Source organism: Vulpes lagopus, chromosome 7, assembly GCF_018345385.1.
Source record: "Vulpes lagopus strain Blue_001 chromosome 7, ASM1834538v1, whole genome shotgun sequence".
NCBI classification, from domain to species: domain Eukaryota; kingdom Metazoa; phylum Chordata; class Mammalia; order Carnivora; family Canidae; genus Vulpes; species Vulpes lagopus.
This window is the reverse complement of record NC_054830.1, coordinates 57869859-57997427: the sequence shown is the minus strand read 5'-3', so window position 1 is coordinate 57997427 and position 127569 is coordinate 57869859. Positions and strand designations below refer to the sequence as shown.

The 127569-nt window shown below is 44.9% G+C and overlaps 1 protein-coding gene across 3 annotated transcripts; it reads right to left on the bottom strand.

Moving 5' to 3' along the window:
* Window positions 1-5930: 5930 nt before the first annotated feature.
* On the bottom strand, window positions 5931-109485 carry ALDH1L1 (aldehyde dehydrogenase 1 family member L1). Of its 3 annotated transcripts, none has more exons than XM_041761137.1 (23): window positions 109365-109485; window positions 87275-87426; window positions 84782-85016; window positions 83850-84015; window positions 76244-76345; window positions 75362-75451; window positions 74323-74460; window positions 72196-72321; window positions 68659-68750; window positions 44078-44225; window positions 42402-42521; window positions 41011-41138; window positions 37247-37397; window positions 35979-36049; window positions 32533-32638; window positions 31058-31145; window positions 18583-18676; window positions 16133-16232; window positions 14724-14822; window positions 12344-12509; window positions 9286-9391; window positions 8034-8233; window positions 5931-6220 (listed from the first exon to the last, which is right to left on the bottom strand). In XM_041761137.1, exons 2-23 carry the CDS (start codon window positions 87399-87401, stop codon window positions 6165-6167), a joined length of 2709 nt encoding a protein of 902 aa, XP_041617071.1. In that variant the 5' UTR covers window positions 87402-87426; window positions 109365-109485; the 3' UTR covers window positions 5931-6164. The 3 variants fall into 3 exon arrangements, with proteins under 3 accessions (XP_041617071.1, XP_041617070.1, XP_041617069.1); XM_041761136.1 differs by lacking the exon at window positions 109365-109485 and adding an exon at window positions 109024-109166; XM_041761135.1 differs by lacking the exon at window positions 109365-109485 and adding an exon at window positions 108860-108959.
* Window positions 109486-127569: the final 18084 nt, after the last annotated feature.

The following is a 127569-nucleotide window of genomic DNA, read 5'->3' as shown; positions in this document are numbered from 1 at the left end:
GCTGTCTTTGTCAAGTTTGGACACTAGATATGTGATAGCTCTGTATAAAGAATTAGAAAACGTTTATCTTTTTCTATGCACTGAACATAGGTATGAAAATTTTCTATTTCTTAACAGTTAAAGAAAAACTTTCCTGGTCTGAGCTGAGAGCCTAATGCTGCCTCCTGGTCTTCAGTTCCCCCATTTCTAGGCACATGGGAGACTGAACCTCCTGCACCCTTGGTTGAGTGGATCTCTGGTGGCTAGCCTGGGGTAGTTGGTTAGGAGCAGAAGTGACATGTCATTTCCAGTGAAGAGCATCTAAGTGCTCATACAGACTCTCTAAGGTGTCTTTCCCTCTGCCATGGCAAAGGTCATTATCTTGGAACAAGAAGCACTGGAACACAGCCCCTGACAATCTGTGATGGACATATAACATAAGTGAGAAGCAAACTCATTGAGTTGTTAAGCTAGCCAGTCCTGAATGATACAGAAATAACTCCTTGGTGTCTCTTCCATGTTTTTTCAAAAGTAAACAAATCTTGTCAGGTTCTTTACTACTTCTTGAAAGAATTGTAGTAATGTGTTTTTTTTTTTTTCTAGAAGATAACCCATTGCAGTGAGAATTTAGAATGATCAGCATACAACTTTATCCATTTGGTCAATACATATTTATTGAGCCCCTATTATACATGAAGCCTGTCCTAAGCACTGGGAATTATGAAGTAAAAAAGCTATGCATCCTGCCCTCATTTTTTTTCAGTAGGCACTCAGCATTTGTTCGATGAACAAATATGACTTTAATATAAACCAGACCTTGAAATTAATCTAACCCACTCAATGAATCATATGGAAGCTAACATTTGTCCTCACTGTTAGGCAATTTTCAAAACCTTTTATGGATTGAAGCATGGAGAAAGTTCAGGAACTCACCTAAGGCCAGAATGAGACACATTTATCATGTCATTCATTCCTAGGTCTTTATCAAATCTCTACTATGTACCAAGATTGTATTTCTAAGTGAATTGGTCTCATGCATGTGTTCTGGGTAGGACTGCTTACTGTATGGAAGGATTATAATTTGATGCTCTTTGTAGAGTGATGTATGTCCTCATGTCTTTAACGTATCTACTATTAAACCCCTGTATTTGTTTGAAATACAGTTTATAAGGACACTTCACTCTTTGGCCCCCGCTCAGAAGACCCCACAACACTGGGATTGTGGTTAGAGTACCCTGCAGAGACTTGCCACCCAATGCACCTTACACATTCCCATGGGAGAAGCAGCACTTTTGGAGGATTACTGATGGATGTGCAACCAAATCAGGCATCTAAGTATGCACTCACATAATCAGATATTCTCTGGAACATTCTTTGCTCCTATGCTTTCCTCTGCCTGTGTCTCTTTGGATACACAAACCATCTTTTCTTTGGGGTTTGCCCAAGAGAAGCAGTTCACAGGAAAGCATACGGAACAATGAGGAATTGTTGAGCTTAGAGGGAGAAGGGAAAGGAGTTTCCACCATACAATCCCACATATCCCCCAAAGACCATTTGCCTCTGCCATGAAGGGATCACCTTCCCCACCTTCCCCTTTGCAGCACCTGCCATGTCCACCTCTTCCCTTCTCCACCTCATTCTTGTACACCTTTCAAAGTCCTCTCCCTTGTATTACATAGAGAAAGCCGGGGTCATCTTCAGATCCTGAACATCCCGCAGCAGCCCCTTTTTACCTCATCAGAACATTTCTTCTGAAGAAATGCAAAGCTCTGCCTGAAATGGCTTATGGTAAATTCTATCTCCTCTGGATCATCATGTTTAGATCAAGTCAGATCGACAGAGAGCTACAGCTGGGCCTCAGAGTCCATCCTCCTCCCCACTGTATTTGGAGAGTGTAGTGTTCCAACCATGCTACCAGGCTCGTCCCTTGCGCAGCCAGTGGGCCTACATGTGCTCAGCCTACCTTGGGGAAGGTCATAAGAAACAGCAGTCTACACCTTAACACCCTACTATAAAATAGGAGAAGGCAGTGGTCATCACATCATAATTTTTTTTTTCCTGAGGAGGACTCACAAGATGGGTTTCTTTCTGTACTCCAGAAAAACTAGTTTGCTTCTTCTCTCATATGGACACTGTGAATTAGGTCACAGGTCAGGTTCCCTCACACTCTTGTCAGTTAGAAAGCTCTGAGCTAAATTGTGGTCCAATTTTTTTTTCAAGAATTTATTTATTTATTCATGAGAGACACAGAGAGAGAGGCAGAGACACAGGCAGAGGGAGAAGCAGGCTTCCTGCAGGGAGCCTGATGAGGGACTCGATCCCAGGACCCCAGGATCATGCCCTGAGCCAAAGGCAAACGCTGAACCTCTGAGCCACCCAGGCATCCCTGTGGTCCAACTTTAAAATGGTATAAAAGTTCACACTTTTGATACCAACCACACTCCTGATTTTATCCTTCTGCTGTATTCCTCTTTGCTCCAATTCGCTCATGCATTTCAGATGCAATGAAACGCCGGGACACCTGCACCCCGATGTTTATAGCAGTCCACAGTCCACAATAGCCAAACTGTGGAAGGAGCCTCGGTGTCCATCAAAAAATGAATGAATAAAGAAGATGTGGTCTATGTATACAGTGGAATATTACTCAGCCATTAGAAGCAACAAATACCCACCATTTGCTTCAACGTGGATGGAACTGGAGGGTATTATGCTGAGGGAAATAAGTCAATCGGAGAAGGACAAACATTTTATGTTCTCATTCATTTGGGGAATATAAATAATAGTGAAAGGGAATAAAGGGGAAAGGAGAAAAAAATAAGTGGGAAATATCAGAAAGGGAGACAGAACATGGAAGACTCCTAACTCTGGGATATGAACTAGGGGTGGTGGAAGGGGAGGAGGGAGGGGGATGGTGGTGAATGGGTGATGGGCACTGAGTGGGGCACTTGACGGGATGAGCACTGGGTGTTATTCTGTATGTTGGCAAATTGAACACCAATAAAATATAAATTTATTATTAAGAAATAAATAAATTTTATTATGTTTCTAAAATGCCTTGAACTCTTCTGTTAATGTGGAGAAAGATAAATGCATTTAAAATTATGAAAAGACATGCTTATTTGTCCCGTGTACCAGTGACTGCTGGCAAGTCATCTTGGTTGATACACACCTCCATTGTGCTGGGGGTTCGCCTGCCACCGTGACACAGGCTCCCCAAACCCGTGTAAATTCCTAGGTGAGAAGAGCACTAGGAGCATCTTTATTCTATCTAGATGACTGGGTAGGCCCCTAGATGGTGGCTGTCACCAGAAAGACCAAGCCATCATTAGAAGTTTGGCATCTTCAGCCCCCCACCTCCAACCAATCTCCAGAGAGGGGACAGGGGCTAGAAACGGAGTCAATGATTGAACATGACTATGTGTGGAAAAGCCCATAAAAATCCCAGTAGTATGGGGTTTGGAGAGCTTCCAGGCTGGCAAAGACATCCACACTGTTTGTTAGAGAGATGATCCACCCCAACTTCACAAGGACGAAAAGTCCTGGGCTCAGGACTCTCCCAGATGTCACCCAATGCATCTCTTCATCTGGCTCTTCATCTGTATGCTCTTCGTCTGGCTCTTTATCATACCCTTATTACACTGGCAAACATAAGTATTTCTCTGAGTTCTGTGAGCTTCTCCAGAAAATTAATGTAAGGTGGGAGTCATGGGAATCTCCAAATTAGGTAGAAGCTGTGGGGTAACCTGGAGACCTGCTCTTTGTGACTGGCATCTAAAGTGCGTGGGAACAGTTTTGTGGGACTGAGCTCTTAATCTGTGGGACCTGACACTATGTCTGGGTGGACAGCGTCACATTGATTTAAATTGTAAGACACACAGCTGGTGACACAGAGAATTGCTTGATGTGGGAAACACCCCTCACATTTGGTGACCAGAAGTGTCAAAAGTGAAGTGTTCCATGTAAAAGTAAAGGAGTCACCTCAGGAAAAAAAAATACATAGGAGGGGAAAGCAGGTGGTTTCTCTTGTATACTTACTTTACAGTTTCAGGAGAATTCTTGAAGAGAGGGGAAGCTAGAAAGGTAGGAGCCCAGCCAGGCACATCTAAACAGAGGTGTCAAGTGGAACTGTAGGGGGGCCACCTGGCTGAAACCAAGCTCTGTGTGTGTATCTGAAGAGGGAAGAAAAGGCTGTCTTGGTTCTATTTGGGTTCAGATGAGCCTGTGCTCCACCTGTTGTCTGCTCCTCTGCTGTGAAGGGCTTTTTGCAGGGAAGCCAGGGCTGACCCCTCTGGATGTGGGGCAGACTTCCAGCTGCATTAGCTGGACGCCACTGTTGGTGCCCTGGCCCTGGGGTGTTTGAGGTGAAACAAAGGGGCCTGGGAAAGGGGCAGGCGTAGGACTCATCTGGTTGGATGTGTGTTAAGGCAGGTCTGCCTTTGGACAAGAAAGGTCTTCTCTCAGGGAGGTGGTTCTCCACCATCAGCCATCACAATCAATTCCCAGGTAGGAAACAGAGTCCAAAAGGCTTAGGCTGAGCTGAAAAACACATTTCTTCCCTTCTGTGGGCACAAGAATTGAGATCACAGTTCCAGGGCTGGGGTGAGATGGTCCTGGGGCAGCAGGCAGGCAGGCAAAACCGGCCTCAGCACTTCCCATGGGGCCTGGAGTGGGTCAGGGCTTCAGGGCTCTGAGTCAGATTTGTTTGCTCTTCCTGACCCTCTAAGAAGGTTTTGTGAGAAGTTGCAACCTGATGGCAGTGGTTCATGGGGCGTTGAGAGAAGGGATCGCTCCATGCTTGGGGCAGAGTAGACGTGGAGGTACAGGTGCCCCCCCAAGGCGGCAGCAGTGCCCAGTGGGGTGGCTTGCTCCCCCAGACCACCACAGCTAAGGCCTGGCCCCAGCAATGAAGGAGCTGGGGACTTAGTACCAAAGGGCCTAATAACGTTTCTGCCTCAAGTTTCTTGCCTACAAATGGGAACAAAAATAGTTGGGCTAATGGAAGGATTAAATGAGGTAGATACATAGAGATGGCCTTAGAACCCCCAGACCTCCAGTTAGCGCTCAGTGAACCACTGCTTCTCATGATTACTACCACTCACAAGGGGGGTCTGTACGGGCCTTCTGTAGAAGTATATCCTGAATGGAAGAGAAGGCTTAATGGAAGGAAGCCAGGCATGGGGACCTTTGTGGGTTAGGGACGGTGTCATAGGCCCCAAGGGGCAGAGTCGGCCACAGGGGGAGGATTGAAGCTGCTCCCAGATGAGCAAAGGCTGGGCCAGGACACTCCTAGCACAGCCAGGGAGCCTGCAAGGCAAAGAGAACTTCAGATGCTGCAGAGCCCAGAGGGGCAGAGCTGGGGGGCGGCAGGGGGCTGGAATGCCAAGAAGAGAGTGCCATGTGGGGTAAACTGAGGCAAGAACAGGTAAGTGGAGGTGTAATGTTTGGGACCTAGGGGGTAGGCCCAGAGTCCTGCAGGGTGAGAGAAGAAAGAGAGAACAAAGTGGAGGGACAAGAATCCGCAGAGATACACAGAACACATGATAGAGTGAGCTCTGAAACCCCGGTCTGGGGCAGCACAGCGCCCCTCCCCCCCACAGTGCCCTTGGGTCAACTGAGGTCAGCTCCTGGGAGGCTGCAGCACTGGCAACAGTGTGAGGCCTGCCTGAGGAGCTGCAGGCAGGACAAGGGCCTTTCTGGGCAGGGAGGGCTGTCTGTCCTGCTTCCTCTGCTCTGCACTTCCCAAGAGTCGTGCCATCAGAGGCTCCCGTGCCTCCCGTGCCTCCCTTCATCTCAGCACCTGCTTCCTCAGGCTGCAGTGGATGCACACCCAGTTGCCAGTGCTGCACCTCTCCCCAGGGCACCTTCTTTGAGCAATGCACTCGAGTGTCAGGACTTGCAGGGCCGCCCAGCATCCCCACAGGTGAAGCTGAGAGACACGGGGGTCCTGCAGCCACTAGTCAGAATCTTTATTCACCCTGGGGCCACTTTCCCACTCAGCCAGAGGCCACTGTGATCAGACAGGGTGTGCAGGTGGGAGGGCTTCCACATGGAGGTGCCACATGCACAGGAAGGGGTGAGAGACCGAGACTCAGGGGGCAGCCCAGGCCACCCCTGGGCAGGCAGGCTGGGTTGTGGGGGGCAAGAACACATCGTGGGGAAGGGGCTTTCTCTCAGGAGACCTTTCTTCAGTACTCAAAAGTAACCGTCTTGACGCGCAGGTACTCGTTCAGGGCCACCTCTCCTGCAAGACAGTAGGTGCCATGGGGAAGGTCACCCTCACAGCAGCAACTTGGGTAGGCCTCACCCTGTTGCTAGTGCTGCAGCCCTCTGACCTCACAGATCCCTGCGGCAACCATGTGGGGTCAGTGGAGGCTCAGCCCTAGTTACAGATGAGAAACCCAGACCCAGCAGGTGAGGCAGCTGTCGTGGGGTGGGGAAGCTGAGGATCCCGCTGTGGGTGTCGGGATACAGACTACTCTGGGCAACTATTCCAGAAACTTCCCTGCCCTGACTGCCTCCTCGTGAGGCTCGGCAGCCCCATCAGCCCGAGGGCAGTCAAGGGGCTTTCTGGTGGCCTCCTGCTACCCAGAGGTACCAGCCCATCCCCTGTCCCCATGGCCGCCCCCTAGCTAATCGCAGGTCGTGCTACTATGGGGAACAAGAGTCGCAAGCACCCAGAATTTGGCTGTGTTCTGCTGCTGGTGTGCTCGGCCTCACAACCAGTGCCTGGGGCCTGCAGTGCCTGGCATCTCCCCCACTCACTAATGTTGGCCCCAGGAGCCATACTTCACCAGCCAGGCCTGCAGAGGTCTCTGGGCCAAACCCAGTGGGTTACTGGGGATGCCTGGTTTATGTGCACAGGACACAGGACGAGGTAGCGGCAGAGAGGACAGACTGCAAGAGCTCGGGGGCAGAGCTGTAAGTGACAGAGATCAGATCCTGAGGACTCGGCACCCACAGCCTCCTGAATGACAGTGGTCCTTGTAGATTCCAGTGGAAGAACCGAGATGGGGAAGCGGGAAGGAGCGGCAGGCAGGGACGAAGGGAGCAGTACTGTCCAACATGGTGTGTGTGTGCGCATGTGTGTGCCTGTGCGTGTGTGTGCCTGTGCGTGTATGCGTGAACCCCACCTCTGTGGGCACAGTGTTGGGCCTTGGGGTGTTGATGGGGCTCCTTTCACAAGCATCCCTGGGGTTTTCTGCAGGGTGTAAAAGGAGTGGGGAGAAAGTGGAACAGCAACCTCTCCATGGTCAAGCCTCCCCTCCAACTTCCCTGAGGATCCTGAGCTGGGTTCAAGGATAGAGGCTCTAGGAGACAGCTGCTCTCCAGACACTGTCCCCACTGCCCCGCCCCCACTCCTGGGTGTTAGAGCTGGGATCCCCAACTGGAGGTGGTCCTCAGCGGCTGGATTCCATAGTGGCAGGACTGAGAGAGCAGTGTTCATGCTAAATCACGCAAGAGCCATGGAAAGAGGAGTGCCAGACCAGAAACCCTTCCCCTGGCAGGTCAGGCGGGCCTTGTGCTTGGCTACCCACCTGGGTGACACCGTCTCTATGCTGGGGACTCACACTGCCCCACTGGCCTCCACACTCGGCTTCCACAGCTTCTCCGGTTTCTGTGAGTGAAGTTCTAACTGCGGCCCCCCCAGGGTCCTGCTATGTGGCCCCCTGTCTGCCTCCCCAGCTTCCTCCCTCCATCAGTCCTCCCCATCCCTGCACTCAGGCCTCTCTCTGAAGCTCCAGGACCAAAGCTGCTGTCTCCTCTGCCAGGAACACACACCCTCAGGTCTTTATACAGCCTCCTCCAGCCACTCACACCTCAGGGCAGGTGCCACCCCCTTGGAGAGGCCCACCCTAGTCCCCACTAAAATTACCCTCCCAGTCCTCCTAGCCAGATCGCACAGACTTGCCCGTTGCCTAAACTCCCTAGCAGGATCTTGTTTTCTGTCTTCATTTTCACCTGCACCCCCTCCCATCCCAGTAAGAAGCGAGCCCCGGCCTCCAGGACAGGGCCTGGCATAAAGGGGCCTTAACAGATGTCCAGGATTAGGTTACCGAGGTCTTTGCCAAAGCCAGACTGCTTGAAGCCTCCGAAGGGAGCGGCCACATCCGTCTTGTTGTATGTGTTGACAAACACGGTGCCTGCCTCCAGCCTGTCGCTGACATACAGGGCTCTGTTGAGGTCTCTGGTGAAGACGCCGGAGGCCAGGCCAAACTCTGTGGCGTTGGCCCGAGACAGCACAGTGTCCACATCGCTGCATGGAAAACCCAGCAAGAACTCCGTGAGGAGGGTCACAGGGCCCCTCTGGGCACTGCTTGTAGAAAGACCTGCACCTGCCTCCAAGGGAGGCCCGGCCTAAGGTGCCAGGTCCACAGCAAGTGTGGAAGGGTAGGGGAGCCAAGCGAAGAGCAGAGGATGACAGAGCGGAGCAGGGTCCTGTCATCATGGGCAAGCCCCATGCTGTACAGACAGGGGGATGGGAGCCCAGGGACAGGGGCAGGCTGGGCACCACCACACACATCAGGCATTCCTCCGGGAGCTAGACAGGGGGCACCCACAGACATCAGACTTGAAGACTTAGCACACTGTATGCTTAGTAGATGGGAGAAAAGAATCTCATTCTAGTGCCATCAGCATGTGACGAAATTTTTGATAATTGTTTGACGGTTGGAAGTATAATGTATCGGAGATGAGGTGCCACTCTGCAATCATCCCAAAGGTGCTACTCTGAAAGATCATGGGAAAAGAGCCCATGGTAGAGCAATTACGGCCAGGCCGATTCCTCTCCCATTAAGCTGGGTCCGGCCTCCATGACTTGCTGGACCAATGGGACTGGTATAAATGAGGTTCTCAGCTCTCTGAGGCCACTGATGGTTCTTGAGAAGACTTGCACCTTCTACCTGGCCTCTGGGGGAGTTGGGTGCCGGGCAGCAGCAGCCTGACAGACCACAGAGCAGAGGTGGCCAGCTCCATGGAATCCTCACCAAACTGAAGACTCACAAGTGAAATAAGTAACTTGTTATTCCAAGTCACTGGGGCTTGGGGTGGTTATTATGCAGCAGTGGATAAGAGCAGAACCCAGCATGCTGTGAGGCACCAGAGTCCAAGAGGACACTCAGTGGGACCCAGCCCTGCTGGTCCCCTGGGGCTCTCCTAACTTCATTGGTTGAGGAAGGCTTGGCAGGAAGCTCGGCTCCATCCAGCTACATTCCCCTTCTGCAGCTCCCCTCCGCAAAGCTCAAGTGAAGACTGCAGTGAGGCACGGAAAAGGTCAGGTTCTCAAGAGACAGAAGCAGGACTCCCTACCCGTCAGCAAACCGAGAGATGATCATGATGGGCCCAAAGGACTCTTCCTTGGCTATGAACATGTGGTCCTCCACGTCTGTGAAAACAGTCGGCTCGAAGAAGAAACCTGAGGGGAGAGACAGCGAGCCGGTCTGCGGGTGGGCGGTCCTCTCCCCAGCCAGGCCCGGCCCCGCCAGCTACCACACACACATCCCACTCCAGCACTGCCATTCGTGACACTGTGCTGGATGCTACATACTGTGAGTGGCTTTCCTGCCCAGACACACGAGTTCACAGGATCCTCGCAGTGACCTGCGGTGGATCAATGAAATGCTGCTGAGGAAAATGAGCAGCTCAGTGTTGGTCTGTGATAGAGTGGGGATTTTTTTACCTAGTGCAGCCCCTCACATGACTCCCCATCAGTCCCCGTGCAGTAGGTTGAGTGGGGGAAGCCTCGCACACAGACAGGTTCTGATGGACAGGACCTCCCAGGACTGCCTCCCGGCTTCCCAGCCCCTCGGTGCAGGTGCTGATGCTTTAGGTTCAGGGGCAAATGCTCTCCACCAGGATCCAGCCACCTGCTCTCCTGTCAACACATGACCACCCCCTACTCCCATCCAGACTGCTGCCCCTACAGGCCCTAGTTGTAGATGGAGCCACCTCTGACAGCAGAAATGCCTCCTCTATTTCTCCTCTAGACACAGAGTCTTGGGACCCTGAGACCCTACTGGACTGAGATGTAATTTAGCCTGACTGAGGGAAATTGACAGATTTGAAATTTTTTCTTTCTAGTTTTTAGAAAAAAAAAAAAAACTAACTTTAAAAACAACTTAAGGGGATCCCTGGGTGGCGCAGTGGTTTGGCGCCTGCCTTTGGCCCAGGGCGCGATCCTGGAGACCCGGGATCGAATCCCACGTCGGGCTCCCGGTGCATGGAGCCTGCTTCTCCCTCTGCCTGTGTCTCTGCCTCTCTCTCTCTCTCTCTCTGTGTGACTATCATAAATAAATAAAAAAAAATTAAAAAAAAATTATTAAAAAAAAAACAACTTAAAATATTCCATATTTTTCATACATTTACAAATTACATATATATTTAAAGATTTTTTTATCCATTCATGAGATACACAGAGAGAGGCAGAGACACAGGAGGAGGGAGAAGCAGGCTCCCCGCAGGGACCCCAATGGGGGACTCGATCCCAGGACCCAGGGATCACGCCCTGAGCTGAAGGAGATGCTCAACCACTGAGCCACCCAGACGTCCCTATAAATTATATTTTAACGTTAATCACAATTTTTGAAACCTAAGTTAGGTATGAACACGTGTTGACTCATGTGTTATGGCCTGTATTCTCTCAGCCTACAGACTGCTGGCTGCCAGGCGCTGGAGGCCCTGGGCTGGGCAGGAGCTGTCCCTTTCTTGTTCTTTCTGTACTCTTCTCTGCCTCTCTGGACTCTGTAAGGGGGACTGCATGCCCAGCATCCCTCATCCTCTGATTTCTAGTTGGGTTTATATCTTGCAACTCTTCTCCTCATTGGGTTCCAAGAATTCTTCTCCCTCCTCTTGGCCCTCAAGCCAGTGGGTAGTAATGGCAGCTGCCCAGTATCCTGGTTTCTGCATGCTGCACCCTCTGACTGTTCTGCAAACCATGCCTTTGCTTCACTCTCTCCCATCACACCCTGAACTCTGGTCTTATGGACCCCTAGTCTACTGAGTCAGGGAAGGGGTTAGGCAGACAGTGGTTATCAGTGGCCAGGGAGCTCTGTGACACAGAAGCACCTATGGTCTGTGCCTGGATGTTATTTGAGCTGGTTGATGAATTCACCAAGTGAGGAAATGGAGAGGTGTTTGCTAATCAGAGGAGCAGCAGAAGCCCAGGGAACAGGAAAACGTGAGGTGTATTCAGAGAGAGTAAAATGTGGCTGGAGCATAGATCATGGGCAAGCCAGTTAGCAAAAGACCATGGAAGACCCTGGTGTGAAGTGAGGAGTTGGAGCTTGCTGCTGCAGGGGGACGGGTCACTGTAGAAGTTGCTTCAGTGTTGGCGGAGACGTAATAAGACTCCTGGCAGCTACCATAAACAAAGGGTTAGCATGGCACAAGACATTCCTCAGGAAGCAGACGTGATGGTCCAGGTAAAACAAGCTGCAGAGGGTCAGCAGTATGGTAGCAGGGAAGGCAAGAAAGATTTTTAATTTGAGAGAATCAGGCAATTCATTTATAATAGATGGTCAAGAAAAGAGAGTCAAGAATTCATCGTTTCCTTCCCTCTTTCATTCCATCAAATTAATTCAGGTTTGGTGTGAGTCTCCGTGCTGGCATGAAGGACCTAATAGTATAGAAGACAGACACCACACCTATCCCCATATGGCAGGCAGTCTAACAGGGAAGCAGCTCAAACAGTCTGTGCCAAAGCCCTTGGCTCCAGTGACTTGACCAGATGGAAGATTCCAGAGAGGCAAGTGTATGTCTGGGTCAGGACACTCAGATAATGCGATGGATTTAGTACCCATTCAGTCTGAAGGGCCTGGGGTCCTGCAGGTGGGTGTGTCTAGGTGGTCAGGATTTCCGGATGAGGAGGATCCTGGAGACAGATATTTGGGATGGTGTGAACCACTGCAGGGGTGAGATCCTCCAGGGAAATGGTCTGCCATGGGAAGCTTTCCAAGCACAGAGAAGACTTGGGGATATACTTCCATTCAAGGTAAGGTGGAGAAGGAGGTTTAGCGAAAAGTGACCACTGAAAAGTAATGCCAAAGCCAGAAAGCCACGAAAGCCAGTGCCATGGAATCCACGGGAGGAAAGAATTTCAAGGATTCGGAGATGTTTATGGTGAATCAAAGTCCACTATGATACACATTAAACCAGCACTGACTGGATTTCAGCTCTGGTGTCTTCACCTTGCTGGGACCACACCTGGTCTGGCAGGTGTGCAAACAGCCAAGGGCACCATATCTAATGTCCCGGATGAACCCGGAGGCCTGGGAGCCTAACCATGGCCTTCACGTGCCTCCAGATAGAGCTGGGCAGGAAGCCAGAGGCCATGCTGCCTGCCCTGCAGTTCACCAGTGCTCTGACTGACCTGGCCGAGGGACCTGATGCCCACCACAGACCAGGGTGGCTCCCTCCTCCACACCATGTTGGCAGTACTCCACCAGCTTCCGTAGGTGGGCTTGGTGGTTCTGTGGCCCATGGTTGGTGTCCCGGTCTAGAGGGTTGCCAATTTTCATCTTCTTCACCTCTTCTACCTGTGGAAAGTCCTTCCAGTTAGGTCCTGCTCAGCATCTGCCAATGCTCCAAACCTGATGCGCCTAACATGTCTGCATGTTGGTGACCAGCCACTGGCTGCTAAAGAAAGTCCACACGCCCTAAGGATGTTCCATATTCTGGTTCCAAGCCTGCCTTTCAGAGTGAAATCCCAAATGTACCCTATGCGCAAAGCCTAGTGTCAGACAAGCTGGGAAAAGAGAGGTGTCCAGGGACACAGGGGAGTGCTGGAGATGGGCCCGCAAGGAGCGTGTCACTACCGCGGTCCTGCACCCAGCTTCAAGTGCTGAGAAGCTGAGAGAATGCTTGTCTGAGCTCCAGAATGTGGATGGGAGTGGGGCAGGGCAGCTCTGGTCCTGCTGGAGCGCCACGGTGACAGACTCTAAGCGGAGTGGAGGGCCAGCTTTGAGGCCACCACTCTTGCCCCAACCTCTGCCTGCCTCCAAGGCCAGTCCCAAGACCCCTCCTCTGGGAAGCCTTCCTTGTTGCCTCAGCCAAGCTACAAGTAGGTCTAGGCTTTGCCCACTGAGACGTGGATTTGGGTCTCGTACAAGATGTGTCAGGCGGCATCTGCCAGATTCTGAGGCTGGGTGCAGAGTCAGAAAAGCCTTTGAATATGGGTGCTGTGCTACAGAAGAGAACTCGGGGGCATAACCAGTGAGAGGTAGACATCAGACCTTCCGGGCTCCAGGCTGGGGCTCGCCCCTCTCATTTTTGTCACATCTCTTCAGGCTTCTTCCCTAGTTTCTTAAAACCAAACAAAGCCAATGCCGCCCTCCCCATAGCTGCGTCAAAGTCAGGCCTGACTGGCCGCTTCCTCCTCGGAGGCCAGGGCTACTTCACCCCTCCATTCAGGCTCTGCACCCCGCCCCCCAGCCAGGCCTAATTGGATGCAGAAGACACCCTCTCACCAAGGACCCCTTAGCACAGTAGGCTGTTGCGCCCCTTCTTTGCTCCCACCTGGCCACCGACGACCCCTAGCCCCATCTGTCCCTAGGATGCCAAGAGCAGTAATGCTGAGTGTTCTGGTTGTGCAGCTCACTTCCTGTATTTGGGAACTGACACTATCCTGACAGTTCTGCTGGGATTGTGACCTTTGCTATCACTCTGTGGGGGTTGATGACTCTCTTGCAGACTCCTAGAAGGGACTGGGGCTTGCTTAGCTCTGTGTTCCCCACAACTACACCCACTCAGTGAGCTGCCCCCTAGTGGGTCCTTCATCATGACTCCCCATCTGTGCTCCAGGTTCAGCTAGTCCTGCCAGGCTGCCCAACTCCCAAACTACAATGGGTTATGCATTACACTCATTTCCCATTGGGGTAGGCTTCGTTTCCCACCTCCTGAATCTGGGCTGGGCTGTGCCTTGCTTTGGCAGGTAGAATGTGGGAGAAACAAACTTTGGAGGTCCCAAGAGGCATTTACACTCCTATTCTCATAGGAGCCCTGCCATTGGCCTTGCATGTGTCCAAGCACATGCTGCAGGATGTCCACAGGGACAACAATGAACCATCCCAACACAGCCACCAAGTGCCCCCATGACCGCAGATGCATGAGCAAGCTCAGCTGAACCTGGGCTGGTGCCCACACAGCCAACGCGCAGGGCTGTGCCTGCATAAATATCTGTTATCCTGAGCTACTAAGTTTGGGGAGTAGCTCATTATGTAAGCACCCACCCTGCAGCAGCCATGAGAGGTGGCTGCTGATGGTCGCAGGTCCAAGGGAGACCTCCTCCAGCCCATGGACACTCATAGCCAACAGCTGTTGACAGAGGACAAAAGCTTGGCCCATTGACCCCAGGGGTATCTCCAGAGCTCCTATCTGTGGGTCAGTCTAGGGCTGGATGTCACTCGAGACCATGTCTTGTCTCTGTCCTCTCCTGGTCACTCCCACCTCCTGGGCTTCACCTGACAGCTTGCCCACAGTGAGCCACATACACCTGAATTCCTGGCTTAGGCTTCTCTGCTAGGGAGCTGACCTAGGACAGACCCTTTTTGGTTATGTCAGTTTGAGCTGCAGGGTTACTATTTCTTCCTGAAACAGTAAAAAAACAAGTGAAAAAGGATACAGCTTTGCCCAATGGTTTCCTCACTCAGGTGGACAGTGCCTGAAGCCACATGGCCCAGCCCTGCCTCTCTGTCCCCAGCCCCCTGCAGCACATGTGGCTGCCCCAGTGAAGACTCTGCAGTAGAACTTACCACCTTCTGCACAAACTGGTCATGAATTGAGTCCTCTACAAAAAGCCGGCCCGCTGCAATGCAGTTTTCCCCTTTGTTGAAGAAGACAGAGCTCATCCCCTTCGGAGAATGGATAAGAATGCGAGCTTAGAGCCGCTCCCAGGGTGCCAGCCCCCTATATCCCACCAGCCCTTCTTATAGGGAAGGGGAGGAATGTGTGTGTTCCAATCTCCGATGGGATGGTGGGCCAGGCCCAGCCAGCAATGGGCACACAGGTTCTATTCATTCTTTGATCATCTTAAGAGAACAGATGAGTCCCATCCCCTGGGGGACACCTGTGTTCACACTGCAGAGAGTGGAGGACAAGAGGGAGTGGAGTGGAGTGGAGTGTGCGTGGAGACACTATATACAAGTGTGTTTCCTGGGGTGATGTAGGAGGGGTCATAGCCCACTCTCTTGGGGCTGAGCCTGGAGAGTCTATTCACTTGGAGTGGGCAGCAGTTGGCAGGCAAAGGCAGGCAGGCAGGCAGCCCCATGTTGTGGGAGGGACAGGGTGCCAGCCCAGGCTTGAGAGAACTCCTAGGAGTCCAGAATAAATGTTAGACCTGGTAGCCCTATGTGGGGGGCTAGGGGAGGAGGGAGAGCTTGGCTCTCCTGGCAGCTGGGATTTAACTGCCCAGTGACATGGCCTAGGCCTCTGGCCCTACAGTAGTGGCCTTGGCACTGGGACCAAGAGCCTGCGCTTATGGACTTGCCTCCCTCAGTTTCCCTATCCGAGGCCCACTCCCTTTCATGTTCATGCTGGGCATCACACTGACCTCCAAGGCACAGTGAGACTTGGATGGAATGGGGCATACCTGGATGGAATGGATACCTGGTTGAAATGGCTTGCTCAGTTGTGGAGTGGGGGACAGAGGTGTGGAGAGGGGGACCAAGGCATAACAACGACAATGACAATATGAACATAAGAACAACTGACACACAGCACCTGCCACATCTTCTGTGCCCTTCAGGCTTATTAATAGCTTGTTGAACCCCTGGAGTATAGGAGTATTCTCCCCCCTGGTACAGGTGAAAGCACGAGGCCCAGAAACATGAAGTAGTTAGCCCCATGAGTCTCTCATGAGACTCATGAGGCTGCCCCATGAGTCAATGGTGGGGATGGACAAGTAGGCACAGCAAAAAGGAAAAGCCATCTGCTGATTTCAGAACAGATGGACAGATGGAACTATGGCTTACATTTCCCATTCTGTGAAGCTGATCTCAGTAATCCTGACCATTATGAAACTTCTCAGTATGCTTGTTTTCTGGAAGGCATATGTCATTCCTTGCCCTCTAGGTCCCTTCCTGCCAGTCTAGGCCAAATGTGTGAGTTTGACTGTAGAGTCAGAGACGGGTGCCCCACCTCCACCCCCCAGGCAAGCCCTCACCATCTGCACAGCCTTGCTGAGGTCACAGTCAGCAAAGATGATGAGGGGCGACTTCCCTCCCAGCTCCAGGGACACCTTCTTCACGTTACTCAGGGCGCAGCTGAAAGGGACAGAGGTTGGTAAGGCTGGGTGCCTGGGGTACTGAGACATGGGGGCTCCAGGTGGAGGGGCCAAGGGAAAGAGGGCAAGCTTCTCCCCAGCCCCACGTGCATCAGCTCTCTCCTTTCCCTCCCCTTGCCACTCTGCTGCCTTCCTCTTCCATACCCAGGCCCATGCCCACCACAGGGCCTTTGCTCTCATAGCCCCCTCTGGCTCACTCCTCCTTCAGATATTCTTGAAGCTCATTCATCACTTCCTTCGGTTTCTGCTCCATCCCCTTGTTGGGGTGCCTGCCCCAAGTGCTCCCTATAATTTGCACACCCTTGTGCTCCGTGCCTGCTGTGCTTTGCTGCATGTTTTATTTGTGTCTGACCCTGGTCATCAAAGCATAAGTCCCACTGGGCAGGCAGGCATTTGTCAGGTCATATGGCTGTTTGGTGGATATCCAACAAATAAACCAAACACAGAACCATTCCCCAGTTGGGACAGCTGCAATGCCATAGGGGCTTCGACACCTTGGATTTTTAGTGACAGGTGCAGAGAGAAGCTGGGGATCCTGTGCACACTGCCTCAGTGTGCACAAAGTGGACCTATTGATACTGTCCTCAGAGGGACGCTCAAAGCACTGGGCCGGTGAAACACAGGCATGGCGCAGGGTGGGAGTGGGGGATCTCCTCACTCAGGACTGACACAGCAAGGGGGCTTCCATCTCAGGTGCCAGTCATAGGGGTCTTGGAAAGCCCCCAGAAGATGGCAGTCCCAGAGCCACAGGATGCTACCCATACCCTCCTGCCCTGGAGTCCTCAGAGCTGACATTCACTGAGCCCTGACTCGGACCTTAGCACACATGGGCTTACATATGGCTATCACCTACACAGCACAGGGGAGACTAGCTAGCTTTTGCAGCTACCCTGCCCACTCCCTCATCCGTCCATTTGTCCTGCATCACTCCCTGCCTCCCCCTCTTCAAGTGCTGAGGCTTGCCCTCCTATACCTCAAAATGCATCAGAGCAGCTCCACCTGGTCCACTGACAGGCTATGATAACAGCCTCTACTGACCCTGAAGGCACACTCCAACAGCCACATTGGCTGTGGCTCCTGACCCAGAAGACGACGTCATGTAAAGCTGCTGTGATCCAGCATGGTATCACTCAAGGAAAGGAACAGGGTCCAGACTGCACCCTGGCTCACAGAGTGGGTATGTGGGGCCAAAAGGTGAGAATCTCATCTTGTGGGGCACAGAGAGCCCATGGAGAGCAGGACCAGAGGCTGCAGAAGAGTCTAGGAAGAAAAAACACTGCTCTGCATTGAGATGAGATGTTATTTTAACACAAGAGAAGCCTTTCTCCCCGTGGAATTGTCACATCATGGCTAGACTACCTGGGAGGTCCACGCATGAGCCTTGCAACAGAGAGGTGGGTGGTCACATGGCCTCAGAGAAAGGTGTCAGTATACCCAACAGAAGCCCCAGCTTCTTTCTGTTTGTACCTTTCAATCAAGTACAGTTGTCTGAAACCCACTCCCAGAGTTCAGCTTCAGTGGGGTGGGGCTCAGGCATCCTGTGGTTGTCTTGGGGTACTGAGTTGTGGTCCAGCCCTCTCCAAGCTCATCAGCTACATAGACCAGCACCATGGAGCATGCAAACACCCTCGCTGAACTGATGGGGAAACTGAGGTCTGGAAGGGTCAGGGCTTGGCCACAGTCATATCATAAATTAATGACAGACCCAGGAATAAAACCCTAGCTGGCTGAGGCAAGTCCAAGGAATAAGAGATGATGTTCTAGAACAGGTCAGTCCAATAGAATAGAACAAAAGCCTCAAATACCAGCCTCAGTAATCCTGAGGCACAGCACCTGCCACATCTTCTGTGCCCTTCAGGCTTTTGCATAATGGCAAATTGCATTCAGGCAAATTGCATAATGGCAATTTTTTGGTGCCACTAAAAAAATAAATTTCTTTTAGTTTTGAAAGAAAACTAAAAAGAAACCAATGAAATTAATTCTAATATATTTTATTTAACCCAATTAATAAAAAATATTATTTCCACTTGCAATAAATAGAAGAAGTTAGTACTACTCTGTGCAGTAAGTTTTCAAAATCTGGTGGGCCTTTTACACTTGGAGCACATCTCAGTTCATAGCAGCTCTATCCCAGGCAGCCACATGTACTCATGGCTCCAAATCGCACTGAGGCTTCCGCACCCGCTGGTCTGAGTGTGCTCCACAGAGCAGCCACAGCAGCCTCACCAAGGGCTTGTCAGAACCCAGACACAAGGTCAGAACCTGCAACAGGCTCACATATGGCACTGCCCACAACCCAACACTGTGACCAGAGGTACCCAACCACCTACCTCTTCATGATGTGTTTCCCCACCTCTGTAGAACCCGTAAACCCAATTTTCCGCACATCAGGATGGTCTGAGAGTCTCTGGCCAACCAGCGAGCCTGCGGATGAGAGTGGGCAAGGGGGTCAGGGCGGCCGCTGGGTGCTGAGCAGGAGTACAAGTTCCACCACCCTTCACACTTACATCTTGAAGCCAGAGCTGTGGGATGTGCCCCCAATTGCTTAGCGCCCTCAGTGCCCAGGGCTCGATGGGTCTCATTGCCTGCCACAGGCAGAACTGTGTTCCCTCAGACTTAATTATTTTGAAATCCTTACCCCCAGCACCTCAGATCTGACTGTATTTAGAGAGAGGGTCTTTAAAGGGGTGGTTAAGACAAAACCATCTTCTTTCTTCAACACATGCTGTCTCCTCAGCTGATCTCACCTCGGCTCACCTCTTCAAATGCCACCTCCTGATACATCATCCTCTAAATCTGTCTAGGATCTGGATCCACTTGTGATTCCTCTGACTGCTCGGCACCTCCACTTGGATGTCTAACAGCCTCTCAAATTCAATATATTTGAAACTGAACTCTTAATCTTTCCCCAGAAGTGTTCCTCCTACAGGTTCTCCATTTCAGTAAACAACCTCTCCTTGCAGCAAGTTGTTGAAGCCAAGAACCTGGGAGTCAGTCTTGACACTTCCCTTCCCCACTTCATCAACTGCCCAATCCTGGAGGAGGAGAACTGTCCCTCCATTTCCACTGCTCCCCTGCCTCTAAGTTCATAAAACTGCATATGCCCAGGTGCACTTGTGGAGATTCTGGTTCAATAGGTTTGGAGTGCAACATTTACATTCTCTATTTATAGTTAAAGCTCTATAAGTGATTTATTTTTAAGTTTTATTTATTTATTTGAGAGAGAGAGAGAGAGAGAGAGAGAGAAACGAGAACATGAGTAGGAAGAGAGGCAGAGGGAGAGAATCTTCAAGCAGACTTCCCACTGAGCATGGAGCACAATCCTGGGCTCAATCCCACAACACATGAAATCATGACCTGAGACAAAACCAAGAGTCAGATGCTTAATGGGCTGAGCCCCCCAGAGGCTCCAGCTCTACAAGTGACTTTGATACTAATTCCATTCCACCATCCTTGTCAAAAAGAAGATAACTGGCAAAGTAAATATTTGCAAAAGATATATCTGATAAAGGCTTGTTATCCAAAATATACAGAGTTCAATAATAAGAAAATAAACAGGGATCCCTGGGTGGCGCAGCGGTTTGGCGCCTGCCTTTGGCCCAGGGCGCGATCCTGGAGACTCGGGATCGAATCCCACATCGGGCTCCCGGTGCATGGAGCCTGCTTCTCCCTCTGCCTATGTCTCTGCCCCTCTCTCTCTCTCTCTCTCACTGTGTGCCTATCATAAATAAATAAAATAAAATAATTTAAAAAAAAGAAAAGAAAATAAACAACCCAATTTTTAAAATGGGTGAAGGATCTGTACACACACCTCATCATAGAAGATATACAGATGAAAAATGAGTATATGTAAAGATGCTTAACATATATCACTAGAGATTGCAAATTAAAACAATCACTACATACTTATCAAAATGTCCAGTATCCTAAATGTTGACAATACCAAATGTTGAAGAGGTTTAGAACAACAGAAATCCTCATTCATGGCTGGTAAGAATGCAAAATGGTGTGACTGATTTGGAAGACAGTTTGGCCATTTCTTACAAAAGTAAAAATAGCCATATCATAATCAACCACACTCCTTGGTATTCACCAAATGAGTTGAAAACTTATGTCTACATGACACACTGCACAAAGATATTTCTAGCAGCTTTATTCATAGCTGCAAAAACGTGGAAGCAACTGAGATGTCCTTCAGTAGGTGGACAGATAAATAACCTGTGGTACATCCAGACTATGGAATAGTATTCAGCATTAAAAAGAAATGAGCTGCAGATCAGCGTCCCCGCCCCTGGAGCATCCAGGCCTCTGCAGCCTGAGAGCTCCATAGTTACCGTGGGAGCTGAATTCAGGGCTTCAGAGCTGGCCGCCTCCACTGTGGTTGTTCCTCCTGGGGCCTCACGGAGTAAACAACCCCCACTGAGCCTCACGGTGGCCTCACCGGATAAACAGGATAAACATTACTCACTGAGCCCTGCACCAGGCAGGGGGCAGAGCAGCACCCCCAAGTGCTAACACCTGAAAATCAGCACAACAGGCCCCTCCCCCAGAAGACCAGCTAGTCGGACAAGTTCCAGGGGAAGTCAAGGGACTTAAAGTATACAGAATCAGAAGATACTCCCCTGTGTTTTGTTTTTGCTTTTGTTTTTGTTTTTTATTTTTGATTTCTGTTTGCTTTCCCCACCCTTTTTTTCCTTTCTTTCCCTTTCTTTCTCTTTTTCTTCTTTTTTTTCATTTTTTCTTCCTTTTTTCTTTTTCTCTTTTCTTTCCTTCTTTTTCTCCTCTCTTTTTCTCCTTTTCCCAATACTACTTGTTTTTGGCCACTCTGCACTGAGCAAAATGACTAGAAGGAAAACCTCACCTCAAAAGAAAGAATCAGAAACAGTCCTCTCTCCCACAAAGTTACAAAATCTGGATTACAGTTCAATGTCAGAAAGCCAATTCAGAAGCACTATTATAAAGCTATTGGTGGCTCTAGATAAAAGCATAAAGAACAGAAGAGACTTCATGACTGCAGAATTTAGATCTAATGATGCAGAAATTAAAAATCAATTGAATGAGATGCAATCCAAACTAGAGGTCCTAACGACAAGGGTTAACGAGGTGGAAGAACGAGTGAGTGACATAGAAGACAAGTTGATGGCAGAGAGGGAAACTGAGGAAAAAAGAGACAAACAATTAAAGACCATGAAGATAGGGATCCCTGGGTGGCGCAGCAGTTTGGCGCCTGCCTTTGGCCCAGGGCGCGATCCTGGAGACCCGGGATCGAATCCCACATCGGGCTCCCAGTGCATGGAGCCTGCTTCTCCCTCTGCCTGTGTCTCTGCCTCTCTCTCTCTCTCTGTGACTATCATAAATAAATAAAAATTAAAAAAAAAAAGACCATGAAGATAGATTAAGGGAAATAAACGACAGCCTGAGGAAGAAAAACCTACATTTAATTGGGGTTCCCGAGGGCGCCGAAAGTGCCAGAGGGCCAGAATATGTATTTGAACAAATCCCAGCTGAAAACTTTCCTAATCTGGGAGGGAAACAGGCATTCAGATCCAGGAAATAGAGAGATCCCCCCCCAAAAATCAATAAAAACCGTTCAACACCTTGACATTTAATAGTTAAGCTTGCAAATTCCAAAGATAAATAGAAGATCCTTAAAGCAGCAAGAGACAAGAAATCCCTGACCTATTTCACTCAGCATAATACTCTCCAGTTCCATCAATGTTGAAGCAAATGGTGGGTATTTCAATCGGAGAAGGACAAACATTATATGTTCTCAATCATTTAGGGAATATAAATAATAGTGAAGGGAATAGAAGGGAAGGGAGAAGAAATGGGTAGGAAATATCAGAAAGGGAGACAGAACAATAAGACTCCTAACTCTGGGAAACGAACTAGGGGAGGTGGAAGGGGAGGAGTGCGGGGGTGGGGGTGAATGGGTGATGGGCACTGAGGGGGGCACTTGACAGGATGAGCACTGGGTGTTATTCTGTATTTTGGCAAATTGAAAACCAATAAAAAATAAATTTATCGTTAAATAAATAAATAAATAACCATATTTACCATGACTACATGAGAAAGCTGCCATGATACAATATATGCTACCATGATATGAGTGTTGTAGATGTTTTCTGTTTTATATTTTTCTGTATTTTTCAATTTTTCTTAGAAAACAAGTTTAATTTAGGAAAAAAGAAATATGATTTGAAAATTTTAGATTTCTAAAGATCTAGAGGATATAAATTCAAAAAGAAAAAAAAAAAGAAATCCCTGACTTTTATGGGGAGAAGTATTAGGGTAATAGCAGACCTCTCCACAGAGACCTGGCAGGCCAGAAAGGGCTGGCAGGATATATTCAGGGTCCTAAATGAGAAAAACACGCAACCAAGACTACTTTATCCAGCAAGGCTCTTATTCAGAATGGAAGGAGAGATAAAGAGCTTCCAAGAAGGCAGGAACTGAAAGAATGAATATGTGACCTCCAAACCAGCTCTGCAAGAAATTTTAAGGACTCTTAAAATTCCCCTTTAAGAAAAAGTCCAGTGGAAAAATCCACAAAAACAAGGACTGAATAGATATCATGATGATACTAAACTCATATCTTTCAATAGTAACTCTGAACGTGAACGGGCTTAATAACCCCATCAAAAGGCACAGGGTGTCAGACTGGATAAAAAAGCAGGACCCATCTATTTGCTGTCTACCAGAGACTCATTTTAGACAGAAGGACACCTACAGCCTGAAAATAAAAGGTTGGAGAACCATTTACCATTCAAATGGTCCTCAAAAGAAAGCAGGGGTAGCCATCCTTCTATCAGATAAACTAAAATTTACCTTGAAGACTGTAGTGAGAGATGAAGAGGGACACTATATCATACTTAAAGGATCTATCCAACAAGAGGACTTAACAATCCTCATTATATATACCCTGAATGTGGGAGCTGCCAAATATATCAATCAATTAATAACCAAAGTTAAGACATACTTAGATAATAATAGACTTATACTCGGTGACTTCAATCTAGCGCTTTCTACACTCGATAGGTCTCTAAGCACAACATCTCCAAAGAAACGAGAGCTTTAAATGATACACTGGATCAGATGGATTTCACAGATATCTACAGAACATTATGTCCAAACTCTACTGAATACACATTCTTCTCAAGTGCACATGGAACTTTCTCCAGAATAGACCACATACTGGGTCACAAATCAGGTCTGAACCGATACCAAAAGATTGGGATCGTCCCCTGCTTATTCTCAGACCATAATGCCTTGAAATTAGAACTAAATAACAATAATAAGTTCGGAAGGACCTGAAACACGTGGAGGTTAAGGACCATCCTGCTGAAAGATGAAAGAGTCAACCAGGAAATTAAGGAAGAATTAAAAGATTCATGGAAACTAATGAGAGTGAAGATACAACCGTTCAAAATCGTTGGGATACAGCAAAAGCAGTCCTGAGGGGGAAATACATCGTAATACAAACATCCGTCCAAAAACTGGAAAGCATTCAAATACAAAAGCTAATCTTGCACCTAAAGGAGCTAGAGAAAAAACAGCAAAGAGATCCTACACCCAGCAGAAGAAGAGAGTTCATAAATATTTGAGCAGAACTCAACGAAATCGAGACCAGAAGAACTGTGGAACAGATCAACAAAACCAGGAGTTGGTTCTTTGAAAGAATTAATAAGAGAGATAAACCATTAGCCAGCCTTATTAAAAGGAAGAGAGAGAAGACTCAAATTAATAAAATCATGAATGAGAAAGGAGAGGTCACTACCAACACCAAGGAAATACAAACGATTTTAAAAGCACATTATGAACAGCTCTATGCCAATAAATTAGGCAATCTAGAAGAAATGGACGCATTCCTGGAAAGCCACACTACCAAAACTGGAACAGGAAGAAATAGAAAACCTGAACAGGCTGATAATCAGGGAGGAAATTGAAGCAGTCATCAAAAACCTCCCAAGACACAACAGTCCAGGGCCAGATGGCTTCCCTGGGGAATTCTATCAAACGTTTAAAGAAGAAACCATACCTATTCCACTAAAGCTGTTCAGAAAGATAGAAAGAGATGGAGTACTTCCAAACTGGTTCTATGAGGCCAGCGTCACCTTAATTCCAAAACCAGACAAAGACCCCACCAAAAAGGAGAATTACAGACCAATATCCCTGATGAACATGGATGCAAAAATTCTCAACAAGATACTAGCCAATACGATCCAACAACACATTAAGAAAATTATTCACCATGACCAAGTAGGATTTATCCCCAGGATGCAAGGCTGGTTCAACACTCGAAAAACAATCATTGTGGTTCATCATATCAACAAGAGAAAAACCAAGAACCATATGATCCTCTCAATAGATGCAGAGAAAGCATTTGACAAAATTCAGCATCCATTCCTGATCAAAGCTCTTCAGAGTGTAGGGATAGAGGGAACATTCCTCGACATCTTAAAAGCCATCTACGAAAAGCCCACAGCAAATATTCTCAATGGGGAAGCACTGGGAACCTTTCCCCTAAGATCAGGAACAAGACAGGGATGTCCACTCTCACCACTGCTGTTCAACATAGTTCTGGAAGTCCTCGCCTCAGCAATCAGACAACAAAAAGACATTAAAGGCATTCAAATTGGCAAAGAAGAAGTCAAACTCTCCCTCTTTGCTGATGACATGATACTCTACATAGAAAACCCAAAAACCGGGCAGCCCGGGTGGCTCAGCGGTTTAGCGCCGCCTGCAGCCCGGGGCGTGATCCTGGAGACCCGGGATCGAGTCCCACATCGGGCTCCCTGCATGGAGCCTGCTTCTCCCTCTCTCCCCCTCTCTCTCTCTCTCTCTCTCTCTCTCATAAAATAAAAAATAAAATCTTTAAAAAAAAAAAAAAAAAGAAAACCCAAAAACCTCCACCCCTAGATTGCTAGAACTCATACAGCAATTTGGCAGGGTGGCAGGATACAAAATCAATGCCCAGAAGTCAGTGGCATTTCTATACACTAACAATGAGACTGAAGAAAGAGAAATTAAGGAGTCAATCCCATTTACAATTGCACCCAAAAGCATAAGATACCTAGGAATAAACCTAACCAAAGAGGGAAAGGATCTATACCCTAAAAACTATAGAACACTTCTGAAAGAAATTGAGGAAGACACAAAGAGATGGAAAAATAGTCTATGCTCATGGATTGGCAGAATTAATATAGTGAAAATGTCTATGTTACCCACGACAATTTACACATTTAATGCAATCCCTATTTAAATACCCTGGACTTTCTTCAGAGAGTTAGAGCAAATTATTTTAAGATTTGTGTGGAATCAGAAAAGACCCCGAATATCCAGGGCAATTTTAAAAAAGAAAACCATATCTGGGGGCATCACAATGCCAGATTTCAGGTTGTACTACAAACCTGTGGTCATCACGACAGTGTGGTACTGACACAAAAACAGACACATAGATCAATGGAACAGAATAGAGAACCCAGAAGTGGACCCTCAACTTTACGGTCAACTAATATTCGATAAAAGAGAAAAGACTATCCACTGGAAGAAAGACAGTCTCTTCAATAAATGGTGCTGGGAAAATTGGACATCCACATGCAGAAGAATGAACTAGACCACTCCCTTGCACCATACAAAATGATAAACTCAAAATGGATGAAAGATCTAAATGTGAGACAAGATTCCATCAAAATCCTAGAGGAGAACACAGGCAACAGCCTTTTTGAACGCAGCCACAGTAACTTCTTGGAAGATACATCCACGAAGGCAAAAGAAACAAAAGCAAAAATGAACTATTGGGACTTCATCAAGATAAGAAGCTTTTGCACAGCAAAGGATACAGTCAACAAAACTCAAAGACAACCTACAGCCTGGGAGAAGATATTTGCAAATGGTGTATCAGATAAAGGGCTAGTTTCCAAGATCTATAAAGAACTTATTAAACTCAACACCAAAGAAACAAACGATCCAATCATGAAATAGGCAAAAGACATGAAGAGAAATCTCACAGAGGAAGACATAGACATGGCCAACAAGCACATGAGAAAATGCTCTGCATCACTTGCCATCAGGGAAATACAAATCCAAACCACAATGAGATCCCACCTCAGGCCAGTGAGAATGGGGAAAATTAACAAGGCAGGAAACCACAAATGTTGGAGAGGATGTGGAGAAAGGGGAACCCTCTTACACTGTTGGTGGGAATGTGAACTGGTGCAGCCACTCTGGAAAACTGTGTGGAGGTTCCTCAAAGTCTTAAAAATAGACCTGCCCTACGACCCAGCAATTGCACTGTTGGGGATTTACCCCAAAGATACAGATGCAGTGAAACGCCGGGACACCTGCACCCCGATGTTTCTATCAGCAATGGCCACAATAGCCAAACTGTGGAAGGAGCCTCGGTGTCCATCGAAAGATGAATGGATAAAAAAGATGTGGTCTATGTATACAATGGAATATTACTCAGCCATTAAAAACGAGAAATACCCACCATTTGCTTTGACATGGATGGCACTGGAGGGGATTATGCTGAGTGAAGTAAGTCAATCGGAGGACAAACATTGTATGTTCTCATTCATTTGGGGAATATAAATAATAGTGAAAGGGAATATAAGGGAAGGGAGAAGAAATGTGTGGGAAATATCAGAACGGGAGACAGAACATAAAGACTCCTGACTCTGGGAAACGAACTAGGGGTGGTGGAAGGGGAGGAGGGCAGGGGGTGGGGGTGAATGGGTGATGGGCACTGAGGGGAGCACTTGACGGGATGAGCACTGGGTGTTATTCTGTATGTTGGCAAATTGAACACCAATAAAAAATAAATTTATTATTAAATAAATAAATAAATAAATAAATAATAAAAATAAATGAGCTATCTAGCCATGAAAAGACGTGAAGCTTAAATGCATATTACTAAATGAAAGAAACCAATCTGAAAAGACTATATACTGTATGAGCCCCACTATATGACATTGTGGAAAAGGCAAAACTATGGAGATAGTAAAAGATTAGTGGTTGCCAGGGATTGGAGGGAGGGAAGGAGGAAGGGAGGGATAAAAAGGTGGAGATCAGAGGAGTTTTAGGCCTGTGACACTATTCTATATGATATCACAATGGTGGAGGTTTGTCATTATACATTTGTCATATTATGTACAACACCAAGAGTGAATCCTAATGAAGTCTATGAACTTTGGATGATAATGCTGTGTCATTGTAAGTCTGTCAATTGCAACAAATGCAAAACTACTCTGGTGTAGGATGTTCATAGTGAGGGAAGCTGCTGTGCACTTAAGGGGATATGGAGTATATGAGAACTCTCTACACTTTCAACTCAGTTTTTCTGTGAACCTTAAAGTGCTCTGAAAAATAAAGTGTATTTAATAATAATAGTAATAATAATAATAATAAAATCACTATTTTAGGCTACTGAAGAAATACTTACAAGAAGGTGTCATATATCAGATCACAAATAAATTCTCCATTTTAAAGATTTTGTTTTTAAGTAATCTCTACACCCAGCATAGGGCTAGAATTCACAACTCTGAGATCAAGAGTTGCATGCTCCCACTGACTGAGTTGGGCAGGTGCTCCAGAAATTCTCCATTTTAGAAAGCAGAATGTTTATAAGTTATTGTGGGTTAGATTGTGTCTTCCCCCGATTTATATGCTGCTATCCCAACCCCAGTACCTCAGAATGTGACTTTATTTGGGAATAGGTGGTTGCAGATATAATCAGTTAAAATGACATCATTAGGGTTGGCCTTAATCCAGTAATGGATTTATTAGGTCAATGGTGTCCTTATAAAGTGGAAAATTTGAATACAGACACACACAGAAGGAAAGTGCTGTGTCAAGGTCAAGGCAGAGATGGGGGTGATGTCTCTAAAGCTAGGATGAGGCAAGGAAGGATCTTCCCAAAAGCTAGAGGGACCACAGCCTTGCCAACACCTTCACCTTCATTTCTAGTCTCCTTAATCAGTAAGGTTCTGTTGCTTAAGCTATCTAGTTTGTGGTACTTTACTATGGCAGCACTAGCAAACAAATACACAGGCCATATTCTGTGATCATGACATATTAAAACTAGAAATATAAGAACAGAATTTTAGAAAAAAAACACTTGGAAATTTTTTTAAAAGTCTTTTTACTTACTGGGTCAGAGAATATATTAAAACAACAGTTGCATGTTATTTAAGAATAATGAAAATATGAACACAATAAATTCAAAAGCTATGAGGTTGAAGTCACTTCGGAAGGCTAGCATGAGGAGCCCTGTTGATGATTCCCAAGGAAATATAACTGGTGAAAATTATTTTTTTATTTAAAATGTTTTATTTATTTATTTGAGAGAGAGAGAGAGAGAGAGAGCATGAACAGGGGAGCTGCAGAGGGAGAGGGAGAAGCAGATTCCCCATTGAGCAGGGAGCCTGATGCAGCACTTGATCCAGGACCCTGAGATCATGACCTGAGCCGAGGGCAGATGCTCAACTAACTGAGCCACCCAGGTGCCCCTAACTGGTGAAAATTACTAAAAAAAGGAAAAATTAAGTTTCTGGAAATTTTCCTAAATTTCCATATAGCAAGTGAAGAAACATTTATGCAAGTAAATCTGCTAAATCTCAGTAAGAACAATGAGAGTCTGTGTGGTACCTGAGCCATGAACAATTCTCTCCTCTGCATCTCCCCTCTCCCTCCAATTGATGGAAACTCCACCCCAGGTGAGTGTGGTCAGGAAGGTAGGGTTCCTCTACTCCAGTGTCCAGGCCAGGGATATGACATCTTACCAGGAGGGGCAGTCTATCACCATTTGCATCTCCTCCAATTCTGAGTTTTAGAGGCTAGCTTCCTGGTTGAGTATGGCTTCCACACAGTCCCTACTCATAAAGTGAAGACTAACTGGGGTGTGGCAGGTTGATGGTGTTGGGCCCTTATCCACCTAGCCCTAGCTTTCTCACAGGGCCCATCACCTGATGCAGTGGTTCAGAAATATTGGGCAGAGGGAGGAGCTTTCTATAAGAACAGAGAGCTTCCCAAAGGTACTGACTGACTTTATTTGAAGCTGTGTGGGGAAATTCAATTCTAAGGGCATTCTCAAAAACATTAGAGATTTTGGGGGTGAGCAATTAAGAGAAAGCACAGCTCTATGACAGCAATGAGGTCAGCCGCAGGTCAATTAGTTTAGCAGAGAGAACTGGGAGAGAGCCCCCTGGGTAAGAACAAATCTCAAAGGATGGCCTCTAAAAGTACCCCTGCAAAGGGTCCCAAAGTTAATTGAATCAGATTGTCAAGGAATTCATGCCCTCCAGCATTGCTGAAAACAGGAGAGCAAGCCAACTGTAGTTAATGGAGCTGAACTGTTGAGCGTGATACCAAAGGAGGCAAGCAGCTTAACAGGGAGACCAGGGGAAGAAGAGTCAGAGAGTCCTGCTAAAACTCCTGTCATCTTGTGCTCAAGGCTGTGCTCCCTGAGGAGTGGCAGCAGTGGCTACACACCACAGGGAAAACATACCTAAGTCAAATAGCCTAGCCAAGCCACTAAAGACACGAACAAGCAAATAATGAAAACAAGCTTTAGAAAGGGAAGAAGAGGATCAGGATCCAGAGTTGGTACCATATATTACCTAAATTATCTAGCTTTTAACAAAGAAGGCTATGATGCATGCAAAGAAATAGAAAATTGTAACCCATCAGGAGGAAAAAAAAGGAAGAAAGAAACAGGCACCATAAGCTGAGAGGGCTCAGATATTATACTTAACAGACAAAGACTTCAAACCAGCCTTTATGAATATGTTCAAAGTACTAAAGGAAGCCATGCATAAAGGAAGCTATGATGGCAATGTCTCACCAAGTGGATAATATCAATAAAAATTTTTTCTTTAAGAATTAGGTGGAAATTCCGGAACTAAAAAATATAGTAACTGAAATAAAAAATTGAGTAGAGTGGCTCAACAGTAGGTTTAAACTGGCAAAGGAAAGAATTTGAGGATGGTTAGAGATTACAGAATCTAAAATATAAAGTTTTATTCATTTGGGGAATATAAAAAATAGTGAAAGGGAATAAAGGGGAAAGGAGAAAAAAATGAGTGGGAAATATCAGAAAGGGAGACAGAACATGAAAGACTCCTAACTCTGGGAAACGAACTAGGGGTGGTAGAAAGGGAGGTGGGCGGGGGGTGGGAGTGACCGGGTGACGGGCACTGAGGGGGGCACTTGACGGGATGAGCACTGGGTGTTATTCTGTATGTTGGCAAATTGAACACCAATAAAAAATAAATTTATAAAAAAAGAAAAAATATAGTTTGATATTCTAACAATCAAAGGGAGAATCAAAAAAAGGAATTAGTTATAAGAAATTATTAATACAACTCTATGTCAATACATTTTAAATGTGTGCAAGAAGTTTTCCGATAAACTAGACTACTAACCACAGAAGAAACTAAAAAAGCAATTCATGTAATAATATCTCCCCAGATGCTCTAAGCCTAGAATGTTCTACAGATAAATTCTCTCAAACCTCCAAGGGCAGATAATTCCCAAGTTACATAATTTATTTTAGAGCACATATATACATACAAAAAAATGGAAAACATTCAGGGAAGCATTTGAAAGCTAGAACCCTTCCAGGTGTGAGTCTCCCCTACCATGGGAGAGGGCCATCTCCCTATCAGGCTGGCCACCCCCACTGGATCACTGTGCTCCACTTTGCTCCACCCAACGTGCATCATGCAGCAACCCTGTTCTGACCAAGTGCATCTCTGGCTGCCTAGAGCCCTGGCACCCCCAGATTCCCATGTCCACATCCCTTACCAGATCCCGGGAGGATGTTGACCACCCCCTTGGGAATGCCAGCCTTCATGGTCAACTCTGCAAACTTCAAGGCTGTGAGTGGGGTCACCTGCGGAGGCAGGAAAAAAGACTGGGTCTGGAGGGATTGGGAAGTAGGGTTCCTGCCTTCCTCTCCCAGAAGCCAAGGTAGCAAGCAGGGAGAAGCAGTCATGGCAGGAAGACCCTCCAGGGGCAGAAGCCCATCATGCGGGTACTGCCAACCTAGCCAGCTTCCCCCACAGCTCCAGTGGACAGCTGGGAGAACCTCACGTACCTTCTAGCGCCTTCTCCTCGCAGGCTCCAGCCGTGTGGCCAGGCCTGGCCCCTTCCTGAATGTTCATACCTTCTTCACTCAGAGAGTGTGGAGTCCCAGGACTGCCTGGAAGCACCTCGGTGCCAGGCAGTGGTCTGTGCAAGATTCCGATTACCACCTCACTGCCAGAGGCCGTCCCCTCCCCTTGACCTACAAGCAGCTGTTCCTATCTGGACCAGGTAATCTTCCTCATTAAGGGTGGACTGTGCCTCACCCCCCACAGGCCTCTAGCTGTGCCACATCTGTGGGGTACTGGCCCTGGGAGGGTGCAGGCCTGTCAGGGGCTCTTCCAGGGACAAGTGCTTGGATCTGTGCACAGCACCCCCATACTAATAGTGGGGGGGGTCACAGACCATCTCAGAGGGTTGTTGTGATGCTCAATAAGCAAATATATGCAAATTTTAATGTAATTTGTTATATTATTAAAATGCTTGAGGAGTGCCTGACTCAGGGTGAATACTGTAAATTCAACTATGATTATTGTTGGTTTTTATTATAATACTTCTGGAGCCAAATTGCCCCAAAGCAGCCAGGGGAGCAAGAGACCTCCTAGGCACACTGTTCAGAGCCAAGTGATGGAGCATCTTGCCTTCACATGGAGCATCTTGCCTTCAGTTCCTCACACCTCTAGGGGCCAGCAGGGAAGGGGTTGCTACTGCTGCTGTACAGAGAAAGAAGCTGAGGCTCATGCAGAGGTGTCCTCATCCCCAGGGGACCCTGCTCAGGTCCTTCCAGCCTGCCTGAGTGAGCCCAACGTCCTACCTCTGTAGCCTTTCTAGGAGGGACTGGGTTTTAGTCTCAGAGCATAGGGCTTGAACAAAAGGGGTACCGAACAGGGTTTCTGCTCCCCCAAAACCAGAGGGCTGGCATGTGTGGAAAAATCCCCAACTGCTCACAAAGCAGCTGCAGGTCCACGGACAGCTGACTTGACTCTGCCTATAGCCCACACTGGCCCCTGATGCATGCCACCTCTGAGCAGGGCCCCAGAAGGCCAGCCTTCATCAACAGTACCCTTCCTTCCTTGAGGAGAAACCAGTCCCACATGGGCAAAGGGGCCAACAGGCCATCTGTCTCCTCCTTTACAGGGTGCTTATCAATACCCTCTGCAGCCCAGAGGCCCGGCCTGGAACACACCCACACCCACCTGGGCAGGCTTGATCACCACTGTGTTCCCAGCAGCCAGGCAGGCAGCTGTCTTCCAGGAGAGCATCATCAATGGGTAGTTCCAGGGGATGACAATGCCACAGACCCTGCCATACAAAACAAGGGGGACTTAGTCTCTCTATTCAGCCTGGGTGCCAGAATGCACCTGCCAACTGTGTCCTCTCTCCCAAGTATGACACCCACTCCACTCCACTCCACTCCACTCCACTCCACTCCACTCTGGGCTTCCTGATATGGAGCCAAAGTTCTCCCTAAGAGATAGCTCATACTTGCCTTCCCAGTCTCTGATGGGGCAAGATGTCCATTCTGCCAGTAGCCCCTCTTTCCAGAAGGGCATAAAGGCAGGGAACCCAGTTTCCAATAGGAGCTGTGAGACGTGTCTAGGGACATGCCATGGCATGACACCAGGCAGTGAGGGAAGTGACAGCAGGCAGGGCCTGGGAGAAGGCCAAGGATCGCATGGTGGACTGAGAGGGTATGTATGAGAGAGGGTTGGGATCACAAGGGTGGGCCAGAAGGAAGTAGGCGAGGGTCTTCCTGGGCATAAGGCCAGGGGTCAGTAGCATGGAGAGAATGAAGCAGTCAGCCTGGGAGGCCTGAGAAGGCTTGTCTGCTTTGCATTAAGAGCTGACACCCAGTGTTAGGGTGCCCCTCGGCCCCAGGGAAAGGCTCTGCTGAACAGTGTCTCCAACAGGAGGAGGCCCCCCACAGTCCCGGAGGGCCTAATGATGACATCTGTGGTCCTAGCAGGCATGTGGCCCTGCTTTGCCCTGATTCCTGCAAAATGCAGGGCACTATTTTCATCAGTGTCAGACAAAGAGCCCATCGACACAAGAGCTCCACAGAGGCAACGAGACTTGTTTTCTTCACCATCAATATACTCATGATCATCATCCCCATCAGAAGGTTTCCCAAAAAGATGACTTCCTAGCTAAACCCAGGCAGGGGGAAGAACGTGTATAAAGGCTGAAGGCAGGACAGACTGGGGACTGGCATACCATCCTGGGAGTAACGGGGTGCATTCCACTCCCTCACCCTCAGTACACCCAGCTGACCCAGCAGACCCAGGGGGATGAGACAGCAGTTGGAGCACACTGAGTGTTCCCAGGGAAGGGGGTGAGGTCATCAGGGTAGTGGGGGCTCCAAGCAAAAAAAGATGTCAGGGAATTCCCACTGCCAGGGCTGAACCGTACTCCCCAAAGTCCATAGATCCCAATCCTAACTTCAGAACCTCCTGGTTTGGAATTAGGGCTACTCCAGATGGAATTAGTGAAGATGAGGTCTTATTGGAATAGGATGGGTGCCTAACCCAACACAACTGATGTGTTTATGAAAACGGGGCCATGTGCAGAGATAGCCATGCAGGAGGAAGATACCACATGAACGTGAGGACAGTGACCAGGAATCACCAATGACTGCCTAAATCAGCAGAAGCTAGGGGAGAGGCCTGGAGCAGATTCTCGCTCACACCCTCAGGAGAGACCAACCAGGCAGCCCCGGTGGCTCAGCGGCTTAGCGCCTGCCTTTGGCCCAGGGCCTGATCCCGGAGACCCGGGATCGAGTCCCACGTCGGGCTTCCTGCATGGAGCCTGCCTCTCCCTCTGCCTGTGTCTCTGCCTCTGTGTGTGTGTGTGTGTGTGTGTGTGTCTCATGCATAAATAAATAAAATCTATAAAAAAAAAAACTTTATAAAAAAGGAGAGACCAACCATCTGACATCTAAACTGGAACTTCCAGCTCCAGAATGCCGAGACACCAAATGTGTACTGTTTGAGCCTCTTGGTTTCGGGCACTTGTTATGACGGCCCTGGCCAACTCATATACCTACTGGTGTAGAGAAAACCTCCCTGCTCCCCCAGCTCACTGGGAGGCTCAGCATCAGTGTTCTCCTCAATCTGACGGGACAGACTCTCTGAGAGGCATCTGGAAGGTCAGTGACCTTTATAGACTCATGTGACTGGCAGCCAGGTGGGCTCGGTCTCCCTGCCCAGCCACTCTCATGGCCTGTGCCCGAGGAAGGGGCCCCAAGCACTCGGGTCCTGCAGGGCTCTCGCTCCACACTTTGACACCTTGGCCGGGTAGCTCCACACTTTGACACCTTGGCCTGTGGTGGGGGCTGTCCTGGAGCGCTGCGTCCATATCGCATCCTCTGTGGGACAGGCTGGGTGGGAACCCCTGCCCTGGAGCCAGTGCCATCTCCCCGCAGCCTCACCCTTCTCCGTGGGCTGCAGGACAGGCTTTACCTGTGTCCACAGCCCACACTCCCGACGGGAGCCTCCCTCCGCAGCAGGCCTATGCTCCAGGACCTGATGTGTCCAACTGTACTCGTTGCTATTGATCCACATTTGAACACATCCTGCTTCTGAAATGCTCCCAGTTCTCGAGGCAGCTGAGTGCCTTTGACCACCATCCACGGGAACGTGAGGTCGCTGTGGGTGGGTCACGGTGTCCCCACATGTAAGGGGCACAGAGCAGGTGGGAATGCCTGCTGGGTGCCGACCACACTGGGCCTCGGATGCACATTAGATGACTTTAGAGGGCCTTCCTCAGTGTGCTTGCCTCACACGAGTTTCTCTTGGAGCTGCTCTGTGCAGTCCGCGTAGCTCTGCTGCACATTGTCACACAGCTGCACATCACACCCTGGTGAGGACGTGCAGAGTTCAGCATGGGCCGTGCTCAGTTTTGCTGTTAGGGCCCAGGTCGGCTGCTGTGAGTGCTCTGGGGTTTGTCTCCCAATGGGTCTGTGTCAGTTGTGCCTTGTACAGGGGTGCATCTGGAGCACATCCCTGCCAGTCTGCCTTTCACAATGGCAGACCCCATCCACCACCCCAGGCAGTGCAAGGGGGCTTTTTTCTCCCTCCTGGTGGGCCCTCTGATGGTGAGGGGAGGCCCCTTACTGCTGGGTGTGAATCACTTCCCCAATCCCTAGTCTGTTCTGTGTTGACTGGACATCTGTCTTTCTCTTGTTGAGCACCTGCTCCTATCCTTTGTGTATTGCTCTTATTTTTTCCCTGTTCCTTGGTGCTGTGTAGTTCTTTGTTTTTATGCACATTCATCATTCCACTCTTTTCAGATAAAATTTTTCAGGTGCACCCTCTGTTTCCCATTACAAGCCTGACTGCTACAGGGTTATTGAGGGAATTAAGCAAAATTATACTTTACAAAGTCATTAAAACAGTGCCTGGCACAGAGCAGATATTTTGGAAGTGAAAGCTATTTTATTTGCTAGAAGGTAAGCCCCCTGAAGACAGGCCTTCTCATCAGCTCTGATCCTTGTTGTATCTCTAGAACCTGAAATGTCTGGCATGTAGTAATTGGTGAATACATAGATGTTCAATAAGTGTGTACAAGGGGATGAGCGCCCATGGACATACCACATGAAAAGCACCCAGTGTGTGGCAAATCTTCACCCTGTGCCGTGACTCACCCGATAGGCTCCTTCTTGGTCAAGGTCAGGTTGCGGTTTGGTCTGGCGTGGTTGATGGGGATGGTGGAGCCCTGGAAGAAGCACAGCAGTGAGTGGTCACTGGGAGGAGGCTCCTTGTTTCCTCACCCCTCCCCCTGGGCAGCCAGACTGTGCCTGGAGCTCAGAAAGGAACGGGGTCTTGTCTGTGTCCTGAAGCCCCCAGGAACCAGATGGGTGAGAGACACAAACTTTCCAGATTATGTATGACAGGGGCTCTGAGGATTCCAGACACAGGTCAAGCGGGGAGCCAACAGGGGCAAGGTGCCTGCTGCACCAAGTGGGGAGGAGTCCTGAGGTGGGAAGCTGGTCCCAGGAGAGGTAAGACCTCCGGCTTTGCCCTGGGCCAGGAAGGGAAGGGGTCAGGGGCCGAGTTGCCTCTAGAGGCCATGCTGGCCCAGGAGACCCCGGGTGAGGGCCAGCTGCAGCCAGCAGTAACGCAGCAGCAGGAGGAGCAGATGAGCCTTCCATCACACCTGCACCCCCATCCGTGGAGAGGACAGAAGGTGTGGAGCCCAGATGTGGCGGAGACCCCAGGAGCCCCTGGGTGGCTGCTGTCCCATCACTGCCTCTCGTGGGCAAACCTCTGAAAATGGCTCCCAAGGTCACATTCTTATCCCTGGGACCTGAGAGATGGTGAGCTCCCCTTTCTGCAAAGATGTGCATTGGCACGGTTGATCTGAGGAAGGGGGAAGAGGCAGGTGGCCCCAGCAGAACCTCAGGAGCCTCGTAAAGGCAAAGTTGTCTCCAGTTCATGGCTGAAGAGAGTCAGAGAGATGCCAAGGCTGAGAAGGGCCAGGGGATGGTGGGCTGGGGCAAGGGCCAGAGCAAGGCCTGCAGTAGCTGAGAGCAGCCCTGGCCAACAGCCGGCAAGGACCCGGGCCTCAGTTCCGGCAACAACAGGAACTGAAGTCTGTCAGCACCTGAACCGGCCCACTGCACGGTCTCTCCCAGAGCCTCCAGATAAAGCCCAGCCTGGTCACACCTTGACACTGACCTTGTGTCAAGGTCTGAGGGCTCTGACAAGGGCTTGTGAGTCCTTGGCATGGAACCCAGCCCAGCCTGCCTGGACTTCCCACCTGCAGAAATGTGAGCTGATACCTGGGGTTTAAGCCATGAGCTGTGGTCGTTTGTTAAGCAGCACGCAGGCTAATGCACTGCCCCCGGCGCTTGCTGCTGGGTCAGCCTGCCCATGTGGGCTCTCACTTGGTTTGCAGGAGCCCTGGTCCTACCTGAATTTTGTCGCACCAGCCAGCAAAGTAGCGGAAGGTCTGGATGGACATGCCCACATGGGTCTTCAGGGCCAGCGTGTAGACAGCGCCTGCATCTAGAGCTTCGATGGTGGCCAGCTCCTCCTGATGCTGTTCCATGAGGTCCGCCAACCTGCCAGGGGTGGGGGAGGGACGAGGAGGGAGATGGGCTTGGGCCTGGAGCAGCCTTGCGTGTCTTCGGAGGCCCTTCCTCAAGGAGTCAGGGTCTCCCCTGCACTCCCAGCTCTGCCACACTCAGATGTGCTGACCTCGGCCTCCCCATCTGCGAGATGGCACAGCAAGGTTTCTTCTCTGGATGGATGTGAGGATGCTGCCTTTCTGTACCTCTTTCCTCTCCTCTCTTTTCCTTTCTTTCTTCCTAAAATACTGATGGATTAACTACTTTGTAATAATGCTCGTGAATGATCCTGCAAAGCAGCCCTCTGCCTCCTGTAGCAATGAGGTCACCATTCCCCATTCAGCCACCCTCTCAGTGTCGACTGCCTTGCCCAGGGGAAGGCCTGTCTGGCTTCAAGCACCAGCCGACCCAGTGGAATGCACCCCCAGGGATGGCATCTGTGGGGTGGGGAGCAATGGGAGAGATTGAAGGGAAGGAGCATCTACACAGTCCTACTTAAGTGTGAGCACTCTGACATCCAGTTGCCTTCCATGAGCTGGTGGGTGAGCTGCTGTGGGCAGCCTGGGAGTTAGCTCCCTTCCCTGATGTGAGAGCTCAGGGAGCAGGATGCCCAAGGGGCTGGGAGGACGAGAGAAGGTGGAGACCAGAGGCCTAGAGCAGCTCTCAATCTCGTATGGGGGGAGCTCTGGCAGAGACGAGTCCAGGACCAAAGCCTGCTGAGCCTAAGCCCCTCTGTACACAGCCATGGCAGGTCTTAAACTCCCAAGCACACACTCACACTCTGGGAAGCCAACCCTAATTCCTGCCCACTCCACATCAGTCACATCTCCCTGCAGCGTCCTGACAGCACCCTCCACCTTTCTTCACACTTTGCCTATTATAGTCATCCACTTGGACGAGTATTCCAGAACTGTCTGCCCTCCCTGAGGGCTGGGATAGTCTTGGTCTCCTGCTCCCTACTGGACTCCCTGCACCCACTGGGCACACAGTCAGCATGCAGCAGAAGGCTGGTGACTGAAACTGGACCCAACAGACATAAGCAACTTAGTGCCAGAGCCAACTGTTACCTCAGAGACACTGACATACCCACGTAATTCTCTAGTGGAGAATAGCAAGGGTGTAAATCACTTTTTGAGAACTATTCTAGACCAAATAATGAAAACACCATCTTGTGGCATTTCGACGCCCAGGGTTTCATCAACTAGAAAAACAGATGTGCCAAAGTACAAATCTCTGTTATAAACAAACCAGAGATGGCCTCTATGTATCCCCCTTGCCGTTCGTGTCCTCACTGCAGGGGAGACCTGTCAGCTCAGAAGCTCACTAGATACACATTTACGTAGCCAATTGTTTTAAAAATTGTCCAAACAAGCAGACTTTTAGCCTTTTAGAGCCTTGTTGCTTTGCATCCTCCAGGAAGCTCAGTTGTAACACTGCCCTTCCCGGCCCTCTGACCCAGACGCCTGTCTGCTATGGAGCAGGGCTGCCGGGACAGAAGACCCTCTCTGACCCGAGCCCCCAGGAGTTCCCTTGCACCCCTCCTGTTGAGTAGGGACTCCCCACCACAATCTGTGGATGGCCCCCCATGGGAGCACCATGCCACGAAGCCGGTTACACGTTACCACTTCTCACGGTCATATCTTCTCCCTTGATTGGCCAACTCACTCCAATTCCACCACAGTGTTACATGCATGTCGTGTGGCCACGTCAAAAATCCCCAAAATAACTATCACCTGAGCACATCATTTGGGAGGCTTTTCAAGAGAGCCGAGTGGGATTGTCAACTTTGTTAAGCTGCAGCTCTGCAGCCCAGAGTCCTGTCTGTGGAGGATGTGGCAGTGGGGAAGACCATGAAGGCGACCACCATCAATCGCAGTGGTATGGGGCAAGCGTGGGGTCCTGGGCAGGCTCAGCCTTGCTTCCCCTGGCTTCCCAACAGCAGCCAGGGCTACCACCACATTCTTGGCTGTGGACCTAAGGAATGTCTGAACGCAGGGACGGCTTCCCCACAGACCCGCCACCGGCTCTTGGTGTCCTGCTCCAGCAGTTGGTGACCAGGTTCCTAAGAGGCTCTATCTTGTCCCTTCGGGGTCCTTGGGGGCTGTCTAGTGCTTTCTCTAACTCTCCTTTCCAGATCCTTCTTCCCAGCTTATCTCTACAATGCATTCTGTATTCCAGAATACCTATCCATGGTGTTCCTACTTTCCCCGTTGAACGAAGGGGCTGCTCCCTCCTAGGCCAGCACTGGGCACACCTCCACCACGGGGACTGGGACACTGCATGAGGTCGGGGCCAGGTTACAGGAGCTCTCAGGCCTGGCCCAAGCAGTGCAGGTCTCTAATACCTCAGCTGTGCAGGACCAACCCCCGCGGGGGCCTTGCTGGTGCTGTCATTGTGACACATGGCAGTAGATGGCAGCAGAGCACCTCTAGGGAAAGGCCCTCTTCTGGGCCAGTGTACACTTCCCCGGGAGTCTCTGCTTCAGGGCTAGAGGTTTCTGCACCCAAACCTGGGTCTGCATGGTTCAGTTTTGCCTAATCTGGGGGCTCTAGGTCCAATGGCTTCCTAAAATTGATGGCTCTTCAAGGGGTCTTGGAAGTAACTTGAATTATGGCAGGCTGGGTGCACCTTTGCCTGCCCCAGACCCCACCCTCTATTCCATTTTGAAACCATACATGCTCCCCTGTCTGGTTCCCTGTGCTGGGGCTGTCCTGATATGTCTGGCCTCTGGAACACACACACACACACACACACACACACACACACACAAAAGGCATTCTGACTGCAAAGCCAAGATGGGGCCTCTCTCCCACCAGATGACAGGTACATCTGGACCACATCATGACTGACTGGGCTCTATGCCTGACAGCTTTCCCAGGACCCAGGGCATAAAAGCCAGGTTCCTGAAAGCAGCTTGTTCACCAGTCTTTTCAACACTGCTTAGTTCGTCTGCCCAGTACCCTCCATTTTGGAAACATCACCCCACTCCATTGGGGCTCGCTGCTTCTCCCCCATTAGGACCACCTGGTTCTAGGGGAGCAGTATCTCTCCTGCAGGCCTCAGTCCCACCGTGTTCTTACAAGCTGGAGCAACCCCAAGTCCTTTCTCTAAGATTTCTCATGGAACTAAGGGGAGAGAGTCCCTCTGCCCTGGTTTCAAAAAAGTGTGAGAGGCCAGCAGTCAGGGCCAAGCTGAGCAAGGACCAGCAGACACAACAGGCCCCAGACTTCCGTTGCTGGCTTTTGCATAAAGTAACCCCAATCCCACTCACTCCAGGTAAATGCTGTACCTGTCTGAGTCTGCCCAGGACATCTGTTGGCTTTGCCAGTTGGCTGCTCCAATCTGGCTAGCACCTTTGCTTTTGTACCTCTTTGTCTCCTATCACACTGTCTCCTCCACCCAGGACATCTTTCCCTTCAAGGCTAGCTGTGTCTGGTGAAATTCCTCCTGCCTCTCAAGTCACTTCCTCTGAGTGGCATTTTCTGAGCCTCAGGCCTTGGTCACACAAACATGTTTGGGACCTCACCTCCTCCTGGCAGGACCTAAGAGTGCAGCCCCAACCCAAGCTGAAGGTAGGGTGGCTGGTGGGTGGTCCCAGGGCTCTCACCTGTACAGGAGCCGGCCCCGGTCCCGTGCACTGATCTTCCCCCACAATCCGTTCTCAAAGGCATCCTTCGCTGCAGCCACTGCCTTGTCAACATCACTGACCTGGGCCAAGGACACCTGGCAGATGACCTGTGGTGGAGCAGAGCCATGAGGCCCTCCCTGGACTCCACATACACAGAAGCTCCACACCACCCGCTCCCCTAGCCACCTGGAGGGCTCTGAGGTGATGGTCGGCCAATAGGAGGGCCCTGGAAGGGTGTGCACAATGAGGACAGGCAAGGCCTTCAGAGGGACCTATTTGTGTTTCTACACATAAGGATCCTTCCACTTGCCCACAGAGCCCCAACACAGCAACAGATTCAGGCTGCAGTTACAAGGCTGAGGATCAGCTTACTGTTTCCAAGCCAAGAGCAGCAGCTCATTAATTTAGTGAGTCCCAGGTGGGAGGTTTATTTCTTAAGGGAAATAGTCTAGACATTGATGGCAGAACCATTCCATCGCCCATCCTTGCTCTGTGTCCTCACAGTGCCCACGTGCGCTAGAGGGCAGGCTCCCACATACCTGCCACCTGGGCTTGGCCGGAGCCAAACCCAGGAGGAGACAGAAGTGGGGGCGGGGCCAGCACTTGGTCACCGCAGGCCCAGTGCACCTCCCTGTCCAAGGACCCAGCATCCAGCATGCCCAGTCCACACAGCCTGCCTTCTGGGATCCTCAGAAGAAGCCTCAAAGTTGTAAAGTTCCCAATTTCTGCCTGAGGGCACTGTACCTCCTTGTGTAAGTCCTCACACCTTGTCCACACCTTCATCAACCACTTTCTTTAAACTCTTCAAATGACTCATTTTGAGTGTGCTGTTTTCTGCAGGCCCTGAGGGATGCTACAGTGTGGAGCAGAATGGAAAACTATCAGTATGCACCTGTGCAGTAAGTGTCCTTTCAGGTAGGTGTGCACGTAAGAGAACACAACATGCATGTACTGGGTGGGTCATGACATAAGAGGGTCGCAGTGAAGACCACCTGACAAACACAGGATCTAAGGAAGAATTTTCCAACAGTGGGGTGTACACATATTCAAGAAAGTAGAGGCCATGCTAGGGTTATCGTTGAAGTGTGGAGGAGGAGGGAATGGCTTCATTTCCTTTTTGGTGGGGTGTGGGGAGGGCTTAACTCTTCCCATTCTCTGAAGCAAGCTCCAGACTTTTGGAGTCCTCCTGACTCCCTGCCATTCATCCTCTCTGGGCCATTCCTGTAGGGAGGACTGGAAACTGACTGCAAACCTTTTGCATCCAAGCAGAGGCCCCTTGGGCCAGGACCCCCAGATGCCAGGTAGGGGAGTAGGTGGGTAAAGAGGCCACAGGGGGAGCAGGGAAGATGGAGTGCTAAGCCTGCACTCACATTTCCATCTGTTGGGTTGATGGTCTCATAGGTCTTGGCACCCTCGGCGTCCACAAACATGCCCCCGATGAAGAGCTGGTGGGGCATTTGGAGGGTCAGCTTGTTCACTGCCTTTTCCACCTGGGAAGGGAGTTTTTGCAGGTGTCAGTTGCAGTGTTGATTCTTTACATGGTGCATCAGTGATGGATACAAACCCACAGAGAGACATAGGAAATACAAACAGATAGATAACCACTTGTGCATGCACGCACACGCTCCAAGGGCGCCAGGGCTCAAGGTCCTTCAGCCTTCTCAGGTCTCTTTTGCCCAATCTGGTCTTCCTGCCTTGGCCCATGGAGCTATTACATGCACAGTGGTGTGAGCTTTGTGATAAGAAGAGATGAACAACACAGAATCTGAGGCCAGACTACTTAGGCTGCAACCCCAGTCCTGCCATTTACCTGCTGTGTGGCCTTGGGTGGTTGCCTGACCTCCACACGTAAGAAGTGCCAGCTGGTAGAGAGACACTTGTGAGTCACCAGACATGAGGCCAACCCCATCGCTCACTTCCCTAGAGACCTGAATTTTCACACTTCAGACCTGAAATTTCTTCTAGGGTGCCATTCCTCTCCTGAAATCTATTTGTCAGTCATCTGTCCACAATCCCAAGGCCAACCTGGTGTCCATCTGGCCATCTGTACTTTCTTCATCTTTTGTTCCGAACAAACTATCCCAATGGTAATTCCTACGGGAACTGGTAGTCTACCAAGACATCTCAGGATGATTTTTCAAGAGTTTGTTTTAAAAATAAATTTGTAATTACATCATCACACTTACATATATACAAGCTGAACATATAGAATCATTTGTTTTCCTTATTGGGAAAATATTTCCAATTCCCCATTCTCTCTCTTTCTCCCCTCTACTTCCCTCTCCCTCTCTCTTTCTCTCCCTGTTTGGCATCAACAAAAGAAATTTGATGCACAGGTGGTGAAAGAGCTGAGAGGCCATGAGTCAAACCAGAGATTGACAACAGCAGGAAGCCCCTGCCACAACTAGACTAGAAGGACAAGTGGAGGAAGTGGTGGTACCAAAACTAGGGCCTAGGGTCCCCCAGAAGAACTAGAGTCCTGGCAGGGTGATCTGGCAGGGGCTGGCACCACAGCAGAGATGAGGTCACTACTGGGAAAAACCACCAAATGAGAAGGAGAGTGAGAAGTACACTGTAAAAGTCTCTTAATACCCTAGTATCAGGGCCTCTGAGTGGCTCATTTGGTTAAGTGTCCGACTCTTGATTTTGGCTCAGGTCATGATCTCAGGGTCATGAGACCAAACCCCACACTGGGTTCTATGCTGAGTTTGGAGCCTGCTTGAGTCTTTCTCTCTCTCTCTCTCTCTCTGTCATTCTCTCTCTCAAAAGAAAATTAAAATTAAAAAAAAAAATCCTAGTCTCATGTCTTGGGACCAGAATTTGTCCCATAGATAACAATTATTTCTGTTGCATTTGCCTAACTGTGCTGACATCCTCAGGGTATGCAGGGTTACCAGAGAGAGCTTGGGAGACTGAAGGTGGGCTCTTGGGTGCACTGGTTTCCTGGTGTCCAAGTTTACCCCATGTGTCACTGTGGATCCACAGATGTGGGTGTCTGAGGGATCTATCTGCAAGGCCAAGCCCACATGGAAGACTTAGGACTCACATAGTCAATGATGCACTCGCTGGCTTCGTCGCCCCCTCGTAGCTTTCTCACTAGTAGTTGGATGAAGTCCCCAAAGGTGGTTGCCATGTAAACATCTTCATTTTCTAATTCCAGTCCATCACACAGCTCTTTTACTTCCTCAACCAGTCTGGAGGAAAGAAAGTGGAAAAGTGAGAGCATTGGAAGAGGCTTGGTAGAACTGCATCATTGTGGTGGCAGAGGTCATGGTGCCGAACCCATTTTCCCAGAAGGAACCTTCATCTTAACACCTAAGGTATGAGTGTCAATTTAGAACTGGGGTTCAGAACCCAGTCCATGGATTCAGAAGCTCCCAGTTTCAAGTTCTGGCTTCACTACTTATTAATTTGTGACCTTGGGCAAGTGAAAAACTCCTCTGTGCCTTAGTTTCTTTGCTTGCAAAACTGGAATAGTAATAGCTCCTTCACTAGTTTCTGATAAGTGACACAACCTATATGTTGATAATAATAATCAAAATGAGATTAATAACCATCTTTGAAAGACATTGTTAAGAGAATGAAAAGACAAACCACAGTTTGGGAGAAATAATTCCGAACAACATATCTGATAAAGGACTTATATTCAGACTATATAAAGAAATCTCAAATTTCAATACTAGGATAAAACAAGTAAAAATTGGGCAAAAGAGTGAACAAATGCTTCACCAAAGAAAAAATACAGATGTCAAAAAACATATGAAAATATGTTCAACATCACTAGTCATTAGGGAAATGAAGATTAAAACAACAATGAGATATGCCTACACACATACCAGAATATCTAATATTAAAGTCTGACCTCAGGGGGAGCAGTTAAGGTGGCAGAGGAGTAGGAGACCCTAAGCTTACCTTGTCCCTTCAATACAGCTAGATAGTTATCAGTTCATTCTGAACACCTGTGAAAGCGATTGGCGATCTGAGAAAAGAAATGTTGCAACTCTACAAGTAGAAAAGTGACCACTTTCTGGAGGGTAAAAGGTGTGGAGACCTGAATCTGGATGACATATCTGAGGACACAGTAGAGGGGACAGAGCCTGTTTAAAGAGGCTACTGCAAAGTACAAGCAATGGAGAGCAAAATCAGAACTGGAAGTCTGCTACAATGGGATATGTCCCTGACTTAAACGCGCTCAGGTGGGACAGCATGGTCTCAGGATTCCCAGGGTCACAAGAATGTGGGTGCCTGAGCACAGCAGAATTCCCAAGCACAAGAGTGGGGAAGCTGACTGAAAACAGTGAGTCTAGGTGTCAGCTTTCTGCTCTGTGTTGCCATAAACTGTGAACTACTTACTGCACAGTTGTGTGACCACTTTTCTGGCAGGGGTCCAGCAAAAGGCAGAAGCATGACCACCCTCATCCCTCAGGAGGAACAGTGTGGGTTGGCACTGCAGGAATCCATAAAATTCAGAGTTTTGAAATTCAGTTGCATGCCTGAGATGAAAAGTCATGGACCTGGTGAACGCAGAGTTTGGATTGAAACCAGGGAGAAAAGACTGATGGACTGCTCTTCTGTGAGGGCTCACTGAAGACTTGAGGACGTGAACTTTCAGCTCCAGGGCTAGCAAGAAGAATGCAGTAATATTCATCCATTCATGGTGCAAAAGAGCACCACATAGTGGAATCCAGAGCCACTTACACTGAGCCTTGCCTCTGCACAACTGGGACACATCTGCAGTAGAGCAGGGGCACCTGAGAATTAGCACAATAGGCTCCACCCCCAGAAGCCCAGCATGAACAAATGGCTCACACCAATGTTGACTGGTTAAAGAGGGCTACAAAGCTTCAGCTCTTGGGGAAAACAGTGTACAACATTCTTGGTTTTCATTATTTAGTCTTTCAGTGGTTTTTTCAGTACTTTTCTTATTTTTTCAATTCTTTTTTTTCTTGCCTTAATTTTTTATTTTATTTGTTTATTTTTTAATAATAAATTTATTTTTTATTGGTGTTCAATTTGCCAACATACAGAATAACACCCAGTGCTCATCCCGTCAAGTGCCCCCCCTCAGTGCCCGTCACCCATTCACCCCCACCCCCCACCCTCCTCCCCTTCCACCAACCCTAGTTCGTTTCCCAGAGTTAGGAGTCTTCCATGTTCTGTCTCCCTTTCTGATATTTCCTACCCATTTCTTCTCCCTTCCCCTCTATTTCCTTTCACTATTATTTATATTCCCCAAATGAATGAGACCATATAATGTTTGTCCTTCTCCAATTGACTTATTTCACTCAGCATAATACCCTCCAGTTCCATCTACGTCGAAGCAAATGGTGGGTATTTGTCATTTCTAATGGCTGAGTAATATTTCAATTCTTTAAAAAATATTTTTAATTTTAGTTTATATATGTTCTATATATTATATTTGTTTCCTTTCATTGTTATACACACACACACACACACACACACACACACACACAGATTCCAAAATAGAAAAGAAAGAAACACACAGAATATATATGTGTGTGTGTGTGTGTTTCTTTCTTTTCTATTTTGGAATCTAGTTTCTTTTAATAAGCACATCAAAACATACCCCAGGAACTAGTTTTTTGTTTTGTTTCTTGTTCTTTTTGTTTTTTTCTTTTGTCGTCGTTGTTGATTCTTTTTCTCTTTTCTTTTCTAGACAAAAGTGATAAGCAGAGTTATTCACCCCAAAAGAAAGAACAGGAGTTAGTACTTAGTCAATATGAATATAAGTAAGATGTCTGAACTAGAATTTAAAATGACGATTATAAAGTTACTAGCTGGGCTTGAAAAAAGTAGTGAAGACACTAGAGAATCCCTTACTGTTGAGATAAAAGAATTAAAACCTAGTCAGGGCAAAATTAAAAATGCTATCGAGACGCAGTCCCAATGGAAGCAACAAAAATGAGGATGAACAAAGCAGAAAAGAGGATCAGTGATATAGAAGATAAAATAACGGAAAATGTGGAAAATGAAAAGAAGAGAGAAAGAAAACTATTATATCATGAAGGGAGACTGAGAGAACATGAAGCAAAATAATATCTGAATAATAAGGGTCCCAGAAGATGAGGAGTAGGAGAAAGGGGCTGAAGGTCTATTTGAACAAATTATAGCTGAGAATTTCCTTAATCTAGGGAAGGAAACAGGTACCCGAGTCCAGGAGGCACAGAGAACCCCCTAAAAAAATCAATAAAAATAGGTCAAAACATCAACATTTAATACTGAAGCTTACAAATTTCAGAGATACAGAGAAAATCCTGAAAGCAGCTCAGGGCAACGAGTCCTTAACCCACAAGAGTAGAAATATAAGGCAGACAGCAGAACTGTCAACAGAGACCTAGCAGGCCAGAAAGGACAGACATGACACATCCAAGATGCTGAATGGGAAAAATATGCAGCCAAGAACACTTTATCCAGCAAGGCTGTCATTCAGAATAGGAGAGCTAAAAGTTTCCAAGGCCAACAGAAAGTAGGGAATTTGTGAATACTAAACCAAGAATATCCCCTTTAATATTTCTTAATATTAAGAAATATTAAAGGGGATCCTTTGAACAAGGAGTGATCCCAAAAGTAATGAAGACCAGAAAGGAAAAGAGACAATCTACAGTAATAGACTTTACAGGTAATAAAATGGCACTATATTCATATCTTTCAATAAATACTATGTATGTAAATGGACTCATGCTCAAATGAAAAAACATGGGATATCAGAATGGATAAAAAAAAAAACCCTAGGCCCACTGACATGCTGTCTATAAGAGACTAATTTTAGATCCAAAGACACCACCAGATTGAAAGTGAGGAGGTGGAGAACCATTTATCATGTTAATGGACATCAAAAGAAAGCTGGAGTAGCAATAGTTCTTTCAGACAAACTAGATTTTAAATCAAAGACTAAAAAGAGATGAAGGACAGTACATCATAATAAGAGTGTCTATCCAACAAGATCTAATAATTTTAAATATTTATTCCCCTAACTTGGGAGCAGCCAAATATATAAACCAATTAATAACAAAATTAAAGGAGTGCTTGGGTAGTTCAATTAAGCATCTGCCTTGGGCTCAGGTCATGATCCCAGGGTCCTTGGATTGAGCCCCGCATTGGGCTCCTTGCTCAGCAGAGAGCCTACTTCCCCCACTCCCTCGGCTGCTCCCCCTGCTTGTATACCCTCTCTCTCTCTCTGTCAACTAAAATCATTTAAAAATAACAAAATTAAAGGAAGTCGTTGATAATAGTACAACAATAGGGGACTTTAACACCCCACTCACAGCAATGGACAGATTATCTAAGCAGAAGATCAACAAAGAAACAGGGCTTTGAATGACAAACTGGATCAGATGGACTCCACAAATATATTCAGAGCATTTCACCTTAAAGCAGCAAAATACATATTCTTCTTAAGTGCACATGGAACATTCCCCAGAAGAGATCACATATTGGGTCACAAATCAGGTCTCAACCCATACCAAAGGATTGAAATGAAACTATGCATATTTTCAGAGTACAATTCTATAAAACATGGAGTCAACCACAAGAAAAAATTTGGAAGGCCCACAAATTCACAGAAGTTAAAGAACATCCTACTGAAAAATGAATGGGTTGACCAGGAAATCAAAGGGTAATTGTTAAAAATACATGGAAGCAAAGGAAAATGAAAACAAAGAACCTTTGAGATGTAGCAAAGGCAATCCTAAGAGGGAAATATATAGCAATACAACCCTTTCTCAAATAGCAAGAAAAGTCTCAAAGATACAACATAACCTTACACCTAAAGGAGCTGGAAAAAGAACAGCAAATAAAACCTAAATCCAGCAGAAGAAGAGAAATAATAAAGATTAGAGAAGAAATCAATGACATGGAAGTCAAAGAATGGTAGAACAGATCAACAAAATTAGGAGCTAGTTCATTGAAAGAATTAAGAAGATTGATAAACCCATAGCCAGACTTATCAAAAAGAATAAAGAAGGCACACAAATAAATGAAATCATGAATGAAAGAGGAGCGTTCACAACCAATAGCAAAGAAATACAAACAATTATAAGAGAATATCATGAGCAATTATATGCAAACAAATTAGGCAATCTGGAAGAAATGGATGCATTCCTAGAAACATATAAACTACTAAAACTGAAACAGGAAGAAATAGAAAACCTGAACAAACCCATAACCAGCATAGAATTTGAATCAGTAATCAAAAATCTTCCCAAAAACAAGAGTCCTGGGCCTGGTGGCTTCCCAGGGAAATTCTATTGAATATTTAAAGCATTAATATTTATTCTTCTTAAGCTGTTTCAAAAACTAGAAATGGAAGGAAAGATTCCAAACTCATTCTATGAGGCCAATATTACCTTGATCTCCAAACCAAAGACCTCATCAAAAAAGAGAATTACAGACCAATATCCCTGATGAATATGGATGCAAAAATTCTAAACAAGATACCAGCTAATAGGATCCAACAATACCATAAAAGGATTATTCACCATGACCAAGTGAGGCTTACTCTTGGGATGCAGGTGTGGTTAAACATCCACAAATCAATCATTGTGATACATCACATTAATAAAAGAAAAGAGAAGAACCACATGATCCTCTCAATAGATGCAAAACAGCATTTGATAAAATACAGGATCCTTTCTTGATTAAAATGCTCTGCCATGTAGGGATAGAGGGAACATACCTCAATATGTTCTAAAGCCATGTGAAGGACTCACAGGGAATATTATTCTCAATGGGGAAAAACTGAGAACTTTTACCCTAAGGTCAGGAACACAACAGAGATGTCCACTCTCACCACTGTTGCTCAACATAGTACTAGAAGTCCTAGCCTCAGCAATCAGACACCAAAAAGAAATAAAAGGCATTCAAATTGGCAAAGAAGAAGTCAAACTCTCCCTCTTTGCAGATGACATGATATTGTACATAGAGAACCCAAAAGACTCCACCCCAAGATTGCTAGAACTGATACAGGAATTCAGCAAAGTGGCAGGATATAAAAATCAATGCACAGAAATCAGTTACATGTCTATACACTAACAACGAGACTGAAGAAGGAGAAATCAAGGAATCTATCTCATTTATAATTGCACTAAAAACCGTAAGATACCTAGGAATAAACCTAACCAAAGAGGTAAAGGATCTGTACTGTGAAAACTATAGAACAGTTATGAAAGAAGGCACAAAAAGACGGAAAAACACGCCATGCTCATGGATTGGAAGAATATTATGAAAATGTCTCTGCTACCCAGAGCAATCTACACGCTCAATGCAATCTCTATCAAAATACCATCAACATTTTTCACAGAGCTGGAACAGAAAACGGTAAAATTTGTATGGAACCAGAAAAGACCCCAAATAACCAAAGTAATGTTGAAAAAGAAAACCAAAGCTGGAGGCATCACAATTCCATACTTCAAGCTGTATTACAAATCTCTAATCATCAAGAAAGCATAGCACTGGCACAAAAGCCGACACATAGATCAATTGAACAGAATAGAGAACCCAGAAATGGATCCTCAACTCTATGATCTACTAATCTTTGACAAAGGCAAAGAATATCCAATGCAAAGATGTCTCTTCAACAGAAGATGTTGGGAAAATTGGACAGCCACATGCAGAAGAATGAAACAAAAATAACTCAAAATGGATGAAAAACTAGATGTGAGACAGGGATCCAGAAAAATCCTGGAGGAAAACACAGGCAGCAACTTCTCTGACTTCAGCTGCAGCAGCTTCTGCCAAACCTGTCTCCAAAGGCAAGGGAAACAAAAGCAAAAATGAACTATTGGACTTCATCAAGATAAAAAGCTTATGTACAGCAAAGGAAACAGTCAATAAAACTAAAATGCAACCTACAGAACGGGAGAATATATATGCAAATGACATATCAGATAAAGGGTTAGTATCCAAGATATATAAAGAACTTATCAAACTCAACACCTCGCAAAACCCAAACAATCCAGACAAGAAATGGGCAGAAGACACAAACATTTTCCAAAGAAGACATACAAATGGCCAATAGACAGATGAAAAAATGCTCCACATCACTTGTCATCAGGAAAATACAATCCAAAACCACAATGAAATACCACCTCACACTGGTTAGAATGGCTAAAATTAACAACTCAGGAAACAACAGATGTTGAGGAAGATGCAGAGAAAGGGAAATGCAAACTGTTGGTGGGAATGCAATATGGATGTTTCTCAAGAAGTTAAAAATAGAACTATTCTACAACCCAGAAATTGCACTACTAGGTGTTTATCCAATGGATACAAACATAGTGATTTGAAGCAGCACAGGTACCCCAATGTTTGTAGCAGCAATGTCCAAAATAGCCAAAATGTGGAACAAGTCCAGATCTCCATAGACAGATGAATGGATTAATAAGATGTGGTGTGTGTGTGTGTGTAATGGAATATTATTCAGCCATAAGAAAGAATGAAATCTTGCCATATGCAGTGATGTGGATGGAAATATAGGGTATTATGTAAGCGAAATAAGTCAGTCAGAGAAACACAAATACCATATGATTTCACTCAAATGTGGAATTTAAGAAACAAAACAGATGAACATAGGAGAAGATAAGAAAAACTAAAGTAGAATAAAAGCAGGGAGGGAGGCAAACCATAAGAGACTCTTAACTGTAGGAAACAAGTTGACAGTTGCTGGAGAGAAGGTGGGCAGGAGGGTGGGCTAATTGGTGTAGGCTTTAGGGAGGGCACTTGATGGAATGAGCACTGGGTGTTCTATGCAACTGATGATAACTAAATTCTATTCCTGAAACTAATAATAGTATATGTTAACGAAAATGGATTTAAACACAAAATTCAAATTAAATTAAAATCTGACAATATCAATTATTGGTAAAGATGTAGAGCGACTGCATTTGTAAACCAGGAGTGACAGGTTAGCTTGCAACATATACACAATAATTTATATTTATTCCCACCATATTTTGGAAAGTGAGCACATATCTTTTCTTCCTGCCTGGGATATGTAGACAAGGCTGAAGGTGGGGTAATTATCTTGCCCTAATGAAGGAAAATGATAGGAGGATCTTGGGTCTAATAGCATCATGGAATGTCATGCCAGCTTGGGACTGCCCATAAGTGAAAGTTTTACCAAGTATATAAAACTCCAAATTTAAGCCACAGTTTCTCAGGTTTCTGATACTCACCACTGAATGTAAGCACTTTCTGATACAGTGGTATTATGTGTGATTTTATTTGTTCTTTATGCTTTACATTTTTCCAAATTTATAAAGAATCCCTTTGTGAAAAGCCCATAACTTGTTTCCACCCCTCAATTTGTATTACCAATTCATAATACTACAAGACCTTGCCTACGGGTTTCTAAAAGTAATTTTTTCTTTGTAAAGTCATAGACAATGGCAATTTTTAATGACATTAAAGAAAATATGTTTCATAAAAAAAAAAGATGTAGAGCGACTGAACTCTCCTACATTGCTGGTGGGATTGTTTAAAATGGTACGGTGGGATTGTTTAAAATGGTACTTTGGAAACTGTTTTGGGTAGTGGTTGGCAGTTTCTTAAAAATCAAACATATACTTCCCATTTCACTCTTAGGTATTTACTCAAGAAAAACGAAACCTTATATATAAGACAGAAAATGGTGGAACTGAAGTTCCAAAGATCCATCCTTCCACATAAACAACCATTGAACTTGCGGAATCATCTGATTCCAATGTTCTGAACTCTAGAGGAGTCAGACACGTGCAGCATCCAGGAAAGGACATGATGAGACTGTAAACATCAGTAAATTTCAGCCTTTCATGACATATTACTCCCCATCCCTGTGGTAGGAGGCAGTGAGGGCAGCTGGCCTCATTCCCGATGCAGCTTTCTGGAGCCAGGGTGGGCAATAAGGATCTTGTCTCCTGCATATCTAGACTGTGTGCTCTGAGTGCTGATGTTGCTTTTGGTCACCGAGGGGCCAGTGCAAAGGTGGCAGCTACATCCTAACTCCAAAGGCTGAGGCAGCCTGCAGGACAGCAAAAGACACAGTACTCATTCCCCTCTTTTGGGAGTCAGATATTTAAGAAAATCCTTGTTAGGCTACTGGCTGACCACAGAGACAACAGAACAGAAACTTTAATTTCTACATACAACAAAGAATATACACTTAGCAAAAAAAGGGGGAAACAGTTTGGGAAAGTCACAAATGGATGGCTCTAACCCTCCACAAGCTAGATTTAGCAATCACTGAAGAATGAGACAATCACATTCTCTGAACTACCACAACATAACCCTCCAGTTTTAAACAAAAATATGTAAAACATACAAGGAAATAGGCAAATATCGCTAATGGACAGGAAAAATAAAAGACTTTGGAAGAAATCACTCTCTAGGAAGATCAGATATTAGAATTATTAGTCAAAGATGTTAGTTAAGTCAACTGTCTTTAAATATATACAATGATTTAAAGGAAACCATGAACAAAGAACTAAAGGAAATATGGAAAATGATTTATGAGAAAATGAGAATGTCAATAAAGATAGAAATTTTAATAAAAAAGCAAAAATTCTGAAGCTGACAAGTACAATAACTAAAATAAAAGACTCACTAGAGAGGTTCAACATTAGCTTTGAACAAGCAGAAGAAAGCATTGGTGAACTTGAAATTATCCAGTATGAAGAAGTACTGTGGCCGAGTTCAAAAAGGGTGTTGCCTGTGTTCTCCTCTAGGATTTTGATGGAATCTTGTCTCACATTTAGATCTTTCATCCATTTTGAGTTTATCTTTGTGTATGGTGCAAGAGAGTGGTCTAGTTCATTCTTCTGCATGTGGATGTCCAATTTTCCCAGCACCATCTATTGAAGAGACTGTCTTTCTTCCAGTGGAGAGTCTTTCCTCCTTTATCGAATATTAGTTGACCATAAAGTTCAGGGTCCACTTCTAGGTTCTCTATTCTGTTCCACTGATCTGTGTGTCTGTTTTTGTGCCAGTACCACACTGTCTTGATGACCACAGCTTTGTAGTACAACCTGAAATCTGGCATTGTGATGCCCCCAGCTACGGTTTTCTTTTTTAAAATTCCCCTGGCTATTCGGGATCTTTTCTGATTCCACACAAATCTTAAAATAATTTGTTCTAACTCTCTGAAGAAAGTCCATGGTATTTTGATAGGGATTGCATTAAACGTGTAAATTGCCCTGGGTAACATAGACATTTTCACAATATTAATTCTTCCAATCCATGAGCATGGAATATTTTTCCATCTCTTTGTGTCTTCCTCAATTTCTTTCCGAAGTGTTCTATAGTTTTTAGGGTATAGATCCTTTACCTCTTTGGTTAGGTTTATTCCTAGGTATCTTACTTGGCCACAGTAACTTCTTGCAAGATACATCCATGAAGGCAAAAGAAACAAAAGCAAAAATGAACTATTGGGACTTCATCAAGATAAGAAGCTTTTGCACAGCAAAGGATACGGTCAACAAATCTAAAAGACAACCTACAGAATGGGAGAAGATATTTGCAAATGACCTATCAGATAAAGGGCTAGTTTCCAAGATCTATAAAGAACTTATTAAACTCAACACCAAAGAAACAAACAATCCAATCATGAAATGGGCAAAAGACATGAACAGAAATCTCACAGAGGAAGACATAGACACGGCCAACATGCACATGAGAAAATGCTCTGCATCACTTGCCATCAGGGAAATACAAATCAAAACCACAATGAGATACCACCTCACGCCAGTGAGAATGGGGAACATTAACAAGGCAGGAAACCACAAATGTTGGAGAGGATGCGGAGAAAAGGGAACCCTCTTACACTGTTGGTGGGAATGTGAACTGGTGCAGCCACTCTGGAAAACTGTGTGGAGGTTCCTCAAAGAGTTAAAACTAGATCTGCCCTACGACCCAGCAATTGCACTGTTGGGGATTTACCCCAAAGATACAGATGTAATGAAACGCCGGGACACCTGCACCCTGATGTTTCTAGCAGCAATGTCCACAATAGCCAAACTGCAGAAGGAGCCTCGGTGTCCATCGAAAGATGATGGATAAAGAAGATGTGGTTTATGTATACAATGGAATATTCCTCAGCCATTAGAAACGACAAATACCCACCATTTGCTTCAACGTGGATGGAACTGGAGGGGATTATGCTGAGTGAAGTAAGTCAATCGGAGAAAGACAAACATTGTATGTTCTCATTCATTTGGGGAATATAAATAATAGTGAAAGGGAATATAAGGGAAGGGAGAAGAAATGTGTGGGAAATATCAGAAAGGGAGACAGAACCTAAAAGACTCCTAACTGGGAAACGAACTAGGGGTGGTGTAAGGGGAGGAGGGCGGGTGGTGGGGGTGACTGGGTGCCAGGCACTGAGGGGGGCACTTGACAGGATGAGCACTGGGTGTTATTCTGTATGTTGGTAAATTGAACACCAATAAAAAATAAATTTATTTAAAAAAAAGGAAATGGAAGAAATATTTGAAGTAATAATACTGTGAATTTTCTAAAGACACTAACTCATAGAAACAGAGGCTCAAAGAACACCAAGTAGTATTTTTTAAAAACCCACATATCTACACAAGCATGTCATATTCAAACTGCAGAAAATAAAAGATAAAGAGAAAATCTTGTAAGAAATCAGAGGGAAAAATTCCTTACTCATATAAGAACAAGTATGATAATTACATTGGACTTTTCTTCAGAAACCATGCAAGTAAGAGGTGGAGTCAACTATTTAGAGTATCAAAAGAAGAAGTTAACATAAAATTCTGTATCCAGCAAAATTATTCTTCAAAAGTGAAAGAAAAATAGTTTCTCAGAAAAACAAAAAATTGAGGAAATTTGTTGACATTTGCTTTGCCTTGGAGACCCCTGACACCTTCATCCTTATAGACACAGATATATATATATATATATATATATATATATATATATATATATATATTATATATTATATATAAATATCTCTGTATTCCTCAAGAATATATATATATATATATTCTTCTTTGTATAGATATACAGATGGGTATATAGATATACAGAGAGACAGCTATAGATATATTTTCTGCCCTGTCAGCTGGGAGGGCCAAGAAGCAATGACACACAAGTAGAAATAAGCACACCTAGCACCCACATCTTCCAATAAAAGCAAGCAAGGATTCTCGGAGAAATGCCTGATTCTAGGGCTATGGCAGGGAAGGTACAAGAACATCCTGTAGTGCCACAAAGTAAGGAAGAGCTTATAAAAGGAACGTGGGATGTTAAAGGTGTACAAGATCCAAAGTGTAATTTTGTCTATTTACTTTGTCTTTCCCAAAGCACATACAGTCTAGGAATTATATCTATTTGTTCCACTATAATCCTAACTCAGGCACAGTGCCTTACTAATAGTAGGTGCTCAACAAATATTCATAGATGACACAAGTGAATGCATGACGTCACATTGTGCCCCTAATTCACACAAATTCCGAGCCACATCCTACATCCTCCACTTGTAGCAGGGATTTGATTTTTCTGAGCTCCAAAGAGAATCATACATTGGGTTTTGATACATTTCATCTGGTTTAAAGGGGCCAAATTTCCAGCTTCACAGAGAGCCTTTACACTCTGACTTTCCCATCCCTCTCATCTCTCAGCTTTACTGCATTCTCAAAGTGATTAGTTGGCTATATAGCACTCATATGTAGCAATGTTGAACAGCCAAGTGTCAAGGACAGAGCCAAGAGGACACAAGCAAGCCTTGCACAGAGGGGGCATCTATTCATTCCTTCACATGCCTTTGGTAGTATTACTCAACCAGTGGTGGATCTTTAATTCTTAATTCTCCATCCTGGGTACAAGACAGCCAAGGTATATTTTTTTCATAGGCTGTCCAGTTCTCTCATGAGATGTGTGTTTTCTCTTTATCTCTCCGTAGTCCCCTTCTCATTCTCCTCTATCTTGTATCTTGGGAGGCTGGATTTTGTGGGATATACTAAAGTTGCATATACTATAAAGTCACAAGTCTTTGGACTTCTGGCTTTATTTGGCCAATAGGAGATAATGGTAGGAAACTGGAGGATAAGAGAAAAGAGGTTGGGGTATTTATCCTCTTGTTCTCTCACTGCTGATCCATAGGCTGGAAAGGTTGTGTTTCCATTCCAATGGTCACAGTTCCTATCCTAACAGCTCCAAGCCCCCAGGTTCCGGTTCCTTCTTATTGCCTCTTCACAGCCAGGCTACCAGCTCTTGTGAGTCCCAAGGTACCTTGACATTCTTTGTTGGTCTTCCCTGCCCCTCCTTTCATGTATAGACCCCTAATTAAACTCTCTTCAGTTGTCCAGCTAGAGTGCGCCATCTATTCTGTGGGGACCCTGGCTAACACAATGGGTCTCTGACATCCCCTAAGCTGCCTGTCTAGAGACTGCTCAAAGAAGAAACAAGGCATATCTTAACTTTGTTGCTTATGTTCTTAACAAAGTATTTAGGAAGCATGCCAAAGGGCTCCACAAGCTCCTTGGTCTACAAACTGAATGATCTACATTAATTTCTCCTTCTCATTCTTTTTCTTTTCCTCCTTATCTTCTTTCTCCTACTCTCTCTCCTCCTGTTTCTTCTCATTATTTTTGAATTGGGATATCTGCCAGTATTCCAGCCCCAAATCACAGGCCAAACTTGCTAGTTCAGGAGAATGAGCTTCTGGCTCATAAGCTGGGTCTCTGTCCCCATCAACTGGATACTTATGTGGTGGAAAAGATGGAGGCAGAATAGAAGGTGGAGAAATCAGTTTTCTTAATGCTCTTAGAGTAACATCAATAAGATGGCAAAAGACAATGCCTCAGACCCTCTTCTTCCCAAAGAAACACCAACTCAATCATACATGGACCAATTCCCTTTATGAGAAATCCAGAAACCAGCTAAAAGACTCTTGCACCTCTGACAAGTGTAAAACCAGCTGCTTTGAAGCCAGTAGGAAAATCTGTGGCACCTTCTTGCCATAGTCTCTGCTCCCTGGAACAGCACTACATGATTGGGAGGAAATTCCAAGTTCTTAGCTTGGAAATTAGAGATTCAGTTAACTTGTAGACAGCTCATTTGAAACGATCAAGTCTGTGAAGCAAAAAGGAAAATTACTAAAAAGAAAGAAGAAAGACTAAGGGATTTATGGGAGATCATCAATGGACCAATATATACATTATTGGGAGTTTCAGAAAAAGGAGAGAAAGGAGCAGAAAGCTTATTTAAAGAAATAATGGCCAATATAGGGCACATGGTGTGATGAGCACTGGGTGTTCATCAACTGACAAATTATTGAACACTGAATCTGAAACTAATGATGTACTTACTATATGATGGCTAATTGAATATAAATAAAAAATCAGGGGAGAGAGGTAAGATGGCAGAAGAGTAGGGGTCCTCATTTCATCTGGTCCCCTAAATTTAACCAGAAAACTATCAAACCAACCTCAACACCTATGAATTCAACCTGAGATGTACAGAAAGAATGGCTAGAACTGTACAAATAGAAAAGTAACCACTTTTTGCAAGGTAGGAGTGTGGAAAAGGGAAATGGAGGGAATATGTTAGAAGATAAACGACTGAGGGAGGAAGCCTTTGTAAGCTGGCTGCAGAAAATTGATACAGTCCTGGAGCTTGAGATCAGGACCTATAGAAATCTGCTCCTATGAGAGACATCCCTGCCTGAAAGGTACTCAAGGTAAAGTAGGGGAAGGATCACAGGTGGGACATAGGGGCCTCAATATGCCAGAGGCACAGAAAGAACAGGGGTGCCTGAGCCAGAAGAGCCAAGTCTTGGAGTGGGGAGACAGGCTTAGGTCAATAAACCTGGGAACAGGTTCAGATTCTCGTGCCATTAACGAGGAACCATGGCCAGATCAGGGACCTCTCTCTGTGTTGACCCCTCTCTGTGTTGGGTCCCTTCCTCTAGACTGACTCTACCAGGTGAATGCTCTCCATGCCAGGGCCCAGCAAAGGACAGAAACAGGGTGACTCTCCGCTTTTTCTGGGAGGGGTAGAGAAGGTACACACACAAGCAGGCAAAAGCTCTCCCTGTCAGAATTCTACAAATTGCACAAATCAGTGTCCCCCACATGCCTCCAGGGAGGACTTGAGCGGGCAGGCAACTGGCGGTCTACAGAGTTTCGTACATATCACTCAGCTCCAGGGCTGGAGATTGGGGTACAGTCATTTTTTTTTCTTTCACCCTCAAAAGAGGTGCAGGATGCCTTCATTAAAAAATATCTCACACAGCAAACACACTGAGCCCAGCCCCCTGGCAAGCAGCAGTGCAAATCCATCCAGGCAGACACCTGAAAATCAGCACAGCAGTCCCCTCCCTTAGAAGGCTAGCTGGAAGAACAGATGAACAGCAAGTTTACTGACCAGACAGGACTGGAAAGCTCTAGAACTGGGGCAAAATAGTGTATAGAACTCAAGGTTTTTCTCCTATGATTTGTTTATCTTTCAGGTTAAAATCTTCCAATACTTTTCCTTTTTTTTCCATCTCAAATAGTTTCTTATTTTATCAACTCTTCCTTTTTAACTATTTTTTTAACTTTAATATTTTACAACTACATGTTATAGATATTTTCTTCATTTAGGGCTTCTTTCTATTGTACTCAATTATATATATATATATTTATATATATATGTTTTGCATTTTTTATAACTTTGGAATTTACTATTTTCTAACCAAAATACACTTAGAACCAAGTGGATAACCCTGTTTTATTCACTCTGAGATTATATTCTCTCTCCTCACCCTTTTCCTCCCTCTTTTTTTGTTTCTCTTTATTATTATTTTTCTTTTTCTTTATCTTTTTTCTTCTATTTTCTAGTTCCTGACCTCTTCGTAATTGTCTAGTGTGTATTTTGCTTGTGTCATGGTTGATATTTTTGGCTTAGCTCACTCAGACAGCCATTCTGGATTAGACAAAATGAATAGAAGGATGAATTCACCACAAAAGAACCAGAGATAATACCTTCTGCCACAGATCTAATCGATATGGATTTATGTAAGATGCTGGGGATGGAGTTCAAGATTACAATTATAAGGTTACCAGTAGGTTTTGAAAAAAGCATAAAAGACACTAGAGAATCTCTTAGTGCAGAAATGAGATTAGGAAAAACTAAAAATACTCTAAGATGCAGTCTAAACTGGATGCTCTAACAGCTAGGGTAAAAGAGGCAGAAGAGAGAATAAGTGACATAGATGACAAGTTGATGGAAAGAAACTGAGGAAAAGAATGGGTGACGGGCACTGAGGTGGACACTTGAAGGGATGAGCACTGGGTGTTTTTCTGTATGTTGGTAAATTGAACACCAATAAAAATTAATAAAAAAAAAAGAAAAGAAAACACCTAATAGCCCATGAGGAGAGACTTCAAAAAATTAAGTGATACTTTGAAAAAAAATAACATCCATATTATTGGAATTCCTGAGGACACAGAGAGAGAGACAGAGAGAGGACCAGAAGGTATATTTGAGCAAGTCATAGCTGAGAACATCCTTAATCTGGAGAAGGAAACAGGCATTCATATCCAAGGGTTAGAGAGGACCTCTCTCCAAATCAACAAAAGCAGATCAACACCCTGACATATAATACTGAAGCTTGCAAATCTCAGAGATAAAGAGAAAATCCTGAAAGCAACTCGAGACAACAGATTCCTAACACACAGTGGGAGAAAGATTAATAGCAGACCACTCCACAGAGACCTGGCAGGCCAGAAAGGGCTGGCATGATCTATTCAGGGTACTAAATGAGAGAAACATACAGCCAAGAATATGTTATCCCGCAAGGCTCTCATTCAGAATAGAAGGAGAGATAAAGAGCTACCAGGATAGACAGAAACTGAAAAAATATGTGACCACCAAGGCAGCCCTGCAAGAAAGATTAAGGAGGACCCTGTAAAGCAAAGAGGGGCCCTAAAGAAACTGAGACAATCTGCAGAAACAGGGACTGTACAGGAAATACAATTACACCAAATTCATATCTTTCAATAATCACTCTGAATGTGAGTAGGTTAATGTTCCAGTAAAGATACAGGGATCAGACTGGATAAAAAAGCAAGACTCATCCAAATGCTATCTACAAGGGATTCATTTTAGACCTAAAGACACCTTCAGACTGAAAATGAGGGGATGGAGAACAATTTACCATGCAAATGGACCTCAAAAGAAAGCTTCGGTAGCAATTCTCATATCAGATAAATTAGATTTTAAACCAAAGACTGTAGTAAGAGATGAAGGGGGACACTATATCATACTTAAAGGATCTATCCAACAAGAAGACCTAACAATTATAAATATTCGTGCCTCTAATGTAGGAGCAGCCAACTATATTAACCAATTAATATCCAAAGTAAAGAAACACACAGATAATAATACACTCCACTCTCAGCAAAGGACAGATCATCTAAGCAGAACAAAGAAACAAGAGCTTTGAATGACATACTGGACCATATGGACTTCACAGATATATACAGAACATTACATCCTAATGCAACTGAATACACATTCTCTCAAGTACACGTGGAACTTTCTCCAGAACAGACCACATACTGGATCACAAATCAGGTCTCAACCAATACCAAAATTCTGAGATTATTCCCTGCATATTCTGAGACCACAATGCTTTGAAACTAGAACTCAAGCACAAGAAGAAATTTGGAAGAAACTCAAACAATGCTTAAAGAGCAGCCTATGAATGGGTCATAGAATGAATGAATGGGTCAACCAAGAAATTATAGAAGAATTAAAGACTCATGCAAACTAACAAAAATGAAAGCGCAGCTGTTCAAAACCTTTGGGTTACAGCAGAGGCAGTACTAAGTACTAAGTATTGAAGTACATTTCAATACAAGCCTCTCTGAAAAAAAATTGGAAAAAACCTCAAATACACAAGCTAAACTCACACCAAAAGGAATTGGAGAAAGCACAGCAAATGAAGCCTAAACCAAACAGGAGAAGAGAAATAATAAAGATTAGAGCATAACTCAATGATATAGAAACCAGAAGAACAGGAGAACAGATCAACAAAACCAGGAGCCGGTTCTTTGAAAGAATTAATAAGATAGGTAAACCCCCAGCCAGACTTATTAAAAAGAAAAAAAGGCTCAAATTACTAAAATCATGAATGAAAGAGGAGAAATCATGACCAACACCAAGGAAATACAAATGATTTTTAGAAATTTATTAAGAGCAACTCCATGACAACAAATTAGGCAATCAGGAAGAAATGGATGCATTCCTGGAAACTTATAAAGTTCCAAAACTGAAACAGGAAGAAACACAAGACATGAACAGATCAATAACCAGCAAGGAAATTGAAGCAGTCATCAAAAACCTCCCAAGACACAAGAGTCCAGGACCAGATGGCTTCCCAAGGAAATTCTATCAAACATTTAAAGAAGAAATCATACCTATTCTACTGAAGCTGTTTCAAAAGATAGGAGTGAAGGAAAACTTCCAAACTCATTCAATGAGGCCAGAATTACTTTGATTTCTAAACCTAAGACCCCACCAAAAAGGAGAATTACAGACTGATATCCCTAATGAACTTGGATGTCAAAATATCCACCAAGATACTAGCCAAGAGGATCAAACAGTACATTAAAAGGATTATCCACCACAACCAAATGGGATTTATTCCTGGGATGCAAGGATGGTTCAACATTTGCAAATCAACCAATGTGATAGATCACACTAATAAAAGAAAAGACAAAAACCATATGATCCTCTCGATAGATGCAGAAAAAGCATTTGAGAAAATAAAGCATACTTTCTTGAAACTCTCTACCCTGGGATGCCTGGGTGCTTCAGCAGTTGAGTATCTGCCTTTGGCTCAGGATGTGATCCTGGGATCCTGGGATCGAGTCCCACATTGGGCTTCCTGCATGGAGTCTGCTTCTCTCTCTGCCTGTTTCTGCCTCTGTGTGTGTGTGTCTCTCTCTAATGAATAAATAAATAAAATCTTTAAAAAAAACTCTCTACCATGTAGAGATAGAGGGAATATACCTCAATATTATAAAAACCATATATGAAAAGCCCACAGCAAATATCATTCTCAATGGGGAAACACTGGGAGCCTTTCCCCTAAGATCAGGAACAAGACAGGGATGTCCACTCTCACCACTGCTATTCAACATAGTACTAGATGTCCTAGCCTCAGCAATCAGGCAAAAAAAGAAATAAAAGGCATTCAAATTGGCAAAGAACTCAAACTCTTACTCTTCACAGATGACATGACACTATATATGGAGAATCCAAAAGACTTTACTCCAAAATTGCTAGAACTGATACAGGAATTCAGCAAAGTGGTAGGATATAAAAATCAATGCAAAAAAGTCAGTTGCATGTCAATACACTAACAATGAGACTGAAGAAAGAGAAATCAAGGAATTGATCCCATTTACAATTGCACCCAAAAGCATGAGATACGTAGGAATAAACCTAATCAAAGAGGTAAAAGATCTGTACTGTGAAAACTACAGAACACTTCTGAAAGAAATTGAGGAAGACACAAAGAGATGGAAAAACACGCCATGCTCATGGATTGGAAGAATTAATATTGTGAAAAATGTCTATGCTACCCAGAGCAATTTACACACTCAATGCAATCCCTATCAAAATACCATGGACTTTCTTTTCACAGAGTTGGAACAAATAATCCTAAGATTTTTAGGAACTGGAAAAGACCCCAGAAAACTAAGAGGAATGTTGAAAAAGAAGATGGGGGGTATCACAATACCTGACTTCAAGCTATATTACAAAGCTGTAACCATCAAGACAGTATGGTACTGGCACAAACTTTCAACAAAGCAGGAAAGAATATCCAATGGAAAAGGACAGTCTCTTCAATAAATGGTGCTGGGAAAATTGGACAGCCACATGCAGAAGAATGAAACTGGACCATTTTCTTATACCATATCCAAAGATAAACTCAAAATGGATGAAAAATCTATATGTGAGACAAGAATTGATCAAAATCCTAGAGGACAGGACACCCGGGTGGCTCAGCATTTGAGCATCTGCCTTCAGCTCAGGATGTGATCCCAGGGTCTGAGATCAAATCCCTCATTAGGCTCCCTAAGGGGAGCCTGCTTCTCCCTCTGCATGTATCTCTCTCCGCATCATTCATGAATAAATAAAGAAAATCTTTTTTAAAAAATCCTAGAGGAGAACACAGGCAGCAACCTTTTTGACCTTGGCTGCAGCAACTTCCTGTAAGACACGTCTCTAAAGGCAAGGGAAACAAAAGCAAAAAGCAAAAATGAACTATTGGGACTTCATGAAAATAAAAGCTTCTGCACAGCAAAGGAAACAGTCAACAAAACCAAAAGGCACCTACCAAATGAGAGAAGATATTTGCAAATGACATATCAGATAAAGGGCTAGTATCCAAGATCTATATAAAGACCTATCAAACTCAACACCCAAAAAACAATCTAATCAAGAAATGGATAGAAGACTTGAACAGACATTTCTCCAAAGAAGACATGCACGTGGCCAACAAACACATGAGAAAATGCTCCGCATCACTGGCCATCAGGGACATACAAATCAAAATCACAATAATATACCACCTCACCCCAGTGAGAATGGGGAAAATTAACAAGGCAGGAAACCAAAAATGTTGGAGAGGATGTGGAGAAAGGGGAACCCTCTTGCACTGTTGGTGGGAATGTGAAATGGTGCAGCCACTCTGGAAAACTGTGTGGAGGTTCCTCAAAGAGTTAAAAATAGACCTGCCCTACGACGCAGCAATTGCACTGCTGGGGATTTACCCCAAAGATACAGATGCAGTGAAACGCCGGGACAGCTGCACCCTGATGTTTCTAGCAGCAATGTCCACAATAGCCAAACTGTGGAAGGAGCCTCGGTGTCCATCGAAAGATGAATGGATAAAGAAGATGTGGTTTATGTATACAATGGAATATTCCTCAGCCATTAGAAATGACAAATACCCACCATTTGCTTTGACATGGATGGAACTGGAGGGTATTATGCTGAGTGAAATAAGGCAATCGGAGAAGGACAAACATTATATGGTATCATTCATTTGGGGAATATAAAAAATAGTGAAAGGGAATATAAAGGAAGGGAAAAGAAATGTTGGGAAATATCAGGAAGGGAGACAGAACATAAAGACTCCTGACTCTGGGAAACGAACTAGGGGTGGTGGATGGGGAGGAGGGCGGGGGGTGGAGGGGAATGGGTGATGGGCACTGAGGCGGACACTTGACGGGATGAGCACTGGGTGTTTTTCTGTATGTTGGTAAATTGAACACCAATAAAAATTAATTTAAAAAAATAAAAAATAGTGAAAGGGAATAAATGGCAAAGGAGAAAAGATGAGTGGGAAATGTCAGAAAGGGAGACAGAACATGAGACACTCCTAACTCTGGGAAACGAACTAGGGGTGGTAGAAAGGGAGGTGGGCGGGGGGTGGGGGTGACTGGGTGACAGGCACTGAGGGGGGCACTTGATGGGATGAGCACTGGGTGTTATTCTATATGTTGGCAAAAAAACACCAATAAAAAATAAATTTATAAAAAAGAAGAATTGTGAATCAGTAACTTTGAAATCAGGATCAAGGAGATAGCTGCACTCCCATATCATTATTCACAAGAGTGAAAAGGTAGAAACAACCTAAATGTTCACCAACGGATGAGTAGATACAATGTGGTGTGTACATACACTGCAATATTATTCAGCCTTAAAAGAGAAGGAAGTCCTGCCACATACTACAACATGGCTAAATCTGATTATCCAATGAAATAAGCCAGTCAAAGAAGGACAAATACTAAATGATTCCACTCATATAAGGTATCTCAAGTAGTCAAACTCATTGAAGCAGAAAGTAGAGTGGTGGTTGCCAGGGACTGGGTGGGAGGGAGAAATAGGGAGTTGCTATTGAATGGGTATAAAATTTTAGTCATGGATATCTGGATATCTGTTGTACACCATTGTGCTTGTAGTTAACAATACTGGAGTGTGCACTTAAAAATTTGTTAAGGAGGTAGATCTCCTATATTTTTCATCATAATAGAAACAAAAAGATACATGCTCTTAAGTATTCAAAAAACAAAAAAAGGAATCAGTTTTATCTGCATCCTCCATCAACCTCAGCTCAGAAGCTGTAGGCAGCTCTGGCTCATCCTCAGGACATCATTTTCTCAAGTGTCCAAAATTCTTCTGGGCATTATTTAAAAAAAAAAAACCTTAATTTTATACTTCACACTGACCATACACATAAGTCAGACTGAGATATAAGAGATCTGTAGTGTCCAAGGTTTCCAAGCACATAAGCCCAATTCAGCCCTCCTTTTATAAGTGCGGTAGGTTGCAAAACTGACCACAGTGCTCCACCTTTTCTGTAGTCCCAGCCTGTAGAGCACCTGCCATCAGGAAGTGGTGTCCATTTCCTTATTCATTCTGAAGCTGGGCCAACACCATGACTTGCTTTGGCCAATAAATTCAGCAGATATGATGTGCTCCCTTGGACCCCCTGGCTCCTAGGACCCTCTCACAAGCCTGCACTGGCTCTCTGAAGTGGTCATCCTAGACCAACAAGCCCCCAGATGACCTGATAGCTGACTGCAAACACTTAAGTGACATCAATCTGGCCCAGATCACTGAGTCCAGCCCAAACTGTTGACCCACAGAACCATGAGCTTAAAAAAAATGGTGGTTTTTTTAAGCCACTATGTCTGGGGTGTTTTGTTACACAGCAAAAACTAACTGATGGTTACATATCCCCAATTCTCATGATCATAATTGTTCCTCTGAATCAACCCCTTTTAAGATCCTCCCCAGAACCTCCTCCAGGTGCACAGCGTGGAACTCCTCCTCAAACTACTATTTATAGGAAGCTTTTTATTGTAATATCATTAAATTCAAGGAGAGAGACCTGTCATCAGGATGACTTGGTTTACTCAAGTCGTTGAGTATTTACTCAATTCAGACTCAGGTGGATTTTCTTTTTTTTTTTTTTTTTTTTTCAGGTGGATTTTCGATTTGGTCAGATAGCAGCTGCATTCTTGGCTCACCCCAGAACACAAATGTTAGGCTCATCCTTGTTTTTTCCCCCAAAGATCTTGGACATATGTGAGTCTCTCCTTTCAATCACAGGGGACTAGATTTCACACACCCTCGCTCACCCTGGATCCCTTTCCCTCATCAGTGCCTCTGATTGGCACTGCCCATTCTACAGCTCTGCTGAAGGAACCCAAATGCAGAGCCTAGCTAGGTGTTTCTCACTCTTCTATACACTGTATTGATAATACACTTCCTTAATTTCACACATGAATTTTTCTCTATGTAAGTGAGCTCCACAGAGTTTCCTTTGCATCTTCCTGAAGTACAGGAAACCTCTTCCCACATGTGGTACACATCTTTGCTTCTGCCTTTACAACACCTGCCTCATCTGCTTCTGGGAACAGCACCGACACTTTTTGAGGGAACAATTTTCTCCCTCTCTTTCCAGAGATGTGGGTTGAATGCAGTCCTCTCAATCCTTGGCTCCAGAGGTGGGCACATGACCCAGTGTTGACCAGTCAGAGCATGCCTCCACCTGGTCAGCAACGGATTCTTACTGGGGCACATGACTCCACCAGAAGCAGTCAGATTCAAGTCTAGGACTTATATGAAGACTACCAGAGACCAACCACCTTTCCACTGGAAATGCTGATAACATAAGAAATTAGAACAAAACTACTGTGCAGCCACCTCGTCACTATGAAGAGAAATCCTGCCCCCAAATGGATAGACAGTAATTATGTTAATGACATAATTTGAGTCTTTGAAGTAATTAGCCTGAAGAAGGCTATCATGATCCTTTTGACTTTTTTGTTCCTTTTGTTTAAACCAGAATGAACTAAGTTACAGTTGTTTGCAACCAAAGATGTTCTACTATATCCCACTTCCTTCCCTTTATTCAAATTAGAACTTACCACAGTTAAATGGAAAGCAGAACAATTCATATGAAGTAGAAGAAGAGGCAACCTAGTCTATGGTGATCCCTACCTGCCCATTCCCTTTCCCCACACACCTTGGGTTTCCCTGGGGATGTCAGGGCTGGTGGCAGTGTTAAAACAGCTGCACATGGTTTGATCCTGCTCCCATTTGAGGCCTGGCTCTCAGTGACCCAGCCCTTGCCCTTGAATCTGGGCAGGCTTGTGACCACTGAAAACAATCAGGTCAATGGCCTTCCAGCTGGGTCTGCATCTGCCTTCTTTGCTGGTACCAGCATGCTCAGAGCCATTAGCCACCACCTACAATGCCGCCAGATCCCAGAGCAGCCACTCTGGGGCTGCAACACATAGGTGCCTGGTTGGCAGTGCCATCTCAGCAGATGCCAGCCCTCCAGGCTCAACGGCCAGGCACAGCAGTGAGATGCCACCTTGGAGGAGGATACCCCTGCCTGGCTCTTCTAGGTCCTGCCGGTCTACAGACCCACCACCATCCAAGGTGATTCCCCCAAGGGCCACACATGAGTCCTTTCTGATCTGATCTGAATGATCCACAAACATAACAAATGGTGGTTGTTTCCTGCCACAAGGTGTTGGTGTGGTTTGTGACACAGGTACAGACAGCTGGGACCAGACCCCATGCACTCCTGGCCCTTACCTCACAACATCCACTGATGCAGCCCCTGACTTGAAGAAATCAGTGGACTCCTCCACCTCCAGGACACTAGGAAGGATCCGTTTCCAGGCACTCTAAAAAACAGGTGTAATGAGAACAGGGCTTCCTGGGGGCTAGGAGCAGCCACCTTCCGGGCACCTTCCCTGGCGAGAGCAGCCCCTGATGTGCACTGGGACCACCCACTACCAGGCTGCGCTCTCTGTCCAAGGTGCTGCTGCTCCCAAGAGCCTGATGCTCCCAGCGCGACTGCCTCCTTGGGGAAGTAGGAGCCCAAGGAGCTCAGCTACTGTCCTCCTGCCCGCCTCACCCTGACCCAACTTCTTTGGGATCCCCACGCCAGTGCAGAAGCAGCAGGAAGACGACATGCAGAGCTCAAGGTGTGGCTGGGGACCAGCTGCTCCCAAGCCCACTTCATGCCCAGCCTCATGTGGGTGCTCCCATCCGAGTGAGGTCCCAAGAGTGACACTGGAGTTTGAGTAGGTTGCAGCATGGAAGGGAAAGCAAAATGCGGGGTAGTTCTGAAGGTAAAAATGAAGCATTCTGATGGGGCTCAGGAGGCCTGGGTCTTGTCCTCACTGATAGGCTAGCTGGTTCTGTGCCCCTCCGTTCAGGGCCTGCAGAGGGCAGCAGTGTCCACCAGCCAGCCCCATGGATGAGCATGGATGGTACAGTGTGAGGCACAGCGCCATCCAGAATTCTAAGTAGGCTATCCAGCGGGATGGCTGTTCTCTGGGTCGGCTTTCACTTGGGCTGCTCAGGACAGGAGTCCCAAGATGCCTCACGTCTGTCTGGGCCTCAGGCCACAGCTGGTCACTGCCACAGATGGAGGGGAATAGGCTCAACTAGGACCAGCTCCCCAGCACCCTTAACCCAACCTCTTCCTGGCTCCCTCTTTCATTCTTGGAAAGGTGTTGTGGATTTGCCCTTTCCATCCTCAACGTGACCATCAGCAGCTATGGCAAGCCATTCCCTATACCCACTTGACTATAGCCTATCCTCAGGTTTCTGCTCAGGCCTTTGCCCACCGATGATGCTCTTCTCTGAATTCCAGCTCATGTTTAAATAAGAATCCTCCTGGGCATCCTCCAGGGCCAACTGCTATGTTACTTCTTCCCTGAAGTCTTCACTGACTGCTCTGCTGGCCAGGGCTACTGTCTCTAGACTCAAGTGGCTTGGGGCCACGGGTCACCTGCTGGGTATGGGCATACCACCACATGGTGCTTAAGAGATGCACCAGCCGTTATCAGATGTGTGTGGAACCTCTGAGAGGCCGTGTACCGCAAAGCCACACTGCCTCATTCAGACCCCAGCTTGGCTCCTGACAAGCCATGGGGATGCAGACAGCCCCTCAACGCCTGTGTCCTTATCTGTGCAAGAGGCTGAACATGGCTGTGGAGGGTTCCTCACGTGAGGCAGGCAGAGCACTGGGTGTTCTGTATAGAAAGGAGCTCAGAAAATGTGGCATAGCCTTGGCTCAGGAGGGTGTGAGACTAGGCTTGTTGCCCATGGCCTCCCCAGTCCACAGCGTGCACTTGGTGAGTTCTGCTGAGCGGAGAACACGACTGACTCCTGTTCTGGCCACCAGTATGGGCTCTCTCCACCAACAATGCCCCCCACTGGCCTCTCCTGCCCGGCTGCTTCCCCTCCACTCCAGTCGCCTCCAGACGAGGCATTCTGAAAGGGCCAGCCCGGCTGTGACCAACGGGTGTCATGATAACAGTGCAAAGGATGAGAGGCCATTCAACGGAGCATCACAGCGGTGGAGGCCAGGGCTCCAGCTCCACCAGCGGGGCTCTGAGCCCAGGCCTGTGCTCATCTGCTGTGACCCCACCTCAGGCTTCGGGCTCTTTGGCTGGAAAATGAAGGTAATAATAGCATCTACTTCTTGGAGTTGTTAGAGTATTTAACCACACCACTATTCCTGAAGTGTTTAGAACACTGCACAGATACCCACTCTGCAAGTATGTGCTTCTTTTGATGACTGTTAGGCTCCCTGCCAGCATTTACTGAGATGCTCATAGGTGCTGCTGAACTGACCCTCTCCATCTGTGATCTCTCCTCTACCACTCACAGCACCCACAGGCTTCGGGTTTACTCTTCCCAGTGCACAGATGAAGGACACAGCTGTAGCAGTTGTTGACTCAGGCTTAGCTCCACAAACATACAACCTTAGCCCGCCCCCAGTGCTACTCAGCTGGAAGCTCCAGAAGACCAGTTTGTCCAATTGGCCCTGTTAACCCCAGCAGGCGCAGGGCTGAGGCCAGAGCTAGGGCTCCAAGAATATTTTTAAATGAATAGGCTTTTTTTTTTCCTCTCCTTTTTTACAGACATTCAAAATGTTCAGCTTTCTACTAAGGAAGAGCTCTGTGCCCTCTGGAGCAGCGCCAGCTCCTCATGTCCTTCCCTTGCTGAATCCTGTCCCCTGCCCTTGTCATCAACACCCACAAACACCACTGTGACTGCCAACTGGCCTACCTTCACTCACCACAGCCCTCCTTATCCCAGAACTCTCTCCACTCAGCTCTCAGGGCAAACCTCCCGTCCTGCCCAGGGTAGCCTGCCCTGATTATTCCTTCTAAAGTTGTCTAGCCTCCTTGTTCCCATCACCTTGTTATTTCACTCATGGCACTTCTCTTTGCCTGAAATTCTCTTATTCATGTTGGGCTGTTCATTGATTCTCTTCCCCCTGGAAAGGGACACTTCATGACAGCAGGGAACATTGCTTATTGTCACATTCCAGTGTCTGGCTTAGCACCTGGCATTTAATAGGAGCTCATATGTCCTTCTTAAATGACTCACTGAGTACATGATTGGATGAGTGAATGGGTGGAAATTCATCCAATGCCTTCCATTCAATAATGCTGTCATTAATGCCATGCCTCCAAAGGAGAGGGAGCTGAGTGGGAGGAGCAGGAAGGACCAGGAACAACTCCAGGAGGTGACCACTGATTGGACTGGTGGTGGAAGGAACTGACCCTCAGAGAGGGGAGTGCTCTCCGGCATCATGCCGGGCAGCTGGACTGGAGTCCAGGTCTGCCTGACTGTGATGCCCATGCTGGTCGCAGTGCAATATTCCCTCTCAGGGAGTTTTTCTGGAAGGTTACAGTGCACACATTCTCCTCAAAGGGCCGTGGACTTGGCATCTGCCTTTGCCATGTATTCCAGGGGCTTCTGCTTCATGTGTCCACTGCTGACAGTAAGTCCTTAGGAAAGTCAGACCTAGCCAGCCAAACTCCAGGGCCCCAGTGATGGAGGGAGAGAGCAAGGGGGCAACAGAAGAGATAGACCAACACTATTATGGTATAATATACCAACTATTATAATAGTTGGTATAATATACCAACTATACCAACTATTATGATATAATAGTTAGGACAGGAAGACAGGACAGAACCAACACTATGCCTGGGGTCAGTACCAGAGGGTGTGCACACCCAGCTCCAGGGAGTCTGAGCGATAAGACACATGTGCAGTACACAACCTGCACAAGTGGCCAGAATCCCTGAAAGGGTCTCTTACCCTCACAGCCTCTGCCATGACCAGTTCTTCCTCTGACAGCTCAAGGGCACTGCTCTCTGCTCCCGTGAAGAAGTGAGAGGCTGGGATCATCTTGCCATCCTCCAGCTGGATGTTCTTCACCAGCAGCTGCAAGAAGAGGGCTTCACAGCACCTGAGGTTGTCCTCATGGCAGGGAGAGCAGCTCCACACGGAGCACCATGCTGGGCACCCCACACGCTCCATCTCCAGCCCTCACCACGAGAAGGGCACAGGATTAATGAGGAGGAAACACGAGCAGAGCCGGGTGCCAGCTCCTTCAGGGACAAGGAGGAGATGGCAGAGCAGTCCCCCATCAGACGCACCCCACCATGCTCTCGCTTCTTTTTAAGTGTAAGGATTTTATTGTCTCTATAAAAATGCTTACATGTTAGACAAAAAAATGATTCAAGCATGACTTTGAAAATCAATCAAGAAAACAACTGATTGCCCAGCTGCCAGGAACACCATGGAAACATCTGGTGAAGGTCATCAGATGCCCCGTGGGAAGAGGAGCAAACAAAGACATCTGGGTTTGATGAGAGCGGTTGATAAGAATGGCACACTCTGCAGACACCCTGTCATACCTGGAGCCAGGTCCCCTGCCTGACCTCCACCCTTTTGCCTTTTGGAGATACGCTGGAGCTTTCTGTGAGCTAATGCCTAGCTCAACCCAGCCAGAAGCTCCTGAAAGATGCTGTAACCAAGGGTCTCTGCTGAAGCTGCTTCCTTCGCTCTATGGACATCACGAAAGGAGCAGTGGCTGCAGTCCCCATCCTCCGGCTGCTGCATGGGCCCTTAGCAGCCTACATCTGCACCTTCCCCTCCACGGCCGTCGCTGTACAAGCACAGCCATGCACAGAGCCCAGGGGCTATGCCTCATTGCCAATCCCCTTCCTCATGGGCAGCAGAAACCAAGGGCTTAGTGATGGGAGCGTGCAGGGACATAATCAGCAGATGCAATTCACACTGCAGAGCCTGGGATCAGATAAAGGCTGGAAGACTCCAGAAGGCCTAGCCTTGTCCTGTGCCCCAGCCCAGCCCTGTGTTGTGTGGGATTCTCTAAGAGCACTACCTCGATAAATCACATGCACAAGGACTCTTGACTCAGATACTGCTTCCAGGAAACTTGACAAAGATAAGTATCATCTTTCAACTGCACGTATCAATCACGAATACCTAAAACACGTAAGCACTGTAAGTAGCAGACACTAAGGCCAGCCTCGGACCTGCCAGTGGCAGGGCACAGCAGGATGGGCACCCAGAGTGAGCTCACACCAATCCCCATAAAAGCTGCTCCACACTCCACCTGGCCTATACACACTGATGCAGCCAATGATTCAACATCCACGGGGTTTGATGAAACCCCCAAAGTGCTTGGAGATCCCTCCCTGTACTCCTTCTCTGCCCTCAGTATCTTAAGTCCCCAGTCTCCCAACCACTGCATGGAGTGAGTACTGATGGCCAAGAGGTGGGCCTTGGAGCCAGAATCCCAGCTCTGCCACAAACTAACTCAGTGATGTTGGGAGGGTTACTTAAATCTCTTTGTTTCAGTCTTCTCTTCTATAAAATGGGTATAATATTAATATGTATCTCTTACAGTTGTTCGGAAAATCAAACTTAATAGATATAAACTGTTTTAAAATAGTGGTCAGGCACACAGCAGGCACTCCATAAATATTAGCTGTTACTCAGAGTTGCAGAGTCTGCTAACATGAGTCAGGGTGTGTTGGGTGTCCAGCATGGCTCCAGGGACTCTTCACTGTGATGTCGCTATTCAGAAAGAAGGAAACTGAGGCACAGAGATTCAGTGAACACACCCAGTGGCACCTGGACACTCTGCTGGAGTAGAATGAGGCTCCCAGTTCAGGCCTCCTGGAACAGAGCCCCTCCCCGATTCCAATACCCTCACAGGGCACCCAGCTCTGGTTGAGAAGCCTGGTCATGAAAAGCAAGGAGTCAGCCTTCCCAGAACAGGGAATTACAAGCATAAGGTTTTCCAGACTTTTGCAGTCTCATTTTCCCCCATTTTCTCCAGAGCAGCACGGGGTCTAAATGCCAGGCCTGAGCGCCTGGATGTGTGTGTGCCCACAACGACAGTAGCACCATTACCATTCTGTCATCATTCCCGAAAAGGATGAGTCCCACTTTGGTGACGATCCCCGGCCGATGGGCTCCTGGGATGGGCAAATCTTCTCCCTCAGGCAGCAAGCCTGCAGTGTTTAGCGTTGAGTTGAAGAAAGTCAGCTTCTGTTGAAGACAGGAAAACCAGAAGATGGTGGATGAAAGAGGCCTCTACTGCTGGCAGCCCAGGCAGGACTGAGCAGGGCAAAGGGGGTGAAGGGGGCTGGGCAGGGCCAGGGAAAGGAAGGAGGGGACCAGGGCAGCTGCAGCCCAAGAACTCTGCCTCCCTGAAGAGCCTGGGAGGCCTCACGGTACCCTCAAGCCCTGCACACCCTTAGACCCTATGTATGGGCCCTGGGCCTCAGACCTCAGGGGGACAGACACTGGGAGATAACCTCCGTAAGGCATCACAGGCTGCCCTAGGGATGCCACCAAACACTGTTCACTTTGCAAAGGATCTTATGGTGATAAGGGTAGGAGAGAGACTCCTGGACAGAGTCTGGGCAGCTGGACAGCAGTCAGGTGTTTGGACAGTCTGAGGCTTGGTGGGACAGGACTACCCCCTGTGGGGAGCAGATGAAGGTCCCCACTCCCAGCCCTGCCAACTCCCAGTGCCTCTGGAGAGCCTGTGAACCAAGGACTCACCATCTTCAGCATGTGAAGAATGCCCACTGCCCAATCCCTGTCCCCACTCAGATCAAGTCAACGTTGGAGCTGGACTCGGGATGTCTGTGAGCCCAGAGAGGGGAGTCAAAATACTTTACAAGCAATACAGCTTTGAACCCACAGTTGCTGCAGGGGCCTGGAAGCCTTGAGCTGTGCTGGACCTTTATCCTTCAGCTACCAGATGGTGGACAGGTCTCATGGTCGTGGGGGAGGAGCCAAGGGGGGCACTTGGGTGGGGTTGGGTTAGGAGTCAGGGCAATGGCTATTTGCTAGCCAAAAATATCAAACATATTTTGATAGTTTGGCAGCCAGCAGGGCACACCAGTGCTTCTAGCCCAATCTCAGCCATGCACGAACACACCTGCCCACAGGCCTCTGTCCAGGCACCCGGCACCTTGTCGTTCCCTCGGATCCAGTTATGAATGGCCTCTGCTGACTGATCCCAGTTGATCTGTGGGGCAACATGTGTATACTCAGTCTCTTCCCTACTCTTTGGACATCCTCTGCCTTCCCCCACCTCCCCTAACCCCCAACAACCAATTACCCCCCCCCATACCACCTGTGCCCTGATGACCCCTGACTGGGTGGAGGAGGGAGCTGGGGAACTCTGGCTTCCTATTGGACACTGGTCTGAGTCCCTGAGCTGGGATAGTGCTCTCCCCGGGACCCTGGTTCTGGATGCTCTCGACCCCAGTCTTTCACTGGTTGTGTAAACTTCAGGATGATTGGAGAAGAGAACACTCTGTTAAGACGGCCAAAGCTTCACACAGCCTTCCCAGCAGAGTGCAGGACCATTCAGCTTCTCTTCATCTGCAGGCCTCATACAGATCCCTATGTACCCCATAAGCCTTAAGCAGAGGCACAGCCCATATAGCCCCCTACCCCCACTCCGCAAGGCTGTGATAGCTCCAAGAAACTGAATTACCTCTCACACCCCATCTTAGAGATTTCCAGCTTATGGCTGGTTTCTCACACACTGCTCCACCCCAGCTCTTCTCCATGGGGACCCTGCCTGCCCACTCTTCCCTAAGAAGACCAGAGAACCCAGAACACACTCTTGCTTGCTGCCTGTCCAGGTGCCACAGGAGCTTTGCTCATGCTTCTCCTGCTTGGGCTGCTCTCTCTTCAGGCCTTAAATAATTACAACATGGCCATCCAGCCTGAATCCCAGCTTCCCTGGGATACCCTCTGCACCATAGCCCATGCACAGGCAGGCTTTGGGTGGGCAGGGCCCTGCACTGACCTTGGCTGTTTCTTTCTTCTGAATGCCCTCGTACGTGGCTCCTTCCTCCGGCTGAGGGAGTCTGGGGGCTTTGCCCTCAGCGATCAGTCTCACGGCCTGCACCTAAGGAGACCAGGTCAGTTGGTGTCCCCAGCATTACAACCCTCCTTTTCCTCCCAGGCCCTGGGTTCACCATGAGCCTGGGGCCAGCCCCATGCTGACCAGACTTGCCTGGCCCCACACCTTGTACACAATGGGCTCCCAAGGAATATCCATTAGAGGAATGGGTGCAGTTGGCCTGAATCTAATTCCGATCTAAACAATGAGTACAAAACCCCAGCCCCTCTATCACAACACAGCTTTAGATGATTATATAGAAGATCTTGTAAATATTAAAGGGGACCCTGTAAAAGAAAGAGGAAGTGCAAAGAAACAATCCACAAAAACAGGGACTGAATAAGTAATAGGATGACACTAAATTCATATATTTTAATAGTTACTCTATGAACGTGAATGGGCTAAATGATCCCATCAAAAGACACAGGGTATTGGACTGGATAAAAAAGCAAGACGCATCTATTTGCTGTCTACAAGAAACTCGTTTGAGATGTAAGGACACCTCCAGCCTGAAAATGAAAGGGTGGAGAACAATTTTTCACTCAAATGATCCTCAAAAGAAAGCTGGGATAGCAAAACTCATATCAGATAAATTAGAGTTTATCCCAAAGACTGTAGTAAGAGATGAAGAGGGATACTATATTATACATAAAGGATCTATCCAACAAGAAGACCTAACAATCATGAATATTTATACCCCTCATGAGAGAGCTGCCAAGTATATCAATCATTTAATAACCAAAGCAAAGAGATACTTAGATAATAACACACCAATAGTAGGAGACTTCAACACAGCACTTTTTGCAAATGACAGATTTTCTAAGCAGAACATCAGCAAAGAAACAAGAGCTTTAAATGATACAGTGGACCAGACAGATTTCACAGATATATACAGAACTTTCTATCTGAACACAACTGAATACACATTCTTCTCAAAGGCAAATGGAACTTTCTCCAGAATAGACCACATACTGGGTCACAAATCAGGTCTCAACCAATACCAAAAGACTGGGATTGTCCCCTGCATATTTTCAACCACAAAGCTTTGAAACTAGAACTCAATCACCGAGAAAATTTGGAAGAAACTCAAACATGTGGAAGTTAAAAAGCATCCTACTAAAAGATGAAAGGGTCAGGGGATCCCTGGGTGGTTCAGCAGTTTAGCACCCGCCTTTAGGCCAAGGAGTGCTCCTGGAGTCCCCAGATGGAGTCCCACGTCAGGCACCCTGCATGGAGCCTGCTTCTCCCTCTGCCTGTGTCTCTGCCTCTCGCTTTCTTTCTGTGTCTCTCATGAATAAATAAATAAAATCTTTAAAAAAATAAAAATAAAATAAATAAATAAATAAATAAATAAAAATAAAAGATGAAAGGGTCAACCAGGAAATTAGAAAAGAATTAAAAAGATTCCTTGAAACTAATGAAAATGAAGATACCATCGTTCAAAATCTTTGGGATACAGCAAAAGCAGTCCTAGGAGGGAAATACATCCCAAAATAAGCACCCCTCAAAAAATTGGAAAAAACTCAAATGCACAAGCTAAGCTTGCACCTAAAGGAACTGGAGAAAGAAGGGCAAATAAAACCTACACCAAGCAGAAGACGGGAGATAATAAAGATTTGAGCAGAACTCAATGAAATAGAGACCAGAAGAACTGTAGAACATGTCAACAAAACCAGGAGTTGTTTCTTTGAAAGAATTAATAAGATAGATAAACCCCTAGCAAGCCTTATTAAAAAAAAAAGAAAGAAAAAAGACTCAAATTAATAAAATCATGAAAGAAAAAGGAGAGATCAAACCAATACCAAGGAAATACAAACGATTTTAAGAACATATTATGAACAGCTATACGCCAATAAATTAGGCAATCTAGAATGGACCCATTTCTGGAAAGTCACAAACTACCAAAACTGGAACAGGAAGAAATAGAAAACCTAAACAGGCCAGTAACCAGAGAGGAAATTGAAGCAGTCATCAAAAACCTCCCCAAGACACAAAAGTCCAGGGCCAGATGGCTTCCCTGGGGAATTCTATCAAATGTTTAAAGAAGAAACCATACCTATTCTACTAAAGCTGTTCAGAAAGATAGAAAGGGATTGAATACTTCCAAACTTGTTTTATGAGGCCAGCATCACCTTAATTCCAAAACCAGACAAAGACCCCACCAAAAAGGAGAATTACAGACCAATATCCCTGATGAATACAGCTGCAAAAATTCTCAACAAGATACTAGCCAATAGATCCAACAGTACATTAAGAAGATTACTCACCATGACCAAGTGGGATTTATCCCCGGGATGCAAGGCTGGTTCAACACTCGTAAAACAATCAATGTGATTCATCATATCAGCAAGAGAAAAACCAAGAACCATATGATCCTCTCATTAGATGCAGAGAAAGCATTTGACAAAATACAGCATCCATTCCTGATCAAAACCCTTCAGAGTGTTGGGATAGAGGGAACTTTCCTCGACATCTTAAAAGCCATCTACGAAAAGCCCACAGCAAATATCATTCTCAATGGGGAAGCACTAGGGGCCTTTCCCCTAAGATCAGGAACAAGACAGGGATGTCCACTCTCACCACTGCTATTCAACATAGTACTGGAAGTCCTCGCCTCAGCAATCAGACAACAAAAAGACATTAAAGGCATTCAAATTGGCAAAGAAGAAGTCAAACTCTCCCTCTTCGCTGAAGACATGATACTCTACATAGAAAACCCAAAAGCCTCCACCCCAAGATTGCTAGAACTCGTACAGCAATTTGGCAGTGTGGCAGGATACAAAATCATTGCCCAGAAGTCAGTGGCATTTCTATACACTAACAATGAGACTGAAGAAAAAGAAATTAAGGAGTCAATCCCATTTACAACTGCACCCAAAAGCATATGATACTTAGGAATAAACCTAATGAAAGAGGTAAAGGATCTATACTCTAAAAACTACAGAACACTTCTGAAAAAAATTGAGGAAGACACAAAGAGATGGAAAAATATTCCATGCTCACGGATTGGCAGAATTAATATTGTGAAAATGTCTATTGTACCCAGGGCAATTTACACGTTTAATGCAATCCCTATCAAAATACCATGGACTTTCTTCAGAGAGTTAGAACAAATTATTTTAAGATTTGTGTGGAATCAGAAAAGACCCCGAATAGCCAGGGGAATTTTTAAAAAGAAAACCATATCTGGGGGCATCACAATGCCTGATTTCAGATTGTACTACAAAGCTGTGGTCATCAAGACAGTGTGGTACTGGCACAAAAACAGACACATAGATCAATGGAACAGAATAGAGAACCCAGAAGTAGACCCTGAACTTTATGGTCAACTAATATTCGATAAGGAGGAAAGACTCTCCACTGGAAGAAAGACAGTCTCTTCAATAGATGGTGCTGGGAAAATTGGACATCCACGTGCAGAAGAATGAAACTAGACCACTTTCTTGCACCAGACACAAAGATAAACTCAAAATGGATGAAAGATCTAAATGTGAGACAAGATTCCATCAAAATCCTAGAGAGAACACAGGCAACACCCTTTTTGAACTCGGCCACAGTAACTTCTTAGAAGATACATCCACGAAGGCAAAAGAAACCAAAGCAAAAATGAACTATTGGGACTTCATCAAGATAAGAAGCTTTTACTCCTAACTCTGGGAAATGAACTAGGGGTGGTGGAAGGGGAGGAGGGCGGGGGTTGGGGGTGAATGGGTGACGGGCACTGAGGGGGGCACTTGACGGGATGAGCACTGGGTGTTATTCTGTATGTTGGTAAATTGAACACCAATAAAAATTAATTTATAAAAAAAAAGATAAGAAGCTTTTGCACAGCAAAGGATACAGTCAACAAATCTAAAAGACAACCTACGGAATGAGAGAAGATATTTGCAAATGACATATCAGATAAAGGGCTAGTTTCCAAGATCTATAAAGAACTTATTAAACTCAACACCAAAGAAACAAACAATCCAATCATGAAATGGGCAAAAGACATGAACAGAATTCTCACAGAGGAAGACACAGACATGGCCAACAAGCACATGAGAAAATGCTCTGCATCACTTGCCATCAGGGAAATACAAATCAAAACCACAATGAGATACCACCTCACCCCAGTGAGAATGGGGAACATTAACAAGGCAGGAAACCACAAATGTTGGAGAGGATGCGGAGAAAAGGGAACCCTCTTACACTGTTGGTGGGAATGTGAACTGGTGCAGCCACTCTGGAAAACTGTGTGGAGGTTCCTCAAAGAGTTAAAAATAGACCTCCCCTAGGGCCCAGCAATTGCACTGTTGGGGATTTACCCCAAAGGTACAGATGCAATGAAACGCCTGGACACCTGCACCCTGATGTTTCTAGCAGCAATGTCCACAATAGCCAAACTGCGGAAGGAGCCTCGGTGTCCATCGAAAGATGAATGGATAAAGAAGATGTGGTTTATGTATACATGGAATAATCCTCAGCCATTAGAAACGACAAATACCCACCATTTGCTTCGACCTGGATGGAACTGGAAGGTATTATGCTGAGTGAAGTAAGTCTATGGAGAAGGACAAACAGTGTATGTTCTCATTCATTTGGGGAATATAAATAATAATGAAAGGGAATATAAGGGAAGGGAAAAGAAATGTGTGGGAAATATCAGAAAGGGAGACAGAACATAAAGACTCCTAACTCTGAGAAATGAACTAGGGGTGGTGGAAGGGGAGGGGGGCAGGGGGTGGGGGTGAATGGTGACGGGCAGTGAGGGGGGCACTTGACGGGATGAGCACTGGGTGTTATTCTGTATGCTGGTAAATTGAACACCAATAAAAAATAGATTTATTAATTAAAAAAACAACAATTGCACCCAAAAGCATGAGATACCTAGGAATAAACCTAACCAAAGAGGTAAAGGATATATACCCTAAAAACTGTGGAACACTTCTGAAAGAAACTGAGGAAGACACAAAGAGATGGAAAAATATTCCATGCTCATGGATTGGCAGAATTAATATTGTGAAATTGTCAATGCTACCCAGGGCAATTTACACGTTCAATGCAATCCCTATCAAAATACCATGGACTTTCTTCAGTGTTGGAACAAATCATCTTATGTTTTGTGTGGAATCAGAAAAGACCCCGAATAGCCAGGGAAAAATTAAAAAAGAAAACCAATGCCAGGGGCTTCACAATGCCAGATTTCAGGTTGTACTATAAAGTTGTGGTCAGCAAGACAGTGTGGTACTGCCACAAAAACAGACCCATAGATCAATGGAACAGAATAGAGAACCCAGAAGTGGACCCTGAACTTTATGGTCAACTAATATTCGACAAAGCAGGAAAGACTCTCCACTGGAAAAAGGACAGTCTCTTCAATAAATGGTGCTGAGAAAATTGGACATCCACATGCAGAAGAAGGAAACTAGACCACTCTCTTGCACCATACACAAAGATAAACTCAAAATGGATGAAAGATCTAAATATGAGATAAGAATCGATCAAAATCAGCACTCGGTGTTATTCTGTATGTTCACAATTTGAACACCAATAAAAAATAAATTTATTTAAAAAAAAGAAAGATGAATGGGTAAAGAAGATGTGGTCTATGTATACAGTGGAATATTACTCAGTCTTCAGAAAGGACGAATACCCACCATTTTTTCAACATGGATGGAACTGGAGGGTATTATGCTGAGTGAAGTAAGTCAATTGGAGAAGGGCAGTCATCATATTGTTTCACTCATACAGGGAATATAAGCAGTAGTGAAAGGGATTTTAAGGGCAAGGAGGGGAACTGAGTGGGAAAAATTAGAAAGGGTGACAAACCATGAGAGCCTCTTAACTCCGGGAAATGAACAAAGGGTTACAGAAGGGGAGGTGGCCAGGGGGGATGGGTGACTGGGTGTCGGGCCCTGAGGGGGGCACTTTATGGGATGAACACTGGGGGGTTATATTATATGTTGGCATATTGAACCTCAATAAAAACACATGAGAAAATAAAAAACTTGTACCTTCTGAGATCTTAGAAGATTATATAAACTACAAAGCCCTGTATAGATGTAACAAACACAGATTCCCATGGTTTCATCTAAACCTTCCTTCTCTTGAGGACAATACCTCCTGAGCCCCATGATGTGTTTGGAGGTCTGAGATTAAGCAGGAAGCAGTTTCTGTTAAGGAAAAGGGGAAGGTTGTAGTAGAAGGAATCAAGAACATGGGGAGGAGAGCCCAGGAGCCTGGGCCCATCCTGTATGGGTCCTGCGGGAGAGCCCCAAGCCTCCTAAACTAAGAAGTGATGAGTGTCAGAAATGTCTAAAACAGAATTGGCCAGCAGAATGTTCTGTGGTGATGGCCATGTTCTATCATCAGAATGTCCAATACGATGGCCATCGGCCATGTGTAGTTCCAGTCCTAGGGACTTCAAAGGTAGCTAGTGGGACTGAAGAACTCCATTTTTAATTAAAATTCAATGTAATTAATGTAATAGCTGCATGTGACTAACGGCTGCCATACTGGACAGCGCAGCCCTAAAAGGATGTTTTTAGTGGAATGTGCCAGATAATCCCTTTCTCTGTCTCATATCACATCTCCAACAAGCCTACTCTGTTTGGCACTCTTATGATAAGGGGGACTCCAAGGGAGAGCATATAAGAGGCGTCTTGTTTGACACAACGTGAAGGATAAAAGGTGGCTGGCAAGAAGCAGGAGAGGAGGGAAGGGGATGTCTGACGTCAGGGCAGCAGTGAACACTCCTGTCACTGCTGTGCTCGTTGCTTCGTCCAAACAGGGAACGCTCTCCTCTTCCTTCTGTCTGACTCTTCCTGCTGCTGGAATCCATGTCTGCACGGATGGAACGGAAGTCCACATGTCTGGAACATGTGTCTGCTTCTGGCCAACCCTGGCTGGCCTCCTCGGGGGTCATGCCCTCAGAGCCTGCCTGCTGTGCCAAGCACAGTGGTGTCTGACCTCACTCCCTCCTGTCGGGCCTGTTCAGATAACAGAACACTCTCCTGCAGACAACTTAGTGTGCGTGAGACCACAGGTGGGCTTCTCTAATTTCTCGTTCATGAATTCTGTGAAAAGAGTTTTTCTTCCCCTATAATCCAGAGGTACAAGTCTCGAGCCACCAGGGACTGCCTTTCCTCCCATTTAAGAGCAGCCCACCTGAAGATAAAGCTAATCAAACAGATGAGTAGAACCAGTAGGACAACAGGGGGACAGAGTCCTATGATAGAGCTTATGCCTCTAGATGCAGCCATGCTTGCCACCACCCTGGCCTTTTATCTCCTCTGAGCCAAAAATGTCCCCTTTTGGAATTAAGCTTTTTGAATTGGGGTTGGGGTCCGTTGTAAACACGAGTCTTGCCTAACACAATACCTTGCATGTCCTAGTCCTCCCTCTCTGGAACTCTGAAATTAGAGCTCTCTCTCCCTGCAGAACCCAGGACCTGGGGGAAACAGTTAGGCCTAGAGAGGGTACCAGAATGAGGAGACCCACGTGGGCATGGCCAGCCCCCAGCCCTTACCATCCCTTTGATGCCTTCAGGGAAGAGGAAGCGGTTGTACAGGGTGCTCACAGTGTCGTCCGGGAGGATCTCACACTCCTTCTGGAGCAGGAGGTCTCCCGTGTCCAGACCATCATCTGCCCAGAAGATGGTAAAGCCCCCTTTCTTGTCTCCGTGAATGAGGGTCCTGGGAAGGACATGTGGGAAAGCCTGAGTCCAGGAGGAAGGACCAGGGACAAGGGCAAACTGAGGGCAGCTCCTGTGCCCCCAGTCAGCCTCTGACAACCCCCTTCATGCCCCACCCTGCTCTGGTGAGACCTGGAAGGGGAAGGTATTTACTGACACCAACCACGTGCTAGGTGTCATGGTAGACACCCTGATGTGATGTGACACCCAATAGGTGTCCCTTTACAGATGAGGAAACGGAGACCCAGAGAAGGGAAGAGGTGTACCCAGAAGTCAGGGAGCCTGAACCCCACTCTGCCCAGCTCAGATGTTTCTCCTTGCTACCACCCAACCAAACTGCACCACGCATCCATCAGAGCTTCCCTTTCGTCTGAGCACTTATCATGTCAAGCCATCTCATTCAGGTAACCCTTTACTTCATGTCTCTCCTTTCTGAGTGGGATGCCACTGTGTCCTGGCAGTGGGTGTGGCCTCTGGCCATCCTGCCTGGCTTTGTACCCTGGGGTGAGCATCTTAGCCCTCTGTGTCCCAGTGAGACTGCTGCCCACTTCACAGTTTACAGTGGGAAGGCAGCGTGCTTGCCAAGGCCTGTCCCCAGTCCTCTCTGGCACACTTGACTACAATCACGCCTCACCAGTCTGCTGTGTGGATGCCAGCTGGTAGCCCCAGAGAGACCCTTGCCTGACGCCTACTCTGCGCCCCATGGCCAAACTCTGGGCTAGGGCAGGATGACTTCCTGGCAGACGGGGTGTCTCTCCCTGTCTCACCAGTTGATGGCCGAGGCCCCTCGGTGCCGGGGGAGCAGACTTGGGTGGTAGATGATGGAGCCGTGGCTGGGGGCTCTGATGACCTCCATGGGGATGAACTGGCTGCAGAAGGGCAGGACGTTGAGCTCTGCACCCAAAGTCTGGTATGTCGCCACCACCTCAGGCAGAGCCTGTCCTTTCACCCGCCAGCGGGGGAACTTGAACACCGGCACTCCATCCTTCTCGGCTTCCAGGCCTGTGGGACAGCAGGTGAGAAACGGGCCTTCCCTGCAGGCACTCACCCACAGCCACCACGGCCTTCCCAGGAAAGTGGCTCCAGCATCATCCCCACAGCCTGTCCCTCCCGGCCTGCCCCAAGCACAGCGGGACTCTCCCAGGTGGCACAGAGCAGACGGCACACAGGGGACAGCACCCAGGGGACGGTACACTGGGGAGAGGACCCAGGGGAGAGCACCCAGGGCATGGCAGGCAGGGGACAGCACCCAGGGACAGCACCCAGGGGACCACTCTGTGTGCACTGGCTACAGCTGACCACCAAGACGTCCGAGCTCACCCCTCACCCAGACTTTGCTCCTCATCCACCCCCTTCCGCTGCCTCATGGTGCTGTCCCCAGGTTATTGTCAAGGGCTGCTGGTAAGGGCTGCCTGAGGAGACCGACAGACTGAGTGTAAGGGGAAAGCGGGGATGCGCTCCTTTCTGTAGGGTTCCTGGCCTGAGCCACTGAAACCACCCCCTCACCCCCTCCCACCCCCAGTTTCCTCCCCCTAGTGGCAGCAGAGTCTTCCCCCTTCCCAGAGTAGCGTTTTCCCAGTATCTGCAGAAGGAGACCCAGGGTTCACCTTTCCCCTGCCAGGTCTGCCCTCCAGGATTGGGGCCCGGCTTGCAGGCACCCCCTACTCCGCCCAGTTCCAGCCCCGATGAGCAGCATGCTCAGTCCCCACAGGTCTGGATCACAGCCCCAAGCTTCCACGTGTTGGGAGTCACAGCTGCTTCTGTTTCCCCAGCCGCCACCCGCAGCCACTACCCCGTGGCTGGGAGTTCCCTCTGCCTTCCATCTTCAGCACCTAACAAGTACATGCCTGTATGGGATTCTGGTAGCACAGCCAGCATGATGGCTGGCCCCTGAGTGGCCCCGACCCGCTCTCTCACCCCCTCTGCCTCTGCCCTGAGTTTGGGGGTGTTGAGGGAGGATGGGATCAAACTGAGCAGATTCCACTGTGCCTGCAAATGTTGTCCACACTGTGATCAAAGGATTATGTCTCTGCAACACATCCAAGGTCAGGGTCAAGGCCCAGCAGCTCCATCTGGGGTCTAGTCCCAGAGACTAGCATCAGTGGTCACTCAGTGGCTGAGGGCAGGGCTCAGGCTGTGGAAAGGTCAGGCTGTGTCACGGGTCACACCTGGACCAAGTCTAGACTGAGGCCTGGTTAGCATCTCAGCAGTGCTGAAACTGGATCCAGGGGTCAGCTGTGCTTCCCAGTCTAGAGAGATCGTTACTCCTGTGACCTATGCCCGGCACCTGGCTAGCCCCACAAGGCTCCTTTCTCACTCTGGCCTTCCATTTCTAAGCCCTGCTCTATTTTCTGCCTCCATCTGGCCTGAGGAGGACCTGCATGTCCCTGGAGGATCTGTTCACTTGAGCAGAGGGCCCCTGCCCAGGGGCTAGTGATTCTTAAACTCCTAGAGCCTAGAGGAGCTAGTGCTCCTCCTAGAGCCAGAGGTATCACCATCACCTGGGAGCTCATCAGAAATGTAAACTCTCAGACTCCACCCCATCCCTTCATTCTTTTTTCATCTTATTTTATTTAAATTCAATTAACATATATCATTGGTGTAGAGTTCAGTTATCCATAGTTGCTTATAATATCAAGCACTCATCACATCACATGCCCTCCTTAATGCCCATCACCCCTTTACCCCATCTCCCCCCCACCTCCCCTCCAGCAACACTCAGCTGGTTTCCCAGAGCTAAGAGTCTCTTATGGTTTGTCTCCCTCTCTGATTCCATCTGATCTTATTTTTCCCTCCCTTCCTCTATGGAACTCTGTTTTGCTTCTTAAATTCCACATATGAATGGACCTGGAGGGTATTATGCTAAGTGACATAGGTCAAGCACCCCATCGCTCTGAACACAAACTCCCAAGGCAGGGCTCAACACCTTGTGCTACAGGCACTCCCACTGATGGGGATAGCTTGCACGTTCTACATCTGAGAACACTGACCTGTGGTGTCCCCCACCTGGCAGCCCTTTCAGAGCCTGATGCTGGGGTCAGTGAAGCCTGAAATGGTCACATAGCAGGGCCCTGGGGGCAGACTGCATTTCTCTAGGACACAACCCCACCCCATGATCATGTGGGCAAGGGGTCTCTATTTTGCTCCTGGCAGCTGGTTGGCACCTGAGGATTCAAGGTGCCAGGGATGCCCGTGACCACCCCGTGCCCACTGCTACCTGCCTGCCTGGGCCCCTTTCCTGTTCCGGGGCACCCACTCACCCAGGGGATCTGCCTTTCCATCCTTGTCTGGAACAGTGAACACACCCACGACCTCATGGCCCTCTTTCCTCAGGTGGCAGTAAACTTCCTGGCCGAACAGGCTCTGCCCAATCACCGCAATCTTCATGGCAGAAGGGATGGGTCAGAAGGATCTGGGGATGGAATAAGACCATAGCGTTAGGCAGGGCTCACCGGCCCCCAGCTGCATAGCACCTTGCCTACTCTGCCCCCTCAACCACTTGCGTTCACCCCTGGGGTTCCCTGAGCATCACACCTCTGCCCAGAGCCACTAACATGAACTGGCTAGAGAAGGTTCTGCAAGAGAGGATTTTAGATGCCACAGTGGGTGATTCATATGGAGATTATGGAATTAGGGATTCCTCCTTGAAACCCTCCAGATTGGCACAGAACAATGAAAGCCAAGTCCTCTGAGATATATCTGAGCATATTTCTGTAACTAACCAGTTCTGTTACCTCAGTCAACCCACATCAAGCCTCAGTTTCCTCAGATGCTATGTTCCTCAAACAGCTTTCAGCCTGCGCGTCAGGCTTCTTTCCCCGAGCCAGGAAACAGCAAGGGTGTCTGGGCCTGAGGGCCTGCTTATCTCAGCCCCACAGAAAAAAATGCCTGGGTATACAGGCCCTGAGGACTGAAGGCGGGACCCAGGCAGAATGAAATGGTGCAATTGGTCTGGCCTAGTAGAGGGAAGATATGTGAAATAATGAGTAGTTACACCATGCAAATGTCTACAAAGTTTGGTTATTGATTCACCATGCTCACATCTCTAACATATATTGTTCACTTGATTTATTTCTTTAAATTATCGATTTATAAAAATATACATGTCTTTTGGAAAACTTTATTGAAGTATTAACATGTTTCATACTTATGGATAAATGCAAAATTATAGGTATGTAGCTCTGTGAATTCCACAAACAAGCACATCCCTGTAATCGGGATTCAGAGAAAGAAATATTCCAGCAGCCCCCATATATGTATGTTCGTATTCATACAAATAGAATCATATGGCATAAGGTTCTGTGGACTTTTTCTACCAACATTATCCACGTTGTCGCGTGTAGTTGTACTGTGCTCATTCTCATTGCTGCATGGTATTTCACTTCATGAATATAAATAAATACATTTATTCATCCATTCTACTGTCGATGGGCATTTGGGTAGTTTCCAGTTTTGTGATAGGGATGCTATCAAGATTTGAGCACACGGTTCTTACTGCATATAGGTACACATTTTTGTTGGGCATGTATCTAGTTGTGGAATTTTAGGGTCAGAGGCATGAAAACGTTCGGCTTTAACAGATTGTCAGTTTTCCAACGTGGGTGTACCAATTTCCACTCCCATGAACTCAGCACGAGGCCTTGTGACTTTTTCCTTTCAGCTATTTTGCTAACATGAAATGTTAGCCACGTCACTGGGGTTTAATTTGCAATTCCTTGATGACTATTGAAATTGAGAACCTTTTCCTATGTTTCTTGGCCACTTGACCATCTGTTTGTGGGAACTGCCTCTTTAAGCCTTTTGTCTATTTTTTTCATTGGGCGGTCTTTTCCTTACTGATTTGCAGGAGTTCGTTTGTTTTGGTTTATTTTGTTTTGTTTTTTAACGATCTAGACTATGAATCATTTGTCACACATGCTTATGAAACTCCATGGCTTGACTTTTTCACTATCTTATGGTGTTTTTTTAATAAATGCAAGTTCTTAAACTTAACATAGTATACTTATCAAAATTTGCCTTTATGGTTAGTGGTTTTCATAAGCTATTTAAGAAATTGCTAACTATGCTAATTCATGAAGATGCCCTTGTCTTCTAAAATCTGTATTGTTTGACAGAGGAACAAAGTGTACAATGGAGCAAAGACAGGTTTTCAACAAATGGTGCTGAGACAACTGAACATCCACATGCAAAAATGTGAATCTAGTCACAGACTTTATACCCGTTTCAAAAGTTTACTCAGAATACTTTACAGATTTAAATGTAAAATGCAAAATTATAACTCCTAGAAGATAACACAGGAGAAAATTTAATGACTGTGGGTATGCAGTGACCTTTTGATACAACATCAAAGTACAATTCATGAAAGAAAAAAATTGATAATCTGGACTTCGTTAAGATTTAAAACTTCCATTCAGCAAAAGACATAGTCAAGAGAATGAGGAGACAAACTGCAGATTGGGAGAAAACATTTGCATCTGATAAAGGACTATTATCCAAAACACGCAAAGAAGTCTGCAGACTCAACAATTAGAAAACAAAGAACCTGAATAAAAAGGAGGCTGAATTTCTGAATGGACAACTCAGCAAATAAGATATGCAGATGACAAATAAGCATATGAAAAGATGCTCCACATCATGGTAACTAAGTAATTCAACTTAAAACAACAGGGGAATATCACTACTACACACCTATTAGAATGACTGAAGTCTAGAGCACTGACAATGTCCAGTGCTGTTAAGAATGTGGAGCAATGAGAACTCTCAAACATTGCTGATAGGAATGCAAAATGACAGTCACTTTGGAAGACATTTTGGCAGCTTCTTACAAAACTAAACATATTGTTACCATATGATCTAACAATCATATTTCTTGGTATTTGCTCAAAGGGGTTGAAAACTTACATGCACACAAAAATTTGCACATGGCTGTTTATAGCACCTTTATTCATAATTACCAAAACTTGGAAGCAACTAAGGCGTCTTCCAGTAGGTGAATGGATTGTTAAACTGTGGTACATTCAGAGACTAGCCCTAAAAAGAAATGAGCTATCAAGCCATTAAAATGGCTTATGCTTAAATGCATATTAAGTGAAAGAAGCCAATCTTGAAAGGCTATATGATGTATAATTCTAACTATATGATGTTCTGGAAAAGGCAAAACTATGGAGACAGTAAAAAGATCAGTGGCCTCAAGCGTTGGAGAAGAGAAATAGAGGGATAGATGGAGCACAGGATTTTTAGGCAATGAAAACACTCTGTGATACCAGAATGATGGATACATATTATGCTTTGTCCAAACCCATATAAGGTACAACACCTAGAGTAAACCCTAATGTAAACTATAGACTCTGAGTGATGCATTCACCAAAGTATTGGCGCACATTCATCAGTCGTAACAAATATATCACTGTGGTGGGGGTAGTTGGTAACAAGGGATGTTGTGTGTGGCAGGAGGCACTGGGTATGTAAGAAATCTCTGTACCTGCCCCTTAATTTTACTATACACTTAAAACTGCTCTAAAAAATAAAGTCTTAATTTTGAAAAGAGAGATATTAGAAAAAACTTTATTGTTTTGCTTTTTATATTTCATTGCATGCAATCTTTCTGGAATTGACACTTGTCTATGACATAGAAGTCCAGAAATATTTTTTCCAGTACTATATATGGGTAAATCTGTCTCTGGACCTGTGTTCTGTTTCACTGTTAGTTTGTCTTTGTGTTTATTATAGTTTTAAAAAATTGTTATAATGGTAAAAGATATGTAATATAGAACTTGCCATTTTAATCATTTCTAAGTGTGCAGTTCAAAAACATTTTTTTACATTCACAGTATTGTGTAAGCATCTCAACTATTTCATCACCCCAAACTCTATGTTCATTAAGCAATAACTTCCCATTCCCAACCACTACAAGTAGCCAAGTAGCCCCTGTTAACTTCTAATCTATTTTCTGTCTCTATAAATTTGCCTATTCTTGGTATCACATATAAGTGGAATCATACAATATTTGTCCTTTTGTGGAACTGGAGGGTATTATGCTGAGTGAAATAAGTCAATCGGAGAAGGACAAACATTATATGGTCTCATTCATTCGGGGAATGTAAAAAATAGTAAAAGGAAATAAAGGGGAAAGGAGAAAAAATGAGTGAGAAATATCAGAAAGGGAGACAGAACATGAGAGACTCCTAACTCCGGGAAACGAACAAGGGGTGGTGGAAAGGGAGGTGGGCAGGAGGTGGGGGTGACTGGGTGACAGGCACTGAGGGGGGCACTTGATGGGATGAGCACTGGGTGTTATTCTATATGTTGGCAAATTGAACACCAATAAAAAATAAAAAATATTTGTCCTTTTGTATCTGGCTTATTCCACTCAGTGCAATGTCCTCAAGGTTTAAACATGTTGTAGCATGTATCCAAACTTTACTCCTTTTTATGAAGGAATTTTATCTGTGTGTGTGTGTCTGTCTGTCTGTATATATCCATTCATCTGTTGATGCACACTGGGCTGCTTCTACCTTTTGGCTATCGTGAATAATGCTGGAATGAACACTGGTATACAAATCTCTGTTTGAACTCAGGAAACAACAGATGTTGGCAAGGATGTGGAGAAAGGGGAACCCTCTTACTTACACTGTTGGTAGGAATGCAAACTGGGGCAGCCTCTCTGGAAAACTGTACAGACGTTCCTCAAAAAGTTCCTCAAAAAAATAGAACTACTCTACAGCCCAGCAATTGCACTTCTGGGTATTTATCTGAAAGATGCAAACATAGTGATCCAAAAGGGTACATGCACTCCAGTGTTTATAGCAGCAATGTCCACAATTGACAAAATATGGAGAGTCTGGATGTCCATCAACAGATGAATGGATAAAGAAGACATGGGATATATATAGTGGAATATTACTCAGCCATCAAAAACAATGAAATCTTGCCATCTGCAAGGATGTGGACAGAACTAGAGGGTATTGTGCTAAGTGAAATAGGTTAGTCAAAAAAAGACAAATACCACTGATTTCACTCATATGTGGAATTTAAGAAACAAAACAGATGAACATAGGGAAAATGAAGGAAAAATAAGATGAAAACAGAAGGAGGCAAACCATAAGACTCTTAACTATAGGGAACAAACTGAGGGTTGCTGAAGGGGAGGTGGGTGAAGGGATAGGGTAAATGGGTGATGGGCATTAAGGAGGGCACTTGAAGTAATGAGCACTGGGTGTTGTGAGCAACTGATGAATCAATGAATTCTACCTCTGAATCTAATACTACAGTATATATTAATTAAATTGAATTTAAATAAAAATTTAAAAACGATAAAAATTTTTTTAAAAGGGGATCCCTGGGTGGTTCAGCAGTTTAGCACCTGCCTTCAGCCCAGAGTGTGATCCTGGAGTCCCACATCGGGCTCCCTGCATGGAGCCTGCTTTTCCCTCCGCCTGTGTCTCTCTGCCTCTCTCTCTGTGACTCTCATTAATAGATAAATAAAATCTTTACAAAAAACAAAAAACAAAACTATAATGAAATATCCCTTCAGGGATGCCTGGGTGGCTCAGTGGTTGAGCGTCTGCCTTTGGCTCAGGCCATGATCTTGGGGTCCTGGGATTGAGTCCCACATCAGGCTCCCACAGGGAGCCTGCTTCTCCCTCTGCCTGTGTCTCTGCCTCTCTCTCGGTGTCTCTCATGAATGAATAAATTAAAAATCTTTAAAAAAGAAAAAAATAAATAACACTTCATACCTACTATTGGTGTGAATAATATCATCTACAATGTTTTAATAAAGGAAAACAAGTGATGGCAAAGATATGAAATACAGAACTATTATATTACTGGTAAGAATGTAAAATGGTGCAGTAATTGTGGAAAACAGTTTGGAGATCTTCAAAAATCTAAACATAAAATTACCATATTCCTCAGCAATTCCACTCCTAGGTACATTATATAATTGGGTTGTCTTTTTGTCATTGAGTTGTAGGAATTATATCCCTTTATAAATTTTGAATATTAATACCTTATCACATACATAATTTGCAAATATTTTCTCCCATTCTGAAAGTGGTCTTTTCATTTTCTGGATAATGTCCTTTGCTGCACAAAAGTTTTTAATTTTGGTGAAGTCAAATTTACCTATTTCTCTTTTGTCACTTTTGGTATATATCTAGAATTCCAATGTCAAATACAACATCATGAAAATTTACCCCTATCCTTTCTTCTAGGGGTTTTGTGATTTTAGCTCTTACATTTAAGTGACCAATTTTAAGTTACTTTTTCTACATGCTGTGTTCTATGAACGGGGTCCCACTTCATTCTTTTACATGTGGAAATACAATTACCCTAGCAACATTTATTGAAGACACTAATCTTTCCCCATTTAGTGACTTTGTTAAGAATCAATTGGCCAGATAAGTATGGATTTATTTCTGGACTCCCAATTCTACCCATTGATCAGGATCATGTCCTTTTGATTACCATAGCTTCGTAATAAGTTTTGAAATTAGAAAGTGAGTTCTCCAAATGTATTCTTTTTCAAGATTGTTTTGACTAGTTAGGGCCTCTTGCAATTACATAGGAGTTTTAGGATTGGCTTTCCTATTTCTGCATAAAAGGCTCTTGAAATTTTGATAAGGATTGTGTTGTATCAGTAGATCACTTTGAGTAGTATTGTCAATGTATCAAAGCTTCCTACCCATGAACAGAGCATGTCTTTATTCATTTAAGTCTTGTCTCTCTAATTCCTAGATATTTCCTACATTTTTATAAGTTTTTATTTAAATTCTAGTTAGTTAGCATACAGTGTAATATTACTTTCAGGTGTAGAATTTAGTGATTCATTGCTTATATATATACTACACCCAGTACTCATTACAACAAATGCTTTCCTTAATCCCCATCACCTTTTTAACCCATCCCCCCCACCAACCTCCTCTCCAGCAATCCTCACTATGTTCTCTATAGTTAAGACTCTGTTTCATGGTTTTCCTCTCCTTCCCTCTGCCATAGTCATTTGTTTTGTTTCTTAAATTCCACATATGAGTGAAATTATATGGTATTTGTCTTTCTCTGAATGACTTATTTTGCTTAGGATAACATTTGCTAGCTCAATCCACACCATTGCAAATGGCAAGATTTCATTCTCTTTTATGGCTGAATAATATTCCATTGTATATATATGCCACATCTTCTTTATCCATTCATCAATCAATGGATTCTTGGGCTGCTTCCATAATTTTGGCTATTGTAGATAAATGCTACTATAAACACCAGGATGCATGTATCCCTTTAAATTAATGAAAGAAAGAAAAAGAACCATATAATCATTTCAATACAGGCAGAAAAAGCATGTGACAAAGTTCAACATCCATTCTTGATAAAAACTCTGAACAATCAGGGATAGAGGGAATATACCTCAACATCATCAAGGCCACATAGGAAAGGCCCATAGCTAGTATCATCCCCAACAGGGAATAACTGAGAGCTTTTCCTCTATAGTCAGGAACAAGACAAGGATACCCACTCTAATCACTAATGCCCATGGGTGGGCATTTAACATTGTACTGGAAGTTCTAGCCTCAGCAATCAAACAATAAAAAGAGACAAAAGGCTCCAAATTGGCAAGGAAGAAGTCAAACTTTCACTACTTACAGACAACATGATATTCTATGTAGAAAACCCAAAAGACTCCACCAAAAAATTGCTAGAACTAATACACTAATTCAATAAAGTTGCAGGATGTAAAATCAATGTACAGGAATCTGTTGCATTTCTTACACCAATAATGAAGCAGCAAAAAGAGAAATTCAGGAATCCCATTGACAATTGCACCAAAAATAATAAGATAACTCTAACCAAATGAGTAAAATATTTGTACTCCAAAAATTATAGAATACTTTCATACTATAGAATTCTTTCATAAGAAAGAATTTGAAGATGACACAAATAAATGGAAAAATATTCCATGCTCATGGATTGGAAGAAAAAGTATTATTAAAATATCCATGCTACCCAAAGCAATCTATCCTATCAAAATATCACCATTTTTCACAGAGCTGGAACAAACAATCTTAAAATTTGTATGGACCACAAAAGACCCGGAATAGCCAAAGCAGCCTTGAAGAAGAGAGGAAACCTGGAGGCATCACACTTCTGAGCTTTGACTTATATTACAAAGCTGTAGTGATCAAGACAGTATGGTAGAGACACAAAACTAGACACCTAAATCCATGGAACAGATTAGGAAACGCAGAAATGATCCCATAAGTATATGATCAGTTAGTCTTCAACAAAGGAGGAGAGAATATCCAATGGGAAAAGAATGCCTCTTCAACACTCAAAAAGTCCTCTTTGTTATTTCTTGTAGGGCTGGTTTAGTGGTCACGAACTCCTTTAGTTTTTATTTGTCTAGGAAACTCTTTGTCCTTCTTTCTGAATGATAGCCTTGCTGGTTAGACTATCCTTGGCTGCAGATTTTTCCCAATCAGCACATTGACTATTGGCTTCTGAGTTTCTGCTGAGAAATCTGCAGCTAGCCTATGGGTCTTTCCTTACAAGTTAAGGACTTCTTTTTGTCTTACTGCTGTTATTTTTTTCTGTATCACTGTACTTTGCAAATTTAATTACAATATGTTTTGGTGTTGGCCTGCTTTTGTTGATTTTGATGGGGGTTCTCTGTGCCTTCTGGATCTGGATGTCTGTTTCCTTCCCCAGATTAGGGAAGTTTTCAGCTATAATTTTCTCAAGTAAATTAGTTCCCTTTTCTCTATCTTCTTCTGGAGCTCCTATAGTACAAATGTTATTACATTTCATGGAGTCACTGACTTCCCCAAATCTGTTCTCAGATCAATTTCTGGGGCATTTAGGATGATTTGATAGTTACCTAGTTGTGTTAGTAGAATGAAACAAGCCTAGGGTCCTTCTACTCTCCTGCCATTTTCAGTAGATTGATATTTCTACTTTTAGATACTACTGGAAAAAGAACTGCTTTCTAAATTTCCCTTTTGGAGTGTTCATTGCTGATATATAGAAATACAACTGATTTTTTTTCATGTTGATCTCATACCCAGAAACTCTGATGATTCACTTATTAGCTCCAGTAAAATTTTTAGTAGATTATTTGGGATTATCTATATATAGGGTCATGTCATCTATGAATAGAAATAGTTTTACATGGCCTTTCCAATTTAGATGCCATTTATTTCTTTTCCTGGGTCTGGCTAGGACTTCCAGTACAATGTTGAATAGCATTAATAAAAGTGGACATCATTGTCTTATTCCTGACCTTAGAAGGAACGTTCAACCTCTCAACATTGAGTATGGGGTTAGCTATGTTCTTCATAAATTTTCATAAAATTTCATAAATTTTCTTTATTGTATTGAAAAAGTTCTTACATTTTTCTTAGTATTTTTTTCTTATAGTTTTCACATTTTTTAAAAAAATCAAGGATGGGTATTGGATTTTCTCACATGCTTTTCTGCATCAATTGAGTTATTCATGTGGGTTTTTTCCTTTATTCTATTAATGCAATATGTTACACTGATTGATTTTTTTATCTTGAACCACTCTTGAATTTCCGAGAAAAATCTCACTCAGTTATAGTGTTATGTTATGTTATTAGGTTCAGTATGCTAGCAGTTTGTTGAGAACTTTTACAACTATACTCATAGGGGATATTTGTCTATAACTTTTTTCTCATGATGTCTTTATCTGTCTTTGGTATCAGATAAATGACAGAATCATAGAATGACTTCCCTCCATTTCTATTTTTTGGAAGTGTGAAGATAATTGTTAATTTTTAAAATATTTGGTAGAATTCAACAGTGAAGCCATCTGGTCCAGAGCTTCTCTTGGGAGATTTTTGATTACTGATTCAATCTCTTCACTTGTTATAGTTATGTTTGGATTTTCTACATCTTGAGTCAGCTTATGTAATTTATATGTTCATAGGAATCTGTTCATTTAATCTAGGACACAATTTTTTATAGTATACTCTTATAATCCTTATTTCTATAAGACTGGTACTAATATCCCCATTTTAATTTCTCATTTTAGTGATTTGCATCTTCTATTTTTCTTTGCCAGTCTAGCTAAAGGTTTGTCAATATCATTGTTTTCAGAGAACCAATATGTTGTTTCATTTTCTCTACTGCTTTTCTATTCTTTATTTTATGTACACCCACTCCAATATTTATTATTTTCTTACTTTTGATAGTTTTTAGCTCAGTTTGCTCTTTTTTGTCTAGTTTCTCAGGGTGCAAATTTAGTTTATTGATTTGTGGTAATTCTATTTTTAATGTAGGTAGTTATGGCTATAAATTTCCCTCTGAGCACTACCTTTGCTGCATCCCATGAATTTTGGTATGTTGTCTTTTCATTTTCATTCATCTCTAAGTTGCCAATTTCCCTTGTAATTCCGTCTTTGAGTCATTGTTTAAGATGTGTTGTTTAATTTCCACATATTTGTGAATTTTCCAGTTTTCCTGTATTATTGATTTCTAGTTAGATTCCACTGTGGTCAGAGAAATTATGTGGTATGATTTCAGTTTTTAAAGATCTATTAAAACTAGGTCCTGAAGCCTACTTACCATTGGTCTGTCCTGGAGAATGTCCCATGAGCACTTGAGAAGGTATATTCTGCTATCGTTTGATAGAATGGTCAATGTTTGTTATGCCTAGTGGAGAGTGAGGAATTGAGGAGCACATGCAAAGCTCACAGTCTGGGGGATATAAGATTATTAAAAGACTGAGACCTAACCATAGTACTTTAGTAGACTTTCTTTCCCCATATACCTTAGCACCACATCAATGGGGCTCCTTTAAAACAATAGAGGATTACATAAAAAAACTACAAGGAGTTAGATTATTTATGTAGTCTATTATGTAGACTATTTATGACTATTTATGTAGTCTCTGGGAAAACCCTAAGACAACAGAAGAATGAAAACTGGGAATCCAAGTGAACTCTGACTCCTTTATCCTAACCCCTAGTCATATGAATATAAAACTACACACTAAAAACATACCTACCTCAGTTTCTTTTACCCAGCACATCATGTCTAACTTTCAACAAAAATAATACAAGCCATACTCAAAGGCAAAAAACACAGTTTGAAGAGACAAATAAAGTATCCCAACCAGACCCAGATATGGCAAAAACATTGGAACTATCAGACAAGGAATTTAAAACAGTTGTGATCAAATTGTTAAGGGCTAATGAAAACAGTGGACAACATACAAAAACAAATGGATTATGTAAAAGGAGAGATGGAAACGCTAAGAAAAAAATCAAAAGGAAATTCTAGAAACAAAAAACTCTGTAACAAATATGAACAATACCTTCAATAGGTTCAATAGATTAGACATGGCTGATCAATCAATGAGCTGGAAGATAGGTCAACAGAAATTTTCCAAACAAAAATCCAAAGAGAAAAAAATGAAAAAGAACATAATATGAAAGAACTGTAGGACTATTACAACAACTTAACAAACTTGTATTGGAAATACTAGAAGGAGAAGAAAGAGAGAAATGAATAGAACAAATATATTAAGTAATGATAACTGAAAATTCCTTAAAATTAAAGACAAATATCAAAACACACATCTGGGAAACAAAGAGAAAACCAAGCAGGATAAATAATAACCCTGCAAAAAGTCTACACTTAGCATATCAATTTCAAGCTGCAGAAAATAAAAGAGAAAAATCTTGAAAGAAGTCAGAGGGAATAGAAACCTTACCTATAAAAAGACAAGGATAAGAATTACAACAAACTTCTGCTTAGAAACCATGCAAGCAAAATGAGTGAAATGAAGTATTTATTAAAAGAAAAATCCCATCAACCTAAAACTAAAGTAAGAACAAATATATAAAAGTATAAATCTTGTACAGGTGAATATACAGTAAAGGTAGTGGATTAATCACTTCTAAAGACAGCATAAAGGTTAAAAGACAAAATCAGTAAAAATAACTATAACTACACAGTTAGTTAAAGGATACATGACAAAAAAATGTAAAATGTGAAGAGTGCCTTGATGGCTCAGTTGGTTGAGCATCTGAATCTTGATTTCAGCTCAGGCCATGATCTCAGGGTTATAAGACAGAGCTTGGTGTCAGGCTCCATGCTCTGCATGGAGTCTGCTTAGGATCTCTCTATCCCTCTCCCTCTACTCCTCCCTGTCTTGTGCTCATTCTTTCTCTCTTTCTCAATCTCTCTCTCTCTCTAAAAAACAATGTAAAATGTGATATCAAAAACATAAAATGAGTTGGAGGAGTAAAAATGTAGAGCATTAATATGTATTCAAACCTAGTTATCAACTTTTTTAAAAAGATTTTATTTATTTATTCATGACAGACACACAGAAAGAGAGGCAGAGACACAGGCAGAGGGAGAAGCAGGCTTCATGCAGGGAGCCCGACGTGGGACTTGATCCTGGGTCTCCAGGATCACACTCTGGGCTGAAGGCGGCGTTAAACCGCTGGACTACCGGGGCTGCCCCTAAGTTATCAACTTTTTAAAAGATTGTTATGAATATCAACTGTTATATGTAAATCTTATGATAATCACAAAGCAAAAACCTATAATAGATATACAAAAGATAAAGAGAAAGGAATCTAAGTATACCACTAGAGATAGTCATCAAACCACAAAGGAAAAGAACAAAAAAGGAAGAAAGAAACAGAGATGAATTATAAAACAACCAGAAAATAATCAACAAAATGGCAATGAGTACATTCTTATCAATAATTATTTGTAGTTATTGGTAACTGTAAATGAATTGAATTCTTTAATCAAAAGACATACAGTGGCTGAACAAAAAAAATTTTTTTTAAAGACTTAAAGGCTTTTTAAAGACTTTTAAAGGCTTAGCTGTTGACTATCTGCCTTTAAAAAAATTTTTTTTTAAAGACTTAAAGGCTTTTTAAAGACTTTTAAAGGCTTAGCTGTTGACTATCTGCCTTAGGCTCAGGGCATGATCCTGCAGTCCCAGGATTCAGTCCCACATGGGGTCCCTGCATGGAGCCTGCTTTTCCCTCTATCTATGTTTCTCTCTCTCTCTCTCTCTCTTTCTCTGTCTTTCATGAATAAATAAAATCTTTTTAAAAAATATATAAATAATATATAATAATATATATAAGTAAATAAGAATAAAAAATAAAAAATAAAAAAGACAGGTATATGATGCCTACAAAAGACTCACTTCACGTCTAAGGACACATACAGTAAGTAAAGGGATAGAAAATATATTTAATGCAAATGGAAACCAAAAGAAAACTGAGGAGCTATACTTACATCAGACCAAATAGATTTTAAAACAAAGATTGTAGCAAGAGACAAAGAAGAACATTACATAATGATAAAGGGGTCAATCCAACAAGAAGATATAATATATTGGAAATATTTATGCCCTCAACATAGGAGTACCTAAAATATATAGAGCAAATATTAACATACTAAAAGGGAGAAATAGAGAGTAAAAAGATAATAGTAGAGGACTTTAATACCCCATTTTCATCAATGGACAGATCATCCAGACAGAAAATCAATAAGGAAACATTAGTATTAAACAACGCACTAGACCAGGTAGACTTAACAGACGTATACAGAACATTCCATCCAAGGAACAGAATACATATTCTTCTCAAGTGCACATAGAACATTCTCCAGGATAGATCACATGTTAGGCCACAAAACAAGTCTTAATAATGGTAAGGCTGAAATCATATTCATTATTTCTGGCCACAATGGTACAAAACCAGAAGTCAATTGCAAAAAGAAAACTGGAAAATTCACAAATATGTGGAAATTGAACCACATACTACTGAATAACCAATGACTCAAAGAAGAAATCAAAACAGAAATGTTAAAAACCCTTGAGATAAATTAAAATGGAAACAAAACATACAACAAATGTATGGGATACAGCAAAAGCAATTCTAAAAAGGAAATTCGGTCATAAAGACCTACATGGAAAAAAAAAGAAGAAATCTGAAGTAAACGTTGTAACACTCAGCCATTAGAAATGACAAATACCCAGCATTTGCTTCAACGTGGATGTAACTGGAGGGTATTATGCTGAGTGAAGTAAGTCAGAAGGAGAAGGACAAACATTATATGTTCTCATTCATTTGGGGAATATAAAAAATAGTGAAAGGGAATAGAAGGGAAGGGAGAAGAAATGGGTAGGAAATATCAGAAAGGGAGACAGAACATGAAGACTCCTAACTCTGGGAAATGAACTAGGGGTGGTGGAAGGGGAGGAGGGTGGGGTGTGGGGGTGAATGGGTGACGGGTACTGAGGGGGGCACTTGACGGGATGAGCACTGGGTGTTATTCTGTATGTTGGCAAATTGAACACCAATAAAAAATAAATTTATTATTAAAAAAATAAATAAATAAACATTGTAACATTACACCTCAAGGAACTAGAAAAAAGAGCAAACAACTAGAAAAAGAGCAAACCAAAATTAGTAGAAAGAAGGAAAGGAAATAACAAATCAGAGCAGAAGTAAATTAAATAGAAATTTAAAAGACAATAGAAAAGATCAATGAACCTAAGAATTGGTTCTTTGAAAAGATAAATAAAAATTGACAAACCTTTAGCTAGGCTCACCAAGAAAACAGGAAAGAAGGCTCAAGTAGACAAAATCAGAAATGAAAAGATACATGACAACTGATATTACAAAATTACAAAATATTATAAAAGACTACTGTGAACAATTATAAACCAATGAATTTGACAACCTAGAAGAAATGGTAAATTCCTAGGATCATACAACCTACCAATACTGGATCATGAAGAAATAGAATATCTGAACACACCAATTACTAGTAAGAAGACTAAATCAGTAATAAAAGCCTCCCAACAACTAAAGTCCAGAAACAGAGGACTTCACTGGTGAGTTCTACCCAACATTCAAAGAAAAATTAAGACCAATCTGTCTCAAAATCTTCCAAAAATAGAAGAGGTGAGAATAGTCCCAAATGCATTTTGCAAGCTAGCATTACCCTAGTACCAAATCAGACAAGAACAATACAAGAAAATAAAACAATAAGCAAATAACCTGGATGAACATAGATGCAGAAATCCTCAACAAACTGAATTCTACAATATATTAAAAGGGTCATATACCATGATCAAGTGGGATTTATTCCAGGGATATAAAAAATGGTTCAAAATCTTCAAGTCAATCAACACGTTACACTATGTTAACAAAATGAAGGATAAGTATACGATCATCTCAACAGACACAGAAAAATAATTTGAAAAAAATCAACATCCATTTATGATAAAAAAAATCCTCAATAAAATGGGTAAGGGAGCATACTTCAACATAATGAAGGTCATATATGACAAGCCCAAGCTAACACCATACTCAATAATGAAAAACTGAAAAGATTTTCCTCTAAAATCAGGAGCAAGACAGGATGTCCACTTTTGTGACTTTTATTCAACATAGTATTGGAAGTCCTAGCCATAGCAGTTAGGCAAGAAAAAGAAATAAAGGCCATCCAGATTGAAAAGAAAGGAGTAAAACTGTCACTATTTGCAGATGACATATTATATATATATATGTATATGTATAATATATGTATGGATATGTATTATAAAGACTTCACCAAAAGCAAAAATTAGAACTAATAAATTCAGTAAAGCTCCAGGGTACAAAATTAATTTAAAAATCTGTTGTGTTTCTAATAATAACCTTCCAGAAGAAGAAGCTAAGAAAATAATCCTATTTATGATTATGTCAAAAAGAATAAAGTATATAGGAATAAATTTCACCACAGAGGTGAAAGACCTGTATACTAAAACCTGTAAGACATTAATAAAAGAAATTGAGGAAGACACAAATAAATGGAAAGCTGTTCCATGCTCATGAATTGGAAGAATTAATATTGTTAAAATGTTCGTACTATCCCCAAAATTTATCAGATTCAATGAAATCCCTAGCAAAATTCCAACGGCACTTTTTCACAGAAATAAAACAAACAATCCTATAATTTATATGGAACCATAAGAAACCACAAAGAGTTAAAACAATCTTGAAAAAGAGAATAAAGCTAGAGGCATCACATTCCCTGATACGAAACTATATTACACGGCTATCATAGTCAAAGCAGTTTGGTATTGGCACAAAGTAGACACTTGGCTCAAAAGAACAGGACAGCTCAGAAATAAACCCACATATATAAGATCAATTAATTTACAACAAAAGAGCCAAGAACATACAGTGGAAAAAGGACAGTTTCTTCGATAAACAATGTCAGTAAACTGGACAGCCACAGGCAAAAGAATGAATTTCCAGATTCAACATTCAAAAATCAATTAATGTAATAGACGACACCAATAGGACAAAAAAGGAAAATCATATAAACACATAAATAGATGCAAAAAAAGTATCTGACAAAATCCAACACCCATTCATAATAAAAATTCTCAGCAAACTAGGAATGGAGAGGAAGTTAACCTGATAAAGAATATCTACAAATAAACAAATCCTATAACTAATATCACACTTAATGGTAAGAAACTAAAAACTTTCTTTCCAGCTAAGATCAGGAACAAATCAAGGGTGTTCCCTTTCATTACTTCTATTCAACAGCCTATTGGAAATTCTAGCAAGGCAGTAAGACAAGAAAAGGAAAGAAATATAGATTAGAAAGGAAGAAATAAAACCATCTTGTGTTCATAGATAACATGATTGTCCATGTAGAAAGTCTCAATCAGCAAAAAACTGTGGAAACTAATAAGTAATTATAGGAAGGTTATAGGAGAGAAGGTTAATATGCAAAAATCAATTGCTTCTAATATGCCAGTAATAAACAATTGGAATTTGAAATTAAAAACACAGTACCATTTACATTATCACCCCAAAATGAAATTATTTATGTGTACATATAACAAAATATGTAAAAGACCTAGGTGAGGAAAACCCCAAGACTAATGAAGAAAATCAAATAAAACTTCAATAAGTAGAGATATCCCATATACATGGTTAGGAAAACTCAATATATTTTTTTAAGATTTTATTTATTCATTCATGAAAGACACAGGGAGAGAGGCAGAGACGCAGGCAGAGGGAGAAGCAGGCTTCCTTCAGGGAGCCCAATGTGGGACTCAATCCCAGGACCCCAGGATCACACCCTGAGCCAAAGGCAGATGCTCAACCACTGAGCCACCCAGGTGTCCCAGGAAAACTCAATATTGTCAAGATATCAGTTCTTTCCAATTTGACCTTTGGATTCAACATAACCCCAATGAAAATCCCAGCAAGTTATTTTGTGGATATCAACAAACCGATTCTAAAGATTATACTAAAGGCAAAAGACTTGAAATATCCAACACAATTTTGAAGGAGAGGACCAAAGTCCAAATACTGGACTAATATTACCCAACTTCAGGACGTACTATGACACTACAGTATTCAAGACAGCATGATGTTGGCAAAAGAGCAGACAAATAGAAGACAGACTCACACAAAAACAGTCACCTGATCTTTGACAAAGTAGTAAAGGCAATGCAATAAAGACAGACTTTTCAACAAATGATTCTTGAATAATTGGATATCCACACTGAAAAAAAACAAAACAAAACAAAACAAAAAACTTCAAAAAAATCAATCACAGACCTATGTAAAATCTACATTTAGATAAAACTATAAAACTCCTAGAACACAGGAGAAAATCCAGATAACCTTGGGTCTGACTTTTTATATACAACAACAAAACCATGGAAGAAAAAAAAGTGATAAACTTAATTTTATTAGAATTAAAAACTTCTGCTCTGCAAAAGACAAGTCACAGACAGGGAGGAGATCTGCAAAACACACATCTGATAAAGGACCAATATCCAAACATACAAAGGATTCTTACAACTCAACAGTAAGAAAACAACTCAACTTAAAAATGGGGGAAAGACCTGAACAGACACCTTAGCAAAGAAGATATACCAATGGGAAATGAATATATGAAAAGATGCTCAACATCTCAAGTCACTAGGGATTGCAGATTAAAACAACAGTGAGATACCACTGCAAATCTATTAGAATGACTAAAGTCCAAAACACTAACAACACAAAATGTTGGTGAAGAGGTGAAGCAATCGGGACTCTCATTCATTGCTGGTGGGAATGCAAAATGGTACAGTCACTTTGGAAAATAGGTTAGTAGTTTCTTATAAAACTAACCACACTCTTACCATACGATTCAGTAATCACACTCCATGGTATTTACCTAAGTGAGCTGACAGTTTGGGTCCACACAAAAACCAGCACACAGAAGTTTATAGCAGCTTTATTCATAATTACCTAAACTTGGAAGCCACCAAGATATCTTTCAGTAGGTGACTAGGTAAATAAACGGTCAATCTGGACAACAGGATTTTATTCCATGCTAAGAAGAAATGAGCTATCGAGCCATGAAAAGATACAGAGGAATTTTAATGCATATTGCTAAGCTATAGTATTTTATTCTAACTATAATGACAATCTCAAAACTAGAAAGACAGAGAACAAAATCAGTATTTGAGAGAGGCTTGGAGAAGGAAAGAGGGATGAATGGGTGTAACAGATTTGTTTTCAGTTATCCACTGTAATGGCAGATGCGGGTCACTTGTCAAAACCCACTGAATATGTAACACAAACAGTAACCTAAAGTATGGACTTTAATTAAGAATATTGTATCAATATCCACTTATCAGGAGTAACAAATGTGCCACACTAGTGCTAATGCAAGGAGTTATTAATGCATTCAGGACAGTAGAGGGGAGTGGAGGCTGAGGGAGTAAATGGGAACTCTTGGTATTCTGCCCAATTGTTCTGTAAACTCAAGTTCTAAAAACTAAGTTAAACAAACAACAAATAAATCCACGTCTATTCACATCTTACTTCAAAATGCAGTTCAATTGGATTAAAATAAATACTTAAAAAATCAAATATAGGAAGAAAACATCAAAATATGAGAAAAAAACAGTAAGTATTGGGCTTTAGAGACTTAACACTAAAGGAGATATGTAAAAGAAAGCATATGATAAATTTTCATGCAGGAAGATTTTATAGGTATCCGAAGCAATTTGCCAAAAGAATAAAAGCTTATTGCCAATAGAGGAATAAAAACATGTTCATATTACAATTAATTGAATAAATGCCTACTAAAACAAGAGACTGTTTTTCTCCTATAAAATTGGAAGGCACTTAAGATGATATAAATATCTGATGCTGTCTAGGTCATGGAAAAATGGACACTCTCCTGTGGCACTAAAGGATAACGCTGGTGCAAATTCTCTGGAGGAAAATTTGGCAATAAAGATCAAAATCCTAGAAATGCTTCTTTTCTTCTGACGCAGCATTTTCTCTTCTAAATTATGTTTGGGTGAGCAAATAAAAGCATGAGTACTGTAAAATTATGATTCCCACTGTGTAAACCATGCAGCCAGTCAGAAATGGCTACAGAGTTGGTCTCACCACCTGGAATATGTAGGCCAGAACCCCCCAACAGACAATAAATCACTCTAATTTTTAAAACTGCTATGTGTGTGGATGTTTGTGTACTTGCAGCATAAAAACTTGGGAGGATTCAGAGACGTTAAGTCACTGGGTAGAGTGTTTTGGGTGTGGGGGATTTTTGATGACAGTAATTATCTTTTCTTTAACAGAATGTTCTGGCTTTTTGTATACTAAGCATATATTACTTGTGGAAAAGTAAAGCAGCACAAAACAAGATCCTTCTGGAAGCAGGGAAGCAGAGTCAGCATAACCACCTGTAGGTCTGTGGTCACAGTTCAGGGAAACTGAGTGTGGCAGGGACAGGTGCACTGGGAGGGGCCTCAGCCAATCTTGACCTTTGGCTTAAGAAAAGATCAGGAGCTGCCAGGGGGCGGAGCCAGGGAAGGGAGGAGAGCCAGAGTGTGTGCAGCTGGGCCGGCTGCCTGGGCAGCCAGCAAGCCTCTACCTCCTTTCTGAATCGGCTCAGCGTCCTTGCCCCCAGCAGTGCTTAAGTCCACTCTAGGGCTGCCCTGGCAGCAGCAGGACTGTCAGGGCTTCCCAGGCCTCCTACCCCAAGCACCCAGCTCAGACCCGGCTCCCTAGTGACGTGAAACGAAGGCAAAAGAAAAATGATAAAATCTCCTTACTACTTGTAGCCCACTGACAGGTCCTTGAGACAGGCAGAGTGACCTTCCCCCTAGGGACTTAACTGCCTGGATGCTGACACTTTGCTGAGGGCAAAAGGCAATCTTAGCCTGCCCCCCAGGATGCTGTAAAGTCTACTTTAACATATAAAAATTCCTTTGGAAACTTCCTTTATCTCTACCACCCCCCACCAAGATACATGTTGACAATCATCCCCCAAGTATACCCAGCAATATACATCTGAAGGAGCTCATGGAATAGGGGCCAGGCGGGGCTAGGTAGGGGGCTGCAGCATTAGCTCACAGAAATCCCCAAAATGAGGAGAATTACCAGTGTCTAAGAAGGCAGTAAGCCACTAAAGGTGCTATCACTAGTCCTTACTCAATAGTGCTATCAGCAGAGATGTTAAAAGGATTCAAGTTCCCTGGTTGGCCTTCCATAAAAACCCAACCCTAAAAGCCTTCAGGGGCAACCCTGTGGGAGCCACTCTAACTCCGAGAGCTCCGAGGTATCCCTGCTTAATAAAACTCTCTTGCTTTCCTCACTCTCCTTTGTCTGCCAGATTCCTTCTCGGCTCTGAGGCGAGAACCTCACACTCCCGACCCCGCCCACGCTGGGGGCGGCAAGGTGCGGGAGCAGCAGCTCCGGACCGTCTGTTCTCAAGCTGAGGTCTTGGGACCCCCGGAAGAATGCAGCTGGGGTGGGGGCACAGCCACGAGGCTGCCCGGCCCGGCCCGAGGGGGCGGGAAGCAGAGCGGACTCGTCTGCTGCAAGCGGTCTGCTCCGTCTGGCACCTGGCAGGGAGGATACCGCGTCCCTCCCACCGCCCGGGTCCCTGGGGGGTCAGGTGTCACCCGCTGTCTGTCCCACTGTGCTGCGCGGGCGCAGGACGCGGGGCAGGCCCCCTAGACCACCTGGCCCTGTAGACCCGTCTTCAACCTGGGTAAATCGCTCTCATTTCTAAGGCTCAGTTCGCTGGTCTCCAAGAGACACGTCGCAGGGTTTGTTCCCAACACTGTCCTGAAGGTTAACAGTCGTAGGAGGGACAGCAGCCAACATTCAGAGAGTCAAAGTTTGAGAGACTTGCTCAAGGTCACTGAGAAGCGTGGGAGGAGGGAGAAAAGCGGCACCTGAAGCCGACGCCCCCCACCCCGAACCCCGCGTCTGAGAATGCCCCTTAAAATCCTGTCTCCATCTGCACCTAAGGGAGGTGCCTCCCTGCCTCTCCTAGGGAGGTGACAAATGAGAGGCCCGCACAGGTGCAGGGAGGGGAGCGGACCCTGGGTTCTAGGTCGCGCGACCCCAAGAACCACGTGTTGGGGTCCCCGGGGGCCCGGGGTGCGCGCGCCCGTGCACAGCTGTCCAAGCAGCAGAGGCGCCCGCGCCCTGGCCCCAGAGGCGGCCAATCCCGGGGAACCTCGTCCACTCCCTGACATGGGGTGAGGGGCTTGGCGCGGGGGGCGCCGCGGAGGACCGCGGTGTCACCTTCGCTTTGTCCCAGTCTCCCCGCGCCCCGCTAGGCTGGAGGGCCGCCGCCCCACGGAGCACCCCCGCCCGGAGCATCCCGCCCCGGACCCGAGGCCCGGCGTCCCCGCGGAGACGCGCGCGTCCCCCAGGAGCCCCCGTCGGGGACCCGAGCCCTGAACCCCTGGACCCTGGAGGCGAGAGCTGGGACAGCCTCCCTCCGTCGGGGGTCGGGGGTCGGGGGTCGGGGCCCGGGGCACTCACCACGCGCGGGAGGAGGCGAGGAGCCGCGGGCCAGGCGAGGCCGCGGGAGCGTGGGGCGGGGCGGCGTGTTTGCGGCCGGAGCCGCGGAGGGGAGGGGCGCCAGCCGAGGCGGGGGGCGGGGGGGGGGTGCCCTGCGGCTGTGCGGGCAGGCCCCGCGCACTCACCCTCCCTGGGCTGGCCTGCACCTGGCCGGAAGACGTGCCAAGGACCCTTCGTAAGTCACGGGGCTTTGCCAAGGCGCGAGTGTTGGGTGATTGGGGTGCCTGCAAGGCTGCTGGTGGGAGGAGACTCATCCCTGGTAACTTCACCCATTCCCTCCCTCCCTTCCTCCTTCCCTCCCTCCCTCCCTCATTCAAGAAAAACGTGCCAAGTTCCTACCCTATGCCATGGACCGGGCACAGCCAAACAATACCTGCCCCCTGTAAACTTGCAGTCTCCTGGCAGAGACAGTACCTGGGTGTACGCGTGAATATCGGGGTTCCCGCCTGCCCAGTGCCCTTCCCACCTTGCACAGCCGCAGGCTTCCCTGCAGAAGTCCTCTTCTCCCTGCTTCTTTCCGCTCAGTCCGGGTGCCACGGATGCCTCCTCTGTCTCAGGCCGGGGTATCTGTCCCACTCTGGGACAACGTCCAGAAAAGAGAATACAGAGGAAAACAAATCTGCACATTGTGTCCCGACTGTGAGCCTGTGTCCGGCGGCTTCTGGACAAGCCACCCAAAAGCCCGCCTGCCATTCCTGCTGCTGGACTCCCTTCCTCTGAGGTTCTCTCTACCCGCGCGCCAGCCAGCGGACCTCTGCCCAGTGCCTGAACACCCCAAGTGTGCCGGGCCTCGGGAACTCTACACTGGCCCCTGCCAGAACATTCCTCTCTCAAATACTAGCGAGGCATGCCCCTCTCTTGCCTTCACATGGTACTTGACATACCCATTATTACTAGAGAAGCTTTTCCCAGTCGCATAATCTGAAGAAGCCTCTCAGTGAGTCCCATCACTTCACTGTTTTATTTCCTTCACAGCTCTTACAGCATATCTGATATCTTTTTAGTTCATTATTTGGTTATTAATCTGTTATTAATCCTGCTACTCCAACTCTCTGAGGGCAGGAAACTTGTATGATGTATTCACTGTTGTCAGAGGCCTGGGATGGGAAACTAGCACGAGTGGAACTTTGAGGCTAGAATAGAGAATGCAGAAGGATAGGTGACAGGAACTCCTGGGGAAAAAAAAAATGGCTTGGAGATGGGACACCCCCAAGAGTGTGAGGAAGTCAGAGAAGAACCCATAGCATTAGCAGTGTATGGAGCTGGAGAGGAGGGAAGTGTACACAGAAATTTTACACAGTCACATGGAAAATAGAAAATGTACCAGATGAACTGGATGGTCTGGCTAGGATTTCCAGGCAGAATGTTGAAGGTGCTTCCTGGCTTTTTATCGCTGCTCATATTAAAATGTGAGAGAAGAGAAATAAGCCAAAAGATAGAATATTAAATAAAAAGGAACCAGGGGGTACCCAGGCGGCTCAGGGGTGGAGCATCTCCCTTTGGCTCAGGGCGTGACCCCAGGGTCCTGGGATGGAGTCCTTCCCCTCATGGAACCTGCTTCTCCCTCTGCCTGTGTCTCTGCCTCTCTGTGTGTCTCTCATGAATAAATAAATAAAATGTTTTTTTAAAAAAGGAACCAGAATTTGCTGATTTTGAAAATTCCCTATCTCTTCAGGTGTCAAATGATGTTAAAATTAACAAATAGTTTCCAGGCAAAGATGTAATGCAGGGCCATGCCAAGAAAAGATAAGGCAAGGCAGGGGCTATAAAATCCTTTGCTAAGTCCTTAAAAAGATCAAAAGTGGTACTTCAGAGTATTTGGTGAAACAGTAGGACTTCCAGGAAATTTGAAGTTGCCATTCAGCAGAAGCCCAAGGTAGAGCAGGGTTTATCTCAAAGACATGTGTGGGTCAGCCAGTCGATGAAACTAATAAACCTCAACAAGATTCACAGAAGACACAAAGTTTTCAAAAGAATCACATTGATAAAATAGTGCCAGCTCGGACTAAAAGGATCAGAGATAGTACTACATGAAAAGAAACTTCTAGATCCCCCTCCTCTCAAATTCTACTGGCAAGAAGAAAGCACTCAGATGCAAACACAGGATACATTTCATGGAAACAAAAGGAAACTCAGAAGAATGAAGAGTCCACAGGGTAGAAGCAAGAGCACAGAGAATCACATCCAGGCCAAATCAGCTTGAGTGCTAATCAGGGAGCTTCCAGCATCTGCCCCGCAGGGGTTCAGAACTGTGTGCCTCCTGTCCCCATCCCCTTTGAACAAGGATGTCTATGGTGGTCACGCTGTGCCTGTCCCACCATCATATGTTGGGTGTGGGCAGGGGGGAAAGAGTGCAGACAGCTTGTGCTTTGATTGTACTGTACTCAAGGAGCTCCATGGAAGGAAATACACCCGAGGAGCCTCTTCCACATCAGGATCTGATTTAGATCAGAGTCTGGGCTCTGAGCTGATTCTGTAGTAGGATGGGACTTTTGGTGGGGGATGTTTCGAAGGGCGCATATGTTTTGCATGTGGGAGGTCTGTAAATAATCTGTGGCCACTGGGGGGACTGTGATAGTTTAAAAGCTCTTTGACACTCCCTGCATTCAACAGGACTGCAATTCCTTGAACCCTGGAATGTGGGCTGGACTCAATGACTTGCTTCTAACAAGCAAAATGCACAGTGGAAGTGATAGCATGTGACTTGTAAATCTATCCTTTCCCAGAGAGTGAAGTGAGGCCTGAGTTCAGAGTGGCAGAGCCAGATCTTCTATGTCCTAGAATGATGGTATTCTCTGAAGGAGTCATACTGAGCCCACCACTGCCAGTTCTGTTTACTGTGCCAGGAATGCCCCTTCACTTCATCTCTCTTAGCCGGTGGGGATTGGTCTGTGCATTATCTCTTTTGGGAAGGCTTCCCTAGCCCTCTTCCCTTTGGGAATTCCCACATTCGTAGCCCAGGTCACACTCTAATATAATTTCCCTTATGTTTGTCTGTCTGTCTCTGTCTCTGTCTCTCAACTGTAAGACCTCTGAAAGCAGGGGCAGGGTCTACTTCATCTGTGTACTCCAGAGCCTTGCACAGGACCTCACTCAGAAAAGGCACCAGTGTGTGAGTGTGGATGGAGGGTGTCCCAACAGAGACACCCTCTCCCTGAGCTTTCTGTTGTTCCCTCAGGGACAGGGAACACAGAAGATGTTTGCACGCCTTACACTGAGGGTAAAGGGATGGGAGCTACTGTTCTAATCCAGGGGCAATTTAGAATATAAGTCTGGGCCACATGGACAGGTGACCAGATGGATAATGAGATGGATTCTCTTTCTGTTGTGTAAGGATGATTCAGCTTATCCTCTGGGAACTCAGTAACTCAGTGCTGTGTGTACACTGCAAAGGAAACATTAACTTGCCAAGGTCTGCAGCCTTTTGGAAATTGAAGCTGACAGGGTTCATGGCCTGAACTGTCTTTTCAAATCTGGGGCTAGTGCTCCCCTTTGCTGAACTCCTGAGGTATACTGTTCAGATGCAAACTGAGACCATCCCACACTTCTACTCCATCTTATGAATAGCTCATGGTGTCACGTGGTATCCTGTCTCCTAGAATCTATCCCCAGTGGGAACTGAGAATTTAAGAGGATTTTCCTGGATATTCCCCCTTAAAATGGCCAACCCGTGATTTTACATATTGTCTTAGTCTGTTTCAGCTGCTATAACACAATGCCAAACCAGATGGCTTATAAACAACAAAAAATATATTTCTCACAGTTCTGGAGGCTGGAAGTCCGAGATCATGGCAGCATGATCAGGTGAGGGCCTTCCTCTGAGGGACTTCTCACTGTGTCCTCACATAGTGGAAGGGGCCAGAGAGTTCTGTGGAATCTCTTTCATTAAGGCACTAATCCCCTTGGTGAGCGCTCCACCTTCATTACCTAATGGCCCCCAAAGCCCTACCTTCTAATCCTATCATCTTTGGGTGTTAAATTTCAACATATGAATCTGCAGGAGGGACACAAACCATACACTATATAGAGGCAAAAATATGAGTTAGCTTTACTACATTTCTAAGCCTTTAATAAAGACCAAACTAAGAACCCGGAATTACAAACAAAAATGTTTCTGAAGAGCTAAGCTGATGGTCAGGAGGTTCATAGCTATCTACTGTGAGGACCTTGCCAGCCTCCAGCAAAGCCTATGGGTCCCTGTGTTAAATCAAACCTTGGGGTTGGTTTGTGGTTGTGTCCCAGTGCCCAGGACAGTCCCTACCCTGAAGATAGCCCCAGGAGCTCATGGCACAATGAGAATGGAGGACAGGCAGGTGCTTGTAGCCTAGTGAGAGACATGAATGTGCAGACACAGCAGAAATCAAAGGTAAGAAAATGATGTGACAATATGGACTGGCAGCTAGGATGAATTTAATTAGGAAAAAATGAGAAAGATTCCAGCTAGAGAGAAGAGTAAGAGTGAATGCAGGGATTGTGGAAGTGGAAGTTTGAGTGTAAGTAGTTGCTAAGAAACAATGAGAAAGCATTACTCACCATGCAGCTGGTTAAGCCAGACCCAAAAGGACAAATACTGTGTGATTCCACTTATCTGAAGTCCCTAGAGTCAACAGATTCCTAGATAAAGAAAATAGGGTAGTGATTGCAGGGGCTGGGGGGAGGGGAGCAGGGAATTAGTGTTTAACGGGGATAGTATTTCAGTTTGGGAAAATGAAGAGTTCCAGAGATGGATGGTGGGGATGGTTGCACAACAACATTAATGTACTTAATGCCACTGAATATGACACTTAAAAATGCTTGAAATGGTAAACTTTTAATTTTTTAAAAGTCAATTTCCATGGGCCTTCATCTTAATTTCATTAAAAAGCCCATTCAGGATCAAAAAGCTTAAAGGAATAATGGGCCTTGTTGGAAACTGCCCAGCTCATGCTGGTCCTGGGCCTGGCATTTGGGAAGCAGCCTCTGACTATAGGAGCAGCAGTGTCCATGTTCAAGAAACATGAGAAAGAGAGACTAGAAGGTAGGATATCAATGAGAATAACATGACTCTGGTCCCAGGGAGCATGGGTGGTGCCCAGGGCCAGTGACAGCAGAGGTGTTACCATCTCTAGGGCCTAAGGTGTTAAGAGAGAGGGCCAGGGAGCATTTGCTGTATCCAGAGGAGGGTGCTGTGGAGAGAGGACTGTTTGAGAGCAGTGACCTTGGGCAAGGACACAGCCAACCACCAACAGAGCCCAGGGAATAAGCACCTGTTTCAATCTCTTCCCTCTCTTCTCCATCTCCTTCCAGGACCCTCTAATGGTTAAATCCATTTTTAGTCAAAGACAAAGAACCCAGTGGATGCATTCCACTGGGCAGCAAACAGTCAGGAAGGGCAGAGAGTAGACCTAGAAAGAGCTGGTACCGTCCAGCTAGGAGACAGCCTACTCAAGTTCAATGGCAGGAACTTAATATATGGTTACCAAAAGCATTGGAAGAGCTGAGAGTGCCAACAAGAAATAGTGAGGCAATCCAGAGATTAGCAGCAGACAAGAAGCTGACACCACCCCAAAGCCAGATGGACCCACAGAGGGCAGATGTGGCCACCAATGCCTTTTATGTTGACAAACCTAATGCACACACTTTGTCCCCATCTTGACCCCTTCACTATAGTCAACAGTGCTGGCCCATGTCAGTCCTGGCCTCGGTCACTCAAATCGTTGTCCTGTTCTGCTCTGTATGGTAGACTTCTGAGGTTGGAGTCACTCAGCAGAAGGAAAAAACATAAAAGAGGACCACTCAGGAACTGGTACTGGTAGGGCTGCCCTAGGGGAGTGGGATCGAGGAGGAGACACAACTACTCCTGGAGATGCTGCCTGAAGCAGAGAGAAGGGGGAGGAAAGGAAATACCATACCCTGGCTTCAGCTGCCTGAAGCAGAGAGAAGGGGGAGGAAAGGAAATACCTTGGCTTCAGCTCATTCTCTTCCTATCTCACACTAGAGCTTCTCAGTGCCTGAATGACCTGGAAGCCTCTCACTTGGTAAGGGCCTGAGAAATGTGTTTTTGTGGGGGCTGGGCACTTGCACTGTGGAGCAGGGAGGAAGAGAAAAGCAGCAGACCTGAGAGCAACCAGGCACATGCTGACACATGGGGGGGCAAGGATATTGACTGCTATAGAGAGGTCAGAGTGGGGAAGAAAGCATGTGCATAAAGTTTGACAGCATAAAAGTCATTGGTGACCTTAGTGAGCACTGCGTAGAGTGCAGGACAGAGCCAGCATGGAGGGAACAAGAAGTTAGAGTGCAGTGAAGACATAGACACACGCACTTTTTAAGTGTTAGGGAAAGGGAAAGATAATGGGAAAGATAATGAGATAAAGGGAAAGATAATGAGAGATCGCATGATTGACAAAGACCTGAAGTCAAGGGAAAGGTATTTAATGAGAGGGACTTAAGATTGGAAAAGGCCAGGGAAGGATTCAGATAAGAAGGAAATATTGAGTAAAAAGAAAGAGAGAGGTACCTGGGTGGCTCAGTAGGTTAAGCATCTGTCTTCAGCTCAGGTCATGCCCTGGGTCCTGGGATAGAGCCCCATGTGGGACTCCTTGCTCAGTGGGGAGCCTGCTTCTACCTCTCTCTCTGCCACCTGGGAGAGGAGACATGTATCTCTCACTCTATCTCTCTATCTCTCTCTGTCTCAAATAAATAAATAGGAAAGAAAGAAAGAAAGAAAGAAAGAAAGAAAGAAAGAAAGAAAGAAAAGAAAAGAATTATTATTGTCTGAATTTCCTGAAAAGGTGGGAAGGAAAGGCATCCAAAAACAGATTTGGAGGTGGCCTTCAGTGATGCTGTAACCAGAGGGAAACAAGGCAGGTAGACAGGATGGATTGGATGGATGGATGGTAGACAAATGGATGGAGGGAGAGGGGAAGGACAGATATGTAGCTGGATAGATGATGGATGGGTGGGTAAGTAGATGGATGGTGGATTTGACTGTTTCATATTGGTATCAGATGGTAGATCTCACCTCATGGCTTTCTTTCTTTCTCTAAAGAACAAGATGAAACTATCTGTTGAGGTGGGTTAGAGGAAAGGGGGTGGGTCTGGGCAAATGTAAGTAGCCCAGGCAGTACTGAAGGCTCATTTGATATTAGTGGTCATGGGTAGGAACCAATCAGTACTATTTGAGACACTCTGCCAGCAGCACCAGGCTACTTAAAGAGCAAGCACTAAAGAAAATAAAACAGGTCCTTAGGGCCATCTGTCTGGGCTGGAAATTTGCCCAGATGGTTTCAGTGAAAAGCAAAGGGCAGTAGTGAACTTCAGAGTCTACACTGAACAAAGAAAATGCTGGTGGGTGCAGGAAATTAAAGAGGTCAGAGAACTGGAGGTCCCATTAAAGTCAATGAATGGTTGTCCTGGAGCAGGTAAACCAGAAACTGAGTGAGAGAACATGTGGACAGAGAATGGGAAGAGAGGGAGGCCTGAAGTGGAGGGGTCCCAGGGCACCATAGTTCTACGAAGTGTCATGAACAGGTTATGGCAGTGAAGGCCCATTTGAAGCTGGCAATTGAAAGAGCACCATTTTTGTATTCCCTGTAATTGATGTTTGCCTATTCCTGGGTCAACAGCCAAGCTTTCTAATTGCCTTCATTTTCTAGCTTTATTATTCGGATTATTTTATTAAAAATTAATCACAAACGAACCCTGTGGCCCAGCCATTTCACCCCTAGGTATTTTGCCCAAGAGAAGGAAAACATACATCCACACAGACTCAGAGGTTCACAGCTACCTGATTCCTGATGGCTAAGAACAAACAGGACACAACTCAAATGCCCACCTACAGGAGGAAGAGTAAGTGATATATTGGTGCAGTAGTACATGGCTGATCAATGAAAGGGAAGAAATATGTGAAGCAATTTTATATTAAGTGGAAAAAGTCAGAGTCACAGAAGTACATGCTGGATGTCTGAGATGTACACAGCCAGTGTCTGGTGGTACATGTTCAACAGAGGATGACTGGGTTGGGGGAGGGGAGTTGACTAGAAAGGGGCACCAGGAAACTCTCTGGGATATAGTAAATGGCAGCTGCACAAGTCATGCAGTTACCAAAACTTATTAAACTGAACACATGAGATATGTGCATAGGAAATTCTTAAAAGGCTAAAACACAAAATTAATGTGGGCTCAGTTTCAAATGCAAAACAACTCAAAGATGGTTAAACGATAATACACACACACACACATATGCACACATCTATCCTCTTTGGAGTTTTCCGATGTAGCCAATATTACTATCATTGATTTTACAAAATCACAGTCCCATAACTATATGTGTTACTCTGCAATGCCTTGTCTCATTTAAAAATGTTTTACAGATGCCCCTAGAAAGCAGATAGGGAATCTAACTGATTTTTATCCCATAGAACAATTTTATAAAAACTATGTGAGTATCTTTATTATCATTACAACACCATTGTCAAATACTTAACACATTTTTCCAGAGCTCATTATCTTCAAATCAAAGGGAAATACCGCAGGCTTGAAATCTGTGATGTCACTAGAAAATTTATCCTAAGCCACAAGAATCCATTGCATCACTTTGATGGGTTTTTAAAAAATCCTTCTGCAAGTGTACTTTCATAAGTTGTAGGAAAATATTGTAGAATGCTACTGCTTATTGTATTGCTTTTTCAAGTGCCCTTTAATAGTCTTACTTTTGAGGAGATTCAATAGTTAAAAAAATATTGGCCTCAGCAATATTTACTAAATGTGTATTACATGTATTTGCCTCCTTTTGGTTAAATTTTTTAATGGAATATTTTAAATATATACAAAATTAGAGAAAATAGTATAATAAAATATCATGTTCCTATTGTCCCACTTCAAAATAATCAGTTCATGGCCAGTCTTGTGTATTTGCACCCATTTTATCTTCCCCAACATTAGCTTATTTCAAAGCAAAACCCAAATATCATGTCATCCCATTTGTCATATTCAACATGCATCTCTGAAAGATAAAATTATTTTGAAGAAACAGCCACATCATATTATATCTAAAATTTAATAATTTTTTTCAATATCATCAAACATTTAATATGTGAAAAAATCCCCCCACTTATCAAATACAGTACATTTAGTAGGTCTGGGTCAGGTCCACACACACTGTCATTTGTATGTTTCTTAAGTCCCTTTCAACTCTCCCTTCCTGTTCCCCTCCCCCTCCTCCTTCCTCTTTTTTTCTTTTAATAATAAATTTTTTATTGGTGTTCAATTTGCCAGCACACAGAACAACACCTGGTGCTCATCCCGTCAAGTGCCCCTCCTTCCTCTTTTCCTTTCCTCTTCCCCTCTCTTCCCTTCTCCTCTCCCCCTTTCTCCCTCTTCTCTCTGTTTCTCCCCCAACCCCATCCTGTCAATTCTTTGCAATTTAATTGTTGAAAAAACAGAGTGGATTGTCCTGTAGAGTTTTTTACTGGATCTTGAAGTTGCATCCTTTTGCTGTATATCTGCAGCTGGAGGTAAAGGCATTGTCAAATTCAGGTTTGATTTGTTTCTGTGTTTGTTGGTGAGAACACTTCTTAAGTAGTATTGTTACTTTCATCAAGAGGCATGTGATAGCTAATTGTGTCTCTTTTTTTATGTGAGTTGTCATCAGTGTTGATAGCCAGGATCCACTATTTCATTTTATGAGGTTCAGTAGTATCTCTAATGATGACCAACAATTTTTCTTAGGCACTATTACAGCTTCATGGAATTTGGTATATTTCCTGTACTCCTATTCTTGCGATTACTTTTCATTATTTCCTATTGTTCAAATGTCCTATCTTCAGCCAGTGGAACCAATTCAGAGAGGCTCCTGAGTACTGTTGCCATACCTCCCATGGTGTTTGAAAGTTCCTTGCTTTCTGATCTGAGAGGATGTGGCAGGTTCATTTTGTGCATTTCCTACCACAGGCCAGGAATTAGTTATTTCTCAAAGACTTGCACCCTGAAATTACAAAATTAGTATGTACTTATTAAATAGGAAATACTTTCAATACTTTCCTATTGTGCAGTCATAGGAAATACTTTCAATAAGATAAAATTTATCAAAAGTTCATACTGAAACTTTCCATTCAAATTTAGGTTCGCAGCATTTTATTTAGCCCTTTTGATCTCATATCTGTATCACTTTCCTCCTGTGCTGAAAATCCCTGATCCCGAGGATACCAATCATCATAACCACTTTCTTTATCCCACAACACCATAAAACACTGTACAAATAACTGCACTGACTCTACATCTGATGATCTAATGACTGAAAATCTTTAAAATGCTTTCTTTTACTATTCTGTGTATCTGCATAGACTCCATTGAGCATGTGCACCATCACTTACATACAAGTTCCCAGCTGAGAGACCTGAGCTCATTTGGCAAGGAATGCATATGGGCATGCAATGATGTAGTCAGCCAATGTAATGCACATCACCCTGGTGCAGTATTCCACCCTCCTAACAACCAATAACATTGCAGTAAATATCCTGATATGCTAAAAATGTTTCTGCAGGATAGTTTTCCAAAAGTTGAATTACTGAGTTAAAAGATATGGATAGTTTTGATCTTCATAGATATTAACAAATTAGCTTTTTAAAAATATAACATTTGGGCACCTGGGTGGCTCAGTCAGTTAAGCATCTGCCTTCTGCTCAGGTCATGATCTCAGGGTCCTGGGATAGAACCCTGCGTTGGGGAGTCTGCTTGAAATTCTGTCTCTCCTTTTCCTTCTGCCTCTCCTCACACTCTCTTTCTCTCTCTCTCAAATAAATAAATAAATACTTTTTAAAAAAAGTTGAACCTTATGCTTGCTTTGTGTCTTTTACTTTTTTAAGATTTTATTTATTTATTCATGAGAGACACACAGAGAGGCAGAGAGAGAAGCAAACTCCATGCAGGGAGCCTGATGTGGGACTTGATCCCAGGGCTTCCAGGATCATGCCCTGGGCCAAAAGCAGGCGCTTAACCGCTGAGCCACCCAGGCATCCCTGCTTTGTGTCTTTTACTTGGAGACAGGTGAATGCACGCACACACACCTCAAGGAAGTTAGAGACATTGTAGAGGACAAAAAAGTTCCAATTCATAAATTAATACCAGCCAAGAAATAAGAAAGGCTTTTATGTTCTGAAACAAGATTCCTATGAAAAAATAACTTGAAACCATCTCAGATAACTGTGTGCCTTCTTAACCATGACCCCTCCTCTTGCCCTCAGAAGTTAAGTTCAGCCTGCTTTCATGTAGGAATGGAAAGACGATGACATCCAGATGGAAAGCACATGTCCATGCAGCCTCAGAGCACAGGAAAAAGAGGAGATACTAAAAACCAAGTCCAAACAGGTCAGATACAAAGAAATGGGGGTGCAAATAGAGTAATCTTCCCCCAAACAAGAATAACGTGCTCAATATTAGGAGGGGAAATGTATTTCAATCACATATTTTATTCCTAAATCAAGTGAAGTACACAGAGAGTGAAAGGAGCACTTTGAACACAAACAAGCAGTAAATTTACACACAAACATACCACGTTCTTTCCTAGAAGTCATTGATGTACATAAGCCAGGAAAACAAACAAAATAAAGCAAGAAACAGTAAGATTTGGATCACAGAAACAGAGGCCCAGTACACCCTTAACCTTAAAGGTGGTCTCAGATGGCAGGCCAACTTGGATAACACGGAGTCCACGTAGAGTGGGAGCTAGGGACGCCAGGATAGGAACTGACGGACCGTCCAAGGGGATGACGCACCTTAGAAAGAACGTCTGTCTGCACATGACAGGTCCAATGAGGCATTTTTAAAAAGCCAAAAAATAAGGTATAGAGTACTCCCCTCTAGGGCGAGATATGTTCCAGGTCTCCCAGTGGATGCCTGAAACCGCAGACACTAGGGGACCCTATAGGGCCCTACATATACTTTGTTTTTCCGATACATGCATACCTCTGATAAACCTTAACAGACTGACAACAGTAACTAATAATAAAATAGAACAAATATAACAATGTACCATCATAAAAGTTAAGTATGTTTTCTCTCTCAAAATATACTATGCTCCGGCAGCCCCAGTGGCGCAGCGGTTTAGCGCCGTCTGCAGCCCGGGGTGTGATCCTGGGGACTCGGGATCGAGTCCCACATGGGTCTTCCTGCATGGAGCCTGCTTCTCCCTCTGCCTGTGTCTCTGCCTCTCTCTCGCTCTCTCTGAATGAATAAATAAATAAATCTTTAAAAACAAAAAATATATATATATATGTGATGATGTGAGATGATAAAATATCCCTGTGATAAGATGAGGTGAGGGGAATGCATTGTGATGGAACACTAGGTTACTGGGACTTCCTGGACCACCATTGACCATGGGTGACTGAAATCCTGGTAAGCAACATCGAAGATAGGCAGGGACTACCATACACTGAAATTAGGGAAAATTTTTAAACCAACTCTAAGATGAACAAAAGTTGGACCAGGAAAACATCATAGTATACTGCCATTGCCTCTGCAGTGCACAGCATTACATAACCGTAGTGGGTTATGAATTTTATAACAGACTATTTGCTTTACCCACATTTTTCTATACCCATAAGGGGAGATAGGGGAGGTTGTTGAGGGAGAGGAAACATTACAGAGAAAGGGGGTCACTGATGAGGATTAAATCCTTATCTGTCATAACAGACTCTTGATAGCTCACGTCAAAAATGGCTCCTTGAACAATAACAGTATAAGCATATTATTTAGAAATATTGATAAACTTGGTATTCAGCTCATAGTTGTGAAATGCCTACCATGTGACAGGCACTGTTCTAGGCAATGGGGACATGCAGATGAGCAAAGCTGGCACCTGAAGAAGTAGATGTGATTGCCTATGGACCAGAGAGTCAGCAAGTGGACAGGTGCGGTGTGAGGAGCTGGTCTTTTTTATCTTATGCTTTTAGTGCTATTTGAATGTTTAATTCTGTGCATGTACTGTTTTTGTAAAAGCAAGCATTAATAATTGTGGCAGAAACTCTAAGCGGCTCACCTAACATTCAGTCTTACTTCTTTCTGCCTTTTCTCTTCTACAGGGACCAAAGTAAAATACAGGATTTCCCATCTATCTTGCCATTCAGGTGGCCCATTCAGGTGGGGTGTGACAGATGTCCTTGGAGAGGGCTGCTCCTCTACATTCTGCCCCAGACCCTGGCTTACACCTGCAGATATCATTGCTGTCTGTCCACCAGGAAGGACAGAGCGCCTGCTTGGGGTGCCAGAGCAGGATTCCTGACCATGATGGTGAGCTCTGGGCTGTCTGGCCGGCCTTGTCCTGACTGGGGTAGAGAAATCCCTTAGTTTAGCAGCAGTTGCAATGTTTTCAAGTTATCTGCAGCCTCATGCAGGTGAAGATGCAAGGAAGGCTAGGACAGGGTCCAGGCAGGAGCTGAAATGAGGCCACCAGCTAGGTGTACAGCAGAAGCGGGGTGTTCGGTCACCTGTTTTGGGCAGCAAAGCAAACCCATGCTGGCTCTTGAAGATTGTTTCTGGCCAATCTCTGTTGCTGCAGCAACCAAGGGCATTATTCGTAGCCTTGCCAGTTGCCAGTTCCTCAGCAGGAATGCTGAGAGAGGCAGGCGGGACAGTTCTGAATCTGCTCTTTACTGAGGACCCGGAAAATCTCCAAAAGCAGATTTGAGCTATTTTTGGTGTTTCCTTACCCCCCACACAGGGGTGGAAGCTCTTGTAGAAGTAACCCTTTGAGCAGAAGGTATCCCCAAGACACTCTCCTTCCCTACCCTAAGGTCTCCAGTTTTGCCCCAAACACTATATATGACGTGCATCATTCCCTACACTAAATTTCCTTTGTAGTAACACACTCACGAAGATGAGTTTTTGTATTTGCAGAACAGAGTGGACACATGTTGGGAAAAGATGGTGTTTTCTGGTCACAGGAGACCCTACCTGGGCTAGTGGGAGCAAGCTTCCGTCAGACCCTGTGAACCCCACATCACCCACTGGAGCACTGCAGGTGCCATGAGGGTGGGCTGGGATCCTGGCAGATTTATTCAATCCCATGCAGAGCAATGGGGGAGACCGTGGTGGCAAGAACATTCCAATTCAATGTGCAATCAAGGAGGATTCTGAAACTATTGGAGAATTAAGGTATTGTCCAGTAATTAAAGTTGGATAAAGAGAAAGAGATTAAAAATAATTAATGAGTCAGAATAAATTTACATAACTGACAAATGTAAACAGCCAAATTATGTCCAAATAGTAACAGTAACAGAGAATGCTTTAACCAGATGGGTGCCTGGCACAGAACACTGAGTCCAGAACAGTGAAAGAGGGTCTCAAGTAAGGATGGAGGATTGGAAGGATGTCTTTCAACCAAAGTATTCTGCAACTTCTTTTGAAAGTTAAAATAAAGGAAAACAAAAATAAAGGTCCACACAGAAATGCCCCAGCTCCATGCAGATCACCTCCACACTTCTCCCAGGAGCTCCCTGTCCCTGTGGAAGCCAAAGCTAGCCCAGCAAGTGCCTCAGATCTTGCACTCAAACCTGGCCCTCCAGGTTATTCTGGAAATATATTTGTCAGGGTAGGAAATAGAAAATGCTTTGTTTAGCTAGTGTTGAAATATTTGCCTGTGTGAACTTGGCCTCCACTTGTCTCTGTGGGTGCTGGCAGGGTTACAGCCAGGGAAGGCTGTCAACACCTCCTGCCTCCTTGGGAGCTCCCAGACACCTGGCTTAGGGTTGGTGGGCAGTCCAAAAGTAAAAGATCTCCATGCCCCATGAGACAACTCTTGACTTCCCCTCCTCTGAAAGACAGATCTGAGATGCATTGTCAAAAGTTCCCTGGGATCAAGCAGCCAGAAGCCAGTTCTGTGGGGCAGGCTCTGATGCTTTCTCTCCTTCTTGTTATCTCCTTGTTTTTCAGTCCCACTCCAAGTAGCACATTCCTAAATCAAGGACTCATGCATGAGTCTGTGTCCAGGGTGTGGCAACAATGCACTTGCTCTGGTTGAATGGTCAACCTCAATTTATATTCCTCTTGGTCCCTTGAATGTCACTCATAAACTTTGAGTGTACTCTCCCACCACCTCGCCCACTTTTTCTGTTAAACTCCTACTCATCCTTCAGGTTCCAGCGGCCTTCTTTGAACTCTCCCTCTCACAGCACCATGTCCCCTACCTTTGCAGAGCTGGGCTCAATGCACCCAATTCCCACTCAGCAACTGTTTGCCACCACTGTCTGCCCCAGGCAGAGTAACTCACCTCAGGTTGGTTCAGCACAGACTCACCTTACTCAGGTGCTGAGCGCTCCCTACCACCCGCCAACACTTCCATCCATGGAGAATTGGGAGGCTGAAAGGAACTGGCCAGTTGTATGGGGTCAGGTGGGGGGGCCTGATCCCACACAAAGAAGTTACTTGGCTAGGAGATCTATGGACAGCATGCTGGCCATGCCAGGGGATGGCTCCTGGACAGCGCAAAGGCTAACAACAGTCTCTCTCTTTGGGCTCTTCCTCAGAGGCACCCTGGGGCTGATGATTCAGGTGCTGTTTGGGGGCAGCTCATTGTCACCTTTGAGAACTTCTCTGGTCGGTGTAATTCTACCCATCTTCCTCACCCACCCTCATGCTGTGGAATATTTATTTTGTAGGAGGAAGTGGCGGCTGAGACATGTGCTACACTCCAAATATCCATGTGTGCCCCCCCCACCCCATTTGCAATTCCCACCTCCCATGTATGCCCCACTCTTCTGGCTAATGACTGTGAACAGAAACATCACTTGGAGACTAAAGAATTTATTCTTGAATACACAACTCTGTAGCTCCTTGTCCTCCAGGAGAGCAATGATGGAGTCACAGGTCATAGCAATAGGGTCCCTGAGCTTTTTCTTGCAAGAGGGCTGTCCTGAGAGCCATAGGCTATTGGCATGTTTAGAATAAGAGGAAATAAACCTTTGCTGCACCAAGTCACTGAAATTTGAGGGTTAATATGTCAGTGTTGCATAATCTAGCCCTTCCCAACTGACAAAATCTGAAATAAGGGTTTTGAATTAAAAAGCCAAGAAACCAACAGCTTCGCTGAGTTCTAGTCTTCTTGAGGGCAACGGAGGACCATGGAAGATCAGAAGGAACTAGAAGGGAGATGCAGGCAGTAGCAGGGACCCACTTGAACAATAGCATGCACTTGCAGGCATATTGGTTAACAAGTCTCCCTCCCCAGTGTGAGGTCTAAAAATGGATGTCGGCTGGCTCACTGTTGTATCTCTAGCACCTAACACATGCCTGCAGTAGGAAGTACTCAAATAAGTTCTAGAGTAAACTAATTAATAGACCCTGAGTTATCCCTCTGGGACCCTAGGTGCACAGGAATCTGTACAATCAGATCCTACCTCTAGGTGGTTTGGCTGCAGTCTTCATCTGCACCCAGGCTGGACCACCCTGCCAGGCCCTGAAGACAGCCATGCACACCAGAAGGTGAATGGGGCATTCAGACCACAGAAGGGCCAGGTCAGGCAGGGCCAGGCCAGCCACTCTTAGAAGGTGCTGCTAGCTCAGGTATCAGGGACATGGGCTCAGGAAGGGAAGGAAGGAGACCCAGGGAATGCAGGCTTTGGTTTCAATCCCAGGTGGGGGCCCCAGTGACCTTGCTGAAGCAACTACTATTGCACATACAAAGTCCCACTGCAAATAAGCACTTGGGTACTGTTTCCCTGGTCTCCCAAGTCCTCTGGGAAGCTGCCTTGTCAGGCCAGGTCCAGTTAAGCTCACAGACAGCTATCACTGCTTTTCTAGGGTTACTGGCGAGTTAGATTAAAGCAGTTAGTTCCTTGTTGCTGGAGTTTGGACAAGGAAGGGCTGATCCTGATTTTCTGTATTCTTAGGTTCCCCATGGTAGTGACATTGTGTGCTTATGAAATTTCTTTGGTGATTAGACTGAGTAAGCCCCAGTGAGGTCACCTTCTAATGAAATGCTTACTAGTGGGCCATAAGGCTTCACAATCAGCACAAGAAGCTTTCCTATAAGAGTTTTTCTGAAGTTTCATGAAATTATTGGTGTCTCCACACTGTGGCAGATGGGCCACTGACTTCAACCAATATTTAAACAAGTGCTCACTGTGTGTTGGCCCTGATTTTTTTTATTTTTTGTTATTTTTAAAATATTTTATTTATTTATTCATGAGAGATATAGAGAGAGGCAGAGGCACAGGCAGAGGGAGGAGAGAAGCAGGCTCAAGGTAGGGAGCTTGATGCGGGAATCGATCCCGGGACTCCAGGATCACGTCCTGGGCCAAGGGCAGGCACTAAAAGGCTGAGCCATCCAGGGATCCCTGTTGGCCCTGATTTAAAAGAAAGAAAGAAAAAAAAAAAAAAGGTAAGTTCCCTTCACTACTGGAATTCAAAGTCAGGGAAGGGAGATGGATATGTTAAAATCCATTCTTTTTCTTGATACGTATACACTGAACACCATTTATGCATCAGACAGTCAGACTGGGGATACAGCAAAGAACAGTTCTTAAAAATACACCAGACATCATGGTGCTTAGATCAGGTGATTGGGAATGGACAATAAACAAAATAAACATGGGAATTGTAGGGTATGTGAGTTGGAGAAAAATTAAGTAAAGGAAGAAGAGAGTTGGAGAGGTTGTCTTTTAAGCAGGGTCAGGGTTGAGGGGAGCTTCATGATAGAGTGATGACTGAGCAGAGGCCCAAAGTCCATGAGGGAGCCATGGGCAGTTCTGCGCACACCCTTCGCAGCCACCCCCCCACCACCCCAGAGGAAAGACACACCTCGTGGAAGAGTATACGAATGGGAAGGGCACACTGAACATAGGATCTGGGGAGGATTTGCATCTGTCTAGCTTCTGAGTGAGCAAGGGGGCACATGGGGTAAATGAGAATCATGGTGCCCCCAGGGCCCAGATCATGGGGGGTCACGGAGCGAACACTATCCTTTTTCATTCATTTATTCACTAATGTCCAGCCATAGGCAGGCACAGAACTCCTGTCTCTGGATACCTGAAGCACAACCCCTTGCAGGGCCTTTGTACTCACTGCCCCCTCCCCCATGTGGTGCTCTTATCCTCAGTAACTCCTTCATCCAAGTACTGATTGGAAATGCTTTCCGGTCATCTTCTTTCCCATTCCTGAAACAGTTCCTTCCAGCCCTGAGCAGTGCCTGAAATTGTACTGTTTATTAACATAATTTTACTCACTTATTTGTCCCATTCAAGCTCTATGAGATCAAGGACTATGTCCTGGAATAGTACTTGGCACACAGTAAATGTTCAGTAAATACATGTGGAAGGAATGATGTCTTATACTCTGACACTCATTCCTAAGAACCTATGTGTGTAAGGGTTGGTGTAGACACAAGATTGACTGTGGCTAGACCAAGGAAGCCCTGATTCTCTCCCTCCTTCTCTCCTTTTGTTCTGGAGGAGAGGTGTCCTTCACCTCTCAGGGGCTCCCAGTTCCCAGGGCTCTGGATCCCATTCTCTTGGAAGCCTCAGGGGCCTCCTTCCTTCATTGTTTACCCTTTTTCCACTTCACCGTCCTCCAGTGATTATTGTCCAACACCATATAGGTGTTTAGATTTCCTCTATGCCAAAAATTCCTCTTTTACCTTTGTCTTACTACCTATCACTTTCTTCCCTTTATCACACAAACTACTAGAGTACAAG

Bases quoted from the DNA above. Each gene is read 5' to 3' on its own strand.
- ALDH1L1 (XM_041761137.1), bottom strand. From the start codon at position 87,401: ATGAAGATTGCGGTGATTGGGCAGAGCCTGTTCGGCCAGGAAGTTTAC. The intron at 76,346-83,849 runs GTAAGGGCTGGG...TGGTCTCCTTAG, and splicing joins CTGAAGGCATCAAAGGGATG to GTGCAGGCCGTGAGACTGAT. The intron at 6,221-8,033 runs GTAACCTAATCC...ACTGTCTTGCAG, and splicing joins TGGCTTTGGCAAAGACCTCG to GAGAGGTGGCCCTGAACGAG.